The sequence below is a fragment of the Lutra lutra genome, chromosome 5, assembly GCF_902655055.1.
Source record: "Lutra lutra chromosome 5, mLutLut1.2, whole genome shotgun sequence".
NCBI lineage: Eukaryota > Metazoa > Chordata > Mammalia > Carnivora > Mustelidae > Lutra > Lutra lutra.
Genome location: NC_062282.1, coordinates 72,058,523 through 72,166,693, shown reverse-complemented (window position 1 = coordinate 72,166,693; position 108,171 = coordinate 72,058,523). Strand labels below are relative to the sequence as shown.

The window sequence follows — 108,171 nt, the reverse complement described above, 5'->3', positions numbered from 1 at the left end:
CAGGTGGGGCCCAGGGCACGGGCACACGAGGCTCAGGCGGCCTCTCCTGTCCCCGATGGGCAGCAAGTAGCCCGTCGACACTCTGGCCGGTGGTCCCAGCGCATTTGCAGGCTCCGACGGGGTGGAGGCGCCTTGGTGGGGGACCCCTAGGCGCTCGCAGTGCCCCATTCTCTTCGCCATGGAAGTGGCTTCCTAGCGAGTGGGGCCCTGTCACGACCATCCGGGCTTGGCCCCAGCTTCCCAGAGAGACGCGCACTGGCCCTTGGCCCCCCAGGCACTGCCCTCCCGGCCCCCAACTCGCGGACTACAAGTCCCAGCAGGCCCCGCAGCTTGCACCTCCCGCCTCGCAGCGGAGACCCCCGGCCGTCCAAGCCGGGCTCTGGCTGCGCTCGTGGCGGGGCCGGGCGGGGAGGCCGGTCCCGCGGGCGGGGGCGGGGGCGGCTCCGCGACTTCTCCCGCCGCCGCCGCCAAGGGGAGTTTCCAGGAAGTGGCCATATTGGATCCATTCAGCCGCAGCCGCCCGGGCGGAGCGCGTCCCGCAGCCGGCTGGTCCCCGTCGCGGCCCGGGTGCTCGCCCCGGCTCGCCCGCCCGGTGCGGAGCTCGCCATGGCGGCCACTGACCTGGAACACTTCTCGGTGAGGGCCCTGCTGTGCCGCGGCGCGCGCGGGAGACGCGGGGCGCGGGGCGCGGGGAGGGGGCCGCCCTGCAGCTGGCCGGGGGCGCCAGGCGGGCTGTCAGCTCCAAGCGGCCGGGCCTCGACGCCGGGCTGGCTTGGGGACACCCGAGCCGGCTCTTCGCAGCGCTAGCCTGGGGTCCCGGGGCGTCGGGTGGGGGCGCCTTCTTTGGGCGCGCGAGAGGTAGACCCCCTTCGCGGGAAGGAGCAAATAAATACCTGCCTGGTTCAGGCCAGGTGCTAGGACAGACTGTGGGGCCTCAGGAGCCGGAGCGGGGGGGGTGGGATCCCGGATCCTCCGGACCCCCACATCTCCCTGGGTGTTTCTGCACTGCTGGGGAGAGTCCTAGCCGCGCAGGTGCTGTTGGATGGGCACAGCCTGGAGGATGAAGCCCAAAAGGATCCGAGGGAGTCCTTTAGATGAGCCCCGAGTAGTTGCAGACTTGGATCCTGAAGACCTTGGGCCTGCTTTTTGCCTTTTTTCAACGCTCGTCTCCCATCCCCACTCCCCACCTAAGCGCCCAGATCCTGGGGGCGATTCCACGCAGGTCCCGCCTCAGTGATCCGGTCTGAAGCAGCCATTCCCCCCGGGAACGAGCGATTCTAGATTCAGCCAAGTGGATGTTTGTTTGGGCCTCAGTCTGGGTTTGCCTTCTGCAGGGCTACCGGCTCGGGTGGTTCCTGCGGGGGGTCTCTGTGGGGCCGAGCCCACCAATAGCAACTTCCTGAAGATGTTTATAATTCACCTGGGGGAGGGGAGCCCTTTGGGGATTGTGTCTGCCTGTCCCCTGGTGTCTGAGGCTGGATCTGGGTGTGTCTGGGAGGCCGGGCTGTGACAGTGAAGGGAGCTGTGTCCTCTTGCCAGCATGTGAGGCCCTGGTCGGGCAGGAAGGGGGGAGGGAGGGCCCGGGGCTGTTAGGGGGGCAGGGGGGAAATGTTGAATATGTGACTGATAAGAAATTGGTTCTGGGGCTAAATTAAGGAGCTAGGACTTATGTAATTAATGCTATAAATACTATCATCTGAATTTATGTATGTAAATTTACCCTTTAATCTGAAAATACATTTGTTGGTCTACTTTGGAAATATGCATAACTGAATCAGGAGCTTTTGGTTTCATAATTTCTAGACTGAGGTGTTTTATTCCCATTGAGGAGGGGGCTCTGTGTCAGTCAAGTAAGTTTAAATACAGGAGGAGCTGAATTAGGTTTACTTCACACCTGCACTGTAAATTGGAGTTTATGTACCCAAGGAGGGCAGTCACTGAATCCTAAGAGACCTGCTGATTAGCTGAGGCCAAGAGATCAGTGAATGTTTGCGCATCTATGCATGCGTGTCTGTGTACATTTTCTGCGCCTAGCTGACCAGAAAGTTATGTCTGAGTCTTGTCTGTGGCCGGAGGTTGCTCTAACAGTTGGTCTTGCTGGTGGGAACGGTATGTAGAGTAACCAGAATCAGACTGCCCCATATGAATCCTAGACTACTACTTATTGGGCATGTGACCTTGAGCACGTTAGTTAACCCCTCAGTGTTCTTCTCTGTGTATTGGGATAAAAATAATACCTTCCTCCGAGGCTTATTGGATGGATTCAATAGGAGAATCCAGATGAGGTACTGGAGCAGTGTCTGGCATGTGGTAAGGATTCAATAAATGATGCAAGATACCTAGTGCCTGAGTGAATGCGGACACTGGCCCTCTGTGTAAGAAGGCAGGGCAAGAGGAGTTACACAATATGCTCCCTGGGGCTCCCATCACTGCATGCCCAGAGATAGTTCTCAGACCCTGAGCCTTGTCACTGCATGCCCAGAGATGGTCCTCAGACCCTGAGCTGAGAGGCCTGATGGCACTGCCAGGAGGTGGGGTGGCAAGGCCCTTATCCTCAGATTCCTGTGTTGGCATTTCTGTGAGGATCTGGGGTATTACTTCCTTGGTGGGGCAAGGCACAGAGAGGGGACTGACTCAGGTATGGTCATATGGCCTGAGCTCAGGGCCTTTCGTTACGGTGCCAGGTTAAGCTGGTTAGAGGGACGCCTTCCACAGCCTCCACGCTCTGAGCCATCAGCCTCCTTGGGAGGATTTGCATAGGGTTGAATTTGGGTGGAGACCTTGGGTGGAGTTTGGCCTGAATTTAGAAGTCTGGACTCCATTCTTCTCTCCTGGCTTGTCATCCTGGGAAAGTCATTTCTTTTTCTATCTTGCTATAAAATGGGCCCAACCATACTAATATTCTTCAAAGAGTTTGTGGAAGGTTAATTGCAGTCTACGGCATGTTTAGAGATATGGTTAGGTGTCTCTCCAGCCTCAGGGTTGACTTTGGTGTTAAGCATTGGCCATGAGGCTATGATTTGATGGAGCTTTGGCAGGTCTACACTCCCTGCACGCCCCCCTCCACTCCACCCCCCAGGCTTGCTTGGTGGTCAGGCAGCTGGCCTAAAAACTGCCCCACCCTGGAGCTTAGATGAGTATACAGAGTTGTACCTCGAGGTCAGTATGTGCTGGGTTCCTATTCCCCACATAGCATGATGTAAATAGGCTTGGCAGTCTTTACATCTGGACTAGGCTCCGCTCAACCTTACATCAGTCGTGGGGTTCGGGTTGACATCTCCTGGATGTGCATGTCTGGGACAGCCCTCTGAGGAGTTTCTGGTGCTTTTTGTCTTCCTTGAGCAGCCAGACTCCTGTGCACTCTTGCTGTCCTCTTCTACCCCCTACCAACTCCTTCGTGGGTCCCAGAGTTTCCTGCCCCCCAGGGCCATCTCCTGTGTTTCTTCTGTCAGAATCTCATGGGGCAGGGTTCAAACTCCAAGGTGAGGGAGGCTTTAGAGCCAGGAGAAAGTGCAGCTGTGAGGGGGAGAGGGAAGAAGCGTGCAGCATGGCAGCGTCACGCCTGGCATTCCTCCCAGCCAGTCACCCCCCCCCCCCCCCCCGCTGCCATCTCCGCTTTATCCCCAGCACCATCTGTCACTTCCGTTGTCACCCCTGTAATCTTGACACTTCCCCAAGAAGCAGGCTATCCAGGGAGTGCCTGTTCCCTCCCTAAAGCAAAAACTGGTGGTAGGAAGGGGTGTGTGGGAGGCAACTCTCGTGCAACAGGGCTCTGTCATGGAGTGGTATCTCCCTGTCCTGTAAAAATGGCCAGGAACCGTCTTCCGGAGGCTTTTTGAGAGAGAGAGACAAGAGCTGAGCAAGGACATCTGTGAAGCTGTCAGTGCCTGCTGGTGTTGAGAGGTCGTAAGTGAGCACCACCTGCCAGGCTGCAGCTCTGTCCCGCCTCCCTCATGGGCATCGTGCCTTGCTATGGCTGCCAGCTTTAGGGAGGTCTGCCTAGGATCTTGTTTGCAATGGGTCAGAGTGGGGAGGCTGGTGGGAAGGTGCTGGTGATCCAAGGGAACACGTGATAAGGGACTGACTAGGGTAGGAAAAGAGAAGGTGGCAAGAAGGAGCCTAATTACAGTGCCGATAAGATGGGAGAATGTATGGAGGCCAGGACCCCAGGCCTGACTGGATGTCAGGGAGGACTCTGGATGTTTTGTGCCCATCAGATTGTTGATGCCAGTAGCTTGCATTTGGGTGAGACTGCAGACGCTGGTCATTGGTAAGTTTAGGCCTGAGGAGCAACCCTTGAGATGAGAAAGGGGGTGAAGCCCTCTGAGTTTTGGGCCCTAAGATGGGTGAGGTGGAGGTATGTATTTGGGGCATTAACTACCATGAATGTCTCTGTGGCTTGGGTCCAGCTACCAGAAGAAAGCAGCTGCAGGATGACAGAGCAAAGGGCCTGAGGGCTGGCTGGCCTCTGTGTCTCCCCTGCAGCCTCTCCAGCCTTTCTGCCCCGGCATTGCCAGCACAGGTCTTGGGATCCCCAGGCACAGCCCCCAAGGCACAAGCTTTCCCAGAGAGCCAGAGTGGAACTGTGAAGGCAGGAGGGAGACACATCTGGCTGGGGAGGGGATATTTTCCAAGGGCAGCATGCCATCACACTAGAGTCAGAATTCTTTGCTGGAACCATCTGTATCCTCAGGACTTACATGAGGAACCATGGCTGGGAAGAGGGGGTGGAAGATAGGGCAAGGGGCATCTCGGTTGTATCTTTACTTTAATGGCCCTTTGTGGTCTTAGGGGAAATTAGATATTCTCCTCCTCAGGACATGTGGCTTCTAGGCAATTCTTGGTCCCTATCCTAGAAGCCATGTTAGAGGGGTAGAGCCAGGGGAGGAGGGAATAAGGATCTGTTTCAGATTGCTGGTGCCAGCTACTCTTTGGGGGGCCTCATGGGCTTGGGCCATCTGGGGCCCAGGATTCCAGAGAGGCTTTGGGTATGAATCCAAGTCCACATCCCAGACCTGGCTGTGGGGCAGTGTGTGAATCTGATACTTTGCCTGGGGTTGGGCTGAATGGGGCAAGCAGCAGAATTACAGTACCGCAGCCCTGAGCCTTCACTGGCCCATGCTGGTGCCCCTGCATTTTTCCAACCCTTCCCAGCGCCGGCATCCATCCTGGGACTGGAGAGGGGGAGGGTCACCTTCACTGCCCTCCTCTCCCCAGTCTAGGGTAGAGTCTCATTCACTGTGGAACACACTCTGTTTCCTTGAGTGATGTCCAGACCTGCTGCAAAGCAGTGGGGACTGTAGCCGGAGTGCCTAAGCCAAGTGGGAAAGTATGAACACATGGGTTTCCAGTGTCTTCTGAGGCCCAGAGCGTCTTTCTCATCTGCTATATGGTGGAAGGACTGCTCCTTCTCAGACAGCACCACAAAGCCCAAGAAAGTGTTGTGTCCTAGGCGTGGGGTGAGCTGCTTGGACCTAGAGACCAGTAACTGTGCTTGGCTTCTTAAAAACTTTGTTTTGACAGGAGAAGTGTGAAACAAACTATCCTATATTGCTAAATGGCAGTCCTGGTTTTCAGTGTGCATGAAAAGGGAGGAAAGTGCCCGGTGGTAAGATAGGGAAGCAGAGAGAATGGGGTATAGGGGAAGGGGCGTGGGGTGGCCTTAGGCTCCTTTGGGTAGTTTTGCTCCTTAAGTCCCTTCACTTCCCAGGAGGGAGGAAAGGATGGTGGCCTTCTCCTGGGGCCTAGCTGCCATGGTGCCATCATGGTCACCGCACTGGTATACCATGCAGGTTGATCCCTGCTCGTGTCTTCTCCCCAGGTTTTTGGGTTTTTTGTTGCTGTGTTAGGAGAGAGACACTTTTGTTCACAGGTTCTTTCTTGATTATGGATAGGTGAATCCTGCCTCTGTCCTTCCCTCCTGGCCCGGGAGAGCAACATTCTCCCCCGCTCCCTCCCGCACACATCCCTTTGGTTATTTCCCGTAACCTTTGACCTGGGCTTTGAGACTTGCTGTAGATTCCTGGGATGTGAGCCTAAGCCTTTCCTGGGAAAATTCCTAGGATTCCTCTCAGACTGAAGGACAGTTGCGCTATGACCACGGGTTCTGGCCAGCGGCCTCTGCTCTGGCTATTTAAGGCCCAGGCTGCTTAGAGCAGCTAGAGCTGGGAGTAGGGTGGTTTGTGCTAGGAACATGGGTGAAGAAGGCTCCCAGAGGGGCAATGACTACAGGGTCAAGAGCTCAGCATTAATAGAGCTTCCCTAGGGCTGGGCCTCTTCTGAGGAGTGGGCTTCCTATTTGCCTGGCAGGTGTTCATACCAATGGATTCCAGGCCTGGGAGCATGGTGGAGAAGAGTTGTCTGAAGAACAAGGCCCTGGAGAACTCTTTGGAAGGCCTAGAGTGGGGAGTTGCTCTTTGTCCAGGATTCAGGAGCCAAACACCCATACATTCGGGTACCATTTCTCTTTCCATCCTGATGACCAATGTCGTTCGGGACGTTTGACTTACCCACACCTCCTTTGGCTCTGTTGGTTCAGACATTCAGTAGATTTCTAATTTCTAAAGGATAAAACCATGTTTTTGTGTGGCTGAGCTATCAGTCATGGTATCTCCCCTAAACCCACCTCTCGTCTTGGTGAAAGGAGTAGCTTCTTTTGACTGGCAATAGGGGCTGGTCCAAAAGCTCAGACAGAGCATTTCCTGGTTAGGAAAATGACGTCCTAGTTATCCACTGGGCTGCATAACAGAATGCCATTCTCTACTTTGTTCTGGATGGCGGGCCTGAGCAGTTGTTATTTTTGTTGTTGACTTTGATGTGCCAAAGAAATGATGACACAGAAGCTTGGGGCCTGGCTCAGGAGCCAAAAGCTTGTTAGTGATTAGAAAGGGGATAATGGCTCTGTGGAGTTGGCCATTGTGTGTGCAGAGCTCAGAGCTGCCAACTCTCTGATCTGGAGCTTTGAGGACAGTTAGACCCCCTGAGCCAGCACCCTAGGGACCAGAAGCTGGGCCTGCTCCTCAGCAGGGTCTGAGCTGAGCTGTCTAGCTGAAGGCTTCTTCTGTGGAGCTCTGTCCTGCTGGACTCTGAGCCCCAAGAGAGGAGACATGGGTGTGCTGTCTTTCCAGCTCACTCTCCTCTACCAGACGCGGTGTTGGGGATTGTCAGGACACGGACCGGGTACAACCGGGTACAAACCCGGGTTGTGTTGGGCCCCATGGCATTCTCAATTTGTATTGGTGGCCAACCTTTTAAAAATTAGGGGATTGGGGCGCCTGGGTGGCTCAGTTGGTTAAGCAACTGCCTTCAGCTCAGGTCATGATCCAGGAGTCCCGGGATCAAGTCCCACATCAGGCTCCCAGCCCCACGGGGAGTCTTCTTCTCCCTCTGACCTTCTCCTTACTCATGCTTTCTCTCACTGTCTCTCTCTTCTCTCAAATAAATAAATAAAATGTTTAAAAAAAATATTAGGGGATTGCATGTAAAAAATCAAGATTTGTGGATTCTCTTGAAAAGTTCTTGGATTCAGCAGCATTGGGCCCTCATTCCCACAGTTGGCTGGAGTTGCAGCACCACAGTGGTTGTGGACCGAGCACAGGCTCTGCAGTTCCCCGGTGTTCCCACTTTTCCCTAGGGGACCCCACACTCAGCCAGGTCAGCAGGTCTTACAGCAGGCTGAGGAGTGATGTGGCTGGAAGCGGGGCCTTTGCTGTCATCCTGTCTCTGTTCAGATCCTGGCTTCACCCTTTTGAGCAGTTTGGTCGTGGGTAAGTTACTAAATCTCTGGGATCCTCAGTTGTCTCATCTGTTTGATGGAGGTGAGACAGTGGGCCTACTTCACAGGGCTGATGCATGGACAAAATGACACTCAGCCGTATGTGGTAAGCTTGTGATAGCAGTCGGCTAGTGTTGTCCTTGTTATGACTCTACTTTTTCCTCTTCACCCGTTGACATTACCTGCCTGGACTCTCTAGCCCTTTGAATTTAAACTGTGTTCTACTGAGCCCCTGAGGTCTGGGATCCGGTGTCCTCATTTTTTCCTTGGCAGCCATCCCAGTGCCCGGCACATGCAGCAGCTGGGCCCCGTGCGCGTGTGCCGAGTGACTGAATGACAGGGTATGGAGCCTTGGGAGAACGGAGGAGGCAGTGTGGCCAGGGGTTTGGGGCCAGGGCTTGGCTACTCTCAATTCCTGGCTCTGCCCGATTTGTTCTCTAAGCATCCATGCACCTCATTTTCCTTACCTGTAAAATGGGGATAGTGATGGTGTCTGCCACACAGGGTGGGAGGGACTATGTGGGAGCCTGTAAGCCACTTGGCTTAGTTCACACAGAGTGGACCAGGAGGTGTTGGGTCATCATTTGACATCTCTTTCTATCTTTCTTTTTTTTTTTAATTAAAGATTTTTATTTATTTATTTGACAGACAGAGATCACAAGTAGGCAGAGCAGCAGTTAGAGAGAGAGGGAAGCAGGCTCCCCGCTGAGCAGAAAGCGCGATGCGGGCTTGATCCCAGGACCCTGAGATCATGACCTAAGCCGAAGGCAGCAGCTTAACCCACTGAGCCACGCAGGTGCCCGACATCTCTTCCTTTCTTTGGCTGTAAACACTGAGATGTTTTACTTTGCACACGCTTTCCTTCCTGTCCTTACTTTTCCTTGCTTTCTCTGTTCCTCGGCGAGTATCACTCTGGAAACCCTAGCAGTCAGGATGTTCTCATTTGCGAGTATGGGATAAGTCCACTCAGCCAGCTGAGGCAGTAAAGGGCAGGTGTGGCCAGGGATCCAGGGAAAAGCCCGGAGGGGGGGCGGAAACTAGCTTTTTCTCTTCTGTGGTTTTCCTGGCACCGCCATCCTGAGCAGGCTGCAGCCTGATGCTGGCTCCCCTCATGGTTGTAAGGGGGTCACGCAGGTTTAGTCTGGGTCACTTGCTTATCCCTGAGTCAGTCATGGGATCGTGCTGATTGGCTCAGGCTATTAGGACCCACCCTTAGACGGGGAGCTGAGGTCTTACCTGCACATCGCAGGGCTTTCCACAGGGTCGGCAGGCAGCTGTTGGGAGATCTGAAGTTTCTTTCAGAGTTGTGTTAGCTGAGACATGCTGGTGATACTTTGGGGACTTTTGCCTCCTCCGAGGCTGGGTCAGCAGAGACACCCCGTTCAGGCACCTTGGAGTGAGCGGTGCGCCTTGGATCCCATGTTGTTGATGCCAAATAAGAGAGGTTGGCATTAGTGAGAGTCACAGCACAGTAGAGCTAGGAAGTCAGATCAGTCTCCCAAGGCCAGAGAACACTAGTCTGTCCTCCTCAGGACCAGTGGCCCTTCTACTGTGTTTGTGCATGTGTGTGTGCACGCATGCCCTCGAGATGACCCTCCCATGGGCCCTGAGGCTCCTGAGCAGGCATTGAGTGCCCCAGGTCTGTGGTCCCTGGAGTGACAGAGTGCAGCCTGGGCAACAATCTGGCGACAAGCACCTCCTCAGACTCCACACACTTTTCCAGAGAGAGCTGGGAGTTGTGTGGGCGAAGGCAGCCGGGGCTAGCCGAGCAAGGATAGGTGGGCTTATGTGAGACCGCCCCCCCCCCTCGTGCTGCTCTTAGCCTTAGGAGCCTGGACCTGTGAGAGAGTGGGGAAACTCAGAAATGGGATGGCTTCTGTTCCCGTGCAGGCCCTCTGTGGCCGAGTGCGCATGCGCGGTTTCCAGATGCCGCAGGCTGGGTGGGTTTTGGCGGCAGGCTACAGGATGTTGGATTGCATCCTGATTGTGTCACCCTTGGAAGAAGAGGATGAATAAACACAGAGCCTTCTCTGCAAGCACAGCACGCCTGAAATTTTGGAGATTTTCAATCTCGCCTGAAAAGAAAAACACTCTAGACTAACCGTTCTGTCCTCCATTTGATCCTGAAGCTGCGATGAGCAGGTGGAACTGGGACTGCACAATGCAGCTCTGTGTGAGGTGCACAGATGCCCCCCGATGCCTCTGAAGGCAGCGTTCAGTGGCTTATAAATGGCGGCGTTGTGCGGCATGTTGGGCATGCTGGTGGGAGGGTGTGAAGAGCAGAGAGCCTGGCCTCCTCCAGCCTGCAGCCAGCCTTGAGGAACTCACGGAAGAGTTGGAGAACCAGGATGCATAAAGAAAGGACAACGCATAGTGGAAGGAAACAAGGTCACAGCCAAGGGAGGGGTGTGGGATGTAAGTATGGGCTTGGTTGGAGCAGATGACGGGGAAAGGGAGAAAGAACTGTGGAGCTCGGAGAAAGGGGTGGTTTGGAAGAATAAATTCAGAGTTAAACTGGCTGAGTCTGTGAGGAAGGCCTCAGACTATGAAGGGCCTCGAATGTCATACTGGGGGTTTTGGACCTGACCCAGGACATCCTATGCTCTCTTTATTGTTTCTGATGTCGGCGCCAGTGAGAGGAAGCTGCCTTTGGGGCCTCTCTGTTGGGTTATGTTTGCAGTCCTTGGGGGGAGCCTAGGCTTGAGTGGGGAGGTGGTAACATGATCCCCTGGGGATGGAGGAGATGGAGAAAGGAAAGGTCAGCTGTAAGAACAGAGGCTCTGTGGAGAGAGGGTTATCAGAGAGCAGGTGTTGGGGTAACCCTGACTTGTTGGAAGAGATTATACAAGTGCCCAGAGGGTGCACTTGGAGTCTAGGCTGCCAGCACACACACCTGGCGGTCAGCAGTGAAAGGCTGCAGGGACTGAGCCAGGGTGTGGGGGGAGGGGACAGGGACGGACATCATTAGTCAAGGAGGGCTGATTGAGTGTTTGTGCCAGAGGGTTGTGGTTGGGAGGAGAGAATGGCCAGAGGGGTTCAGGCTGAGGCAACAGGCTGTGGCTACTTAGAAGTCAGGGCGGGCTCAGGAGCTGAGCAGATCCCTCTGTCGGAGGGCAGGCAGCCAGGGTCCACTGTCTGGTGTCCACATCAGCATGAGAGCTGCCACCGTCCTGCTGATCAGTAGCTCCCGGGGCTGCCTTCATTTGGGCCCATTTCCTCCCCTTTGGAGCTGTGGGATGGAACTCACACCCTTTGCCTTTCCCTGGCCGTGGTCTTTCTACTGGGCAGCCAGGCCTGAGGGGGTCAGGAATAGAGCAGATCTGTTTCTGCCCAACATGGAACCGTCTGAGGCCTGCCCTCACGAGGGCTAACACTGGAAAGGCTGAGCCTGGGAACCTTCTCTTGGAAGACAGCATTCTGTCCCCATTCCCAGGGAAGTGGAGAAGTCATCTGCACAAATTGGAATCTGACTTTGACCCTCTGCTTCGGGTCCTGGTGGTTTCTTTTTATAGTGCTGTGGGCCAGCTCCAGTAGCCCCAGCTCACTCAGGACCCGCTGTCTATCTCTCTCCTGAGGCTGGGCCTCCATATTCTCATTCAGAATCCTCTGTCTAAACTACCAGGGCTGGAGTGGGGGTGGGAGGGTGGCATGAGCCAGAGCCTGGGAGTCCCTAGAGAGCACCACTGAGGCAGGAGGGGTGAGGCCTCAGTCACAGTGCCTCAGAGCCTAGCCCTGAGACCCTGAGGATGTGAGGGAGCACTGGCACTGTTAACAGGGACCATTTCTGCACTTGTTGCTTGGGTGCGTGGGGAGCAAGGGGTGCACGTAGAGAACCGTGAGCCCGGCCCATTGGTTGGGGGAGGGGGCCCTCTGACAGAGAACTAGTGTGAAGGGATCAGGCCAGGCCTGTCTCTGACTGAGTCCTGCTTTTCAGTCAGTGTGTCTGAGGTCTGGGAGGGAGCTGCGGGAACATACACGCTCTCTAGTCTTGGCCTCTTGAAATCTTTATTTAAGATCTGGGGACTGTCTGGGGCCTCCTCTTGGGCAGGAGGACAGGATAACCCTCAGGGGTTGCAACTAGGGTAGATGGTTCCCTGGGCCCTCCATGCTAGAAGATGCCCCAGGCCCAGGCATTGCTTGCCAGCCCAGGCAGAAAGGAGGCAGGTGTGAAAGCCCTTTCCTGGGGTGGAATTGGGCATCCTGGGGGGCACTGGGCTTCCTCTCTGGAAGCTCCTTCTGGAGTTGGAGCTCTGGTGCACTCACACAGTGTACTGAGATTTGCTGAGAATTCAGATAGGGGGGTGTCGCTGGGGTTTGGCCTCTCCCCACGTGGCCCCTTTTCCCCAGTGGGCTCACTGCCTTGCTCTGTTTCTCTGTTGGCAGAATGCAGAGCCAGAGCCTCGGAGCCTCTCCCTTGGGGGCCATGTGGGCTTCGACAGCCTCCCGGACCAGCTGGTCAGCAAGTCGGTCACACAGGGCTTCAGCTTTAACATCCTTTGTGTGGGTATGTGTCATGGTCTGGCCGGGGATGGCCTCAGATGGTGGGGGGGACAGGAGCCATCCAGGAGATGGGATGCTGCTGCCCTGTCCATCTGTGGAGCTACCACGGACCTCCCAGGCAGAGAGACTCTCTGGGGTCAGGGTGAGGCTTTGACTGGTGTCTTTGCCAGGGTCAAGGACAGGACTTGGGGGCCTGACTCACTTGAAGAGTAAACAAAATTAGACATGTGAATGTGCTTTGTAAACTCAGACTGTTTATCACAGTGGTGTAGATTTGTGTATATGTGTTAAAAACATTTGCTGTCCGTTCCTACTGTGTGTCAAGGACACTGAGGTAAATGAGACTCCCCTTCTATTACACTATAATGCGGTAAGAGCTCCAGCACACATCTGAACAAATAGAGCCCTGAATGGGGAGGCTCCGGGAGGTTCCTTGAGCGTCAAGACCTTGGGCTACCAGTAGGCACAAAGAGCTCTGCCAGACCCTCCACAGGTGCCTACGCCCTGGCATCTGCTAGGCTGTTGGTGTGCCTCAGGGAGCAGCCTGTCCTGAGCCAGATAAAGCTAGGTGGATCAGGAGGCCCCTGCTGGCTTCACACCCCAGCCCTGCTAGGCCCATGACCAGCCCGGGCCCAGGAAGGATGGTGTGCAAAGCAGGTGACTGGGTCCACTGAGGCCAGCAGAGCTACTGTCCAGTGGCTCTTATAGCTACCCTCATAGCCATAGCTTATGACTGAGTCAGCCTTCTGGCCCTTGCGTCCACACGTTATATTTGAGGTCACCTAGAAGGGACGACAGTTCCTGGGGGTGGGGACAGTGAGGCGTGGAGTTAGAGGCCTGCCCCCCTCTCTTGTGTGGAGGCTGAGGATGCCTGAGCCCCACCATCCTAGCCAACAGCCAGGGGTAGCCCCAGCTCCAGCCTTTGACACCCCCTCTCCTCCACTCCTTGCTCCCCAGGGGAGACTGGCATTGGCAAGTCCACATTGATGAACACGCTCTTCAACACGACCTTCGAGACTGAGGAAGCCAGTCATCATGAGGAGTGTGTGCGCCTGCGGCCCCAGACCTATGACCTCCAAGAAAGCAATGTGCACCTCAAGCTGACTATTGTGGACGCTGTGGGCTTCGGGGATCAGATCAATAAGGATGAGAGGCAAGAGGCGGGAAAGGCGGCCCGCCTAGGCTTTCCCCCTCCCCCCCCCACCGCCATGGCAGCCTTGGTTCTAACACTCTGCCCCAGAGCTCTTCATTCCAAGCTGCCCCCATGTAAATCAGCCAGCCTCACAGCTCATGGGGGCCGGAGGAAGGCCTCTCCGGGAATACCTGAGGTCCTGAGGACCCCTTTGGAGGTTAGGAGACAGGGTTGGCCAGCTGTCCCCAGACAGGGACCCTCAGGCAGAAGCCACTTGTCCTCACGGAGGGAAGGCTGGTGGGCAGCCCCACGCCCTGTAGCTCAGAGCCTGCCTCCTGGGTGATGGAGCTGTCTGTAGTTACAGGCCCATAGTCGACTACATCGATGCGCAGTTTGAAAACTACCTACAGGAGGAGCTGAAGATCCGCCGCTCCCTCTTCGACTACCATGACACGAGGATCCACGTCTGCCTCTACTTCATCACGCCCACAGGGCACTCCCTCAAGTCCCTGGATCTGGTGACCATGAAGAAGCTAGACAGCAAGGTATGCACCTTCCCACCCCAGACTTGTTCCCTGGGCTTCATGGTCCTCCCCGGAGTTGGGGGCTGTGGTGTGACTGCCCACTATGTTCCTGTCAGGGGCTCTGGTGCTTAGGGGCCTACAGATAGGCCCATGGGTTGGTCGTCTTTCTATCTTCTCTTGCATTTGTCCCTTCTGCTCCAGTGGGCTCCCCTCACTCCGATCTTTCTCTAGAGCTCTGTCTCCTGGGCCTGAGCCCCTTCCTCTTAGCTGAATTGATTTTTATTCTCAGGTCAAAGCTGAGTTTGCCCAGAGGACTGATTTTGGGGCTGAATGGTGGTTTGGGGGAACCACCATAAGAAGGAGCATAGGTGATTGTTACCGCTCATTAGAAAGCCCCCAGTGGCTGGGTTCAGGCTGGGACTACCCATGGGAGCAGCTCCATCATCTCTCTGGCCTCCTGCCCTTCTGCCCAGGGATGGGGCCTGGGCAGGGCTGTCCACAGTCAGGGAGAACTAACCTGCTGCCCCTCTCCGCTGATCCTGACAGGTGAACATTATTCCCATCATTGCCAAGGCTGACACCATTTCCAAGAGTGAGCTCCACAAGTTCAAGATCAAGATCATGGGCGAGCTGGTCAGCAATGGGGTTCAGATCTACCAGTTTCCCACTGATGACGAGGCCGTTGCCGAGATTAACGCAGTCATGAATGTGAGCATTGGGCACTGGCTTCAGGACCAGAGGGCTTGGAGCCAGCACAGATCTGTGACACACAGCCCCAGAGACTCTGGTTTCCCAGGATTCCAGCCTTAGCTTCTCCAGGAAAGACGGATGGGCATCTGGGACCCAGCAGGCCCTACATCCTGTGGCCAGGAGATGGGAGGAATTGGGTATTGGGCTGGTGCTGAGCCTTCCCTGAGTTTAAGTTTCACAAGATAAGGATTCTGGGCAGGAGTAGAAACCTGGAGGAATAAGCAGAACAGATGCCAGGGCTTGGAAGCTTGGAAGAAAGCCAGATTTTCAGGTCCTGTGAGGGAGCCTCTGTTGGCCCCTGGGGAGCCCAAGGGCTGAAAGAACCCCTCGAACATGAGAAGCGGGGTGCAGGTTCAGGCTACTCCCCTATTTGGAGGCTCTAGGATACTTCTCCAAAAGAGAACCAGGAAGTGAGCCCTGGCCAGGCCTTGTTTAGGTCTGGCCACCCCTCCCTAGGGCCCAGGACAGGGTCTGTCCACTAGTCTCTCAGCCCAGTGCTGAGCCATCCTTGGGCTCCTTTCCAGGCACACTTGCCCTTTGCCGTGGTGGGCAGCACCGAGGAGGTGAAGGTGGGGAACAAGCTGGTCCGAGCACGGCAGTACCCTTGGGGTGTGGTGCAGGGTAAGTGTGGTGGGGAGAGCACATCTGCTTTCGGGGGCCCAGATGTAGTGCCCTGTCCTTCCTGCCCGCAGCCTCTGTCCCGTGTCCTCCCTAGGACTATCTCTTGCCCGTCCTGCCTCTGGAGTCTGCCTGTAACACTTTGACCACTGTGTGTCCTTTCCTCCCGGTGGCTGTCTGCATGCCCACCTGATGGCCCACATGCCCTGTGCTTTCAGTGGAGAATGAGAATCACTGTGATTTTGTGAAGCTGAGGGAGATGCTGATCAGAGTGAACATGGAGGACCTCCGAGAGCAGACCCACAGTCGGCACTATGAGCTCTACCGGCGCTGCAAGCTGGAAGAGATGGGTTTCCAGGACAGCGATGGTGACAGCCAGCCCTTCAGGTGACAGCCTGATCCAGGAGGGAGCCTGTCTCCACAGCCATGCTGGCATCTATGCCTGGGGTCTCGTGAGCCAGGGAGAGAGGCTATGGGGTCCCAGCATTGCCATCACCCCTTGCCCCATGCCCACACAATCCCCCTTCTCTGGCTCTGCCCTACCCCAGCCTGCTGCTGTCCCACCCTTGGCCTCCTCTCTTCGGGTTTCTGCAGCCTGCAAGAGACCTACGAGGCCAAGCGCAAGGAGTTCCTGAGTGAGCTGCAGAGGAAGGAGGAAGAGATGAGGCAGATGTTTGTCAACAAAGTGAAGGAGACAGAGCTGGAGCTGAAGGAGAAGGAGAGGGAGGTGTGTGCGGGCTCGGGTTTGTGGTGAGCCAGGTGAGGGAGGGCAGGGACTGGCAGGGGCCCCATGAAGCCCGAGCTCCCCCACTTCTGCTCCCAGCTCCACGAGAAGTTTGAGCACCTCAAGCGGGTCCACCAGGAGGAGAAGCGCAAGGTGGAGGAAAAGCGGCGGGAACTGGAGGAGGAGACCAACGCCTTCAACCGCAGGAAGGCCGCAGTGGAGGCCCTGCAATCCCAGGCCTTGCATGCCACCTCCCAGCAGCCTCTGAGGAAGGACAAGGACAAGAAGAAGTAGGTGGTGGGCCCCTTGTCCCCCGGGTTCTTTTTCCCTCTGGGTGCCCACTCCATCCTACTCTTGGCGCCTTCGGTTGACTTTCGTTCTCGCCCATGCTCGCCTGTTCACTGCTTAGCTCTCATTCCCCTCTGTGTTCCCACCTCATTCTTGCCTACCTTCCTTTCCTTCTCACTGGTGAGCTAGAGATCTCAGGATACCAGGTATCTGTGCACTCTGTCTTGTACAAGTGACCCCTTGCTACCCCCCTCTTCTCTCTCTTTCTCTTCTCTCTCTCTCTCTTTCTCCCTCTCTCTCCCCTTCTGCAGCCCCTTCAGAGCTGGGCTGGTGAAGACTGAGCCAAATGGGCAGGGTGTGGCCCCTGAGAGGGAGTAGAGGTCTCAGGGAAGGTCTTTCCAGCCCGGAGAGGGGCAGGGCCTGGGAATGTCAGCATTTCCAGATTCCAGAAGCTCCTGTGGTTTCTGCTTGGGCAGCTGTGGTGCATTCCCCCTCAGTCTCTGAGACAGTGGATATGGGACCTGCGTGGGCTGGTAGGTGCTGACGGAGGGCAGCAGACACTTGAGTCCCAGCAGCACTGACCCCTTGGGCAGTATGCTCACTGCCTGGTGGAAGGAAGGACAGCAGCTCCCTGGAGGGGCTCTGGGGATCCTGTGCCATAGACGGGCTGCCCTTCAAGTTAGATTTGGTGAGAAAAGGACTGGGGAGGGCAAGGAGGCTTTTCCCAGCCTCCAGGAGTGCAGTCAAGTTCTTGGCCAGGTGGGGGCAATTCTGAGTCATTTCTCCTTGGCTTTTTTTGGAGGCTCTTTCCACACTCTGAGCTAGAGTTTAGATGCCCTGGCTCCTGGGGATCTCCCTCCTCTACCTCAGTTCATTCAGCATCCCGCACCACATCACACTGTGGAATCTCATCCATCCCTGCTTCCCCATGTCCCTGGCCTGTGTCAGGTACCCTCTCTCTTGTCAAGTGAGGAACGAAGCAAGTGATTCCATTTTTATCATCCTTGGGCTCCTTGGACCCCCATTTCTTCTTGGAATGTTTGGGAACATGTGTGTCCAGGCCCTCCTTTCCTTGCCCTGTGGTTAAGGCCGTGCAGCGCATAGGAAGCTGTTGGCTCTGCGATGCTGCCTTGTGGCCTTGGCACTCTCCCCACCTCTAACACTGTACTCCCCTTCCCAGCATGCACCCACCCACCCACACCCCCACACCCACACCCACAGGGTCTGTCTTACTGTCACTCCAGCCCCATCACATGCACAGACTCAGGCATGTATCTACCAACACACACAGCCCCTAGGACACACAAGCACAGAGGCATAGACACATCTAAGGAAAAGAAACTTCTGACCTCCCTGGGGGAGGCCAGGGGGGACAAAGCCAGACATTTGGGAATTGAATGCTAGTTCTTATGCCTAAGGCCTGTCCTCTGCTTTGGGATAGACCCTCCTCCTTTCTGTAGTCTCCCTCATCTTGCTCATTGGTGCCCTCCCCACCCCATCTGCAGGTACTCCTGCCAGAGATGGTCCCCTGCCTGTCCCCAGGGAGGACACTAGCCCACATTCCCCTCTGCTCTGTGAATTTGCTCCCTGATTTGCATTTGTTTCCAGCCTCGGCCCTATGTCCAGCCCTTGGCTTGGTGTGGCTGGGGACTGTGAATTGGAATCCATGTGGGTTTTAAACGAGCGCCTCAGAAATCTGGTTTCTCCTAGAAAGGGGTGTGTGGGTCTGTGTCCCAGGTGTTGGCACCTAACAAGACTTTGTCCTGCTCCCCGCCTCCAGGGCCCAGGCCATCTGGTTTCAGAAAAGGCAGGTGGAGTCCACTAGGAAATAAGTTATGGAAAATCCCCTCAGAACAGAAGACAAGGACCTGTGGCCAGGTCAGAGCCAGGGGGAGGAGTGTAGGCTGGCTGCACTTTGCATTAGCAGAGCCCTCAGGGTGGGCATCCATCCCCATGTCAGGTCTGGGAGACAGGTGTTCTCTGCTTGCTGGACATGCCAGAAAGCTTCAGTCAGTTTGGCCCCTGGGAGAGACCCTGTGCTCCCATGCTGGCCTTGCACGGGCCAGGAGTAGTCTAGGTAAGATGGCTAGGAGCGCTCCTTCCTCCTGTCCTGGTCAGGGAAAGGGGGTCGGCACAAAGTGCATTGGAGGTGGTGGTGGGGGTTGTTTGTCATGGCCATTTAGTTGAATTGCTTTGATGGGTTATGTGTGGTCTTCAAATTTTAATCCGTTTTTGCAAAATTACTTCCCAATCAGATCTTGACCCTCAGCCTGGGATGCCACAAACTGAAGCGAATTCTCTGCTTTGCTCGTCACAAATGCCAAACTGACTGCCCTTTCCCAGCGTCCAACTTGCTGTCTTTTGTTTCTGTTTGATTTGGTCGTCTGCGTAGCTTTTAATGTGTCTGTTTTTGTTTTGTTTGTTTTATTTTTATTTTTCAGTTAACGCACGCACAGACTTACATGTCAAGAGCGGACTTTAGACTTTCATGTGTTAAGTTGCTTGAGTTACACCTTGTGACCCTTCTTCTCCCATAACATGGTGTGAGGACGGACTGGGAGCTGGTACAGACTCCAGTGTTTACAGCCTTGCTTTGTCCCTTGCCCCCACCTGCTGGCTGCCCTGGGCCTGGCGGGCCACCCCTCTCTATGCAAACACGTCAAAGCCATGAATGCTGGAATCCAAAACTGACAAGGTTTATTTTTTTCAGAGCCAGTGGCTGGTCTTCCATTTACAGTGTCACTATTCCTTGACGGAGCACTTAAGGGCCACTCTCGTGAAGGCCCGAGCCGGCGATGCTTGGCCTAATTGTTCAGCGTCAAGATGGCAGCTCACGCGGCGCCCTAGGTGTGGCCGTGTGGTCTGGTATACGTGCTGCAAAATTCACCCGATTCCCCTCATTTTAATTTTTCTAACCTAGAGCTTCATTTCAATAATAACTTTTAGAATACTTCTAAATTTTTATTTTGGCACAAGCGTAAAGACAGATAATACCCTCTCCCATTATTTTCATAAGTAACCCAGATTCCCTGATTTTTAAGAACTAAAAATATCTCTAAACCTTTCTTATGTATACAGCATCCCTATAATATTTAGGGAGAGGTGGGCAATAAACGTCCTGTAATGACAGTGTTTGGAATTTCTTTATGGCTGGAAGTGGATCATGAACAAGACCACGTCCAGTGTTTTTAACGCGAATGTAAATGGAACAGCAGCCCAAGCCGCTGTCTGTGTGCTCCAGAGGTGCTACCTGGAAACAGGGACCAACTCCACGTGTGTGTTAAGTGTTTGACTCCAGCTAAGACCCGCCCCCCCGCCCCAACCAATCCTGAATGTTCCCAATGCAGAGGACTCAGCTGGGAAAAGGTTTTTAATCTCAAGGTCATTGTTTTCTGTTTTCCTGGCTGAGTCACAAGGAAAGAGATGAAGGTGTCTGATGTGTGTGAACAATTTCAGAAAATGCTACCAGCAAGGGAGCACTCCCCTCTCCACTGCATTCTTCAGGGGATCATTTTAAGAAAGTACTAGCAACATTGATTCTACTCTGTTCCTGTTGGTTTGTGAGCCAGTGGGAGTGTCAGGGCTGGGAATATGGTGTGATGAAATAGGAGATGAAAAATGAGTAGCTCAAAGATCTCATTCATTGTTAATGGGCCACTGTGCTGGGCACAGCCTCCCCGGAGTAACCCACATCCCTACCCTCAAGGGGCTCACAGTCGAGAACACTCCCTAGTCGGAAGCCTTGGGAAGTTGTGCTAATTTATTGTTGGATTGGTTGGTTGTTTTCCCTTCCTGTCACTGTTTCCCCCTTTCTGCCTTGGCCCTCTTTATTGATTTCCAGGACCAAGTCCTGGCTTCATGCTGTGCTTCTGAGATGGGGCTCCATTCAGAGTGGGGAGGAGGGGTGAGCTCTGTGTGTCCATAGAGGCCCAGCAGGAAAAAGGAAGCCCTTTCCTCCTCACCAGGAGCAGAGCAGGTTTATGGACGCCTGGAGTGAAACTCTCCCAAGTGTCCTGCCATGACTAGGGGTGGATCCAGATTTTGAGGGGCTTCAGTGTGGCCATTCAAAAGACAAATTGGCCTGTACCTAAGGCCCATGTGGGCTGCAAGTGACTTGGCTTTAGGAGGATTGTATGCCTGAGAGGTCTTCAGTTGGGTTGAAGTGTGACCTTTAAGATAGCCTCCTTCAGCTAACACATTTCTGAAGATGAGGCTCAGTGACCCAGCGGATTCACTGGGTATATAAGAAATGGAGACTCCTGGTTTGTGGGGCAATCTGGGGACGCTGAGTGGACATTTCTGCCACCCATCTACCACAGTCTGTGGGCTGCACCCCAGGCACACTGGAATGCCAGGATTGTGGCTGGTTACTGGCCTGCGGGTACGGGGCTTCCCAGCATCTCTGGGGAGACCTGTCATTGTTAAATATTCTGGGGTCTGAGATGCTCCCACAGGTCCCATTGGCTTTAGGGAGCCTGACTGCCCATCTCTCTCTTTGCTGCTTGTGTTTGGAACTTTATCATCTTTAGCTGAGACCAAATTAGTCCTGGAAGCACAAGGTGAGCTTAAAACGTGCTATCATTTAACAAGCTCCCCAGCCCGGGATGTGAGCCCTGTCTGTGGGATCTGACGTGCCACTCCTTTTCAGAATCCTCTTTTAGCATTATTGGGGCTGTCAGCGGGCTTACGCTGGCATTTACTATCATGTCTTTCATAAGCCAAGTTGATTTGGGGGTAGAATCATGTAATTTATTGTCCAAACTGAGACTTTGCAGAGTAAAAGGAGGTCCTGTTAATAATTATGCCAGATCGACAGGTGTAAGCTGGAATGGCCTAAGACACACCAGGCTGTACGGTGACCCCGGTGATGGGTAACCTGAGCCTAGGTGGTTCGTAACTGTGCAGACTGACAGCATATATGTTTCTGTATGTCTGTGTGTGGATGCTCATTAAGTGGGGCTTCTATTGCTGGGTAAGAGGCCCCAGAGAGGTGTAGCTTGCTCCTTTGTTATGTTAACAAGCTTTTCTAAAACTGCTTCACTTGTTAATTCATTTATTCCTTCATACATTGACTGTTTTTGTTCTTTTCCATTCACTTTGTACTCTTTTTTTTTTCCCATTAAATTTTGCATTTATTTTGAGTTTTTGTGGTGTCTTTTTTGGGCAATAGCTTTTCTGATTTAACACATTTCCTAGCCTATTAATCTGCTACAACTCTGGTAAAATACAGCTTGTCTTTTCTGTGAACTTTGTGGGGTTGATCAGCTTCTATAGGAGCTGTTTTAATAGCGACTCCTGCTCTGGGCATCTGTGAAAGGCTCTGGAAGGGGTATGGGATAGAGGAAAAAGTTAGGGAGGAGAAGACACAGCCTGTGGTCCAGGCATCTTCGATGGGCAATTGGGTGTAGGACCAGGAGAGTACAAACACTGCCTTTTCAGAGTTTATATCCTTGTGCAGTAAGCTTGACGCAGGACAACTAACATTTGAGTTCTTGTGGTATATCAGCCATTGCTCTAAGTTGCATTATGTGCATTAATTCTTTTCATCCTCATAATAATCCTATGATGAAGTATTGTTTTCCCCATTTCATAGGTAAGGCACAGAGAGGTAAAGTAACTACCCAAGGTCACACAGCTAATAACTAGGGGAATTGGGATTTGAATGTTGGTAGTCTATATCCTTAATTCTGGAGCTATAACTCCTCCGTGGCAACCCAGTGGGATGACAGAAGAACAGTGAAAATGTAGCCAAAATTCAAGTGTGCAGTTTGGCAGGGTGGGTTGGTGGACTTGAATCAGTTTTGTCGAGGTGGGATGCCCTTTCTGGGTGACTATTTGGTTGAGGAAGGGCAGACTGGTGGTTGAGGGAAGTGATGACATCTTGTAGATCCACTTGTTGAGGAGCTTTCTCTGTTGGGCACTAGATACATCTCAGGGAAGACCAAAATGAGGAGAGGGAGACTAAGAGCAGGGAGCTGACAGCCCAGCAGGGAGACTTGTGTGCAGACATTGCTAATGAAAGTCCCGCTCAACTCTGCCTGCAGGGAGGCAGGTAGCAGGGAAGCAAAGTGTTTACCGAGCTTTGAAGAATAGAGATTCTCCGGAAACCAGGGGAGAGAAAGGCCTCATTGGTGGAGGGAACAGCACTGCACAGCTCACCCATCTGGGGGAAGTACTATTTGGACAAGAATTTAAAAGGCGCATGCTGCTCACCTACCCTGCTCTCAGCCCATCTGCCCAAGTCTCCACACAGCTCCATTTTCTGCATCCACAGTCCCTCACCAGCCCCTGCCCTTCTGGAGATGGGGACAAGAGCGAGACAAATTGTGTGCATATTTCTCCCACCACAATGATCCCCAATCTCAGATCCGAGGTGGGAAAGGAGTTCCTGAAGGAAAAAAGGGGAGAGTAGGATGGGACCTGGAGTCCCAAGCATGCTTGAACAGCGTAACAACTTTTCTTAAACTCACAAGTGCACTTTGCTTTCCGGAAGAGGAATATGGCTTCCTGGGAGGTGGAGCTGTAGCGCTTATCCCAGTCCAGGGCTCACAGGTTGGCCTTCTCATTTTTCTCATTTGCTCTGATTGAAAGATTAGCCCTGAGGACCCAGTTTACACCCAGAGCTATCCAATTAAGAGACTCTGCAGTTCCTCCAAGTCAGAGACAGCCTGAGTGGGGTGAGCCCACAGGGTGAACCTGTATTTCCCCAGCCGGTGCCAATCCCAGTGCAAGGAAGGAGGCGGAGGAGGTCATGGCCCCAGTGGGAGTTGCCCTGAGCAGCGTGCTGCCCCCAACGCCACCCCCCCATCACTGCCAGACTGTAGCAGGTTGTTGCCAGGACCCAGGAGATGATGTTCCAGGTATACTGGACTCTTAAGTCCACATCCATGCTATCAGATCCACTGAAAATAAGATTCTGACGAGGTTGAAAGGAATTCAAGTTTATTTTTACAAAAGCTCCAACAAGCAAATCTGTGTGGAGAAAAGGTAGAGATTTGCACAGACACTAGTACAGTTTATCTGGTCTCTGGCCACTCTGCACCTACGAGCAGTCCCCGTGGCTTAGTGCATTTACAAAAAACTGCTCAGGGTGGAAAGACTTCACAAATGACTGGTAAATACGTGGTTCAGTCACTCCTATCCTCCACACTACTGACAGGGCTCCAGCTGGCAGAGATGGCTGTCTAGGGAACGGCTCTGTGGTGTCACTGTGTCAGACAGCAGTGGGCCTCTCCCTCTCAGCTGTGCTGGGAAGCTCCTCCCAGCAGCACCATGGCTGAGCAGACGCAGCCTCAGAAGCTGCTCATCTGAACCCAAAGCTCTCTGAGCTGTGTTCCCCCTTTGGGGGTCGGTGGCTGAGATCATTCTTTCACACAAAATTCCTCTAATTAAGCTAATAGACTACTTTCAGAGTAACAGGAAAAAATATATTTTAAGCTTGATCAAATTACTGTACATTAAACAAAGCATCCTTTATGATCTAGTTTTTGTAAGAGAATATCTAAGTCAGGGCCAAGTCAGAGGAAATGCACCTGGAGAGATGGTCCCATTTTTGCAATGATGGGCAGGGTCACTGGGACTTGAACTGCTAGGTTTGTGCTTGGTACAAACCTGGGGAGCTGGAAGAACCTGGCCAGCTCTGGCTGGTAGAGCAGCGAGAACTGGTCAGTAAGAACCAGCCCCACTCTTCAGACCCAAGCAAGGCCCACCACTGTCTTGACTCCAGCTCCCTGAGGGACCCATACTAGCCCTTGCTGCAGAAGGAAAACCGAGTGGCACTATGATTCTTCATTCCTAAAACCAAGCAGTGGCTTGGTTTTTTAGACTACCCTTCCCACCAGTGACCGTGACCTGCCTTTTTTCTCTTTATTGCCTCTAAAGACTCAGGAACTTTTTCTCAGTTGCTTTCAGTGTCTTCTTCCTGCCTTGTCACACGATCCATAAAGCCTAGAAGTCAGAAGAGTCCCAGCAAGAAGGGGTTGCCATTAGGCTCTAAAGGATACTAGGGTTAGGGGCACAGAGGCTGGCAAGCGGAACAGAAGGTATCTGAGCTGGACTACACACTTCCCAGATGCTGCTTTACCAGTCCTTTGCAGGGGCTCAACTGCTCAGTACTGACCTATAATTAAAATAGAGTCTTCATCTTTGAAACAGAACCATTTTACATTCTAAGTCAAATTTTGAGTGCTAAAATATTAGCATAGAGCAATTTCAGGAAGGTCTAACCACTCAACTTAAGGGCACCACCATCTCAGGGACATCCACCTCCACCTTAGTAAAGTTGTCGTTAGTCTAACTGTACATTCCATCTTACCCTGTCCATCCTCAGGGATTCTAACCCTTCCATGCCTGCCTCATGGAACCCCCATACCCGGTCCCATATAGTCCTATAAAGGGTGGGGGTTTGAAATTTAACCTCTCCCATATTAAGCTCAGGGTGGCCTCCTCCTGAGCTGTGCATGTCCCCCTGACCTCACCCCATCCCCTTAACCTCAAGGGCTGCCACTGAGACGAAGCTCTTCTTACTGTCAGAGAAACCCACTATCTGGTCCAGTAAAGGAAACATATCCCATATTCGTCCAGAGTGCATACTAAGTGTGCAAAGCCTAGGCCTTAGGGAGACTCTTCATAGAGTCACTACGGCCAGAGCATCTTCTGGAGCCCACAGGGGCCAAGAAGAGTGATGCTACCATTTTGGGGGCAGAGTGCGTCAGCTACATGGGCAAAGTGGAAAGCCTGGTCTGGGGCAAAGTTGATGTCTACCTGTGCTTTCTTTAGCAGATCAGATATAGGAGTACACCAGTCGGGCATGAGCCTCTCCAGCTCTAAGGTGATGATGACCAAGGCGAGTGTGGAACCCTTGAACTGCAGCAGCTGGTGGCCCGCCATACAGTGCTGCAGCTGCCTGGTCAGGGACGCGACGTGGAGGGAAGGATTCCTCTGAGGCAGCAGCTCCACCACGTGGGGCCAGCCCACGACCACCAGGGTGTGGAACTAGAGACCGTGGTTTTTAATGTTAGAACATAAAACCCCTGACCTTTCATAGATAAATGACCAAAAGTGCAAACAATGTCAATTTCCATCAGGGAACATCAAATGTTGCCCCACCCTTTTCATTCCCATCCAGGGCCCCCCAAAGGACTTGAGGCTTAATGCTCATTTTGTGACCAAGCTCAGCTTCACCCTTGGAGAGAAAAGACAATCTGCTTCGTTACATGGTCATTATGAGTTTCAAGTACTTAGATGACAATGTTTCCATTCTGAAAAACAGAAGCATACTATTCAAGATTAAGGTAGCAGGAAAGTTACTTGTATCTGTTTGACATGAGAAGAAACTGCAACTTGGCAACCTTGGCCAGTTTTCATAATGAAACAGCCCTTAGTGATTTAATCTTCATGCTTCATAACAGACCAAACCCCATGACATTTCCACATCGCATAATTTTGCCTTACTAACAGAATCATATCCTTAAGGATAACCATTATTCCCGAACTAAAAAAATACCAACTAATATGACATTTTTTAAGTGCCAGATCAATATGGTCTAAAGCCTCAATAAGGATTGTGTGTAGGTGAATAAAGACAGCTAAGTGAATGTGTGTAAAGTGTAGCAAAACCAGACAGCTTTTTATGTACAGTATTCATAGAATGGAAAGCTCAATATTTTTGCAGTGTGTATTTAAAAGAGAAACGCACCACAAAGGTGCCGTCTAAAAATCTTTATAAAGTTAATTTAATGTCTTCTACAAGTGGGAGTCTGGTGGAACTGTGTTGGATTTAAGATACATTTTCACTCTTGCATATGTCGTGAGCCTTGTGGGTCACCTCCCCGTGGTGCATGCGCAAGGGCGTGTGCCCGCCTCTGCTTGGCCGTCCTACGTTGTGAACAGCTGTTCCAAAGGTACAGATGAGTCTAGGCTGGACTCAGCCAACATCTGGTACTCACTGTGGTCAAGAAGTCCCGTAGCGTCACAATACAGAGGTCCCAGTGCAGTTTGTCCAAGATAGCCAGCTCTGTCCTCAGCAGCTCATTCGGGGTATAGCGAGAGCCCTAGTGCTTTAAAGAAGTCTTTTCCTTGTGGAAGTAACTGTAAAAAGAAAATAAAGAGGCCAAAGCCCTGTATCATGTCATGGTAACTTGTTTTCTTATCTGTGGGAGCTGGGCCCTAGTGGACCCTAGTGGAGTTGTCTTTTGGTGACCTGCCACAGAAAACGCCACAGGAAAACCAAGTCAGATCTTGGCCATGTGTCCCCAGGTGGTTATGACAACAGGCCGTGAGTGTCACATGCTTGCCCTCTGGTAGTAGGTTTTTTATTTTCATTCCAGTGGAGTTAACATACCGTGTTATGTTAATCTCAGGTGTACAGTATAGTGCTTTAATGCCAACAGGTCTTGATCCCCAAATGTGCTCCAGCTCATACCCAAAGGTGCTTTTGAGGGTGGGGCTATTCAGCCGCAGCAACCTACCCACGGTTTTCGTTCCTGTCATTCCTGTGTCTGATTCCTACCATGATTACTTGTCCTAGAGAGGAAAAGTATGTCTTTGAGCTTCCTGGTCTACACCAGACAGGCTCATTCACAAAACCTCCCATGGTTTTGGCAACCCATAGGTGCAACCACATTTCCTTCAACCTTGATTTAAGGCAGTTCTTTTCTGGAAAAATGATGACTTTTTCCCAGAAGGACTAGTAAGCCTTGTCCATGAGTCCATTCAAGTACAGGTGCTCCAAAGACTATTTTCCTTTTTTAGGTAAACAAAGTATTACCATAGCTTCCACAAATGCTTCTTTTAAGGGTCATTTACTTGAATTTTAGTTGGACAGAAGCAACTTTGGGGGAGCACAATTATATTCTAAAGGACAGGGGTTCAAGGCATTTTTATAGAAGGTTTGGAAATGGATACACATGTGATTATTTTTTTTTCTGACCCTTCAGACCCTGAGCTCAGCCAGGGGGGACCCTGTGGAAATGACAGAGACTTCATTATCCCCAAAGGGGAACAGGTTATAGAGAGGGAAGGGGGACCTCTGGGAAGAATTTTGGCAGAGAATCTTCTGAACAGAAACCACAGTGAAACTGCAAAGTCCAAGCAAGCCTGAAGCACTTGTAGGGGGCATCTCCTCTACCCCCCCCACACACACACATGGCCCTCCTGCCCCTCTCAGAGAAGACCCCAGAGTCCCTGAGGGCCAGCTTCATTGACACAGACAAGTCCTTAAGTCTCAAACAGATTTCTTCGATGTACTTTCTAGGGGTGGACATGAGGCCACATGGTTTGGGAAGCCTTTTTCTTAGGTCAACAGCAGCTGCTTCTGCTCAGTGGGAGGCAGAATCGGACATCAACCAAGAAGGTAAGGTCCATTTGCTAGGAGGTCAGGCCTCTGGGTCTATTGGATGAGGAGAATTCAGCTAAGTGCCCATTTGTGGGGTCCTGGGGTGCAATAAGGCTAAAGAAGGGGCACCAGAGATCCTGGGAAGTTAATGAATTTTCCAACATGCCCAACATTCCTAAGGACACAGACTTTTCAGGAAGTCTGGGTGCTCCTGTGTTACACTCCTCTACCTCAAAAGCTGCTCAGAGCAGACTGCCACGAATGCCTACCTCCTCTTCTTCGTTAACTTTGGCAGCAAGTCTCAAGGAAGTAATCATGGCATTTTAGAGTATTCACCCTCTTATCTGCAGTTTGGAACAAACACATTTGAGCAGATCATGAATGCCAGACACAAAGGGTAAAGCATTGGTGGGTGTTTGTTTGTTTGTTTGTTTTTGTTTTTGTTTTTTTAGGAAATTACATTTTTTCCTTCATTCAAAAAGATTGATTGTATTCCTCCACAAGTTAGTGCCAGTTTTAGATTTGAACCGTGAATATGCTCCTGATTTCAGAACCGGGAGGGACTAGTCAATAGTCCTTTGTCAGGGGAATGAATAATGGTGGGAAATATAGCACCATCTCGGGGAATACACAGGCCCATCCTGGCCTCAGGCTGCACTGGACCGGTGCACACAAGCACACCCTATCTCATCTCGGAAGGCCTCCCGGCTCTGAGCCAGACGGGCAGGGGAGAGCGATGTAAAGAGATTACTATTACAGTTCTACCATTTCGAGCAAGCCCCTTAGCTTACAAGCCTCTGAGCATCTGGGATAGCAGAGGTCAGTTTCCTCTCCCACCCCATTTACCATCCTCACAAGCCTCCCTACCTTTAATGAAACCAGGAGGCGGCCGAATTAGTGAGAGCCAGGTTAAAAGTGGTCTGGGAGAAGTAAAAAATGTTAAGCTCCAGGAGCCACAGCACGAGGGCCCGGACCTTGTGGCAGATCTCGGGCTGCCAGAAAGAGTGGGTAGGAGAGGGCCGAGAGGGTCGTGGGTGGCCAGTCTCAGTCTGCATGTGGTGCAGATTGGCCGAAGGTGACCGGAGGGGCTTCGAGGAGAACCTGCACCTTAAGTTGCGGTGGGCCTAAGTGCTTCTCGGTCGCCCAGCGGCTCAGGGATTAGGATGGCTCTTCCGCTCGAAGACAGGGGCCCGGCGGCAGGGGCCCGCGATTCCAGCCTCGTGCCTCGCGTCCCACCCGCACCTGGGGCAGGTCCCGGCACCCCGGGTGCGGCTCATTCGGGCGCGGGAGCAGGTGGAACCCGGCTGCGCCCCGTGTGCGCGCTGGGAAGGGGGCGAACGTGCTCCCGGGAGGTCCCCGCCGGGGGGCGCGCTATCTGGGGTTGGCCCCCCGCCACAGGCGCGCCTTGCGACCCAGGGCCAGTTGCAGGTGGGAGACCAAAGGGCCTCCCCTGTCCCACGGCACCGCCCAGGGCGCGGGCCCAAGGGGTGCTGCAGGGACAACGGACTCGGAGCGGCGCTCAGGGCGGGAGCTGCAGCTCGGAACAGCCCTCCTGAAGCCATAGCGAGCGCCCAGTCCCAGGTGTGAGACCCGCCATAGCCGGCTATTATAAGCCGGCCGTCCGGGACTTGCTGCGACTTGCTGCGGGGGCCTAGCGGGAGCGGCGCGGGGCGGGGCAGGCTCTCCCGATCCCGCCCAGTCCTGGCCCGCAGCTGCCCCTCCCAGCCGGCGGGGCTTTGGCCCGGGCTCCTGGGACGCGGCGCCCAAAGCGCGCACAGGCGGGCGAAGGATCCCCTGTCCCCGCGCTCCCCGCCCCCGCCGCCCAGGTGAGCTTCTTCCCTGGCCAAAGCCCGCGCCCCACGACCAGAGTCCCGCATACGGGACCGGGCAGCTGGTGACCACGCTGGCCCTGGAGAAGGACGCCCGGCCGCGGACCCTGCGTCTTACCTCAAAGTACGTCTTCTGGGGCACACAGCACCCGGTAGAGAAGCGTCACGAGCTCTCCTCAGTTAGACAAGCTTGAGATGGGATTCTGACTCTGTGTGGTCTCCTGTATGTGACTTGAGCTCTGTCTCGGTTACTTCGTCTCTTACAAAGCGACAGTATCTTCCTCACGAAGTAGTTTCTTCATGCGTACATTTTTTCCCCATCAGTAGTTACTCAGTGAAGGCCTACAATGTTTTAGGGCATGACAGTGAATAAAATAGACTTGGAATTTACATTCTAGGAAAGACAGATACTAAACATGAGTAGAATCCCAGCGATTTCTCTTCGAAGTATAGGCTCAACAGAAATTCATATATGTGCACCAAAAAGACACCTGCATCATGTTCAGGGCCGCGGTATTTGTAGTTGCCCCAAATGTCCATCAGTAATTGAACGGGATAAACAAATTGTATGTTCACACAATGGAATACGACACCACACTGAAAAAGAACGGACGTATGCTGTACCGAACAAGAAAGAATTTCACAAAGATAATACTGAATGTAGAGGGACAGGTACAAAAGACGTCATAGTGGATGATTCCATTAATATAAAGTATAAGAACAAGAAAAAAAATCTATGACGTTAAGAGTTAAAATAGTGACTACCGTTAGGGGGCAGTGGATAGTAACCAGAAAGGATCACAGGACCTTCTAGGAGGCTGGTAATGTTCTGTTTCTTGATTTAGATGCTGATTACACACAACTCTGAAAATTGACCAAGCTGTGCATTTATGATTTGTGCACTTGTCTTAAGATGTACTTCATTAAAAATATACATTATATTAAATTACATGAAAATATATGGGAATGTCAGAAGGAGAAGAAAGAGGAAAAGGAACAGAAGAAATATTTCAAGTGGTCATGACTGATAATTTCCCCAGGTAATATCAGACACCAAACCACAGAACCAGGAAGCTTAGAGAACACCGAGCAGGATAAATGCCCAAAAATGATACTCAGGCATATCATATTCAAACTACAGAAAATAAAAGATAAAAAATTTTGAAAGAAGCCAGAGTGGGGGGAAAGAAACTTACCTATAAAAGAGCAAAGATGAGAATTAACATTGTACTTCTCCTCAGAGATCATGCAAGCAAGAAGAAAGTGTATTGAAATATTTAAAGTGTGGAGAGAAAAAAAAACTATCAACCTGGAATTCTGTATCTAGTGAAATTATCTTTCAAAAGTGTTGAAGATTAGAGAGGGCACAGATTGCATGGAGCACTGGGTGTGGTGCAAAAACAATGAATACTGTTATGCTGAAAATAAATTAAAAATAAATAAATAAATAATTAATAAATAAATAAAATCTTTTTAAAAAAAGTGTTGAAGAAACAAAGATCTTGTATATAGAGGATCCTATGGAAACCACTAAAAAACTCTTAGAAGTAATAAACAAATTCATTAAATTTCAGAGTACAAGGTCCATGTATTAGAAAAAAATAATTTTATTTCTATATAACAATGAACAATGTGAAAATAAAATTAAGAAAATAATTCTGGGGTGCCTGGGTGGCTCAGTGGGTTAAGCCGCTGCCTTCGGCTCAGGTCATGATCCCAGGTCCTGGGTTCAAGCCCCGCATGGGGCTTTCTGCTCAGCAGGGAGCCTGCTTCCTCCTCTCTCTCTGCCTGCCTCTCTGCCTGCTTGTGATTTCTCTCTGTCAAATAAATAAATAAAATCTTAAAAAAAAAAAAAAAGCTTCTATCTTAGGCTCAGGTCATGATCTCAGGGTCCTGGGATCGAGCCCCAAGTCCGGCTCTCTGCTTGATGGAGAGCCTGCTTCCTCCTCTGTCTCTCTCTGCCTGCCTCTCTGCCTACTTGTGATCTCTGCCTGTCAAGTAAATAAATAAAATCTTTAAAAAAAGAAAATAATTCCATTCAGTATCATTAAAAAGAATAAAATATTTAAGAATATAGCAAAAAAAAAGCACAACATTTATACACTGAAACCTACAAAACATCACTGAAAGAAATTAAAGGAGACCTAAAGAGATGGAAAGACATTCCATGTCCATAGGTTAAAAGACTTACATTGTTAAAGTGGCAGTACTTTCCAAATTGAGCTGTAGGTTCAACATAATCTATTAAGTTTCCAGCTGACTTTTTGTGGAAATTTACAAGGTCCTTCTAAAACTTCTGTGGAAATGCAAGGGTGTCAGACTAGCCACAACAGTCTTGAAAAAGCAGAGCAAAGATGGAGGCCTCAAACTATATAACTTCAAAACTTACTGCAAACCTATTGCAATCGAGATGGTATAGCACTGGCATTAGGTTAGTCATTTAGACCAATGGAATTGAATTGAGATTCTAGGAATCTCAATGTGACTCAACAGTCACATTCATGATCAAGTGATTTTTGACAAGGGTACCACAGTAGTTCAGTGGAGGGAAGAAAAGACTTTTCAGCAAATGTGATGGGACAGCAGGATATTCATAAACAGAAAAATGAGGCTGAATCCCTCTATCATACAATATACAAAAATGATTCAAAAATATATCATAGAGCCAAATATAAAAGCTAAAACTACAAAATTCTTACAGAAATAAGTCTTTATGACCTTGGGTTTGGAAATGGTTTATTAAATATGCACCAAAAGTACAATGAAAGAAATGAAAAAAAGAATACATAAATTGGATTTTATCTAAATTTAAAACTTTTGAGCTTCAAAGAACACACTCCAGAAATTAAAAAGATAACCCACAGAATGGGAGAAAAATTTATGCACATTATATATCTGAAAAGAGACTTGTATTTAGGATTTAAAAGAACTCTTGCAACTTAATAATGAAAAGGCAAATAAAATGGGCACAAAAACTTACAGCAGCAGTGTTCATAGTGGCCAAAAAATAGAAACAACTGAAATATCTGCCAACTGACAAATGTATAAGAATGTGGTATATCCACACAATGGAATATTACTCAGCTATTAAAAGTAAATAATTATTCATATATGCCACAATAGCGTTGAGCTTGAAAGCATTACTCTAAGTGATAGAAATCATTTTAAAAAGGCCACATATTACCTAATTCAATTTAGTATATGTGCTGCCAAAGAGAGCACTATCTAATTCAACTTATATGAAATGTCCCAAATAGGCAAGAGAGACAGAAGTTACCTAGGGCTGGGATGTTGATGAAGAGGGGGTGGAGGGTGAGTGGGAGTGACTGCTATGAGTATAGTTTCTTTTTAGGGTGATAAAAATGTTTCAAATTGATTGTGATTATGGTCTGTGTATATAATAAAAATCATTTAAGTTTACAATTTAAATTGGTGAATTGTGTGTCTGATGATATCTCAATAAGGCAGTGTATATGTATACACATAATGTATATATCATATACACAGCATATCAGATGGTGATAAGTACCAAGGAGAAATATGAAATATGGAGAAGAGCTAAGAAGACTGGGGCTAAAAGTTGAAATTTTAAGTAGAGAGATCATGGCAGGGCTCATTGAGAAGGTGATGTGTAATCAAAGACATTCTGAAGTGGGTGAGGGAGTCAGGTGGATATCTAGGGAGAAAGATTTCCAGGATCTAGGTTGGGTCTGGGCTTTGTCACTGCCCATATATCTGACCTTGGACAAGTAATGGCTCTGTGCCCGAGTTTCTTTATCTGTAAAATAGTTGTTCCTATTTTGTAGTAAAATGACTACTATACCTATTTCAGAAGGTTATTATATGGATTAAATTAATAATAAAAAGGAAAGTAAAGCACTTAGTACATTGGCACCAAGTCAAATGCTCTATAGTTGTTTTTATTAGCTCCTACTGCAAGTGCAAAAGCCCTTGCCTTCTAAGATGGAACCATGCCCAAAATGTCTGTTGAATCAAGGAGACCAAGTCGAGCTGGTGCAGACTAATGAGCAAGAGGGAAGATTGTAGGAAATGGGGAGAGGGCCTGTGACTTTTAGTCTGTGAGATAGATAATCATTGGCAGGTTTTGAATACAGAAAAAAAAAACAAACACTATCTGATTCATGTTTTAACACCATCACTCTGGCTCCTATGTTGAAAACATACTAAAAGGGGCAAGGATGTACAGAGGAAACCAGCTTTGAGCTATTGTAATATAGATGCGAGGTGGTGGTGGTAGTGAGAAGTGGTCAGATTCTGGTTCTACTTTAAAGATAGAAAGAAGGTCTACTGAAAGATTGGACATTGGGTATGAGAGAAAGAGACAATGCTTTGATCTGAACAATTGTCAGAACTTAGCTTCATTTATTATGCCGAGGGAAGTATGAGAGGGCGCATTTTTTTTTTTTTTAACATGGGGGAGGTGGGGCAGGGATGGACAGTAGTATAGTGAGTAATATAGTGTGTGTGGGCGGGGGGGGGGAATCAATCCTTCAGTTTTGGACATAATAATTTGGAAATGTCTATTGTACATCCAAGCGCAGCAGAGCAGAGATTTGGACAGGAAAGAGGAGAGATCATTGGTTCTTTCACAAATACTTATTGAAAATCTGTCCTGTGCTAGGTCCTATTCTAAGTCCTATTCTAGGCTCTGGAGATACTTGTGAGAATACAGACAAAGCTCCTCCTCACTTCATCTGTAATAGAGATACGCGTTTTATAAACAAGTCAGCAATCAAGCGCATTAATGTGCGCGAAGCCTCTAGCTCTCTAGATGGACATAGTGTACAATTGCTTTTATTTTTTTATTTTTAACTTTTTTTGCTATGGTTGTTTTCAATATCTGGAGTACTGCATGAGCCAGGAGACTAGCAGTGCGACCTAGGAGGACCCCCCCCCCCCCCGCCCCGCCCCGCCCCGCCCCGCCCGCGCGCATCTCGCGACCAGCCGCAGCCAGGTATTCCCGCCCCAATGCAGGCTAGATTTCCAAGCTCAGCTGACCGGCACCATTGCGCAGGCGCGGCTTCAGTCTGGCGTCCTAGGAGACCGACTCGGAAAGCCTCAGCGCAGGCGTAATTCAAGAGGCCGAGGAAGCGTGTGCCCCGGGGATGGGGCGGGGCGAGCCCGGAGTGCGCTTGCGCACTGCCTGCTCTCGCCCGAGGAACCGCAGTCTCGAGAGCGCCAAGGCGGTGTTTCGGTAGTCTCTGGCAAACCTCTCCCGCGAACCCGGCGCCGTTGGACTGCGCCCAGGGCGGCGACCTCCGCCGGGCACAGGAGGGAGCCACGATGCCGGTGAGGGGAGTCGCTCAGCCGCTGGGGTACCTCATCCCAGCGGCCTGGCACGGGGGCGCGGCTGTTGCCAAGGAGGCGCGGATCAGGCAGGCGGCCGGGGTGGGGTGGGGCAGGGTCCGGCTCGGCGGGGCCGAGCGTTTGGAGAGTCTGGTGGGTGGGCTCGGGGCGGGCGGGGTTCCAGTGGGTCCTGGGAGGGGCCCCGGACAGGCCCTGCCGCCTCGGTCAGTGCTGCAGCCCGCAGGGCCTGCGCTGCTTGACATAAAGGCACAGCGCCAGAGGATGCGCTCTCGCTCCCAGCCCTGCCCCTGAGTGGGGAGTCTGGGAGCGGCCGCGGGGGGTGGGCTTTGGATGCTCCGCACCTGGTGGGCTCTGTACACAGCGGAGCAGATTCTTGGAAGGTAGCGAACCGAGAGCTGCTTGCTTTTACTCCAGCCTTTGACTCGAGCTGTCATTTCTTTCGTGGTGCTTTAGCTTACAGGGCGGAATGTAACCCGTGGGTGTCTTTGTGTGTGAGGGTGGGTGGGTGGTGGTATGTTTGTCTTGTCGGATTTCACAGTGCTACCGTCCACTTAACAGGGGGCGTCCTAAGTCCAGTATAGGGTCATGGAGAACACGTGAGCTTTTTGGTCGGTTTTCTACTGGTTGCGAGGCCTGGGACACTTACTTCATCTTTCTGGGTCCTTAGTTCCCACATAATTAAACTGTTTCTCATGGGATTTTATCAGGATGAAATAAGGTAATGCACAGCGGAATTGAAGGACAGTGCTTGACATTTAGCCTTAAATGCTCAGTATTTGTTCCGTATTGTTTGCTTTCAGGTTATTAGTTCATTCAGCAGATACCAGGCATATACCCCAGGTTAGGGTCTGGAGGCAAAACATTGAGCATAACCATCCAGTTTCTTGAACTTGACAAGACAGAAGCTTCCCTTCGTGGGCAGAGGTGAAAGTCTTGGTAGAGACAAGATGCTTACCATTCATGAAGTGAATGGATGGCATGTAATAAAAAGTAGATTATGGTGAATTGGAAAGTGTTCCCGTTTAGGAATGCTGGCCTACAGATGTCAGATCATCTTTTTTTTTTCCCCCCAAGAGAATCTAGAAGTTGTTATTTTTGTGGAATTTCTCTTTTTAAAAAATTTTAGCAACTAATTAAAAAATATTGTTAAATGCTGTGAACCAAACAAAAGATATTGTGGGCTCAATTCAGCCCCTTGACTACTAGTTGGCAACCTCTGGTGTAGACAGATAGGACATATTAATCAAATAAGGAGCAAGCAAAAGTAGTATTGAAACCAGTTGTAGATGATGGAGGGAGAAGGGTGCTCTCAGGACCTTTACCAGGATTTGACCTAGTTAAGGAAGTCTTCACAGGTGAAGTGGCTGTTCTGCTGAGATCTGAGAATAAGTGAAGGGGAGAATGAGGAATGTTCTAGGCAGGAGGAACAGCACCTGTGATGAGAAAGTATGGTGACAAGAAAAGGCTTAAGAAAAGCTAATGTGGCTGTGGCTGGGAAAGCCAAGCAAGGTAGCTTGTGAAATAAGGCTGGACAAGTAGACATGGGCCAGAGTCAGGTCTTAGAGACCACCTTCAGGACTGCGGTATTTATCCTGAGATCTGTGGGAAACCATTGAGTTTTAAGTAAGGGAGCAACATGATTAACTTTGTGTTGCAGCTGACTGCCCTATAGAGAACAGACCATAGGAGAACCTAACTAGATGCCGTTATTCAATTTAGGGTGGGATCATGGTGACCCAGCCTTAGGTGGTGAAAGTAGAGATGGGGAGAAGTATGTTGTATTGATACTATTCAACTAAACTATTGGACTTCACTTCAAAATAGGATTGTATTACTTTAATTGAGGTATAATTGACATATAACACAATGTTACCTGTACAATGTCATTTGTTATTTGTGTGCCTTGTGAGGTAATCCCCACAGTAAGTCTTGTGACCACCCATCACCATAAACAGCTACAAAATTCTTTTCTGATGTTGAACAATTTCAAGATACACTCCTTTAGCAACTTTCAGATATACAGTGGTGTACTTTTGACTAGTCACCATTCTATATATTATTTATACATGACTTATTTTATAATTGGAAATTTGTACCTTTGATCTCTTTGACCATTTTGTCCACGTCTGTACCCCACTGCCCTCTCTGGCAACCACCAATCTATTCTCTGTGAGTTTTGCTTTTTAGTTTGTTCCTCTGTTTTGTTTTTTAGATTCCACATGTAAGTGAAATCATACTGTATGTGTCTTTGCTTAGGGTTTTATTTTAACATAGGTGGTTAATCATAAAATTTCAAAAAATGAAACTTTACATATATAAATATTCATAAGGTTAGAGGGATACTGAAACATTTCTCTCTGCCATTGGACTTTGTTTGCTATGTTTCATTTCATGTTGTCTTCTATAGAGAAGATAGACTACATATGTTATATGGTAAAAAAAGTTTTACTGATGCATTATAGAAAATAAAATTTAAAGTCTCAGGGGAACACAGGACCTACTACTATATTCTTTTTTTTTTTTTTTTTAAAGATGTTATTTATTTATTTGTCAGGGACAGAGGGAGAGAGAGCGAGTGAGCACAGGCAGACAGAGAGGCAGGCAGAGGCAGAGGGAGAAGCAGGCTCCCTGCCGAGCAAGGAGCCCGATGCGGGACCCGATCCCAGGACACTGGGATCATGACCTGAGCCGAAGGCAGCCGCTTAACCAACTGAGCCACCCAGGCGTCCCTACTACTATATTCTTTTTTTTTTTTTTTTAAAGATTTTTATTTATTTATTTGACAGAAATCACAAGTAGGCAGAGAGGCAGGCAGAGAGAGAGGAGGAAGCAGGCTCCCTGCTGAGCAGAAAGCCCGACGCGGGGCTCGAACCCAGGACCTGGGATCATGACCTGAGCCGAAGGCAGCGGCTCAACCCACTGAGCCACCCAGGCGCCCCCTACTACTATATTCTTGATTAAAGTTGTTAACCATGTTCACTTGTGTTTTCCTTCAGGCAGTAAACTCAGAGGCTAAGTCAGGGACTTTTGTGGAGACAGTCAATATAGTGATTCATTTTCTGCTTAAATAGCACTTATTTACTATAAATGTAAATTAGGCTTTCTTTCTCCTCATATGTATATTGTATTGTATCATATTGTAAAAGAAACTGTCTTTTTATATCTTTTAATAAGCTTTTTCTGTATATCTGTGAGATCTTTAATTGCATTTAACAAATATTTGTGGAGTGCTTAATATGTGCAAGACCCTGGGATGGCACAGTAGCCTTTTTCAAATTTGAAATTTGCTGAAGGTAAAAGTAAATGTTCTTTTCATTATTTGTGAATATTTTCTCCACCAGATCAATAAATCAGAGAAGCCTGAAAGCTGTGATAATGTGAAGGTGGTTGTTAGGTGCCGGCCCCTCAACGAGAGAGAGAAATCAATGTGCTATAAACAGGCTGTCAGTGTGGATGAGATGAGGGGAACTATTACTGTACATAAGACTGATTCTTCCAATGAACCTCCAAAGACATTTACTTTTGATACTGTTTTTGGACCAGAGAGTAAACAACTTGATGTTTATAACTTAACTGCAAGACCTATTATTGATTCTGTTCTTGAAGGCTACAATGGTGAGTATATTGTTCACTTTCTCTTAACTCTATCAAGATATTGATACCTTATAAATTCATCCATTATAATTGTACTGTTTGATGGGTTGTAGTAAATACCTACAGCTGTGAAACTGTTACCACAATCCAGTTTTATGACCTCTGCCCCCAAAATTCCTGTATGTCCCTTTGCAGTCCCACCTCCAGGCATCCATTGACCTGCTTTTGCCCATAGTTCTGTCTTTGCTGGAAATTTCATATAAATCAACTCATATCCTATCTCATCTTTCTTACCTGTTTTCTTTTCAGTTGTGTAATGTTGTTAAAGGTCATCCACGTTGTTGTATGGATCAGCAATTTGTTCCTTTTTAATGCTGAATTGTATGAATATACCACCTTTTATGATCTTCAGTGGAAATCTGGATTGTTCTAATTTTGGGGCGATTATATATAGTGCTGCTGTGAACGTTTTTTGGTAGAAAGTTCTTTGTGCAGATAAGTTTTAAAGTTTGTCTTGGGTAGATACCTAGAAGTAGAATTGGTGGGTCATATGGTTAGTGTATATTTATCTTTTGAAGAAATTGCCAAACTGTTTTCCAAAGTGGTGACTCTTAATTTTTTTTCCCCACCAGTGTGTTATGAGAGTTCTTTTAGTTTCTTCACATTCTCACCAACATTTAGATTATTGGCCTTTTTAATTATAGCTGTTCTAGAGGATCTATAGTGGTATCTCATTGTTTTAACTTATTTTTCTATAACTAACAATGTTGAGTCTCTAATCATGTACATATTAGCCCTTTGTATGTCTTTTAAAATATTTTACCCACTTTACAGTTTCATTGCTCATGTTCTTATGGAGTCATGCTTTTTCTACATTCTGGACTCAAATCTTTTGATCAGATAAGTGATTGGAACATATTTTCTTCCAGCACGTGGCTTGTATTTTCATCTTTTTAATGGTGTCTTTTGAAGAGAGAAGATTTTTAGTTTTGATTGAGTCCAGTTGATCATTTTTCTTTAATCATCATGCTTTCATTGACCTACCCAAGAAATATTTGCTGAATCCAACACCAAAAAGATTTTCTCTTATGTTTTTATCCGGAAGTTGTAAACATTGTATGTCTTACATTAAGGTCTGTTATTCATTTTGAGTTAATTTTTATATACAGTGTGAGGTAAGGGTGTACGTTCTTTGCCTCCCCCCCATCTATGGATATCCAGTTGTTGGAGCACCATTTATTAAGACTCTTCTTTCCTTATTGAATTAATTTGGTGCTTTTGTCAAAAATCAACAGACTGCAGTTGCATGGGTTTATTTCTGGATTGTCTCTTCTGTTCCAAGTATCCTGTTTTTATTACTATAGGTTTTTGTGTTGAAATTAGGTAGTGTATGTTTTCTAGCTTTATTATTATTTTTCAAAATTGTTTTGGCTTTTCTGGATCCTTTGCATTTTCACATAAATTTTAGGATTGCCTTTTCAATTTCCACAAAAAAACCCACAAAAAAACCTACTGGGATTTTGGTAAGGATTGTGTTGAGTTGTTATTCTGACAATATTGAGCCTTCTAATCCAGAACATGGTATCTCTCTTCATTTATTTATATTTTGTTTAATTTCTCTCAGCATTTTGTTATAGTTTCTAATGTGCAGGTCTTATACTTATTTTCATGAGTTTATTCCTAAGTATTTTTTTTTTTACCTGTTTCCTTTTTTTAAGATTTTTATTTATTTGTTAGAAAGAGAGTGTGCCAACACACACAAACAGGGGGAGGGGCAGAAGGAGAGGGAGAAGCAGACTTCCCTGCTGAGCAGGGAGGTGGGGGAGGGGGGAGAGCTTGATCCCTGGGTCCCCCCCCCATAATGATAATGACTTGAGCCAAAGGTAGACACTTAACAGACTGAGCCACTCAGGTGTCCTACCTCTTTATTTTTAAAATTTAAGTTCTAGTTAACATACCGTGTATTCCTAAGTATTTTTGATGCTTTTGTGAATACAAAATACACAGAATTGATATTTTAGTATTTTTTTTTAATTAACATAAAATTCAAATAACAGAATTCACTGTTTTAATCATTTTACAGTATACAAGTCAGGGGTTTAATACATTGACAGTGTTGTGTAACTATCACTGTTATCTGTTTCCAGAACATTTCCATCACCCCCAAAAGAAACTATGTATCTATTAGCAGATACTCCCACTTTTGCTCCCTCTTACCCTAGCAACTATGTATTTACTTTCTATGTGTATGAGTTTGCCTCTTCTGGACATTTCATATAAATAGAATCATACACATTATAGTCTTTTATGTATGGTTTCTTTGACTTGGTATAATGTTTTCAGTGTTCCACATTATAGTATGTATCAGGACTGCATTTTTTTTTAAGATTTTATTTGAGAGCGAGCACAAGCATGGGGTGGTGGGGGGAGGAGCAGAGGGAGAGGGAGAAGCAGATACCCTGCTCAGCAGGGAACCCCATGTGGGGCTTGATCCCAGGACTCCAGGATCATGACCCCAGCTGAAGGCAGGTGCTGAACCGACTGAGCCACCCAGGTGCCCAGGACTGCATTTTTTAAAGGTCAATTAATACTCCATCGAATGAATATGCTGTATTTTATTTATCCATTTATCCACTTATGAATATTTGGGTTGTTGCCTTTTCTTTCTTTTTTTTTTTTTTTTTGCTATTATAAATAATGTTGCTGTGAATATTCTTGTGCTTTTCTTCGTGTAAATGTATGTTTTCCCTTTGCTTAGGTAAATATGGAGTGGAATTTCTGGGTCAAAAGGTTAACTGCCAGATTACTTTCCATCACAGCTGTGCCGTTTTTACATTCCCACTAGCAATGTATGAAGTTTCCAGTTTCTTCACATCTTTGCCAAAATGTGTTGTTGTCTTTTTGGTTACAGCCTTCGTTGTGGTTATGAAGTGATACTGTGTTTTGCAGTTGATTTTTGTATATTGACCTTGTACCCTGCAACCTTATTAAACTTGCTTATTATTTCTGGTAGGCTTTTATTTATTTATTGGTAACTTCCCTAGGATTTTTTTTTAAAGATTTTATTTATTTATTTATTTATTTGACAGACAGAGATCACAAGTAGGCAGAGAGGCAGGCATAGAGAGAGGGGGAAGCAGGCTCCTCACTGAGCCGAGAGCCTGATGCAGGGCTTGATCCCAGGACCCTGGGATCATGACCTGAGCTGAAGGCAGAAGCTTCAATCCACTGAACCACCCAGGTGCCCCTTCCCTACGATTTTTTATAGACATGAGCATGTTACCGTCAAATACAGGTAGTACAATTTCTTTCTTTCCCATCTTTTAGTTACCCAAATTGCCCTGGCTAGAACCTCAAGTACAGTGTTGAATATGAGTGGTGAGAGTGGACATTTTTGTTTTGTTCCAGATCTTAGGGAGAAAGCATTCACTGTTTTACCAGTAAGTATGATGTTATCTATAGATTTTTGTCTGATTAAGTTCCCCTCTGTTCTTTTGTCCCCACCCCGGGAATGGATTTTGGGTCCTGCCAAATGAATTTTTTTCTGCACCTATTGAAATCATCTTTTTTTAAAAAAAATTTGTTAGTATATTCAGTTACATTGATTTTTAAATGTGAAACCAGGAGCACCTGGGTGGTTCAGTGGATTAAGCCTCTGCTGTAGGCTTAGGTCATGGACTCAGGGTCCTGGGATCCAGCCCCGCACTGGGCTCTCTGCTCAGCAGGGAGCCTGCTTCCAGCCCCCCCCTCTCTGCCTGCTACTCTTCCTGCTTGTGATCTCTCTCCCTGTCAAATGAATAAATAAAATCTTTAAAAAAAATGTGAAACCAGTCATGCCATTTGGTCATGGTATATTACCCTTTTGTATGTTGTTAGATTTGATATGCTAAAATTTTGTGTAAACTTTTTTGTTTATGTTCAGGAGGGATATAGTAGTTTTCTTGCAATGTCTTTATCTAGTTTTGCTATCAGGATAATGCTAATTTCATAGAATGAGTTGGAAAGTATTCCCTCCTTTTTAATCATATGGAAAAAATATGTCTAGAATTAGTATTATATCTTCCCTAAGCATTTGGTAGAATTTACCAGGGAAGCCAACTGGGCCTGGAGTATTTTTTTGTGGAAAGGTTTTTAAAGATTCAGTGTCTTTAATAATATAAGGCTTTTTGAGTTACCTGTTTTTCTTTTAGTGAGCTCTGGAAGTTTATCTTTCATGGAATTTGTCTCTGTCATCTAGGTTGTTGAATTTATTGGCAAAAAGTTGTTTATATTCTCTATTCTTGTGTTAGAATGTGGTGGTGTAATCTTTCTCTGATATTGGTATATGGTGCATGATATATGGTAATTTGTGTCATCTCTTGTGATGGATGTGATAGGAGTGGTTTCTCCTCCTTTATTCCTCTTTTTCTACTTTTGGTGGAAGCTGAGGTCATAGTTTTGAGTCCTTTGTAACTTTCTAATATGGAGATTTATGCTATGAATTACCCTCTAAGTACTGCTTTAGTGGTGGTACAGATTTTGACATACTGTGTTTTCATTTTCATGCAGTGCAGGGTACTTTCTCATTTTCCTCTTGATTTCTTCTTTGATCCTTGGGTTATTTAGAAATGTGTTAGTTTCCAGATAATTTGGGGTTTTCCAGAGATATTTCTATTACTTAATGTCTAGTTTAATCCCGTTTTAGTCAGAGAATGTGCTATGTAAAACTTGAACCTTTTGAAATTAGAGACTTGTTACATGACCCAGAATAAATTTATTATAAAATGTTTGTATATTCTTCAAAACAATGTGTATTTTGCTGTTGTTGGATGGAGCATTCGATACATGTTCATTACATCAATTTGCTTATAGTTTCGTTCAGATTTTCTATCTACTTATTTTCTACTTGGTCTGTCAATTACTGAGACAGGTATTAAATTCTCTTACTGTGTTGTATTTGCCTTTTCCTTTCAGGTCTGTCACTTGTTACTTGATGTATTTTGAAACCCTGTGAGTAGGTGCATAAATGCTTAGGTGTTTCAAGTCCTCTTCATGCATTAACCTCATTGTCATTATGAAATTACTCTTTATCCGTAGTAATGTTCTTTACTCTGAAACCTACTTTGATATTAATACAGACATTTTAACTTTGTTTTGATTTAATGTTAACATGGTATGTGTTCATCTTTTTAACTTTTAACACATTTGTGTTTTTATATTGAAAGTACATTTCTAGTGTGTATTATACTAGAGGTCACTAAGATTATACCAGGTTCAGAGGTTGGTAGGAGAAGTCAAGAGAGTCGGGTTATAATTGTACTTAGAGCTTTGGTTTATTAGAACAAAAAAGATACCAAAAAAAAAAAAAAAACCACAACAACAACAAACAGCAAGGGGAAAAGGTGCATGGGGTAAAGTGTGGAGGAAACCAGGTACAAACTTCTAAGAGTCATTTCCTAGTGGGCACACAGAATGTGCTTAATTCTTCTATCACTGAATGTGACAATACTTGTCAGATCTTGGCTGGCAGAGAAGCTTTGTAAGAGACACAGTGTCCCAGGTTTTTGTTGGAACCTGCTCATGTGGATACCCTCAGCCTCGCTCTTGTCAAGATCCCACACTCACAGAAGGAAAACAGGTGTTTAGCATAAACCACCTTGTTTATACAAACAGTTTAGGCATAATGAGCCACTCTGTGTTAGGGAATGGAATGGCAAGAACCCTCCCTAAATCCAAATTCCCAGATGTTAGTCAAAGGCCAAACTTGAAAGCAGGCCTCTCAAAGAATAGTAGCCCCAGATCTGTTGCTAGTTCTCTTATGCATTGCATTGTATAGTTGGTAGTGTTTTTTTTTTTTTTTTCTTCAAAGATTCCACTTATTTATCTATTTGACAGACAGAAATCACAAGTAGGCAGAGAGGCAGGCAGAGAGAGAGAGGGAGAAGCAGGCTCCCCGCTGAGCAGAGAGCCCGACTCGGGGCTCGATCCCAGGACCCTGGGATCATGACCTGAGCCGAAGGCAGAGGCTTTAACCCACTGAGCCACCCAGGCGCCCCTGTTGTTGTTGTTTTTTAAATCCAGTCTTGCGGTCTTTGCTTTTTAATTGGGTTATCAAAACCATTTATGTTCTGCTGTTGGTTTTCTCTTTATACTCTTATCCTTTGTATTATTTGTATTATTCCATTCTGTCTTCTCTGTTGGCTTATAGTGATACAACTTTGTTTTATTTTAGTGGTTGCTTTAAGGTTTATAATATAACTCTTTAATATATCACACTTCACTGTCAAGTGTTGTTATGCTATTTTTTGTGTAGTAAAACATTTTTTTTATTTTTTATTTTATTTTTATTTTTTTTTAAATTTTATTTATTTATTTGACAGAGATCACAAGTAGGCAGAGAGGCAGGCAGAGATAGAGGAGGAAGCAGGCTCCCCGCCGAGCAGAGGGCCCGATGCGAAGGCAGAGGCCCAACCCACTGAGCCACCCAGGCGCCTGTAAAAAAAAATTTTTTAAACTATACTTCTAGTTGTCTCCTCCCAAGTTTTGTGGTGGTGGTGGTGGCGGTGGTTTGTTTTATTGTTTTTTTTTTTTTTTAATTTTATTTATTTGTCAGATGGAGAGAGAGAGAGAGCGAGCGAGCGAGAGAGCGCACAAGCTGGGGAACTGCAGGCAGAGGGAGAAACAGGCTCCCTGCTGAGCAAGGAGCCTGATGTGGGGCTCTGTGCCAGGACCTTCAGAGTATAACCTTAATCAAAGGGAGATGCTTGACTGATTGGGCCACTGAGGCATCCCTGTGGTGGTGGTGTTGTACATTTACTTCTATGTGTTATAAACTCCAAACCACATTGCCTTTATTTTTGTTTAAACCATCAGTTGTTTTTAGGGAGATTTAAGTAATAGGAAAAAACTTTCATATTTTCTTACTTATGTACTCACCATATTTGGTACTCTTTATTCCCTCATGTAAGAATCCGTAGTTTTATCTAGTACCATTGTTTCTGCATTGGATAACTTCCTTAAATGTTTCTTTGAGTACAAATCTGTGGGTGATGAATTCTTTCAGCTTTTGTAGTCCAGAAAGTATTTATTTTGTCTTTGTTTTTGAAAGAAATATTCACCAGATGTAGGGTTCTAGGTTGATAGTTTTTTCTTTTAATACTTGAAGGATAGTCCTTTACTGTCATTTGCATTTTGTTCTACTGGAATTCTTTATTTGGTTCTTCTTTACATAACATATCTTTCTCTGGTTACTTTTTAGATTTTCTTTTATTATCACTGGTTTTGAGCTTTTTGACTATGATGTGCCATGGTTTATTTCTCTTTATGTTTCTGTGCTTACAGTTCATTAAGCTTTTTGGATCTGTGAGTTTGTAGTTTTCATCAAATTTGGAAAATTTTTAGCCATATTTCTTTAAATATTTTTCCGGTCCCCACTCTCTGCTTCAGGGCCTGCAATCACATGTATATTAAGCTGCTTAAAATTGTCCCACAGCTCACTGATGCTGTTTTTCTTTTTTGTATTTTTTTCTCTGTATTTTTTTTATTGTTTCTGTTGTTATGTGTTGAAGTTTACTGATCTTTTATTCTGCAGTGTCTAATCTACCATTAATCTTATCTATCATATTTTTCATCTCACACGTTATAGTATTCATCCCTAGAAGTTTGATTTGGGTCTTTGTTGTATCTTCCATCCAAGTTCTTCCAAACTTCCATCCGAAGTTTCCAGTTAACTTTTTAACATAGAGAATATAGTTTTTATCTGTTTTAAAGTCCTCTGTGCTATTTATAATATTGTGTCAGTTCTGAATTGGTTTTGACTGATTGATGCATTTCTTTATTATGAGTTGTATCTTTTTGCTTTTTTGCAAGCTTGGCAAATTTGGTGGCGCCAAACACTCTGAATTTTACCTTAGCTCTTTGATTTTTTTTTTAATTCATTTAAGCTTTCAGGAGCTGTGTTCTCAGTGGCAGTTATTTGAAAATGGTTTGCTTCTTTCACATCTTTTTTTATTTTTTTAGTTGCAAACATAGAATTTAGTGATTCACCGTTGTGTATAATACCCAATGCTCATTACTTGAAGTGCCCTTCTTAATGCCCATCACCCAGTTGCCCCATCCCATCTCCCCTCTAGCAACCTTCAGTTTGCTTTCTAGAGTTAAGCGTCTCTTATGTATGGTTTGCCACCTTCACAAATTTCATCCTATTTTTCCTTCTCTTTCCCTATGTTCATCTGTTTTGTTTAATAAATTCCACATATGAGTGAAATTATGTGGTATTTGTCTTTCTCTGACTCTTTCTGATCTTTTAAAGGTCTTTAGTTAGGACCGGAGCAGTGTTCAGTCTAAGGTTATTCCCCTGATTCTGAGGCAAGACCTTTTTGTTTGGTGTACCTGATGTCCTGTGCATCATGAGGTTTTCCAATCTGGCTGGTTTAAACAGATACAGTTTCTGGCCTTTGTGAGCATTGAGGACTCTCCCTTCCAAATGATTCCCCTCCCCCCATATTTAGATAGTTTCCTCACACTCTGGAGATGCTTGGTGCTCCACTAAATCATGGAAGAAGACCTGCAGACCTCTGGAATCTGCAGTTTTCTGCACAGTGTTATTCTTTCCGCTACTGTGTCCTACAAATTCTAGCCGTGTTGCTCTCTCTGGATTCTGGACTTCTTCTTTGCTCAAGGAATCTGCTCATCACTCCTTGGATTTCCCCTCCTGCTCTGTGGTTGATTCTCTCACAAGGCAGGTAGTTGGGAAGTCATAGGACCTGCCTATCTGTTAGCCAACTTATGGGCGTCACAGGCCTTTGTTGACTGAGGTCCATTGTCTTGAAAACTATTGCTTCATATATTTAGTCTGCTTTCCTTTCAGTCAAGAGGGTAAATCTGGTCCTTACTACTCCATCCTTGTTGGAAGCAGTAGTGTCACTCAGTTTTGAAATAACAGAATTGTGTATTATAAAAAACAAATGTTGTACAGAGTAATATATAAACGTCAAGGGACTTTTCACCTATTTTCTACCTATTATGCTGACTGAAAATTGTTGATAGTAGCATAGAACAATATATTTAAAAAGGACAAAAATCAGGAATGTTGTAACATAGAGTGTAGTTTCCTTGGCATTATTCAAATGTGCAATGGCAAGTACATAATCCTTCCACTGTTTAAAACTTTTTTTTTTCAATTAATAAACTTTGTTCTTTAGAACAGCTTTGGGAAAATTAAGTACAGAGATTTCCTGTATATCCCTTGTCTCCAAACATACACAAAGTTCCCCACTGTCAATATCCTGCACCACAGTGGTACATTGGTTGCAAATGATGAACATACATTGACACATCAGCATCATCCAAAGTTCATAGTTTACATTAGGGTTCACTCTTAGGGCTGTACATCCTATGGACTTTGACAAAAACATAATGATGTGTATCCACTGTTATAATATAAAGAATAGTTTCACTTCTGCGCTGCTAGTTTATCCTTCCTTCCCCGGCTAAACCTAGCAACCACTAATCTTTTTACTGTCTGCATAGTTTCACCTTTCCTAGAATGTCATGCAGTTAGAATTGTACAGTATGTAACCTTTCAGTTTGGCTTCTTTCACTTAGTAATGTGCACTGAAGTTTTCTCCATGTCTCTTCATGGTTTGATACCTTTTATCTTTTTTTTCTTTGTGCTGATAATATTCTGTTGTCTGGATGTACCAAAGTTTATTTACCAATTCACTTACCTACAGCAGGACATCTTGGTTGCCTCTAAATTTTGGCAGTTATGAATATACACGGCTGCAAACATCCGTATGCAGATTTTTTGTAGGCCTCCTACCATTTTTAAGATGTAGTCTTGAAATGGGTAGGTTGGGTAAGATTTTTAGGTCATTTCTAGTTTTTAATAAGTAAAGTTTTTTTTTAAAGATTTTATTTATTGGGGTGCCTGGATGGCTCACTTGTTAATAAGCATCTGCCTTTGGCTCAGGTCCTGGTCCCTGGGTCCTGGGATTGGGCTCCCTGCTCAGCAGGAGGTCTGCTTCTCTCCCTCTCCCACTCTCCCTGCTTGTGTTCCCTTCTTGCTGTGTCTGTCTCTCTCAAATAAATATATAAATAAAATCTTAAAGATAAAGGCTTTATTTATTTGTTAGAGAACAAGAGAAAGAGAGCACATGCAGGGAGAACAGCAGGTGGAGGCAGAAGCAGGCTCCCTGCTGAGCAAGGAGCTGGATGTGGGAATCATCCTAGGACCCTGGGATCATGACCTGAGTCAAAGGCAGATGCTTAACTACTGAGCCACCCAGGTGTCCCTTAAGAGGTAAAGTTTTAAGAGAAGTTCATATTGAAGGAAATGCTAGCATTAGCTTTGTTAGATTGGACATAACAAAAACTAGAAATTTGGAATCTCATCTCTGAAAATGAGATGACATTCTTTTATTCTAGGGGATTCCTGGTCCTCATTTCTCAGCTTTAAAATTATAGATCAGGGTGCCTGGGTGGCTCAGTGGGTTAAGCCGCTGCCTTCGGCTCAGGTCATGATCTCAGGGTCCTGGGATCAAGTCCCACATCGGTCTCTCTGCTCAGCGGGGAGCCTGCTTCCCTTCCTCTCTCTCTGCCTGTCTCTCTGCCTACTTGTGATCTCTCTCTGTCAAATAAATAAATAAAATCTTTAAAAAAAATTATAGATCAATATCCTTTTTGAATCCATAGTCTTTATATAATTAATAGATTCATAGAAATTGTATTAGGAATTAATTTTGAATTAAAAATTTGGCCATTACATACTTTTAAAAAATAAGGGCTCTAGAGCCAAATGGACTTTGTTCACATCTTATTTCTACTACTAACTATGACATCGAACAAGTAACTCAACCTCTATAAGCCTTTGTTTCCTCAGCTAAAGTATGGGGATATAAATAGTTCTTTGCTCTTAGGACTGGGGTGAAAACTCAGTGAGGATGCATGGCCTAGCACATGGCACATGCTCCGTAAATGATAGCTGTTGTGTCAGCTCTCACAGGTGGTCTGTGAGCTCATATTTTCAGCTCTTTTTTTTTTTTTTTAAGATTTTTTATTTTATATTCAACAGACAGAGATCACAAGTAGGCAGAGAGGCAGAGAGAGAGAGGGAAGCAGGCTCCCGGCTGAGCAGAAAGCCCAATGCGGGGCTCGATCCCAGGACCCTGGGATCATGACCTGAGCTGAAGGCAGAGGCTTTAACCCACTGAGCCACTCAGGCGCCCCATATTTTCAGCTCTTTTGAAGGCAGTACGTTACATTCTTAATGGCATAGTTTGAAATGTTTAGTGAGTTAGGAAAAAATCAAGATTTTTTTATTCCCATGTGTAAAAAATGGCTTTTGTTGTGATTAAGTATTGTGATGATTGTCACAGAAAGTCTGAAATTGATAGTGACATAAGAGGTTACTTGCATGGGGTGGAAGTAGTTGAAAAGCCATGTTGTTTGTGTGGTCTTCTCACACTGTGCTATCTCCTGCAGAAATTGCACCCATTCCCAGGGCTCTAGTGCAGAAATACATCTCATCCCTCCACCTGCCTGCTTGACACATGCATTTGGGTGTGTCATGGGCACTTAGAGCTCAATATGCCTTCACCTGAATTCATGGTCTTTCCCTACAAATGATCATTTCTTCTGGTGATGTTCACCATCTCAGTATATGGCATAGCCATACATCCCTTGTTCAAGCTAGAAGTTGAAAGGCATCTTGGATTCTTCCTTTTCCCTGGTCCCCTGGCTAGTTATTTCCTTGGTGCTGTTGCTTCTGTTTCATATATCTGAAATTCTGCTACCTTTCTCTTTCCCTTCTGTTAACCACTCCAGCTTTTTTTTTTTTTTTTTTTTAACAGCTCAAATGCCTCACCTCACATTTATTACCAAACCAACCGACTGGTGCAGAGCTATAGTAACAGAAAAATCTTTCGCTGATAAGTGGTATCTATTGGCCAGGCAGAAAGGTGTTTACAGGGTGATGGAATAGAACACATGATCTTCAAGTAGCTTAATTAAATACGTGGTGCCCATTAGGTGTGACATCGCGTGATGTGGGACGCCTTAGAGACCCAGCTTGGTTCTCCTCCAGTGCCTCCTCTTGGAGTTGTACCTGATTTTATTACCAGTTTTCATCCGAATCCACTGGGGAATGGGACGATTCTGCTTTTGTTTCTTGGCCAGGAATCGCTTGATTCTGAAAGTCTTGCGAGAAGACATGGTCAATTAACAGCGAGCGGCACACAACAGGATGGCGGCGAAAAGGAGAAAGCCCACTCCAGCTTTTTAACTGGTTTCTTCACATCTCCCCTTTCTTCCAGTTCTTTGTACACAGTGTAGCCATAGGGATCCTGCTGTCACTCCTAACTAGCCTCACTTTCCTTTTAGGATACGTTCTTAAAATCTTAGTATGCCTTCATGGCGGTGTGCAATTAGGCCCCTGCTGGTGTCTTTACCTCTGTGTCCATCACCTTCATTTTCCATCTCTGTTTCTTCCATTCTGATCTTGTTTCATTTCCTCAGAACCTCTGTTTTCTTTCTTCTTGCTATCCACTCTGTTGCTATCTAACTCTTAATCATATTTCAGATTGTATCTTAAACCTTACCTTTTCTGGAAGGCCTTTCTTGACCTCCCTCTACTTTCTTCTTGTGCTGTTTCCCCTGCCTAGATTACATCCCTTTACTCTCAGCTAGAACTCCATTTCTTATTCCAAACATTCATCCTGCTTGTAAATATTTGACCAGTATCTCCTTCTAAGATGATGCACACCATACGATTAAGGATTGTTTGTCTTGTTTGTCACTGTGTCCCTAGTGCCTGGCTAGCATAGTGCTTACTCAGGTGTGTGCTAAGTAGTTGCTGAATGAATGAATGTAGGTATTTAGAAAGTTTAAATTGTATCTGTAATTACCTATAATAATTGTATTGTCACATTTTTTAACTCCCCCATTCCTTACAGCTTTTACTTAAAAAATACGTATTTTTAGGGGCCTGGCTCAGTCATTAAACATCTGCCTTTGGCTCAGGTCATGATCCCAGGGTCCTGGGATCGAGCCCCACATCAGGGTCCCAGCTCAGTGGGAAACCTGCTTCTCCCCCTCCCATTCCTCCTGCTTGTATTCCCTCTCTCACTGTCTCTCTCTCTCTCTCTTAAATAAATAAAAATCTTTAAAAAAATACATATTTTTGAAATGAATTTTAGGATTAAGAATTAAAAAACCCCTGCCATTTACTTGTACTCTACTAGGTATCATTCTGGTTGTGTGCAGTAAATTGTCTCATTTGGTTCTTAGTGTTCATGTCAGGTAGTTATTCTTGTCCTCATTTTAGCACTGAGGAGACAGTCTCTGGGTACATTCTTATCTAAGCTCAGGTGGCTAAAAAGTTAACACTGCGGTCCTTCCATTCTAAACCTGTATTCCTTTGTTGCTGCAATTATACTACTTTCTCCGATTTAATGTCCACATTAAGTAATTAACATACACATTATAGTAAATATAATTTGCCATAATGTAAAATTTTGCTTTTAGGGCTTGGGATACTTTTTATGAATAATTAGGACTGTTTCATTGACTTGATAACATTAACCATGCTTGATTTGTGGTACAGAGTGTATATTGTTGATAATAAAAGTGACGTTTGTACTTGAATAAATTTTAAATCCAGGGAAGAAATTGCATCACAGTGTCAAAGGAATTACTTATAAGAGCTGTTGTTCTGTAGCATTAGACTCTAAAAAGTGATTGATTCTCTTCATCATTTTCAGGGACTATTTTCGCATATGGACAAACTGGAACAGGCAAAACTTTTACCATGGAAGGCGTTCGAGCTGTTCCTGAACTTAGAGGAATCATTCCAAATTCATTTGCCCACATATTTGGTCATATTGCAAAAGCAGAGGGTGATACAAGGTAAAAGAGAATTCTTTTATTTTCTAATATTGAGAAGTACAAACATAAGAAAGACATATAGGTATAAAATTTATAAACACATTTGAAAACTGCTCTTCTAAAACTTTTTCTGCTGTTTATGCTTTATGAAATGATGTTTTATTTATAGATTTTTGGTTCGAGTGTCTTATTTGGAAATATATAATGAAGAAGTCCGTGACCTTTTGGGCAAGGATCAGACACAGAGGTTAGAGGTAAGGATAACTGAAATTGAGGTACTTTCCAAAGTAGTAGAATGCTAAATTAAGTTTCTTTTTATCCAAAGATATTTTTAATATTTTACTTATTTTTTGATGGTAATATGATCATGATTCAAAATTTAAAATATTGTGAAAATTAATGCTTTGAAAAGTGGTTCCTACCCCATTTGCCCACTTTTCCCCAACCTAAGATAACCACTTTTAGTATTCCTTCATTGTTCCTTTATGTAAGTATCACCAAATAAAATTTTACTTCTACTCCATGAGTAGTTATACATGAACATTAATTTGTACTTTTTAAAAATTAAAATTCTTATTAAAATTCTTAAGAAAGAATGGGGAGAGATTACCCTTGACATAGATGTACCTTTTACACAGTTTTCCCCAGTGGTAACATTTTACAGAGCTGTAGTAGAGTATCACAACCGTGATACTGTTGTTGGTACTGTCTACAGATTTGGCTCACAGTGCTGCAGTTTTCTTCGTACTCTTTGTGTTTAGATTGATAGATCCACTACCATGTTAAGGTACGAAACAGTCATATCACAAGGATGCCTCCTGTTGCCATTTTATGACCACATCCACCACTAGCCAGACTACATTGCTCTGTCACAGTTCTTAACCCCTAACAATCCCTAATCTGCTTTCCAGTTCTAAAATTCTGTCTTTTCAAAAATGGTACATAAATAGAACCATACAATATGTAACCTTTTGGGATTGGCCTTTTTCACTTGGCATAAGCCCTGTGAGATTGATCCAAGTTGTTGAATAGCTCATTACTTTTTATTGCTGAGTGGCACTGCATGGTGCTTACATGTAAAGCTCAACAGTTCACCTGTGGAGGGACATTTGGGCAGTTTATAGTTTTGGGCTATTATGAATCAAGCATCTATGAACATTTGCATACAGATTTTTATGTGAGTGTAAGTTTTCTTTTTCTGGTATTAATGCCAGGAATACTCCGGAATTGATTTTAAGTTAGAAATTGTTAAGGTGTCAAAAATAAAGCTACTAAGACCCATCATGAATATAGAAATTCAATGAGGAAATTTTTTTTGTACACTACTGAGTAACAGATGGGCACGAAAGACTATTTTTATCATGCATTTCAGAAAAGGGAAATGTGAAATTATATGCATATATACTAGAGAATTATAAAATTTGTGAATAAATATATTATGTTTTTAACTTAAAAGCTTAGCTGATTTTCATTCATTGTTTTTTTAAGTAGAGGTCTAATTCACAGAGGATAATAGTTATCCTTTTAAAGTATATAATTTAGCAGTTCTTAGTATCTTCACAAAATTATACAACCATCACTGTCTATATTCTGGAACATTTTCATTACCCCTAAAAGAAATTCCATGCCCATTAGGAGTCACTCTCCATTCCCCTGCTCTCACCTTCTGGTAATCATAACTTACTTTTTGTGCCAATGAATTTGCCTATTCTAGATAGTTCATATAAATGGAATCCTATCAAATGTGGTCTTCTGTTTCTTGCTTCTTTCATTAATATAGTGTTTTTAAGGTTCATCAATGTACTTCATTTCCTTTTTTATTGAGCTATAAGTCATATACCATACAGTTTACTCCTTTAAAGCGTGCGTCTCAGTGGTTTTTGTTATGTTCATAGAGTTGTACCTCTGTTACCACAATCAATTTTGGAACATTTTCCTTACCCCAAAGAAACGCGATGCCTCTTAAATGTCACTCTCAACCCAATCCTAGGCAACCACTCATCTACTTTTTGTCTCTATAGGTTTGCCTATTTTGGATACATAATGTAAAGGAATAATGTAATATGTGGTGTTCGATGACTAGCTTCTTTGATTAAGAATAATTTTTCATGGCTCATCATGCTGTAGAATGTGTCAGTACTTAATTTTTTTGTTACTATTGAAGAATAATCCATTGTATGGATACACCACGTTTTATTGATTGCATCAGGTGAACATTGGGGTTGTTTCTACTTTCCATCATGAATAATGCTGTTATGAACTTACACTTGTACAGGTTTTGTGTAAATATGTGTTTTTGGTTCTCCTGGTTGTATACCTGAGTGTAATTGCTGGATCCTGGGGTAACTGTATACTTCAGCATCTGAGGAACTGCCAGACTCTTTTCCTCAGCGGCTGTACCATTTTACATTCTCCTCAACAGTGAATGAGGTTTCTGATTTGTCCACATCCTGGTCAGTGCTTGTTAGCATCCCTCTACTATTTAGCCATTTTAGTCAGTGTCGAGTGGTATCTCTGTGGGCTCGATTTCCATCTTTGATGGCCAGTTATATTGAACATCTTTTCCCATGCTTATTAGCCGTTTGAATACCTTCTTTAGAGAAATGTTAGTTTCAATCCTTTGCCCGTTTTTAATTGGGTTATTTGATTTTTGTTACTAAGTTGTAATACTTATTTATATATTCTAGATAGAAGTCCCTTAACAGGTATATGATTTACACAACATTTCCCCATTTATGGGTTTTTTCACTTTCATGATGGTTTCCTTTGAAGCACAAAAATTTTAAATTTTGACCATGTCTGATTTATCTATGTTTAGTTATGTTGCTTGTGCTTTTGGCGTTACAGCTAAGAAACCATCGTTTTATCCGAGGTCATAAAGGTTTATGCTTTTGTTTTATTCTAAGAGTTTTATAGTTGTCACTTTTACATTTAGATCTTTGATCCATTTTGAGTTAATTTTTGTATATGGTTGAGGTTCAGGACCAACTTCATTATTGTGCATGTGGATATCCAGTTGTCATAGCACCATTTGAAAAGACTGTTTTTATCCCCCATTGCACTTTCCTTTTTTGACTGAATATGGATTGTGGCATTCTTTGCATATCAGTACAGAGAAAGCCTCCTCAATCTTGTTTTTTCTATTGTCCTTTTAAAAAGCTTGCATCCTGTCTTTTTTATGGACATAATTAAAATGTATTTAGCCAGCCCTCTCTTGATGAACACCTGGGTTGTTTCTAATCTTTTGCTGTTACAAACAATTCTGTAGTAAGCTAGTGTTGTACATACATGATTTCATACATGTGCAGGCATATCTGAGGATAGATTCCTGAAGCCAGATTGCTGGGCCAGGTGGTAAGCAATTGGTAAATATTACCAAAATTTTTAGGATACGAGACAGAAAAGATTAGTCTTTAAAATATTAATACTGAAATTTTGTTTAGAATTGCACTGTCAGTAAAATAATTAAAGCATAATGTGCATATAGTAGTTGAAGAGAATATAGAATAACAGTAGCCGCCTTTGTAGAATGGTGTAGAATACATATAGAATGATAGCAGCTACTATTATTAGGCTCTTATAATGTGATAATAGGTATTCAGTGTAGTAAATTGTGGTAGTAGTACATAGTTTATTTCATTTAATCTTTTCTAGCAGTTCAGTTTTGTTAATGTGAAAACCAAAGCCTGTAGGGGTTTCCTGACAGTCATGTAGCGGGTGAATGGTGGTATCATCTAGAATTATAGGGGTGGTTTTTGGAGTCCTTCCATCAGAGCTTGAGTTCTGGCTCTGATATCTTGAGCAAGTTACTTAATCTTTATGAGCCTTAGTTTGCCATTTTAATTGTTTTTGGGGTGCCACAAACCATGCCCAAATAAAATAGTAAACTTAATAAATCTGTGTGTTCTGACTGCTCCACCGACTGGCATTTCCTATTTCTCTTTCTCTCCTTGGGAGGCTCTATTCCCGGATAGACAGCAATACTGAAATTAGGCCAATTAACTGTACAGTGGCCATTAAGTGTTCAAGTGAAAGGTAGAGTCACACGTCTCTTTAAATCAAAAGCTAGAAATGATTAAGCATATTGAGGAAGGCATGTTGAAAGCCAGGATAAGCTGAAAGGCCTCCTCCACCAAACAGCAGCTTTTGATGGTAAAGGAGAAGTTGCTGAAGGAGATTAAAAGTGCTATTCTAGTGTACACACACGTGATAAGGAAGCAAATAGACTTATTACTGATGTAGAGAAAGTTTTAGTGGTTTAGACAAAAAACCATACTAGCCACAACATTCTCCTAAGCCAGAGCCTAATCCAGGGCGAGGCCGTAACTCTTTTTAGTTCTGTGAAGGCTAAGAGAGGTAAGGAGGCTGCAGAAGAAAAGTTTGAAACTGGCAAGGTTTGGCTCATGAGGTTTAAGGAAGCCATCTCCAGAACATGAAAGTGCAAGATGAAGTAGCACATGCTGTTGTAGGAGCTGTACAAGTTAACCAGGAGATCCAACTAAGATAATTCAGGAGGGCGGCTACATTAAACAGCTGATTTGCAATGTAAATGACACCGCTTTCTATTGGAAGAAGATGCCGTCTAGGACTTCAGTAACTAGAGAAGTGAAGTCAGTGCCTGGCTTCAATTTTAAGACAACCTCTCTCTCTCTCTTTTTTTTTTTTTTAAAGATTTTATTTATTTATTAGACAGAGATCACCAGTAGGCAGAGAGGCAGGCAGAGAGAGACAGAGAAGCAGGCTCCCTGCTGAGCAGATCGTGCGGGGCGGGGGGGGGGGGGGGGGGGGGGGGGGAAGGGGGGCGCCCTCGATCCCAGGACCTTGAGATCATGACCTGAGCCGAAGGCAGAGGCTTTAACCCAGATGCCCCAACCTGACTCTTATTACAGGCTAATGCAACTGGTGACTTTAAGTTGAGGCCAGTGCTCATTTAACATTCTGAAAACTCCTACTGCCCTTAAGAATGATGCTAAGTATACTTTCTTTCATCTATAAATGGCACAAGGCCTGGATGACAGCACATCTGTCTACAACATGAATTGTTGAATATTTTTAAGTCTACTCTTGAGACCTCAGAAAAAAAAAATTTCTGTCAAAATATTACTGCTTATTGGGGTGCCTGGGTGGCTCAGTGGGTTAAAGCCTCTGCCTTCAGCTCAGGTCATGATCCCAGGGTCCTGGGATCGACCCTGCATTGGGCTTTCTGCTCAGCAGGGAGCCTGCTTCCTCCTCTCTTTCTGCCTGCTTCTCTGCCTACTTGTGATCTCTGTCAAATAAATAAAACCTTTAAAAAATATATTACTGTTTATTCACTCTGCACCTGGTCACCTAGGAGCACGATGAATGAATGTTGTTTTTATGCCTGCTAACACAGTATCCAGTCAGGGGCCTGTGGATCAAATCTTGTTATTGAAGAACTACATTTCCTAAGGCTAGAGCTGCCATAGAGAGTTACTCCTCTAAAGAATCTGGGCAAAGTAAATTGAAAATCTTCTGGAAAGAATTCATACTTCTAGATGTCATTAAGAACATTCGTGATTCATGAGAAGAAACCATGATGTCAGCATTAACAAGAGTTTGGAAAAAGTTAATTCCAACCTTCATGGATGACTTTGAGGAGCTTGAGACTTGATGTGATGGAAACAGTAAGAGAACTAGGATTAGAAGTAGAGCCTGAAGATATGGCTGAATTGCTCCAATCTCATGATAAAACCTAATGGATGAGGAGTTACTTTTCATGGATGAACAAAGAAAGTGGTTTTTTGAGACGTCATCTACTCCTGGTGAAGATGCTGTGAAGACTTGAAATGGCAACAAAGAATTTAGAGTATTTCAGAAACTTTGTTGATAGAGCAAGTGGCAGGGTTTGAGAGGATTGATTCCAATTTTGAAAGAAGTTCTGCTGTGGGTAAAATGCTAGCAAACAACATCACGTTCTGTGGAGAAATCATTCTTGAAAAGAAGAGTAAATCACTGCAGCAAACCTTGTTGTCTTATTTTAGGAAACTAACTGCCACAGCTTCCCCAGGCTCCAGCAACCCCCACCCTGACTGACCATCAGCAGCCATCAGCCTTGAGACAGTATCCTCCATCAGCATTGAGACAGTATCCTCCACCAGCAAAAAGATGTTGACTGGCTGAAAGCTCAGATGATGGTTAGCATTTTTAGCAATAAAATGTTTCTTAATTAAGGTGTATATTACTGTTTTTTAGACATAATGCTATCACACACTTAATAGATTACAACATAATATAAACATAATTTTATATAGAGTGGGAAAGGAAGAAGCTCATTTGACATGGTTTGAGTATTCACTTGATTGTGGTCGTCTGCAGCCCAACCTACAGTAGCTCCCAGGATACCTGTATTTTGTTGACATGTAGCAGTGACTTCTAGGGCCTTCCAAAGTGAATTTTAGTTTCTAACACTGTATTTTAAGTAAATCTTTCCTAAATATATCCTTTATACTTGGTAAATAAGGTTACTCAGAGAAAGGTAACATTTTATATACAGATATCATAGATCTGATTATTTCACTCATTTGTTTGAAATCCTCCAGTGTCTTCAAGTTGTTAAGATAAAGACCAATAACCATGCTTAGTCATTTTTTTTTTTTTAAGGATTTTATTTATTTATTTGAGAGAGATCACAAGCAGAGGTAGTGGGAGGGGGAGAAGCAGGCTCCCCACTAAGCAGGAAGCCCAATGCTGAACTTGATCCCAGGACCCTGGGTTCATTACCTAAGCTGAAGGCAGATGCTTAACTAACTGAGCCACCCAGGCACCCCTGACTATGCTTAGTCTTATCTCTTGGCTACCTCTGTAGCCAGATATCCCACCTATTTTACCTGTGCTTCCTACTTTTTCCAGCCAATCTGGCTTTTTTGTTTGCTTTTTCCTTATTCTAAGTGCCTAGTTTTGGCCCATTTCAGGATCCTAGCACATACTCTGTTCCTTCTACCCGAATCCAGGTTGGCAACCTCGTATTTCATCAAGTCTTAGCTTAAATGTCATCTTGGGGGATGTCGTCCTCCCTTTGCCTCTCCCCCTGCTTGTACTTGTGCTTGTGCTTATTCTCTCTCTCTTTCAAAAATGAATGAATGGAATCTTAAAAACTAAATAAACATCATCTCGAGGAAGCTATACGTCTCTGCTTTACTAGCTTAGTCTCTTTGTATTGTATTCTCCTACTGTTGAGTATTTTTTTTCTTCATGACATTATCCCAATTGAAATAATTAGTGTATGGTGTTACTCATTTGTACATTCTTGCCATAAGTTGTCACCTGCACAGGTGTAGAAATTGTGTCTATTTTGTCCATCACTGTATCTTCACTTTTTTAGCTGAGTACCCAACACATAGTAGATGTTTGATAAATAACTGTGGTGGAGTTATGATATGTGTATAAAATCTTAAGGCCATTTTTTTCTTTTTTAGGTTAAAGAAAGACCTGATGTGGGAGTTTATATCAAAGATTTATCAGCTTATGTGGTAAATAATGCTGATGATATGGATAGAATTATGACACTAGGCCACAAAAATCGTAAGTGTAGTACATTACTGTGATTGAATATTTGTGTGTTGAGTAGGCTTTTAGAAACAAAATTGATGGGCTTCTGGGTGGCTCAGTTGATTAAACGACTGCCTTAGGCTCAGTTCATGACCCCAGAGTCCTGGGATCCAGCCCTGAGTTGGGTTCCCTGGTTTGCAGGAAGCCTGCTTCTCCCTCTCCCACTCCCCCTGCTTGTATTCCCTCTTTTGCTGTCTCTCTCTGTCAAATAAACAAATAAAATCTTTAAAAAAAAAAAAAAAAGCAAAACTGGTATGGCACTTTGCCCCACAGACTCTGGATTTTTAAAGTTTCTTGACAGCCCTCTCTCCTTGGTTATTTACTATGTAGAGAACGTATATGAATGAAAGAGATCACACATTGCCTTGTTTGCCAACCAAAATTTTGTGTCTTGGTACTACTGCTATATATTTGGAACTCTCATATAGCTCATATAGTCTCTTTTTAGCTATAATTATATTGGTTACATTTATTGAACACTTACTGTGTGGTAAGGACTTATGCTAAGTGCTTTCTTTATAAGAAGGGTCTTTTTAAAATCCTCAAACTGTACCATGAATATACTAAATTCCTGCTCAAGACTTAGTCTAAGTAACTTGTCCAAGGTTATGTACTACTTAGTGGCGGAGTGAGTATCTGAACCTAGGCCGTTGATCATCATTAACCAAGCACTTTACTGCCTTTCTTTTGTTGACAAGAAAAGCAAACCAAAATTAAATGACATTCTTTTTTTTTTTTTTTAAAGATTTTATTTATTTTTTTGACAGAGAGGGTTCACAAGGAGGCAGAGAGGCAGGCAGAGAGAGAGAGGGGGGAAGCAGGCTCCATGCTGAGCAGAGACCCCGATGCGGGGCTCCATCCCAGGACTCTGAGATCATGACCTGAGCCGAAGGCAAAGGCTTTAACCCACTGAGCCACCCAGGCGCCCCTAAATGACATTCTTTTTAATAAGAGTTTTAAGTTTTTCAAAAGACTAAAAAACTGTAACACTATTTAATACACAGGATGCCCCAGGCCTAGTACTAGTGATGTTGCTAGCAGCAATTAGAGATCAGAGGTAAAAAACAAGAACATAGCAAGTAAACATCTTTTTAAAAGTGTTTTTTGGCTAGACTGTAAATCTAGCAAACTCAAGGATACTAAAAAAATTTTAAAAATCAGTTGCATTCTAATAAGCCAAGTAGCAGAGAAAGGTCAAATTGTAACAGAAAAATGAGCAAAAGATACACATGAATATGTTATTCCCAGAAGAACTATACATAGCAACAAGCATACCACAGGGTGTCCAGCTTGGCAGGTAGTTGGGAAAATGGGTACTAAAACAACAGTGGGACTTATTTTACCTGTTTTGGATGGAGGGATATCCAGGTTTGTGAAGCTCTGAAGAGATGGGCACTGGTGATGGGAATGCCAGGGGCTCTAACCTTTTTGAAAGGGAGTGTAACCGTAACTGCTGAAATTTTTAAAATACTTTTCTCTTGACCCAGTGTTTCTAATTTTAATATATATCCAGATACATTGATATATCTACATTGATAAATATCTCAAAAAGTTTAGACCTAAAAAATGCCTTATTGCAACATTATTTGTAATAGAAAGTTTGATGCAGTCTATCAGTAAAATATTGGTTATATAAATATGGCACAGAAATACTATGGACCATATGAAGCTATTAAAAACACGAGTTAAATCTACATGTAGAGATTTGAAAGATTTTCAAGATATATCATTAAGTGAAAAGAAAGCAAGTTACAGAATAGTATGTACTGCATCATCTCATTTATAGATGTAGAAAGAAGCCAAATTGTTAAACAGCTGTGTATTTGGGCAAGTGTGTGTGTGTGTGTGTGTGTGTGTGTGTGTGTGTGTGTGTGTGTGTGTATCAACTTGTGTGTTTGTTAAATACTAATGAAAGAACATTTAATAGTGGTTACCTTTAGGTAAGGGGAAGTAATATTGGAGAACAGGGTTATATGGAGCTTTTACTTTGTTTTTTTATGTCTATTTCTGGATTTTTTTTTTTTAAATATGAGGAGTATGTTCATGTATCGCTTATTCAAAAAAAATTTTTTTGAGTTACGATTCCATTCACAGTAGTGATTAAAACCACCCCTTAAAAACAAAGCAAAACAGGGGCGCCTGGGTGGCCCAGTGGGTTAAAGCCTCTGCCTTTGGCTCAGGTCATGATCCCAGGGTCCTGGGATCGAGCCCCACATCGGGCTCTCTGCTTAGCAGGGAGCCTGCCTCCCCACCTGTCTCTGCTTGCCTCTCTGCCTACTTGTGATCTCTGTCTGTCAAATAAATAAATGAAATCTTAAAAAAAAAGAGAAATTAGGCCCTTCATTCCATGAACAAATACATGACCTGCTTAGCTAATTAAAATGCAAATTTAAAATAGTCCCATTCGCATTGTAGGCACCATTGTAAATTGGCTAATATTTCTGTAGAGCAAGGTTTTTCAGCCATTAAACCATGATCATTTTTTTTTTAAATTTCTTTCTGAATAGGTAATCCATACACATGTTGTACAATTCAAAAGTCTTTCTCCTGCCCTTGGGTCTCAGTCGCCTAGTTCCCACACCTGGTGGTAACTCAATAATTATTTTGTCATGTTCTCTTCCTGATATAGTCTATGAGTGCCCAAGCATGTATTTTTAGAGAGTGCTTGTCCTTTCCTCAGATAATAGTATACTTTATTCACTTAATGATATTTGGAAATCATTTCACAGTAACACATGGTAGGCATTTTAAAGTAACTATATAGTGTTTCACTGGATGGATCTATGTAATGTATTTATGCAGTCTTTTCTTCATAGGCTTTTGTGTTTTTACTCATGCTGTTACTGACCAATACTGTAGTAAATATTCTTATATGTATGAGTTTATACACATGCAGTCATATTTACAGGGTAAGTTTTTCCATAGCATCTTGAAAAACATGAAAAATTTAGTTTTTGTTCTCCAAAATAAATATATATTTTTAAAAATGTATTTATTTGACAGAGATCACAAGGAGGCAGAGAGGCAGGCAGAGAGAGAGGAAGAGAAGCAGGCTACCTGCTGAGCAGAGAGCCCGATGCGGGGCTCGATCCCAGGACCTTGGGATCATGACCTGAGCCGAAGGCAGAGGCTTTAACCCACTGAGCCACCCAGGTGCCCCTAAATATTTCTTTTTAAAGATTTTATTTATTTGACACAGAGAGGGAGAGAAGATCCCAGGGTCCTGGGATCACAACTTGAGCTGAAGGCAGATGCTTAACCAACTGAGCCACCCAGGTGCCCCCAAAATAAATATTTTGACAAAAATTAAAGCTATGGGGGCGCCTGGGTGACTCAGTGGGTTAAGCCTCTGCCTTTGGCTCAGGTCATGATCTCAGGGTCCTGGGATCAAGCCCCGCATCGGGCTCTCTGCTCGGCAGTGAGCCTGCTTCCTCCTCTCTCTGCCTGCCTCTCTGCCTACTTGTGATCTCTCTCTGTCAAATAAATAAATAAAATCTTAGAAAAAAAAAATTAAAGCTATGGAAGTTTTTTTTTTTTAAAATTTCCATTTTATGATGTATCAGTAGGTTGGAGCATTGAATAAGCTTGACTGCTGCAAGCGGTTCTCTCCTTAAGGATTGTAATGTTCAGTGTACTATGTCTGTTGCTTTGATTTCATAACCGGAAATAAAGAAAAATCAGTCATAAATAACATGCTGTACTTACATTGCAAAAATAATAGGTATGAGAATAGTTAATAGGATTTTTTTTTGTATCTTTTTTTTTTTTTTTTAAGATTTTTTTATTTATTTACTTGGCAGACAGAGATCACAAGTAGGCAGAGAGGCAGGCAGAGAGAGAGGAGGAAGCAGGTTCCCCACTGAGCAGAGAGCCCGATGCGGGGCTCGATCCCAGGACACTGGGATCATGACCTGAGCCGAAGGCAGAGGCATTAACCCACTGAGCCACCCAGGCGCCCCTAGTTAATAGGATTTTTTTAAATTACATGTTCTATCCTACTCCAAATTGAAAAACACTGGTGCATTGTGCTTTGATAATCACATAGCTATAAAACTATGCCTGCCCTTTGATCTGGTAATTCCGGTTTGGAAAATACATCCCATGGGCATAATCCTAAAGAGAAAGAATGATGTTCGCTCAAAGATGTTCCTATTAGTGTTTAATATGAGGACCTAAAATTGGGAAACAATCCCAAATATCTCTCAGGGAGCAGCAAAATCAATTTTAGTAAAATTTACAAATTGTTTTTTTACATGAAAATATAGGATATAATGTTAAATGGAAAAGCCAGAGGATGAAACAATACTCAGTATGTTTATCACTGCTGATCGAAGTTATAAAGTGTTAGATTTTATTTTTTTAAAGATTTTTTTTAAAGTAATCTCTGCACCCAACGTGGGGCTCAAACTTAAAACCTGAGAACTACCAGTTGAGCAAGGCAGCTGCCCATGGATTTATTTTTTAAGTATTTTTGGAAAAAATACCTAAGTTTATAATATGATTTAAAAGAAAATTTGTGTGGAGTCACAAATCCTTGTATTTTCTTTCACTAATTTTTCTTATATCTTCTTCCATTGAGCTTTGCTTTCCTTTATAACTGCAGTTTACATTCTAATTATCTGACTTCTAATGTAACCATATGCTTATTAAAAGAATACTCAGTCTTCAAATTATACAGTCAGCTTGCCTTGAAAGTTCTGCATGAATATGTAATAGGAAGATAATTTTGACATTGGCTAAAATTTATAGAATGCTTTTCAAATACTTGGCAATTAAAAAAACGAATACATGCCTATTATAAAAAAACAGACCTTTTTCTTTACATAATATATTTATGTAAAATATTTATACTTACGTAGATGCTTGGTATATTTTGAACGGATGCTTTTGTTTAATAGAAATAGGATTGTACTATATATTCCTTTCTTTCTCCCCCCCCCCTTTTTTTAAATTCATATGTTGTGGGTATCTTTCCATGTCATACATACAGATCTGTGTTTTTAAAGGACTGTTTAGTAGTCCATAGTATGACTATTTTTCTTAAGATTTTATTTGTTTAGAGAGAGTATGTAAGTGGTGGGAGAGGGAGAGGGGAGAGGGAGAGGGAAGGTTCAATCTCATAACCTGAGCCAAAATCAAGAGTCAGATGCTTAACTGACTAAGCCGCCCAGGTTCCCCATGACTGTTCTATAATAGGTTGACCATTGCCTTTTGGTTGTTTCTGAGCTCTTGATATTGCAAACAGTGCTGTACTGAATATCCTGTATCTATCTAATGCATATATGCAAGTATTTCTGTGTCTTAGGTGCTTGGAACATAATGCTTTTTAGATATAGCTTAAACAGCAATAATTTTTTGAATTATTTAACTTTGTGGGGTTTTTTTTTTTAACCTAAGTTTGTTATTTTTTTTAGTCAGTAATACTTGGGATTGAAATTAAGTATTTTGTCCTAAAATTGCCTCTGTAGTATGAGAAACATTACAAATTTCTTTTTTTTTTTTTTTAAGATTTTTAAAAATTTACTTACTTGACAGAGAGAGAAAGAGAGCACACGTAGGCAGAGAGAGCAACAAGCGTAGGGAGAGGAAGAAGCAGGCTCCCTGCTGAGCAGAGAGCCTGATGCTGGGCTCAGTCCCAGGACCCTGAGATCATGACCTGAGCCAAAGTCATAGCTTAACCGACTGAGCCACCCAGGCACCCCTGCAAATTCTTTTGTTATAAACATAAATTGTCAGAAATTTCTAATGTTAAATAAACCTATGCTTTTCTGGTTTAGCCATGCTCTCTGGCTCTTTGCTGTGATGAAATTAAGTATTTTAAACCATTCTGGATATTTAATTATTCTAAAAAATACTCCCTCTTGTTATACTTTTTAAGAATTTCCTTCCATTCTTCAAGGTTCTGTTGGTGCAACTAACATGAATGAACATAGTTCCCGTTCCCATGCCATCTTTACAATTACTATAGAATGCAGTGAAAAAGGCGTTGATGGTAACATGCACGTCAGAATGGGGAAGCTCCATCTTGTAGATCTTGCTGTGAGTAACAGGACACTACTGAAGGAATAACCCTTGTGATTTTTTGCATTTTAAAAGTGAATAAAAATTCACTTATAAAAATTGAAATGTGTGATTTACATGGAATTTTTAAGTTGTTTACTTATGTATGTGTTTTTAACTTATTATTTATTATGGAATACTTCCAACATCTACAAAAGTACTAAGAATAGTATGGTCTCCCATGTACCCGTGACCCAACTTCAGTCTGTTCATGCCAGGCCCATTTCATCTCTACCATCAGCCACTTTTTCCCTTCCTATATTATTTTGAAGCAAATTCCAGATACTATAGCAGATTTTTTAGTGTCACATTTTGTTTTAAACTTTCAGAGGAGTATTCTGTATTTTTCATTTTAGCTTTATTTCTGTCTTTATTTATTGCTAGGGTTCAGAAAGACAAGCAAAAACTGGAGCTACTGGACAGCGCCTAAAGGAAGCCACAAAAATCAATCTTTCGCTTTCTACCCTTGGTAATGTAATTTCTGCTTTGGTTGACGGAAAAAGCACTCATGTTCCTTATCGCAACTCTAAACTGACTCGTCTTCTTCAGGATTCCTTGGGAGGAAATTCAAAAACCATGATGGTAAGACTTAATTGTAGAATAGTTATCATTTAGGAAAATTTCATATTCCTGTTTATGCTAATAAATGATATGCATAACATTTTTAAAACTATTGATTATTTCACTTTTTTTTTTTTTTTTTTTTGTGGTTATTCTTCTTCAAGTACACTGTGCTAATCCATATAATGGTGTTTGGAAATCCATGTCATTGACGTTTTCTTGTTCAAGAAGGCCAGAGGAAAGCTAACTATGTTTCAAAAATTCTTTTTGATATAGTCATAGTGGTCGTATTAATTTTAACTGCCTCAAGTGTAAAATGTTTTGTATTCCTAATTCAACAGTGTGCAAATATTGGGCCAGCAGATTACAATTATGATGAAACTATCAGTACATTACGGTATGCTAACCGTGCTAAGAATATTAAAAATAAAGCTAGAATTAATGAAGACCCAAAGGATGCTTTGCTTCGCCAGTTTCAGAAAGAAATAGAGGAACTGAAAAAAAAGCTTGAAGAAGGTAACTTTTCTCAAAATATTAATGTGAGTGTTGGCTAAAAATGTCGCTTAACCACTAAGTGCTCTAATTTAAAAAACTTACTAAAATTCTTTGAGCATCTAACTTTGATACTTAAAGCAATATTTCTGTAAGGTAACTTGATATACACTTCAGCATTTTTGTATTACGTTTGAGAATGATTATGTATTATTTGTGTATGTGATTTTCAACAATTCATTTAATTTAAACCTCCATCTCAATCATATCAGTTCCCATAACCTTTTTTAGATTTCATTTGACCACTTATGAAATAATGAATTTTTTTGTCTTTGTATAAGAGCAAGTTTTACCATATATGTATTTAAGTGAAAATGACCCAGAGTTCTTTGTGAAAGATTTCAGTCACTATTATTCAAAGCAAAGAAACCTATCAGAGTCATGGGTAAACAGAATTTACCATAAGTAAAAATTCATTGAATTTTTTTTGAAAAGCATATTTGAAAATATGCTTTCATGCTTGAATTTGAACGTGAGATTATGTTTAAGGAATCCTTTTCTAACAAGATGTTAGAAGGTTAGAAAGTTTGCAGACCTTGTTCATGAGGATGAGAAATTTACAGACTATCATTAAGTATTTGGTGACTCTCTACACTTTCATGCTAAGAACTGATTGGCATAGGGCTCCTTTTCATTCCAGGTAAACAAATGGCTTTAGAAAAGGTTTTTTGTTTGTTTGTTTGTTTTTACAGTTTATGGGGAAACTGGATAAAACAGATGTGAATTGCAGAGATGCCACCGTCACAGATGTTTGGAAAGGGTACTTACTCAATAAACTTGAGTAAGATTAGTGAGGAAAAGCAGTAATTGGGCTGCCGCTTAGATAATGAAATTTGGTATTTTAAGTGTGACCACTAGGTGGTATTTATAGTCAGTATGTTTTAAAGATTTAAAATTTCTTAGATTTGTTAATGTTCAATTCATACCTTTATTTTGCTGCCTTTATTTGTTTACATTTTTTCAATGTGACAAAATAAACATTATGTAAAATTTACCATTTTAACTATTGTTCTGTGGCATTAAGTATGTTAACATTGTTTGGAACTATTACCATCATCCATCCCTAAAACTTTTTAATCATCCTCAGATGAAATTCTGTACCCATTAAACATCCAACTCTCCATCCCCCTCTCTGCCTCACCTCTGGTAACCACTATTCTGTCTCTGAATTTGACTATTTTAGATAACTCATGAGTAGAATCATATAATATGTGTGCTTTTGTGTCTCACTTATTTTACCTAGCATAATGTCTTCAAGGTTCATCCGTATCATAGCATGTGTCAGGATTTCCTTCCTTTTTAAGGTTGAGTAATATCCCATTGTTTGTATATACCATGTTTTGTTCATCTGTGCATCTTTTGGTGGACATGTGTGTTGTTTCTGCCTTTTGACTACTGTAAATAATCTGGCTATGAATGTGGGTATATAGATATGTGTTGCAGTATGCAGCAAATTTTATGCATAAGATTTTAAAATTTTATTCTAAAAAATGTAAAATTTTATGCAGTAAAATTTTCAAAAATTATTCTTTTGTTTTTGCCTGATTTTTACTGTTTATATGATCAACTGTACTTACCATATTATAATACTCTGTTAACTGGATTATAAAAACAAATGTCATAAGCATCAGTGAAATCAAATGTCTTAAGAATAAAGTCAGCATTACGACATGATCAATCAATTCCACTTCTGGGTATATACTGAAAGGAATTGAAAGCAAGAACTCATTTTTGAAAATTTTTATTGACTTCTAGAAAACTTGGAGATATACTGAGTTCCTATGTACTCATCACCTTGCTTCCCCTTATGTTGACATCTTATATGACTGGTACATCTTACAGTTATTAGAACCAGGAATTTTGTATTGATTCAGACTTACTAGCTAACCTATCAGTCTTACTCAGATGTTGAGTTTGCCCTCTAATGCCCTTTCTCTCCAGTCCAGGATGCAGTCTAGCATCACATACTACATTTAGTTGTCTCCTCCAGTTTCCAGTTCCTGATGTTTCTCTTTCTTTCATGGTCACGACACTGTAAAAATCACATATTTGTAGAATGTCCCTCAATTTGGGTGGTCTATACTTCTCTTATAATTATTCTACAAGATTTCTTCACTCTAAATTCTGTAATTTTACATTTTCCTGTAACTCAAGGTGTGTCTTGTGGGGAGATACTTTTGAAACTACTAAAAGGTACTGTTTCTGATCATACTTTTTCCCCACCAGTTTGAGGATCCATTAAGGGTTCTTGCCAGCAACAGTAATTCTGTTGCTTCTTGATGACTTTGTCTTCTCAGCATTCCTTCTTATGTTTAATGTTAGAATTCTGTTGTAAGGGGGAGTAGTCCCTCCTCCCCTACTTGTTTATTTAGTTATGTTAGTATTATTTTAGTCTGTGCATTATAATATAGTAATATTATTTGTTTTATTGCTCAGATTGTTTGAGCTTTTGCCATAGAAGCTCCTGAATTCAGGGTAGTTGCTATACCTTTCAGCATGCTTCCATCAGTTTTTTGGTGATTTTTTTTTTTAAAGATTTTATTTATGGGAGAGAGAGAGAGAGAAAACACAAGCAGGGGGAGTGGGAGACAGAGAAGCAGGTGCCCCGCTGAGCAGGCAGCCCAATTCGGGGCTCGATCCCAGGACCCCGGGAACATAACCTGAGCTGAAGGCAGACGCTTAACGACTGAGCCACCCAGGCGCCCCTGATTTTTGGTTTTGAGTGCTGCTTTATTTCTGGCACCACAGATGTTTTGGGCTCATTTTATATGTTCCCTACCCTGGTATTAAACCACATATTTCTCCCTAGCTCCTTTCAGTGGAGAATGGTATTTAGAAACCAAGACTTTGGGCATTAGGTGCACTCATTGCTACCAGGGTGTCACTGTTACAAGGACTGAAGAAAATATTTTTAATGAATTCTCTCTCCCAATATCCTTCTCTTCCTATCTGTTATTTACTGGTTCAGATATTATTGTTTGTGATTAGTGTATATTTATTTTTTCCCAAATACCTGGTTTTTTAGACATTTCATACATGGACAGTGGTTTTTTTTTTAAGATTTTATTTATTTGACAGGTCATAAGTAGGCAGAGAAGCAGGCAGAGAGAGGTGGGGAGGCAGGCTCCCTGCTGAGCGGAGAGCCCAATCCGGGCTCGATCCCAGGACCCCGGGATCATGACCTGAACTGAAGGCAGAGGCTTTAACCCACTGAGCCACCCAGGCACCCCAAGAATATTTTAAAAATAAAATCTGACGCAGAAAACTGAGGAGAAAATACTTCCCCAAAGTGATCACTTTTTAAGAAAACTGAAATAATGACTTTAACTTGAAATTTTTATATATACGTAGAACTTTTTTTAAACTAATAATTTGAAATTTTAAGTAGATCAGAATTTTTTTTTTTTTTGAAGATTTGTTTGAGAGAGTGAGAGAGGGAGCACAAGCGGTGGGGGGTGCACGGAGAGCGTGAGTGGGGACAGGGGAGCACGAGCAGGTGGGTGCAGTGGCTCTCAGGGCTCCATCCCAGGACCCCAGGATCATGATCTGAGCTGAAGGCAGACGCTTAACCGACCAAACCACCCAGGCGCCCCTTAAGTTGATCAGAATTTAACTTCTCTTTAGGAACTTTAAAATAAAACCTCTGTGTACATTATATCTTTTCTTTAAGTTAGCATGTGATACACTGTTTAGGAATATTAAAGTAAGCTTTGTTTAAGGCAACAAACTTAAGAAAATTGATGCAGAATATAATCTGGTATAGAATATAAATTGTTCTGTAAAATTTCTGTTCAAGGGGAAGAAATATCAGGCTCTGATATCAGTGGGTCGGAGGAGGAGGAGGATGAAGAAGGCGAGGTTGGAGAAGATGGAGAAAAAAGGAAAAAAAGAAGGGGTAAGTTCTTTTTAGTGTTCTAGAAATTAACTGGGATCGCTGCAGTAAATATGGCTTAACCTTCATCTGAGTGCATGCCTTTTGCTGTTTTTAGTTATGGTAGCAATTCACACAGTGGAAATATGGCACATACTTGATTAACTTTGCCTTATTTTTTTCTCCAATGCTGATCTCCTACTTACAGTTGAATCATAATACCATAAGTTCTGTCTTTTACAGTTTAGAATTGTAAAAAATCTGTGATAAAGGTTATACCATATAAAGATTTCATTCAGGATTTTAATTTTATGGGGGGACTTTGATTTGTGTTGGGAACCTAAAATTTTTTTTAGGAAATCAAGATAATGTGGAGTTTTTCCTCAAGCATGGTTAGGCTTTAGAAGTCACTGAATTTTTAAATAATGAATTTATATAAGGATTCTATTTTTTAAATTTAATACTTTGCTTTATAAAATGTACTTTCATTCTTACCCTTTTATGGGGCATTTGTTGCCAAGTGTGAAATAAGTTTGTATTTATTGCGATAAAGATACACATACAAGTACACAGGCAAGAGGGAGATCTATTATATAATAATGGCCCACTTTTCAAACATTTTTGCTCTTAATGTTTGTTTCAGAACTCTCTTCCATTAATGTGGATCATTAATGTGTGGATCATTGTTTTCAAGCTGGTGCATATTTTGCTTGTCTTATTAAAATGATCTTGCTGAAAATAAACCCAGGAGTTCCAAATTTTAAACCAAAGGTCTGTAATTTCAGAAGACAGGAAGAGCATGATTTAGAGCAAGAGCTGGCCAGCTGTGGTCTACTGGCCAAATCTGGCCCACCACCTGTTTTTATAAATAAAATTTTATTAAACATCCATGCTTATTTGTTTGCATATGGTGTTCAGCTGCTTTCAGATGAGACTGTATGGCCCACAAAGCTTAAAGCACTTATTATTTGTCCCTTAACAGAAAATGCTTGCGTGTCCAGCTATTTAGATAAATGGCTTTGTGTTCATCCCTATTTTTACACACACTATTCATAGCTAAAGCAGATCATAGATTTGTTTAAAATAAAATTTAAAATAGGAAAAAAATGCCATTGCTTAATATGTTAAAGTATTTATTAATAGGATAACTACCTTCTAGACTTGGAGATTTGAAGATTTTTAGTGAGTGAGCCTTTCACAGTTCTGCCATGAAACCTGAAACATACATAATTATATCCAGTTGTTTGATGTTTTGGTGGAGTGTGAAATTGGAGATAAACCAAGCTGTCGAGATGATGAAGGGCAATTCATCATTCCTATAGTTTTAATGGTGCATAACTTTAAATTCTAAAACTCACTTCCTGTAACTTACCAGGTAAATAGTTTAAGTAGACTTAAATGTCACCAAATGCCTTATTTTTTATTCGTGTCGTTTCAGCCCTCTGAATTATTATGTTGTAACTGGGTAGTGGGATTTGCCCACAGTAGATGCTTAAAGTAGATGCTTAAAGGAGTCCGGTTTGCCCTGTCTAGCTTTGTAACTAGAGAATATTGGGTAGTCTAACAAGACTGGTATTAAGGGAAAGTACATTTTGATTCGTTAATGCAAAGTTTGATTGTTCTTTAAAATTCTCTCTCTGGCACTGAATTTTCCTCTGTGTGTGTGTTCATTTTCTTGTTTCCTCTTTCTTTGGTTCCTGTCGGGCTCACTTCTTTGTCTTCCAGGCAGTAGCAGCAGCAGTAGTTCAGACTCTACATGTTCTGTCATAGAGAAACCTCGGGATAAGTCCTTGCCTAGTGAGTGGTAGCTCTTAAATTCTCTCACAGAGCTTTGGCTTTTCCATAACCCATGGGCTTCATTGGAGAAATGCTGCACTGCTCCCTGTCATTACTTCAAGAATACATGTTGGACTTCTCAGTAGGACAAAGCATGTGATGATTTCCCCCTTCTTCATCGCTTCCAGTTAACTGTAATTGTTAAAACGTGTGCTTAAGCTTATGTTTGAGACAATGGAAGAGAGATTCATGCTTTTGCAATTGAGATAATGTAAAGAGAGCTTGTAAGCTGTATAAAAGAATAATTCTTATGGTTCCTTTTTATGTTTCAGGATAAACTTCCAATCCTAGTCAGTATAAGGGACATGCAGTAATGGATCCTGAATTTCTAAAAGTATAAATTACATTTGGCAATACACCAATGCCCATTATAACATGTCTTAAGTTATAAAGATTTGATGCTGCGGTATGCCATTCTTAGGGGTAGCTTAAGATTGAAAGTTCCCAAATGAAGAAAAACATAAAGTTTGAAGCAAGTAAAGATATATTGGATAATAATTTTATTTCAGATGGCCCACTTTTCTCTTTCTCAACTACCTGATTGATTTTAAGGAACTCTACTCTGTGATTAGAGAATTCAGATCCACAAGAAGTTGTTTATGCAGGATCTGTCTAGACATATTTCAGTCACAAAGTTTCTTTCTTAAACCTTAAATCAGTTGAAAAGTATTGCTAATTTTAGTTATAATTTTAGGAGAAAAGGGAAGTGATTTTTTTTTTCCCCTAGATTGCAGCTTACTGCCTTTTAAAGCATTATCTGTGTACTTAATTTTCTAAAACTAATAACAAGCACATTTGGTTATTCTTAATGCATTTAGCTGTCTAAAGGAAGAATTGCAAGAATATTAGGAATCGTTTTCTCTCTTGACAACTCTTATATTTTACCAAAACAATTAATTGTATAGGACAATTTAGAAAATAAATTTCTTTAGAAACCATATAGAGTTATTATTTTGTACTGTAAACTGTCAGATATGAGAAAATACCTGAGTGGCATTATAATTTAAGTTTCTGTTTTTAAAATTTACCTTAATCTTTAAAGTAGTAGTTATGTGAAAATATGTTATGAAATGAGTTCAGTTCATGCAGTTTTAGTCACTGTTTGTGTACCTAGCTCATAACATTGAGTTCTTCTGTTGTGATGTGGGCGTGTTGGTGAAGTGGAAAAATAGTTTTCCTAGCATGTGGTTGCTGTGTGTAACGTGTATGTACCTTCCCTTTTAAAAATACGAATGGCTTTTTTTTTTAAGGTGTTCTTTGCTTGAATCATCAGTTGATCATTTACCTCTATGGAATCGTAATTACCCTTAACAATCTACTAATAGATTGAATGCAAGTTCGTTGTTATACAGGTGTACTTCACTTTATGCAGTTAATTTTTTTTTCTGAAAAAATTGCTTATAAATCAAATTGGAAAATCAAATCTTTTGGGAGAACTTGCTGTCCTTAATGTTTCTTCATTGTCCTTTTGTTAATCAAATTATCACTGCAAACTACTATAATCCAGTTATCTCTTTAGTTGATTAAGGTTTTTGTGTGGATTTTCTTAAAGGGGAGGCACACCTGTATGGGATCTTTATATTAGAACATTGAATTGGGAAATTCTATAAATTGAGGGTGCAAATTTTGCTACTTTTAACTTACTAATTTTTTAAATTGGCATAATTTCCTGTTTTGTCCTTTTAGATTACTTCCCAGATCTTAGCAGGTTCCCAATTCCATGTGTACCATTAGTATAACCACTTGGGGCTGAACTATTATATTTGCAGGAGTCTGGGAGTCATTGTGAGCTCTTGAGATTGATTTAAATTGTAAATCTTAGTCTCAATCTTATTTGCTTAAATTACATCTCTGATTGTGTTGAATTTGCTTTTCTTTTTACATAAAGCTCCTCTTTTTCAGTTTTGATAATGATTTGATTTATTTCTATATTTATACTATGAATAAATGCTGTTAAACATTTTTCTTTGTTTTACAAAGGAAATAATGTTTTTTTTTTCCTCTTCATCTCTGTGCATATGCTTCCTGTCTACGATTTGCTTACTACTCTTACTGAAAGATCAAGCAGGTTGGTGTGATTGATTTGCACTCCACATGGTACAAATTATTTAAACTATAAAGAACTTTAATTGTGCTACATTTTTTAAATTTAATTTTTTTCAAGGTAAGTATCTGTCTTTTGTATTTAAAAATATCTTTCAACAGTAGCTTTTTTTAAAAAACCTTTTCTCCTAAATTAAAAAAAAAATTCATTTCAATTTTTGTTTAGGAAGATATTAGGAACATTCTTTTTTTTTAAGATTTTATTTATTTATTTCAGACATTGTGAGTAGGCAGAGAGGCTGGCAGAGAAAGAGAGGGGAGGGGGAAGCAGGCTTCCCGCTGAGCAGAGAGCCCGAAGCAGGGCTCGATCCCAGGACCCTGGGACCATGATCTGAGCTGAAGGCAGAGGCTTTAACCCACTGAGCCATCCAGGCACCCCTAGGAACATTCTTTTTCCAAATGATCTTTTTAGACGAACAATTCAGAAGTGTTTGAGTGACAGTGACAACTACACTGGATTCTGTAGACCTAATTGACAAAATAGACAAATATAACACCAGAAGCAGATGACATGATCTTTTTTCCTAAATTTTTAAAGACCCATTAAGCCAAATTTTGGTAATACAAATATAAATGATTTTCACTTTCAAGCATTTTTTTTTTTTAAAGCAAGGAATCAAATGCGTGGTTACTTATGCCCATGAGTGCTCATGTAATGAAAATAAAATTCAGTTTAAGTCTTCCTGAAATTCTTCCCTTTAACCTTATCTTGCCAAAGTTCATTTTGACAGTTTTGGTTGGAACACATGGCAAAGGCAACTAAAAGTATTACTACTCCTGTTTGGCTTAATTAAATACTATATAACATCACCATTTTTTTTTTTTTTAGATTTATTTACCTGAAATTTTGTGTTGAATTGTGTCATGCAGTATTAAAAGAAGGGGTTTTGGGTGGTTTGTTTAAGATTTTTAGAAAATCTTTAAGAGAAAACCAAAACAATCTGAAAGTGACTTTTAGTGATGTCATGATTAAAGTGCCTGGTTAGGAAAGTTGGAATATATTCACATTTAGCCTAATATATTATTTGGAGAGAAATACAATGATTTATCTGAATAATACTGACTAGAAATTCTGTTACTTAAAATATTAGACTTTTGAAACTGAACCTAGCTATAAATGCATGGTATTCTTTATGAGAATGTTGTAGGAGCACAATAAGATTTTTGCTGCTAAAGCATCAGTGGGAAAATACTACCTGAATGGTTTTGAATAACTAATTCAGTTCAGGCCTGGTAGTAATTCATCAAAAGGTTGTACTTTTGTATTTCTACATGTAATATTTTTTTATTTTACTGTCTCTTAATGGGGTTGGAGACTGCAGGTTGTTAACTGTTAACCAAACAATTGGAACTCTACAAGCCTAAAAATTAATGTGCATATATTTATCAGATCATTTCGACTATATTGTTAGTGTGTGTATCCGTGTCTTCACACAGAGGTTTTTTTTGTCTTAACATACTTGCGATTTAAAAAAAAAAAAATTTGTAATTCTGAGGTAGAAAGTAAGTTATGATTTTAAAATGCAGGCACTTTATTCATTTATTTATTTATTTTTAAAGATTTTATTTTTACCTAGTCTCTATACCCACCGTGGGGTTTGAACTCACAACCCCAAGATCGAATGTCTCATGCTCTGCCAGCTTATCAGCCAGGCACTGTCTGCATGCATTTAACTTTACACTGGAATTTTCACTTTTCTCACTCAAATTTCTTAGAAATAGTACTGCTGATCAGAAATCCTTTCTAGGAGTTCATGGGAACAGGAATTAATTACTTTAAAAAAAATTTTTTTTTTTTTTAAAGATTTTATTTATTTATTTGACAGAGAGAAATCACAAGTAAGCAGAGAGGCAGGCAGAGAGAGAGGAGGAAGCAGGCTCCCTGCTGAGCAGAAAGCCCGATGTGGGGCTCGAACCCAGGACCTGGGATCATGACCTGAGCCGAAGGCAGCGGCTTAACCCACTGAGCCACCCAGGCGCCCCCCCCAAAATTTTTTTTTTAACAGCATAAATCATGACATTCAATACAGGTGACTGCCAAAGAAGCCAACACATTCAGGTCTACATTCTGACTTTTGGAATGCAATGAATCACACCACACCAAAGCATGAATTTGGATCAGTGCTCTTATTTACTCTTTTATTGAACTGACTTGTTTTGTAGCTTAAGTTTGCTTTAGACCTTTATTTCTATAGAAATGAAGGGTATATATTTTAAAACCTTGGGTTTGTTTGTTTTTTTAATATAATTATATCCTAAAGATTTAAAGTCTATGAATAATTCTTTGTCTCATGGTTCCTGAAAGTAGATATTCAGATATATACCTGCACCCACATTATCTTTCAGTTTTCTTTCCTTGTTAGCAGTAGGGGCTAGCTTTTGGGTGGAGACATTAACGATTTATAGACTCCTCAGGTTTATATTCTTCTGTGGTCCTTTGGGAAGGAAGTTAAGAATGACAGAAAGCTTTCAGGAGAGCCTCATACCAATTCTACGAAAAGTTTGATTGTTTTTCTAAGGAAAGTATGTTTCAAAGAAATTGTATTACCAGAAATGAATTATATCTGACTCAGTTTCATAACCAGTTTAATAACCTATTTTTTAATTTTCTCTTTTTGGTTTTTCATTTTAATTTCATGATTTTCAAATTCATTCAGTTAGCTTTTACTGAACATCTGTTGTGTGTATATGAAACACTCTGCTAGGCACTATCATCAAAATAATCAGTTGGAAGCCATATTTCCAGCTTTATTATTTGGTAGTATTTCTACTTATATTTGATGTTTAGCATATTTAAAATGGCTTAGGTTTAGGATCCTGAGTTTGACATAGTAACAAGCTGTTTTAGTTGCTCATTTAAGATAGATGATAGATTATGGTAGCTCAGCAACTTTAAAATGCCTGGTTAATTATAACATAGCCATTATATAATTAGTATAGAACTTCGTCCTTTAAGGTATACTATGAGATGAAATGCTTCCAAATAATTTTATTAGACATACATTTTAGGAAAACTCTGAAGATATATATTAGGAACTTGTTGCTATAAATTTGGCCTTGACACTCTTGTCTGTGCAATTTTTGCCTATATGTAACTTCGGTTTGTTCCATTTATTTTAATAAATTTTGGGGGGGCATTTTGGGAAGCCACTTGATTTTGTACCTACCTAGTTATCATAAAAAATTAATCTTACTGCTTTTTTGAACATATATCTTTTTTGGGGACCCATAGATCTTTGGCTTTTTAAATTTCTTTGGCCTTTTATTAACCTTTCTCTTTCTTTTCCTCTACCTGTTTTGCTTCCCTTTCACATACTTTTGTTCTTAGTTATCATTGCACAGCTATACAACATCAAATATTTATTTGATTTCCTTAAAATGTTGATATTTTGTATTATTGAGGAATATATCTTATATAATTGAAGATAATTTATACAAATCTGAAAAATTGGCTTTAAAGTGATTGTTGGAATTAAATGACTCATATAGGTAAAAAGAAAGTGTCCCCAGATAAGATGGTTGAAATGCAGGCAAAAATTGATGAGGAGAGAAAAGCACTTGAAACAAAGCTTGATATGGAAGAAGAAGAAAGAAACAAGGCTAGAGCTGAATTAGAGAAACGGGAGAAAGATCTTCTTAAGGCCCAGTGAGTATTACTTAATTGAGTTGGATTCGTGATTTAAATTTCCGGTATTTTGCATAGGATATATGAGAGAGAATTGAATACTAATTAAAAGCTTGATTTTTGTCTCCAGAATAGCTTTTTTGGATAGAGAGTTTTGTTGTATGTGTTCTATTTCCAAAAATTACATCTGTTTTATTATTTCATCTCTATGTAGGAAGAAAATTATCAGTGAATTTGGATGTTATAGATTAAATCATAAGTTAATTTATACTACCCCTGTGATATAATCTGATAGAGTTGTTACATAATTACATCTCAGTTTTGAAATTTCGCATCCAAATACCTATAAAGTTTTGGGAAATGATATTGGTAGAATAGTGAATAATCGATGGTGGTTCTCATTTTTAATCAACAGACAAGAACATCAGTCTTTGCTAGAGAAATTATCTGCACTGGAGAAGAAGGTAATTGTGGGTGGTGTTGATTTGTTGGCAAAAGCTGAGGAACAAGAGAAACTTCTTGAAGAATCGAATATGGAACTGGAAGAACGGAGGAAAAGAGCAGAGCAACTTCGCAGAGAACTTGAGGAAAAAGAGGTAATGTGACTTTCTGGTTTTAGTTGACACTTTTTCCTTAAGTATTTAACTCCTCTAGTGAAAAGCTTTATATCTATCGTCTTTAAGTATAGTGGACATGCAGTGTTACTCTAGTTTCAGATGTACAACTTCAGATGTAGAATGATTAAACTTCTCTATATGTTATTCTGTGCTCACCACAAGTGTAATTGTCATCTGTTACCATATAATCCTATTACAGTATTATGGACTGTATTCCCTGTGCTGTACCTTTCATTCCCACAACTTATTCTGTACCTCCACTCCCCTTCACTCATTTTCCTTTCTCCCCCCAGGCCCAGGCATCAGTTTTTTTTCTATAGTGCTGGGTCTGTTTCTGCTTTTTGTTTGTCTCTTTGTTCATTTGTTTGGTTTTTTAGATTGTACATATAAGTGAAATCATATGGTATTTGTCTTGTATCTATAATCTTAGTAAAATTTTAAAGCAGATCTGTGAATTGTTTTGAAAAATATTAGTTGCCCAAGATTTTTATCATTTGTTAAAGAATTTTTTTTTTTAAGATTTTTATTTATTTATTTATTTGACAGAGATCATAAGTAGGCAGAGTGGCAGGCAGAGAGAGAGGAAGGGAAGCAGGCTCCCTGCCGAGCAGAGATCCCAATGCGGGCTCGATCCCAGGACCCTGGGATCATGACCTGAGCCGAAGGCAGAGGCCTTAACCCACTGAGCCACCCAGGCGCCCCTCATTTGTTAAATAATTAAATTTTCAATTTAATGAAGAAAATTCTGAAGTCTGGGTTTTTTTGTTGTAGCAAGAACGCTTGGATATTGAAGAAAAATATACCAGCTTGCAAGAGGAAGCACAGGGAAAAACCAAGAAATTAAAGAAAGTTTGGACTATGCTGATGGCTGCCAAATCAGAGGTTGGTTTCCTAGAAATTACCTATAAATGTAGCTCTGAATTAAAAAAAACTTTTTTCTTTGAGTAAGTATGATTAAAAATCTTTAAGAGATCTTAACGTATGCTTACAATCTTAAAGAAAAAAACATTTTTATAGCTAAAATTTTAGCTATTAAGCTATAGTGTCTATTTCCAACCTTAAAAACACGGGAATAGACAGTAATGGGTAGTGTCATTCTGTCCATTGTTTGTGAAGGAACTGAGTAAGCTCTTACAGGGTTTCTTAGGCCAGTGCCTATATCAGTTGGAACTGTCTTATATTTAGAATCTTGTTTGCCCTTAATATTTCATTGGTTTTCTGGTAGATGGCTGATCTCCAACAGGAGCATCAGAGGGAAATTGAAGGCTTACTGGAGAATATTCGACAACTTAGCCGGGAGCTCCGACTTCAGATGCTTATTATTGATAACTTCATACCTCAAGATTATCAGGTAAGAGGGAAGTTCTCTGTTTTAGATATTACATCACTGGCTGGGGTGAAGAAATAAGGAATGTAAATTCTAATTTAATTGATGATAAGTATTTACATTTCAGTTGTTGATAGTAAAATTTTCTTGAACTAATGCCATCACATTTCTGCTGTTAATACATAATTCTCTGAGTATATAAGTAAGAATTTCTCAGCCCTTTGGAAGAACCTAGATTTATGTAATTGCATTCAGAATCAAGGTATAGGTCCTATTTTTACATTCAATATAATTAATCCTATAAATAGAATAAACAAAACTCCTTTGCTAATTTTTCTCCCTGCTTATGGATACCAAGTGTGTGTGTGTGCGTCTATGTAGTGTGGTGTATATGATAAAATAAACATGACATAAAATTTACCTCCCTTACCTCCCCGGCCCAGCCCCCTAAAATTTGCCTTTTTAAACTATTTTTAAGAATACGGTTCAGGGGTACCTGGGTGGCTCAGTCAGTTAAGCGTCTGACTCTTGATTTCAGCTCAGGTCATGATCTCAGAGTTGTGAGATTGAGCCCTCCGTCCGGCTCTATGCTCAGCGGGGAGTGTGCTTGATATTCTCTTTCTCCCTCTGCCCTTCCCTCCTCTGTCTTTCTCTATCTCCCTCTCTCTCTCCAAAATAAATAAATCTTGAAAGAGAAAAAAAATAGAATACAGTTCAGTGACATTAAGTATATTCAGTGTTTTGCGATCATTACTGCCATCCATCTCCAGGTGGATGCTGATTCTTAATTCTAGTATAATTTTAAAATCTCAGCCTTTCTTTTTCTTTACTCAAAATTTCCATTTTTCTAGTACATTTTAGTAAACCTTAACATACTGATTTTTCAAAAAATTGAGACTCTATATAGCTTAAAGATTTTTTTCTGAAAATAAGCCTTAATATTTTTTTCCTCTGGATCTCAGGTCCACAGAATTAATTATTGGTTAATGGTGCATTCTCCTTATTGGTCTTTGAGTGACCTGGTTTTATTTAGTTCGTTAGTTTTTGTCTGTATGTTTGTTTTGGTTATTTTGTAGTGAACTTGTCATGAATAACAAAAGCAAATACCATGACAGTGTCCTACTTCTAACCAAATGGTTTCCCTCTTCTGTCTTCCATCCCTTTGCCTCTTCCAACTCAAGGTAACCATCATCCTGAATCCCATGTTCTTCATGTTCTTTCCTTGCTTTTTGTGTAAGAACATAGTTTACTAGCATTTACATGTATTCTTTCAAAGTCTGTACTTTTAAATGTATAAAAAAAGTTATAATGCCATATATAATGTTTTAAGGCATCTTTTTTAACTTAATATATTAATATTTTAGTTTTGTGAATATTTTCCAGTATTTTAATTGTTATTAAATATTAAAAGTAGACCATCTTTGACTCTTAAAAGGAAATGATTGAAAACTACGTCCATTGGAATGAAGACATAGGGGAATGGCAGCTAGTGAGTATTACCTTCTTCCTTTCATGAAATCCTTACGGACTGTTGCCTATGGACTGGATCTGTGCCGGTTACAGGGGCAGAAAGATGGTTCCAAGAATGAATCACATGAGACTCCACAGGAGTGGATAAGATGTTTTCTTAATTAACTATATTGTAACACACAAATTTTTCAGGGGAAATGGTATAGTTTAGGGCTTCATAGGACTGTATGACCTGTAAATCCCGTTCTTTTCCAGCCTTCAAATTTTGAGCACATTTTATGACCGTAACATCAGTATATCTCAAAATAATTTGCCTTATATATAGTGTTAACTGCTAATTAAGACATTTTTCCTTCCTCCCCTTTTTCTTCTTTTTTGAGAAATGTGTTGCCTACACAGGAAATAACATGAGAAAACAGACTCCAGCTCCTGATAAAAAAGAGAAAGATGTAAGAATGCTTTTTTTTTGTTTAAATATAACTACAGTTCCTTTATTAGGAATGTGGGTCACTAAATTGTGTTATCAATATGATATAAATTAATCAGCTCTGCTGAAAAATAGGCAGATCTCCTGGGAAGAGAAGCCCCAGAAGGGTGATAGAAGACGTTTCTGCTCCCCTCAGTCACGAGGGCAGGCTTATGCTTTGTATGACACAAGGGGCATAGCAGCTTCAGAGCAACTCTTCACCACCTCTCCAGGCTGTGGGGGGAATAGTTAGAGACCAGAATGGGTCTGTACTTCTCCAAGCTAGTCCTTGACTTGAATCAGTAAGAGCAGCAGCTATAGGGAAAACAGCAGCAGTTTCCTACAAAGGAATTTATAGTGTGTCGGGGTTTCTTCTTTACCACCCCTTGGTGAATACATTTGAGACAAATGACATTAGCAGAAGATATCCTTAGACATTTCTTTGGTCTTTTGTTCTGCAGGTTTTTTCTAGGAGTTTGTTCGATATTTTACATCTTCCTGCCACGTCTGGTTTTAATCAGTCCTATAAGAGTGTTTTGTGTTTGTTCCTTTACTTAGCCCTTTGAAGTGGACCTTTCCCATGTGTATCTTGCCTACACAGAGGAGAGCCTCCGTCAGTCCTTGATGAAATTAGAGAGGCCACGTACTTCGAAGGGGAAAGCAAGGCCAAAGACAGGGCGAAGGTAAGGATGGCCTTTCAGCACTAGGAAATAGAGGCAGCGGGATATTCAAAGTAGCACATTTAGAGGAAATTTAGTTACGAACTTTGAAGGGGAAAGCAAGGCCAAAGACAGGGCGAAGGTAAGGATGGCCTTTCAGCACTAGGAAATAGAGGCAGCAGGATATTCAAAGTAGCACATTTAGAGGAAATTTAGTTAATGTAATATTTTAGCTCTATTTGCTACATTTTAGATGTATTTAAATAAATATTAGAGTCCTTATGTAGTTATGATTTGAGTAAGTAAAAACTAAAGAATTAAGTCTTCCAACTCCTTTAGCCCTCCTCAGTAGTAGTTTATTTTTAATTTTCTTTGTTATATCCAAATATATTAGAAGTCATCTATTATCTTAATCCCGTAATTCTTTTTTTTTTTTTTTAATATTTTTATTTATTTATTTGACAGACAGAGAACACAAGTAGGCAGAGAGGCAGGCAGAGAGAGAGGAGGAAGCAGGCTCCCCGCTGAGCAGAGAGCCCGATGCGGGACTCGATCCCAGGACCCTGGGATCAAGACCTGAGCCAAAGGCAGAGGCTTTAATCCACTGAGCCACCCAGGCGCCCCTTTATCCCGTAATTCTTAATAGTAATTCTTCCAGTGAGATGCTGATTGATTTGCCTGGTCGACTCCCAAGGTCTTGTACTTGCTGTCTTGCTTTTCTATCAGAAACATTGCCCCAAGAACCTTGACCTTCTCGGTCATCAGTTAAAGAAAATTTCTCTGCCCATCTTTCCCTGTCCTTTGAGTGCCAGTTTTGACTGTTGAGTAGTCTCTATGTATTATAACAAGCCTAGGGAAATCAGGGCTGGAGCTTATTTCTTCTCTCCCTTCCCTATATCAGGTACTATTATGCTTATTTAAACTGATTGTAATAGTTGGGTCTCCTGAAATGATAGGAAACAATAAGCTTATTTATCCCCCTGCCTTTGAGTATAGAAACTTCTGAGTTACATGTAAGATGAAGTTGTATGGTTTTAATACTTTTGTGTTATATCATATCATAGGTATAACCTAACATTTATAAATTTGGTATAGTCAAACTCAGGAGGAATCAGCATTTTAAAAGTGTACAAGGTTTTACCTTTTTTAGCATTTAGGTGCCAGTTGTTAAAAACTTTTCATATGTCAGTGGAAGCCAGGTGTGTAATATTTAGTGAATGAAGAAATCAGAGAAACAGAAATCCCATTAGGTCTTTTTATTTCCTCCATTTTTTATAAAGATATTTTTCTATTAACTCTGTGGTTAACAAGAAAAATTACAGTGCAAGGGTGATGATAAGCGGTAAGGCGGTTGGCCTTGGCATAGGAGAGAAATAGGCAGTGGCTGGGACTGGGGCAAAGTGGAGAGTGGTCTGTCTGAAGTAAGTGGCTACTACCCTGTTCCTAGTTAGTTTGGGGAATAAAGGGCCTGTTGTTTCTGGATCTTCTTGTTTCAAAGGAGGAGCCAGAAATCCAGATTATTTACATATTTCATAGTTTTTAGTCACTCTTTTTTTTAACCACAAGGACCTAAAACAAACAATTTGATAAGCATTCAGAATGCTCACTTAAAAATATTTATTTTGTGGTTTTACATAAAAAAATTCACCTACATTAATGAGCCACATTTATTCTCTGCATACCAGAATTAGCCTTCTGTATTACGAAAACAATAGATCGCCGTAAACATAGGTAAATATACATAACATAAGGCTTATTGGTATTGCATTACTTTACCTGATAATGTTCAATGGGATATCCTCATTAGAAAAGCACAGTTCAGTGTGCCAAGCAAAACTCCAGTGAACACAGAACATTCATGTGCACATCATCTGTAAGGTGTTACTTCAGATGATTTCTGTCTCTTTTTTTCACTGAATGAATCTGTACCTTCAGCGTGCCGCATAACAGATAATCAAGGGATTTGGGTCTGACAAGCATGCAGCCCACTTGGCTTGGCCTGTCTAGTCCAGTTTTAGAAGTTTTCATCCACTCAATCCCTTACATGCTGGTTGAGAGTGTGAAGTGCCGTGCTCCTGCTCCTACTTTAGGCTACTTCCCCTGGCCTAAAAAGGTGGGCTTTAATTGATCTCTTAACATAGTCAGACATGGCAAACTTTGGCCTGTTTTTAGACCTTATGGCCACCCTGTATTACCTGCTACCTAATGTAAAGTGTTTGCATTCAGTCTTTTAGGAAGGCATTCATGTTTTCTTTTTCTCTCCTCCAAACAGAAAGCGTTCTGCAAAGCCTGAAACTGTAATTGACTCTTTACTTCAGTAAATGTTACAGACTTAAAGTCACAATAAAAATTAGTGATAGTCTTATGCCTGGACAAAATCTTAAAACCCTGAAGACTATTCTGTAATTTCAAATAATGGAAGCTGTAAGTCATGGAGTAAGACTGGAACTAATGAATTGCCTAGTAAGTCTTAGTATACATATTAATGTCATATTAAAATTGTACAACTGGTAATTCTTCAAATTGTCATATTGTGCTCCAGTTTGTACTGTGCCGGCAAGTTGGGGGAGGAGCTCATACTACAGAGAGTTGCAGTTTAAATATATACATAAATCTGCTAGTGATTTATTCAACTGCTGTAATAGGTAACTAGATAGTCAAAATAGAAGAAAAACGTAAGCCCTGTTTTGCATACAGAAAGTAGCAGATCTCATTGTCCTGTGTTGTGCTGTCATATATGAATGTGTGGGCTACATATCTAAGACATTATTTGATCCTAATACCCGCCTGGCCTGTTCAAAAATGTTCTAATTTTTATACTAATATCCATTTTGTTTTAAGTATAAGATAACTCCTCTTACTGATCTTTAGAAAATTTTATAATTCAGCAGTCACTCTTTAGAAGTATACATGTTTAAAATACAAAAGCTGGAAATATGTTTCTTCTGGACCTCTTGACCTTTTTTGCCTCTTCATGTCAAATGCACCTTTTTTGTTCTGGTTTTATGTTTTCTTGAAGCATTGAATTTGTATGTAGATAGGAGTCAGAATTGCAGAAAATTAAGCTAATATTGGTCACTGATCTTTGCCCATATGTGTATATTTTCTAAAATTCACTTTGAAGTGTGACTAATGGATGCTTGCTTTCTTGTGTCTGAGTTTTAAATTGTGTTGGAAATTGCTTTGTATCTCCCAACTGAGAAAGGTCTCCATTTTTCACAAAATGCAACCAAAGCAGAAAATATATATGTCTTTTAATTCTTTGGCTTTAAAACAATTTGTTTTGTTTTTATTCCTATTTTATAAAAAAGAAAATATTTTTCCCTGAATTTCTTTTATTGACAACTCCCAGTTAGAGTATATTCCTCTAAAAATAAGAAATTTTATTTTATAGTAAATAAGTTGTAATAGAATTGTTCTTGTGTTAGCTGCTTACAAAATGTTAAATTTTTTGTAAGTTTAGCTACTCTTAAACCACTTAATATTATATCTTTTATGGGTTTTAAAATTATGTAATCAGCCCTGAAGTCCATTGGTTGCAAGTTTGAGACTTCAAGTAAGTATTTACTAAGTGAACAGTATTTTAGTAAGTTTGGTTAAATTTTGGTTTGTAGTCACAAAGCTGTGTACAGAGTGCGGGTGAGCAAAGGTGGCGTACTTGTGAGGTGGTGGTAAAAATATGTCACTAAATTTAAAGTGCATCCCAAAGGTGGTGTACTAAATGTCCTGCGTATAGTGAATATTTTCTAGGTAGTAAGAATTGCATTTAACTGGATATTTTCTAGGTAGTAAGAATTGCATTTAACTGGCAGCATTTTCTTTGTAATGTGTAAGATAGAAGTTTATGACTTCCTTGGGACATTGTTTAAGTACTGTGAAAACTAGAGGTAAATTTGTGTCTTGTAAAACTTTGTGTGCACAGAGTATCTTGGCAATTGTAGATGCACATTGAACTATTAGTAATTGCTCTAAAGAAATCTTAATTTTGCCAGTAGAAAAAACAGATGCCAACTTCTTTTTAAAAGTCTTTATTTCTAGCCTTTAACCATCCAGTTAATAGGAAAGGAATGACTTTGTTTTTATTTGAGTTGACATCGTGTTAAATTAGTTTCAGGTGGGCAACATAGTGATTCACCTGCTCTGTTATGCTGTGCTCACCACAAGCGTAACTCCCATCTGTCACCACACAGCGCTCTTAAAATATATTTGATTGTATTTCCTTTGCTGTGGGATAGGGGTAACTTTTGCTTTAAGCTTATTTAAAACATAGGACATTCAAGCCAGTATGTTAGATTTATTTTTCTGTACCACTTCTGCTGCAGTAACAAAAAGAAACCTGTAAAAAGTCAAAGCCTTGAGGAATTTACAAAACAGGCCGCTTTATTTATTTACTTTTTAAACATTTACATTAGAACTGATTATACCTGATGTATTTTACATATTCATTTTATGAAATACCAAAACAAGATATTCAAGTCAGGCTTGAATATCCATATGAAAACGTGGGATACTGACTTTAGAGCTATTTGTTTAGCTTTAATCATAGCAATTCTGTTTCTTCATGTGTGCTGTGTCTCTGTCCATAAAATGAAATATTTTGTAACTTCAGTGTTAATTTAACGAAAGGATATGAAGATAAAGAAACCTCATTATTTGAAATAAATAGGCAAATTTTAAATGAGTGTCACATATAAATAGGTTGTTGAGTGCGTATTTTCTCTTTAATTTAAAAAAGTAAGTTTATTTATTAAAAGGAGCCTTGGTAGAATGTGAATTGTGACATGTTCTTTAATAAACCCTGTTTTAAAACCTCAATTATATATACTAATAATTAGAATATCAAAATATAGTAGTACCCCCCATTCTTATTTAGATTCTTCTAAAATAAAAGCTTAATCAAGGTATGGGGGTGGGGCTTGCATCTTGTGTTTATCTGGCAAGTAGAGTCCATTTGCCAAGGTAGGTCTTCTTTTTTCTGGAAAAAGGGGACCTTTTTTGCAGCAAGAAATTTAAGATTACCTTGGGGGAGGGAGGCAGTGCTGCTTTATCTGTAACATGTTTTTAAAAGTTATGATTATGGATTTTGGGTTGTTGTTTTCAGTCTTTTAAAAATATCTTTCCCTTTAGCTCTTATATTAAGGGAAATCCCTCTCTTTCTTACAGAGCTGTGAATTAAGGAATGGGTAGAGTTTACACTTAAGCACGCTAGTGTCTGCCCAGTTCTTAGTGTATACATTTGTTTTTCTTTTTAGTGATTCTTTGTTCTTAAAATGCTACTAGAAAACATAGATCTTCCTAGTGCCTTTCAACTTATACTGTAGTTTGATTTAAATCATTAATAACTTCAGTAGGATTACTATAATACTGTATACTGGCCAAACTTGTAAATCTTATAATGAGTTCGTTGCATTAATTTCAAAAGCCACAGCTTCATTGTATTTTATGTATAAATTGTATTTGTTCAAGTTGTATATATTGATATTGTATGTATACATGCAGCATGGTTAAGTTAGAAATAAAAATCTTTACCTAATACCTGTAGTGGTGGTCTGCTTCTTTCCTGAACTGTCTTGTGTTTATGTCCATCCTGCTATTAGTAGGTATGGTCTTTGTGCTTGGTATCTGAATTTTGTATAGCTGAGAGATCCCTATGTCATTTTATACCCCAAGCATTTCATGTTGTGAGTCTTGAAACAGAAATCATTATGAAACACAAACCTGGGAGAAAGGTTTTAAACTGTGCTTCTTCTGGGGCACCTGGGTGGGTCAGTTGGTTAAATGTCAGCCTTCAACTCAGGTCAGGATCCCAGGGTCCTGGGCTCCCTGCTCAGTGGGGAGTCTGCTTCTTCCTCTCCCTCTGCTCTCCATTTGTGCTTGCAGTCTCTCTCTCTCTCTCTCTCTCTCTAGTGTTCTCTCAAACAAATAAAATCTTTTTTAAAAAAGTAAAATGTGCTTCTAATTTACAGCATTTATTTTTGGGGTGCCTGAGTAGCTCATTCATTTAAGCGTCCCACTCTTGATTTTCGCTCATGTCATGATCTCAAGGTCATGTGATGGAGCCCTGTGTTGGGCTCTCTGCTGGGCATAGAGCTTGCTTAAAATTCTCTTTCCTTCTCCTTCTGCCCCCCCACCCACACTGCATTCTTTCTCTCTTAAAAAACAACAACAACTTATTTTACCAAAAATATTTTTATCCAAATCTTGTTATCCTTTTCACTTAGTATTTGAGAACAGAAACTTAAAGAGGCGTGTATATAAAATATATCTGACTAAAAGGTAAAAGGAGACATTTCTTAGTGCTAAGATACCGTGATCTCTTTCAGAAATTTTGAATGAGCTTAATCTGCAAAACAAAACATTGCTTGAATTGTTAATTATGTATTCTTGTAACAGATGTTTATTAATTAGCAGGCTCCATCCTGGGTGGCCTTAAGAGAGTCACGGCAGACACTGAGAAGTTTTGATTCGTCAGCAAGTCTCAGAGGACTTAAATGTGCTTTTTGCATAGGAGACTCCTCTGGCCCTTTTGGGGCTTGCTCTCTTCCTCTTCCCAACTGCTAACTTAGGTCACACTCCTACAGTGTGTGGAACATGAAAACGAGATGAAAGGCCTGCCATGGCCTAAGCAAGAGAATAAATAGTGCCGCCTTCGCATCCTCTGCCCATCCTCCCCAGCCGAGTTTTGGAGCTCCGACACTTTCACCAAGCCGTACCACTAAGGTGCGCCCGCAGGAAACCCGTGTGGTCAGGATGCTGCTGAGGACACTGTCTCCCAGGGAAGACCCTGGAGAAATCTCTCTTAAAAAATCAAGTACAAGAACAAAACAAAGCAAAAAAGTTAGCCGAGGACCAGCCTAGGGGACCACAGTTAGCCAGGGCTTGCCAGAACTGTCCTGAAGCCACAGCCTAAACTTAAAGTGTGTTGGAGGAGCCTCTAAACACATTTGTTACAACAGTAGCTGAATGTCTCACACTTAGGCTGTTTCATTTGCAAAGCAAATCAGGTCTTCAGTCCTCCTTCAGAAGTTGAACAAATGTGTGGGAAAATGATTATGAAGAGGCTACTTCAAAAAGAACCTGTTTCCTCTCAGCATTTATCTTGGGCTTCCTGTGACCCAATCTTCAAGTTACTTTTATCAACGTTATCAGAACATCACTTTGTCTTACCCAAACACGTTTATGGCTCTGACTAAAGAATATGACAGATCACACATTCTTCCACACCTGCTCCCCTCCCCCACTCCTTTTCAGAGGGCTGGGGAAATTTTAGTTTTTAATCAAAGGCTTTATTTCTCCAGTGGTACAAAGGAATTTAACTGGGACTTTACAACTGCATAAAATACTTCTCGGAGTTGATGCTAATCTTAGTGAGAGGATATTGCCCAACCCAACCTAAAAGTACCAGAGTCATTACAGAAATATTATGTTGGCCTTGATTTCTACTCCATCACGAATTGTGCCACTCCGTCACTGGAGTCTTCTGTGTTCACTGTGTGCCTACGCGGTACTAGGTGCCCACACGGTACTGGGTAGAAGGTTTCTGCAATGCTCACAGCCTCCCTCAGGAGGGAGAAGTGACCCTGGAAATGAGAATGCCAACGCAGCACATTGAGGGCTGTTGTTCAGGTGTGGGAATGGTGAGCTGCCAGACCCAGTGTTCTTCCCAAGCAGCTAAGATGGTATCTTGCACATATCTACCTGACCACAAGGTCAGAAGAGGCTTCTTCCCAGGGGAAGTGCTTTTGGAGATGTTGCAACAAATTGGGTAAAGCATGCTGGGCAGCAGGAGTAACATGAATTTGGCTTGCTGAGGGCATAGGTAGGATGTTGGACATAGGGCAGAAGGCCATCGGGACAGATGAGCTTGAAAAGGAAAGTGATAGGCCAGGACCCTACTGTGAAAGAGTTTTCCGTAGGGAATGGAAAGCCACAGAGGGATTTGAAGTGGGTCCCTCACATCATTTGTGTTGTAGAGAAATAGCTTGTGGAAAGGCTGTGAAGGAATAGCTAGATGGAGGCTGGGACAATGGTGATGTGCATACCTGGGCCCTGGAGGCTCGCTTGGTCCTGAGCCAGAGGAGCCCAGTGCCGTCTTCTCAGCTGGCTCCCTCGCTATCTTTACTCAGGTTGCCTAGCAGGTACCCAGATATGCCTCCAGCCCACAAAACATCATGTGTTAGGTTTAGCACTGGCCAGTAAGAAATAGGGAACAGAGGGTTAAGTGCCTAAAGTGCAGCTAGGAGAAGCTAACTGGAAGGCTGGATGAGAAGCACTGCACTGTGGAGAGCTGAGGAGAAAATGAGTATTGGGGCAAACCCAGTTAAGAAAATGCTGGGCATGATCGCGAACTAGGGTTTAGTTCTCCACCTGGAAGCGGAATTCCAGCTGGAGCTGATGAATTGAACTCAGGAATCCACTCCAGGAGCAGAGAAGATATGTGCCTTGCTCTCCATGGAAGCTGGTAGGAACTGAGGGTCTCGCCTTGTGTGCTGTTAGGCTGGAGGTACTGTGCTATGTGAGAAAGGTGCTCACTGCCCTCTGCCCTGAAGTTCCCCATTCTCAGATGATTTGGGCACCCTGAGAGGCTCACCAAGATAACATGTGGGGGAGGGTCACTGGCGTGGACCAACCAGGAGCAACAAGAGTCGTACCCCCCCCCATGCATTCCCAACTGTGGTCCAAGAATGTTCAATAAAAGACATTCAACCATAGATTTGAGTGAAACATGTTTTCTTCGTTCATTTATTCAGTAAGTGCTTTTTTAGCTACTAATGCCAGAGATATATTCATCGGCAAAAGGTGTAGATGGCTGATGGCAGGGAGGGAGTGGTTCAGACGTTGTTGTGTGTCACTAGGCCAGGCAGAGACATGTCTATCCCCTTCCCCCTGAAACATTGGCTGCTGCCCAGCTTCCTAAATGAATGTGCTTAAATGACGATTGTCTCAGTTTTCACTTAATCCCCGTTTCTTTACTTATTCTTTTTATGTGTGTCTTCGGTTCATGTACTCTCGCTCTCTGGGTGCGCTCAGGGGCTTATTATTGGGTGTTTCCATACAGAGCCCAGAACCACCCGTCCGGAAGTAAATAGAACTGTTAGTTGCATCGTAACCATCGAAACTAAGCTTATGACAGACCTGCCTGGAGCCCGCCTGTCCTTCCGATGGCCCTTTGTAAATCTTCCTTCCCAACAATCTTTCCTCTTACCATCCTGGCCTAGTACACAAATATAACCCACAACTCATATCCTGTGGCAGACTACAGCTCACATTAGCCATTGTATGCAAATGAGTATCAATCAAAGAAGAAAGGAAACTAAAGTACTCAGCTTGGCCTTAGAAGGCTCCATGACTCTTAGTTACTTGCTGCCCTTGGCATGCTGGTATTTTATGTGGGCAGGGTGAAACTGGCTGTGGTCAGGGTGAGAATTTAAGCTTTTGATTTGTTCCCTTATTTTGAAAGGGTTAAAAAGATGTTACATGTTTTGGTATAATTTTAGTACTAGTATTAATTTTTGTCACATACGTGTAAGCGAGGATGAAACGCGAGCGCTCATTCACTGTTACTAGATCCATATTCTTGCAGAGAGCATGGCTTCAAAAGGCAAGTTTCAACAACTTGCCACTGTCTGTGTTTACCCTCTTTTTTTTTTTTTTAAAGATTTTATTTATTTGACAGAGATCACAAGTAGAGAGGCAGGCGGGCGGGGGAGCAGACTCCCTGCAAAGCAGGGAGCCTGATGTGGGGCTCGATCCCAGGACCCTGAGATCATGACCTGAGCCGAAGGCAGAGGCTTAACCCACTGAGCCACCCAGGCGCCCCTTGTGTTTACCCTCTTAATTAAAAAAAATAACAGCTTTATTAAGTTATGTACTATAAGTATACTCATATACTATCAGATTCATCTTTCTCAAGTATACAACTCTGGATTTTCATATATCCACAGAGTTACACAGCTGTCACCACTATCTATGATGAGAACATTTTCCTCTCCCAAAAGAAGCCCTGTGTCCATTAGGAGTCGCTCCCTATTCCTCCATCCCCCCCAAGCCCCTGGCAACCAGTATTCTACTTTTTACCTCTATTGTTTTTTCTCCAAATTTTTATTTAAATTCCAGTTAACATATAGTGTAATATTGGTTCCAGACATACAGTTTAGTGATTCATCACTTAAAATGTGCAGTTCTCATCACAACAACTGCCTTCCTTTTTTTTTTTTTTTAAATTTATTTGACAGAGATCACAAGTAGGCAGAGAGGCAGGCAGAGAGAGAGGAGGAAGCAGGCTCCCCACTGAGCAGAGAGTCCGATGTGGGGCTTGATCCCAAGACCCTGAGATCATGACCTGAGCCGAAGGCAGACACTTAACCCTCTGAGCCACCCAGGCGCCCCAACAGGTGCCTTCCTTAATGCCCATCACCCATCTGGTCCACTCCCCACTCCCAGCCCCTCCATCAACCCTCAGGTTGTTCTCTGTAGTTAAGAGTCTCTTAAGGGTTGCTTCTCTCTTTTTTTCTCCTCCCCGTGTTCATCTGTTTTGTTGAAAATGGCAAGATTCCATTCTTTTTGATGGCTGAGTAATATTCCATTATGTATCATTTGTGTGTGTGTGTGTGTGTGTGTGTAAAATCTTTTACAGCCTAGTGTTTGCAAGACTCATCCATATTACAGTGTGTATCGGTACTTCATTTCTTTTTATTGCCAAGTAGTATTTTGTTGCATAGGAATACCACACTTTGTTTATTCTTTGATCAGTTGATTGTCTTTTGGGTTGTTTCTACTCTTTTGCTATTATGGATAACGTTGTGATGAACATCAGTGTAGAGTATTTTGTGCGGATATAAGTTTTTAGTTTTCTTGGGTAGATACCTAGGATTAAATTTGCTAGGTCGTATAGTAACTCTGTTTAACCTTTTGAGAAACTGTCAAACTGTTTTCTGAAGGGGCTGTACCATTTCCCTATCACACCAGCAGTATATGAGGGGTCCAACTTTTCTACATCTTCGCCAATACTTGTTAACATCTGTCTTTTTAAGTTTAGTTCTTTAATTTTTAAAAACATTTTCTCATTTATGCACATGGTCACAGACTTAACATGGAAAGCCAACAGTCTTCTGTCTTGCTTTCACCAATCCTTATTCCAAGTCTTATTCTCAACAAACCATCTTCCCTTTTTTGTTTGTAGTTTTTATGGTGGCTACTAGCCTAATTCCAAAGCTAAGATTTCTCAATTCACTTACTGTGGGTTTCTCCCCCCCAACACTTTTTGTCATGAAAACTTAAAAATGTGCATAAAAGCAGAGGGTAGAACAATTAGCTCCCATGTACCCATCCCCAGCTACCACAGCCATCATCTAATGACCACTCTTTCCAACTATTTTTTGATTTTCCAACGTTAGATATTATGTGTTTAAATTTACCTATTGAAAAGTGAGGGTTTATCTCATTTATCCTACCCCTTCCAAATTTTTTATACTAAATTATTTTTAGGCCTTGTATTACCTGTAGAGTTTTGAATACTTAAATCGCTTGTTCTTACTCCATCACCCTTAGACAGTGTTGTTCAACTAATCCCTTTCCCAAGTGAGCTGGGGGTATTAGTGCCCTAACTTTCTTTTCTTCTGCTTTTACCTGTCAACCTTTTTCAGCTGTACATTTTTTTTTGTAGAGCCTTTTGATTTTTTTATTACTCAAAAAAGCTTTATTTTTTTTTATTTAGCTTTCTGACTCTGTGCTCATGCTTTCAACACTTTGACAACGATTTTCTGTGCCTCGATAATTAAAGCACGCTTGATCCTGTCATGAACACATTTAGCACACATGGAACCACCATAGGCCCTGCTGACGTGTTTTTTCGTTTTTTTGTTTTAAAGATTTTATTTATTTATTTGACAGACGGAGATCACAGGTAGGCAGAGAGGCAGGCAGAGAGAGAGAGAAAAGGAAGCAGGACCCCCACTGAGCAGAGAGCCCAATGTGGGGCTCGATCCCAAGACCCTGGGATCATGACCTGAGCCGAAGGCAGAGGCTTTAACCCACCCAGGTGCCCCTGTTTTTTTGCTTTATACAATCTCATAAGGACTTTAATTTCTCTCTGCTTGAACTCCTCAAAGTCAGTCTGGGCCCACACCACATACAGATTTGGTGCTTTCCCAACTTTCTTGGTCTAAAGGTAAACAATTCTATTACCAGAGGTTTGGGACAGCCCAGTTTTGGTAGAGACGGTATTGTAGGACAACCTACGATGACCTGTCAAACGCTGGACCGGTCTGAATGCCTACAGATGCTGTCCCCGGAAGAGGCAGCTGGACCTTCTATAGGATCAGGTTGATAGCATTCACAGTCTTCTATAATTACAGCAGGTTGTCTGTGCTTTGTCTAGTTGTTGGTTCTAAGACTTGAAAATCAAGGGAATTTACATTATCAGGACTTTAAATCTTGTTCAGTGCAGAGCCATGTAGTGTGCTGGAGTTCCATTCCCCACTGCACAGACTCAGTGTGACAGCTATGGGCCAGTGGGGGAGGATTGTTCTAGGCATCTAGTTAACAGCTTTTTTTTTATTCAGCATTAGTGGGTAGTTAGTGGTACTCATGGACCCAGTGTGCATGCTCTCCTATCATGTATGTCCTGTGTGACCTCATATTCTCTAATCACTTTGTGCATAACATCCCCATCTGGAAGGGGAACTCCTTGAGAGGGGAACAGTCTTTCTTCTTTTACTTCTATACCAATTTTAGTCTCCTAGTAAATTAAATTGGTTTCCCCAAAAGTTGTCCAGTAAATAGAGCCAATGCCATTGAAGTGACATCCATGCTGTTAGATTCTGCATATACTTTATTTTATAATTTATAAATACATAAATATTTTAAAAATAAAGCTATTAAAAACTCATAAATTAAAATATTCAGCTTCAGTGCCTGTAGTATTTTTGTTGCATGATCACTTTTAGCCTTTCCAAGAAGTCTTTCAGTGTACTCTTCTTGACTTCATTCACCGAACAGGTCTGCAAAGGAAACATTTCATTAGCTTTCATTGCTAAGTCACTGAGTCTGTCTTTCATGGCTGTCCACTTGAGTCAGGTCTTCTCTGACACTTGCCACCCAGACCGTTCTTTCAAACAAGCAGGGCCTCCGGTCTAGTCTGATTGGGAGTCTGTCTCTGCAATGAGGCCAGCACGGTTTGCTCGTCTTCTATGCGTGCTAATAAACCCCTAGAAATGGTCACTAACTGTGTACCTTTGGGGGTGCCGTGGACTGGAGAGGTGTGCCACAGCTAGCTTCTGCCTAGGGATCTAACATGAGGGGGAGGCTCAGACCTGCCTGCTGCCATACTAGGCCTTCTGCGTGGCCACCTGGACTGCGGAGAGAGAGATTCATTCCATTAGCCCTCCTGCCCATAAAGAGCAATCCTCCAGCTTGACAGCACCTTGGGTAAAAAGGATTCCAGCTACCTACCCCAGGTCACTGCTTTAGTCTGGACCTCAGCTCTGTCAGTTTATTAATTACATTGCTTAGGATGAACTACTTCATTTATAAAAGCTTCACTTTCCTCTCTTGGTAAAAGGGGACAATTGTGCCTACTTTATAGGATAATTAAAAGAATTAAACAGAACAAGTGCAGTGTCAGATCCCTATTCCTTTACCTTCCCTTAGAAATCGGGTGACAGGCTCAGCAAGGGGATGAATTTTCCCAGTTCTTCCACTTGGCACTAGATAACATCTATTCTGGGCTCTTCTTCTTTCCTACACTATCAATTGTCCCCTCCCTACTGGACCATTCCCCGGTGTATTAACATGCTGGATACATGCCCCACCTCAAAAGAACTTCCTTATTCACTCCTGTTCTTCGTCTCTTGTTCTGTTTCTCTGCAGTCTAATAGCAAAACACCTCAAAAGAGTTTTCTGTACTCACTGCCCCTTTCTTTTCACTCCCCACTGGTATTCTCTGTGGAACGTGTTCCAGTCAGGCTATCATTCCAGATCCTTTGGCCATTCTCATCTTCATCTGACCTGACCTTCCAATAACCTGTGACACACTGGATCTCTCCTTACTAAGAGCTTCTTCACTTGCTATCTGGGGCACTACACACCCTTTAGTTTCCTCCTACCTCACTGGCTACTTCTCAGTCTCTTTTACTGGACCTCTTCTTCCTAACCCCTGTGAGAGTGCTTCTGGGCTCAGTCCTCAGTCCTTGAATTGCTCTATGTCATTCAGATCTAGGACTTTAAATAACGTCTTTCTGAGGACTCTTGATTTTATATCACAAGTTCTGACCTCTCCCCAAAGGCTCAGACTTTTCCTACGATCTCAGCATCTCCCCTTGGCTATCCAAGAGGTACCTCAAACTTAGCATTGATAAATTGAACTCATGATCTTGTGCTCAGCCTCCAGCTCTGCTTTGCGCCCAGTTTTCTAGGCACCAACCATCTCCCAAAAGACTCAGGCTAGGAACCAAGAGGCCACCTTTTACTCATTCCCTCACCCCTCACAGTGGGTCTTCTGGCTCTATGTATAGTTACATCCCAAATCTAATGTTTATTGCTCCCAGTCTGTTGAAATCACTATTACCTCCAACCTGGATTACTGTGATGGCCTCCCAGTAGGGTAGCTTGCTTCTATGCTTAGCACTAGTCAATTTACCACACAGCAGCCAGAGTGATCATTTTAAATTACATAAATCAGACTGTAGTCTCTGTTCTGCTCAAACCCTGTGGGTGAATCCTGCCACACTTAGGGTAGAAACCAGAGACCATGTGTGATCTACTAAAATCCCCGTTGTTCAATCTGATACAGCCACCCTGGCTTTCCTACTGATCTTTGAACATGTGAACTTCATTTCTACCTCAGGGCCTTCACACAGCAATTTCCTCTGCCTGGAATGTTCTTTTTCCAGTTAGTCATGTAGCCTGCTCCTTCACTTAATTCAAATATTTGCTCAGATAATGTCACCAACTGTCAGCCCTCTCCCTCATGACCCCTATATTCTTTATTCCTTTATTTTTCTTCATAGCACTTATCACTACTGGACATAATACTACATGCTTGTTTGCTTTTCTAACTCCCCCACTAGAACATTCTGTGAGAGTAGGCACTGTATCCCTAGTGTCTAGAACAGCACCTCGCACTCGTTGCCAAGGCAACGAGTGGGTTAATTAATCAAGGGTATTAAGACTCTTAAGGAGGACCGGTTAGAAGTTAGGCTGCTGTCTGTCAGGAACCAAGTGGTTGGCATGATTGAGCTTACCGTGTTTGCCATGTTCCTGAGGTTCCTGTGAAGTCCTCTGAGCAATCTGTTGGAGCAATTGTGTGTAGAGAGCTGCTGAAGCACAGTTGCAGCTCTGCAGAAGATTTCCTTCTCACTTGTGTTCTAGAAAGAGAAATGCCACAGTTAGCTATATGCCAGCTCTATCTGGGACATGACTGTTTTCCCTGTGATTGCTTCTTTTCAGGAGGGCAAGTAGAGAAAGTGAGTTTTCTCACTGTGGATCAGGTATTCAGATATTCCCTTCATGTGAATGAAGGCTGCTGGCCTCAGTAAACCACCCCTTCCCATTACCTACAAATGCAGCAAACTTCTCTTTTCCCTTAGATGGTTATGCTGAAAGGCTACCTGAGTAAAGGCACTCAGCTTAGTAAATGACAGAGTGGGGGGTTTAAGTCCAGAAACATCCATCTCTGCCCATGATCTAGGTCTGTTTCTCTCTACCAGACAAGCCTATATTAGCTTGCCATCAGATTGTGCTCTGTCTCATTGCTGTAAGGTTTTAAAGTCCAGGTTTCCGTGGAAATCCTACATGCTTATTGAATAAATGAGTGCCCATCCTGTGGCCTGGATGTTGGTGCTTTGAGCCGTGCTCTCCATTTAGCCTACCCCATGGTGGGAGATGGCAGCGTGTGCAAAGCTCAGAGTCCATGTAAGGAGAGGAGACATCTGCACATAGAGCTGGAGAGGTGTGCCAAGATTAGGGCTAGGTGCAAGATCAGAGGAAACTTCTGGGAAAGGGTGCGATTGAGCTGGACTATGGACACAGCTTCTGGAAGAGGCCTTTGACCTAGGAAGTGCAATGGCAGAACCTCTATGGAATGGAGCTGCCAGCCCAGATATGTGTTTGGCCACATGGCTCTTCCTCTCTTAGAAGAGGGAATGTACAGGTGGGAAAACAGCTCTTTTGGGAAACTGGGAGAGGTATTGTGACTCAGTCTGAATCAGGCCTGGTGTGTCCTCTCACTTTGCACTGAAGAACAAAGTCATGGAGTGTGGAGAGTGGTCTTAGCTTGAGCCTGATCCAGCTCAGATCAAGCTGTCTCCAGCCTCTGTGAGGACATGCTTTAGTCCCTTGCCACCCAAAGTGTGGTCCAGGAAGCAGCAGCACGGACATCATCTGGGAGCTTGTTAGAAATGCAGAATCACATGCCTGCCCCCTAGACCCCCTGAGTCACAATGTACATTAACATAAACCAACAGGGGATTTAGATGAGAAGTACTGTCGGGGCAATTTTTAAAGTTCTTGCATATTTTTTTTCTGATTGTTAAAGTAATATATGTTTACTGCAAAGATAATATGTATTCAGCAAAAATGCATTCTCTCAATCCCAACAACCAGAGATAAATGTTGGTATCTTGATAAATATCTTCTCATTTTAAAAATACTTCTTTAAAAAAATGAGGACCAACTGTTGATCTGTTTTTTTAGCCTTTTAACACAATACATAGTACAAGCGTTAAGTCATTGAGTAGTATATAAGAACACGGGATTGAGAGCTGCATGGGAGCCCACGTGGCATATTTGTACCACAATTGGGTAGTAAAGTAAAGTGGCAGTGAGTCATTTGTGTAAATCTTTGTGTTCATCTCTAATTTCTTTAGGCTAAATTCTAGAAGTGCATTTTATATTTTAGGGGTTTTTCCAGGAAGATCTAGACCTAGACTGAGGTACTAGAACCCTAGGCTACAAAAACTTCCCTGTTCCCTTGTGGGCCTTGATGGCCCATTGGCAAGGCCTTTGGAAGGACATGCACTTAATGAACCAGCTAAGAGCTCTCCTGGGCTCTGATTGTAGTTGGAAGTTTAAGAGCAACACCAGTGTCTCGGCTGTGAGAGTCAAGAAACCCCATCAGTCTCCATATCTTTGGAGCTTAATGGGTGAGCAGAAGTGGTGAAGCCAAGCGGGAAGGCAGACACTAGCTGGCTGTGCACATCTAGGCAGATAACTGTGCTGCTGGAGAGAGAACAATGAGGTTCAAGAAGACCAAGAAGAGCCCCTTTGCTTATTTTTTCATCAAAATCTCATGCGACTTTTCTGAAACTTTGGCTTGGAGCCTAGAAATTAAACTGCCTCAGTTTTGAGTATATGGCCTTATAATACAGGAAAACACCCTCTAGACAGATTCTTCTAAGGTGTTTCTAAAGGCAATTAGGATAAAATAGGAATTGAAAAGAGTTTAAATCAAATGGAAAAAAACTTTAAAAGAACCAACTCTCCAGGCAGTTTTTGTGAAGAACTTAAAGTTTTAGTTCCATTGGAATTGCAGCTACAGGGTCCTGCACCGTACTGATGGCTGCCAGTCTGCTCGTCCAGCCTTCACTGCGCGAGGGTGTCCTTGCTCGGGCGCACACTCTGATGGCCTAGCGGACCTTTCAGTTAAGGGTTGAAAAGGGGAACTTAGGCTTATGCTAGAAAGAAGCCCATTTATCAAGGTAACATTGGCAAAGGGTAGAACAGCACCTAGGGCTTCTCCTGTGGCAGAGACGCTGTTAGATTTCTAACATGGTTCTTGACTAGCTTCACTTAGGGCCATAAACATCTAGTCCTCATCATCTTGTACTCATTATCCCCACCTCGGCCCAAATTTAGTGAGCCAGTGCTATACATGAGAAAGTCTTTTACTTCTACTTAGGAAAAAAAAAAAAAAAAAAAGAATTTGAGGGTTGGCAAAGAACTCTGAGGGATCATGATTCGAGCTCTCTTTATGAAAGGTAGAAATACCTCCCACTAATGGTCCACCCAAGAAATCCGTCATGGACCGGCCAGCTTGCTTGTTTTCCACTTTGCTCTTTCTTAGACCACCTTAGTTTCAGAGATACTGGGCAAGCATTGCCTGTGAAGTCCAGGACTCAGATCCTCACTGTCTCCAGCAACTGCCAAGAACAGGATCCCACCTGACTTGGAGGTAATAGAATTCTTGATCCCCCCAAAGAAAGAAAATTGATACATTGGATTTTGGAAAGGTGTCCTTCTTTGGGAACACAAGGAAGTAACTTTTCCTGCCACATAACCTCCTTGGTGGGTTTTGAAAATAACAGCCTTTCCTTTTTCTGTAACATCTGTAATATTCCTTATACTGTAATATCTTTCTTTATTCTGTAATATCTTGGAGGGAAAGAAAGAATGGAAGGAGATTGGTAATTCAGGAGGAATAGAAGCAGTTTGAGGAAGGCCAGTGAGACAGGAGGAGAGAAGGACTGCGAGGACTTGCTTCAGCAGATGCCTACCCATGCAGTGAGAGCCGATGTGATAACTGATGAAGAGGATGGCCAGGAACAATAGAAAGGGGGTGCGGCCTGGCCTGCACCTTGGTGAGGATGAGTCTTCTAGAACTGGCCCAGACTGGAGTCACAGAGAGTTGGATCCTTTCTAGCCACCGGTCCCTTCTTAGAATTACTGCTCCTCTATAACCAGTTTTTGCCTTTAACCAAGAGTTATATCATTTTACAGTAACACTTTCCACTAACTCAAGAACTGGATTCCAACAACTTTCAAAATCACTTTCATATCTTCATATTTGGAAACTGAGGCACAAGGAGATACAGAGACTGGCCAAAGGCCACATAGCTAGTTAATGGCATAACTGTGGCTAAAGCCACAAACTATGTCACTTCAAGACACTTTTCACTTTGGGGCCCAGCCCTTGGCTTTGATAGAGCCCTCTCAGCAGCATGGTGCCATCTGGAGAAGCCAGGGCACAGCCCAGTGGACTCCTGGCTGTTTGCTATGTATATAAAATGTTAATAGATTATATTTATATATTATATAATTCTATGTGTATATATAATCTCCAAATCCTTCCAGCCTCCTGATGGACAGAGTCTGAAACAGGATGAGATTCTAAAGGATAAAATTATGTAATATGTATTATTAAAGAATATGGTACATTATGTATTAATATTACATAATATATATGATTGTATTATGATATTACATAGTATTATCTATAGGATTCCTGGACTCATCTTTAATGAGATGGTCCAGACAAAGCCCAAGGAACAGTTTTCCTCACAAAGTAGGACGGATGTGTTCTGTGGCCCCGGTGCTGGGATGTGGCTGTGCTAACCTGCGCAGCTGCCCCCTGGCCACCCCGTCCCCGCTGTCCGTGTGGAAAGCAGGCGGTTAGAAGACCACTGGCAAATTGAAGCTTTGGGTTTTTCATTCTCAGTCTTGTGTTTCCATGAAAACAGGAACTGATGTGCACAAACCTATTGACATGGCTGTAGTCATATGTTTGTCAGAGAAAATGCACTATCAGCTGTCAAATCTGTCTCCTCCCACTAAAGATAGAGGGGCGGGGGTGAGACGGTGCAAGAGGCGGAAGGGCGAGATGCCCAAGCAGCCAGGGCCAGGGGTGTGTGGGACCCCACATGGTAGGGCAGTTCCGGACCAAGCTGGAAAGGGCTTGGCAGGACATTGCAGCCGAGGGTCTCTGGAGAGCCGCCCCCCAAGCTAGTGGGTTGTTAGGTGACCAGGCTGCGGAAAAGGAGGGGCTCTGGCGATACCTTCTCTGTTGCCATAGGAAGTCTCTTAGACAAAATGAAAGCTCCCTCGACCTGTAATCTCCATATCTCTTTTTGTGACACCATTTGGTTTTTCAGAAATGTGCGGGCCAGAAAAACTTTCCTTCAACAAGCATTTATTGAGCACCTCCTGTATTCCAGGTACTAGGCTGGGATATAGGAGGAAAAGAGGTCCTGTTCCTTGACCAGGATTTGAATTAGGATCACAAAAATCCAAGCTTTCCATTACATATCTTCTAAATCAAGTGAAACCAGAAACACTAAAACATGCTTGGGAGTAAAGATCAGAATTCTCATTCTTAAAAACATCTAACACCCTGTAGTTAGTTTGGGTCTGTTCACTTTCTGTTAAAAAAAAGTTTCTTGTTTGAACACCTGTGGATGGCTTTCCTCTCCCAAGCCACTCACATGCCAAAGCAGACCCCGGAACAGCTCTTACCTTTGGGGCAGTGAAGGCTTCGGTGACGGTCAGCTCCATGCACGAGTCCTGGCCCAGAACGAGAGGGCAAGAGACAGAGTCACTTCCAACTGTGTAGGGACATCCTGGCCGGGCGGCCCTCCTTCCTCGAACCAAGCCAACTTCCTACCATCCCTCAGGACAAAAAAGCTCCTGCAGAGAAATCTCCACTCTGCTCCCTGGCTGTCACCAACCACCAACCACCAACTTCTCTGGACGCTGTGGTGCTCTTCTCATAGTCTAAGAAGTACCCACGGCATCTCCAGAACATCTGGAGAGATGGTGCCTGATAGCTTACTCACGTTTCTCGCTGTGAGGATGTTCAATGTTTTGATGATCTCCTTAATGGCAATACTGAAGTTATGTCCGTGGATGAAAGTGCCGGTGAGTGCTAGTAAGCAGACCAGAGTTGGAATCAGTTGGGAGGTGAGACCCATTAATAGATCTCTGTTTGCAATGACAATATGAGACAAATCAGTTTACTAGGAGAGGCTCACAATGCAATTCTGACAAAGATATCTCTATATATAGATTTAAAATTGCTGAAACTGAGGGAAAATGAGGGAAATTGGAAATTTTCGTTACACCAGGTTGTCAGTCATTTGGGGCCAATCAGCACCTCTCTTCCAGGAGAAAAAATACCTCACAGAAACAGGTAAAATGTTCCTGTGAAATCATACCAATAGGAAAATGAAACCTTTTTTTTTAAATTAACTACAAAGTATCAGCATAGGAAATTACACCATAATTTGTTCTTTAGATTAATCTTATCAGCTTGGGGTTGCTGCTGGCTTTTTGTTTGCATAGAAGGAAGAGGCCACAGGTGTCCGAATTTGTTTTAGTGCAGTCCTCCTGGGGAAAGATAGAGTAATAACAAGAAAGTTTGACTTGAATAGTGTTTCAGCTTGGCTTCTTCCAAGTATGGGTGGCATCTTGGAAACTCTCCTCTTGTGGAAAAGTTGACCTGGGGTTCTTTCTATAGGTAGAAGGAGAGTAATTGGCACAGACTCTCTCCTATCCCAGCACTCAGGCATGCCATTACTTCAGGACTTTGGCAAAAGACTGATGCCATCACGCGGGACTTAGTCTGGGTCACATCGGACCCACAGGTCCTCAGCAACACAGGGGCCCTCGGCAAAGCCTGTCTATCTCAACGTGTCAGGAATGACCACTTTGTAAATGGAATTTAAATCCATCCTCAGCTAATTGGAAAAAGAACCATAATCTTCCTGGTTTACAAATTAGTTGTCTTTGTCAACAGCCCACAACCAGCCCTGCTGCCTTAGTCTAATTCCTGTGGCCCCTGCTGCTCTCTCAGGTGGAGCAGGATTCCTGTGGCCCAGCATCACTCAGCTTTATTCCTCTCTATCCCGTCCACTCCCTTCCCCTGCTTTCTGACCTTCCTCTCCCTACTGATTTCCTCAGGTCACATAGAAAAGATTACTGCTAAGTGGTTCCTGAACTTTGGATCTTTTACAGTGCCTTGCGCTCTGTGAAGGACAGGATCCAGGTAAGTGTATGAGGAAGGCCCTGTGACTATATTTTGGATCCTTCTGCTGGACTGTGGCTCGAGTTTGCCAAACTCAGTGCTATGACTTCTAACGCTGACTATTCGGAATTGGGTTATACTTAAGGTTAAGTGCATGGCCTCCACGAGACGGCCCTCACTTAGGACATGAGCTGCAAATTTCAAGGGTTCCCAGTCTGACCTCACTTTTGGCCTGTTGGCTACAAATTCTAAAGTTTATCCTACTTTTTCAGGTTCTGTAATTCGCTGGAGTGACCCACAGAACTCAGGAAACCACTAGACATAGGGTTAAAGCTGTGTTACAACAAAAAGATACCAGTACCACCAAGCCAACAGAACAGACAGAGGGTGAGGGCTAGGAGGGTCCCAAACATGAAGCTTCCTCTGTTTTCTCCCCATCGAGTCAGAATGTGCCACCTCCCTGGCACCTGATGTGTGATGACTCTCAGAGGACTCCCAAGCAGGGCAGCTCACCTGAACTTGGATGTCCAGAGTTTCACCGGTGTGTTGTCCTGTAGGTGTGATTGACTGGGTTACTGGCCCTGCAGTTGACAACACTGTGGACTACTGGTGATGCTGGTCCCCACCCTGAGTTGCCTAATTAACATAAACTCTCAGGGCCAGACACTCTTATGACTTGGGAAGTCCCAAGGATTTTGGGCTCCTTCCCAGGAACTGGTAACAAAGGCCAACCAAATTCTTTATTCTAGGGGTTTAGAAGTGCTGGGACGAAGGCCAGATCTCTCTGGGTAAGTTTTTTGTTTTGTTTTGAGAGAGCATGTGGTGGAGGGAGGGGTACGGAGACAGGGAGAGAGAGAATCTTAAGTGCACTCCTTACTCAGTGCAGAGCCCAACGTGGGGCTCTATCTCATGACCCTGGAATCAAGAGTTGGACACTTAATCAACTGAGCCACCCAGGTGCCCATAAGTTCTCTCTCTCTCTCTCTCTCTTTCTTTTTTTTTTTTTAGATTTTTAATTTACTTGTTTGAGATAGGGAGAAAGAGAGAGATCATGAGCAGGGGAGAGATGCAGAGGGAGAGGGAGAAGCAGACTCACTGAGCCGGGAGCCCAACCTGAGCCGAAGGCAGATGTTTTACCATCTGAGCCACCTAGGCACCCCAGTGTTTTGTTTTGTTTTGTTTTTAATTTGTGAATAGGTATTTCTTTTTTTCTCAGTTTTATTGAGATATTATTGACATATAACACTTATGGGTCTAAGGTGTACAGCATAACGATTTAACTTACATATATCGTGAAATGTTTACCGTATAGTAAGTTTAGTTAACATCCATCATCTCATTTATATACAACCAAAAAAAGGAAAATGTTTTTTCTTGTGATGCGAAGTCTTAGGATTTACTCTTACAATTTTCAAATATGCCATACAGCAGTGTTAATTACAGATGTTGTACATTACATCCCCTGTACTTATTCATCTTATAACTGGAAGTTTGTACCTCTCGACCACTGTCGTCCCATTCCCCCTTCCTCTACCCTCTGTGGTGACCACAAATCTCATCTCTTTTTCTATGAATTTGGTTTTGTGTGTGTGTTTTAGATTCCACATATAAATAAGATCAGACAGTATGGTCTTTCTCTAACATTTTACTTAGGATAATGCCTTTAGGATTTATTCCTGTTGTCACACATGGCAGGATTTCCTTCTTTTTATGGCCAAATAATATTTCTCTGGGTGTGTGCATGTGTGTCTGTGTGTATATATATACACACACACACATATATATATGAGATATACAAATCACAAATTGTCTATTCATTCATCCATCAGTGGGCACTTAGGATGTTTCCATGTCTTGATGTATTATAAATAAGCTTGCTATGAACATAGGAGTTCATACCTATCTTCGATGGAATGTTTTCATTTCCTTTGGATGTATTTCCAGAAATAGAATTATTGTATCATGTGGCATTTGTATTTATATTTTTAATTTTTTGAGGACTTTTCATATTGTCTTCCACAGTGGCTGCACTAGTTTGCATCCCCACCAACAGTGCAAGAGGGTTCCTTTTTCTCCAGGTCTTCATCAACACTTGTTGTTTCTTGCATTTTTGATAATAATCATCTAAGAGGGGTGAAGTGATACCTAATTGTGGTTTTGACTTGCATTTCCCTGATGATTAGTGATGATGAGCATCTTTTCATGTGTCTGTTGGCCATTCACATATCTTTGGAAAAATAGCCATTTGGCTCCTTTGCTCATTTTTTACTTGGGTTATTTTTTTCTTTGCTAGGGTAAGTGAGGTCTTCACTACAGAGATGGGGAGACAGAGTTCCTTCCAGGATAGGTGGAGACTTCAAATCCACATTAACTATTATTTGGAGTAAATAGTGCATACTCTGTTTTTGAGGGAAGGTCCAAGTTCTTGAGGAATTTAAAACCTTGAAGTGGGGGCACCTGGGTGGCTCAGTGGGTTAAAGCCTCTGCCTTCGGCTCAGGTCATGATCCCAGGGTCCTGGGATCGAGCCCCACATCGGGCTCTCTGCTCAGCGGGGAGCCTGCTTCCTCCTCTCTCTCTGCCTACCTCTCTGCCTCCTTGTGATCTCTCTCTCTCTCTCTCTGTCAAATAAATAAAATCTTTAAAAAACAAAAACAAAAACAAAAACAAAAACACCTTGAAGTGTAGGGGCACCTGGATGGCTCAGTGGGTTAAGCCTCTTCCTTTGGCTCAGGTCATGATCTCAGGGTCCTGGGATCAAGCCCCGCATTGGGCTCTCTGCTCAGCAGGGAGCCTGTTTCCCCCTCTCTCTCTGCCTACTTTTGATCTCTATCAAATAAATAAATAAATAAATAAATAAATAAATAAATAAAATAAATATTTAAAAAGAAAACCTTGAAGTGCACACATCCCAGAGGGAAGTCCAGGGTGCAGAGCACATGTCTCAGAGCTTTGGGGCTGAGGGAGAGCTGGAGACGAGGGGAGGTCAGCAGGATTCAAAGCTGTCCATGTATTCAGTAGTTGTTTTTCTGAGTGCATGTCTTCGCTGAGGGCTACACCCCAGGTTTAATGTTGTGGGGGCAGAGATGTAAATCAGAAGAGTGTGTAATACAAAAGGAAGTAGCTCAAAAGCAGAATAAAGCTTCTTTGTTTTGTTTTGTTTCAGTGGTTGGATAAGGGCAGGGAAAGAATGGTAAACTTTCCAGAACATCAAAGAGTGACCTGAAGGTCTCCTTAAAGGATAGGAGAAAAGGACCTGTCATCCCTGCAATGTGGCCCCATGGAAGCTGTGCCTGTGGCTGGCTGGACAGAGGCCTGGGAGATGGGGCCTTCTTATCAGGGACGAGGATAGCCAACCCCCACGTCTCCCAGCCTTCAGGGGTTATGGGTGGTGATTGTACAAGGCAGGCGGGCCAGCACCAAAGCTCAGGGAGAAGCTGACAGCTCTGCTGGGTTCTGACTGTG

At 42.6% G+C, this 108,171-nt stretch overlaps 5 protein-coding genes and 1 pseudogene across 12 annotated transcripts; 2 read left to right on the top strand and 4 right to left on the bottom strand.

Annotated features, from left to right (window-relative positions):
* The first annotated feature begins 469 nt into the window (after positions 1-469).
* SEPTIN8 (septin 8) lies at positions 470-21,451 on the top strand. Of its 4 annotated transcripts, none has more exons than XM_047729983.1 (10): positions 470-636; positions 12,158-12,278; positions 13,232-13,427; positions 13,771-13,951; positions 14,477-14,638; positions 15,205-15,301; positions 15,517-15,685; positions 15,893-16,025; positions 16,122-16,312; positions 19,021-21,451. In XM_047729983.1, exons 1-10 carry the CDS (start codon positions 607-609, stop codon positions 19,061-19,063), a joined length of 1,323 nt encoding a protein of 440 aa, XP_047585939.1. In that variant the 5' UTR covers positions 470-606; the 3' UTR covers positions 19,064-21,451. The 4 variants fall into 4 exon arrangements, with proteins under 4 accessions (XP_047585939.1, XP_047585938.1, XP_047585940.1 ...); XM_047729982.1 differs by having other exon boundaries at positions 471-636; positions 13,765-13,951; XM_047729984.1 differs by lacking the exon at positions 19,021-21,451 and adding an exon at positions 18,566-18,745 and having other exon boundaries at positions 471-636; positions 13,765-13,951.
* Positions 21,452-23,247: 1,796 nt separating this feature from the next.
* CCNI2 (cyclin I family member 2) lies at positions 23,248-32,469 on the bottom strand. Its single transcript, XM_053447851.1, is given in 8 exon segments — positions 23,248-25,304; positions 26,258-26,374; positions 26,376-26,399; positions 27,915-27,989; positions 28,513-28,541; positions 28,544-28,642; positions 29,022-29,607; positions 32,455-32,469. Coding segments are annotated over 8 exon segments (1,302 nt in total). The 3' UTR covers positions 23,248-24,947.
* A 2,158-nt stretch (positions 32,470-34,627) lies between these two features.
* Positions 34,628-88,508, top strand: KIF3A (kinesin family member 3A). 5 transcript variants are annotated; one of them, XR_007127500.1, is made up of 20 exons: positions 34,628-34,784; positions 38,144-38,417; positions 52,136-52,280; positions 52,429-52,513; positions 59,696-59,801; positions 65,728-65,867; positions 66,273-66,470; positions 66,791-66,965; positions 70,798-70,896; positions 72,598-72,669; positions 74,768-74,776; positions 78,301-78,457; positions 78,852-79,032; positions 79,825-79,935; positions 80,279-80,404; positions 81,816-81,869; positions 82,231-82,299; positions 82,875-82,999; positions 85,248-86,725; positions 86,761-88,508. XR_007127500.1 is itself a non-coding variant. In XM_047730443.1 (19 exons), the coding sequence occupies exons 1-19, from the start codon at positions 34,779-34,781 to the stop codon at positions 85,294-85,296; spliced, it is 2,181 nt and encodes a 726-aa protein (XP_047586399.1). In that variant the 5' UTR covers positions 34,628-34,778; the 3' UTR covers positions 85,297-88,508. The 5 variants fall into 5 exon arrangements, 3 of the variants coding, with proteins under 3 accessions (XP_047586399.1, XP_047586401.1, XP_047586402.1); XM_047730443.1 differs by having other exon boundaries at positions 85,248-88,508; XR_007127501.1 differs by lacking the exons at positions 72,598-72,669; positions 74,768-74,776.
* Positions 50,244-50,603, bottom strand: LOC125100322 (60S ribosomal protein L39-like). The gene has a single exon (XM_047730447.1). The coding sequence runs from the start codon at positions 50,586-50,588 to the stop codon at positions 50,433-50,435; it is 156 nt and encodes a 51-aa protein (XP_047586403.1). The 5' UTR covers positions 50,589-50,603; the 3' UTR covers positions 50,244-50,432.
* Positions 88,509-94,683: 6,175 nt separating the features above from the next.
* Positions 94,684-95,785, bottom strand: LOC125101160 (60S ribosomal protein L34-like; annotated as a pseudogene).
* A 98-nt stretch (positions 95,786-95,883) lies between these two features.
* Positions 95,884-103,656, bottom strand: IL4 (interleukin 4). The gene is made up of 4 exons (XM_047730549.1): positions 103,522-103,656; positions 103,202-103,249; positions 98,218-98,340; positions 95,884-95,976 (listed from the first exon to the last, which is right to left on the bottom strand). Exons 1-4 carry the CDS (start codon positions 103,654-103,656, stop codon positions 95,884-95,886), a joined length of 399 nt encoding a protein of 132 aa, XP_047586505.1.
* Positions 103,657-108,171: the final 4,515 nt, after the last annotated feature.

Excerpts from the sequence above, each read along its gene's own strand:
- LOC125100322 (XM_047730447.1), bottom strand. The coding sequence starts at position 50,588 with ATGTCTTCTCGCAAGACTTTCAGAATCAAGCGATTCCTGGCCAAGAAA.
- IL4 (XM_047730549.1), bottom strand. The coding sequence starts at position 103,656 with ATGGGTCTCACCTCCCAACTGATTCCAACTCTGGTCTGCTTACTAGCA. Across the intron at positions 103,250-103,521 it reads ACATCCTCACAGCGAGAAAC|GACTCGTGCATGGAGCTGAC; the intron begins GTGAGTAAGCTA and ends GTTCTGGGCCAG. Across the intron at positions 95,977-98,217 it reads TCAGGAACATGGCAAACACG|ACCTGTTCGGTGAATGAAGT; the intron begins GTAAGCTCAATC and ends TTTCCTTTGCAG.
- KIF3A (XM_047730443.1), top strand. Across the intron at positions 82,300-82,874 it reads CTGATAAAAAAGAGAAAGAT|CCCTTTGAAGTGGACCTTTC; the intron begins GTAAGAATGCTT and ends TCCTTTACTTAG. Across the intron at positions 83,000-85,247 it reads AGGCCAAAGACAGGGCGAAG|AAAGCGTTCTGCAAAGCCTG; the intron begins GTAAGGATGGCC and ends TCCTCCAAACAG.
- SEPTIN8 (XM_047729982.1), top strand. The coding sequence starts at position 607 with ATGGCGGCCACTGACCTGGAACACTTCTCG. Across the intron at positions 637-12,157 it reads CTGACCTGGAACACTTCTCG|AATGCAGAGCCAGAGCCTCG; the intron begins GTGAGGGCCCTG and ends CTCTGTTGGCAG. Across the intron at positions 12,279-13,231 it reads CTTTAACATCCTTTGTGTGG|GGGAGACTGGCATTGGCAAG; the intron begins GTATGTGTCATG and ends CTTGCTCCCCAG.